Here is a 144,179-nt window from a genome sequence, read left to right on the forward strand (position 1 = left end):
AAGGAAACAATTCTGAGTAATGTGGGAGGCCGAAGCTGTGCATAGAAACTGCCCTTCTTTCTATCTTCTTTTCAGAACCAACATCAAGTTTTCTCCCTGCCTCCACGCCCTCCTCACCCACCCATTTAGCAAAGAGGGAGTTGGTCATGGGGAAATGGCCCAGGCAGAAATGACAGAGAAGATAAGATACTCCTCCAACTAACAGTCTCTTTCTAATCTCAATTTTTTTAGCTTCTGACAGTTCTCTAAGAATAAACTGGTAAATAAAGGCACCAACATCCAGCCTTGCTCACCAGCAGCCAGGCCAGAGCCACATTTGCTCTCTGGGTTTCAATAAAACATGTACTTGTATGTCACAGTCACTATTGGCCTCTCCTAGTGAAACTAGAATTCAACTCCAGGGTCAGGTGATTGTCTCCCTATTGACAACACAATTATGAAGCCAACAGGAAGAATTTGTTACCAGCATTACATTTCCTGCTTCTGGAATTCAGGAGCAGCAAGAAAGTCTCTCAAACTTAAAGGATTTCAGGAAACTGAAGTTTTCTGGGAAAAGAAGAATACAGAAACATCTTGCCTCAAAATATAGTTGCAAGAGACAAAGTCTGTTTTCCTAAAGACATAGCAGAGCTACCAACTTAGCAGGCTGACAGCCATCCACATCACCTTACCCTTGGTTGAACACTGCACTCAGATTGTGGTTGTTTAAATAAGGCATGAAGGCAGGAGACAGTACTGGCCTTAACTGTACTGCTTTTCCTGGAGGTTCTCTGACCTCATTACTCAGAGAAGGGTGGAGGCTCCCACAGTCTCAATTCCAGAACAAGGCCAGGCAAACACTGTTGGATCAAGTTATTCAATTACCCAAATGTTATTTAACCAATATTTATTGAGAGTCTACCATGCATCTGGTGGTGGACAGATGCTAATGAGGCAACAGTTCATCAGAGGGGCTACATCCTGACAGGGGGCAGCCCTAACTCACTGCAATTCAGGAGAATAGAGGGTATTACCCTGCTGCCAAAGAAGAATCAATGTGCAAGGATTAAAAACCAAATAGATGAAAATGCACATCCAAGAGACATTTAGTTGAAAAGGACTATCAAGATCATCTCAAAACTAATTTTAAACTTCATTTTCTGACCACCAGTCCAGTGTTATTTCTGTTCCTCCCAGGAAAATGACACTGACTCATAGTCAATAACATGAACACTTTGAATTATGTTTGTTCATGACTCTTTTTGAATCAAACTTTTCACTAACCTTCTCTATGACCAACTGCATTCATTTTTATGAAAATTAATGGGAATTTTTCTGTAACCATAGCACCATGACTTTATCAAAATAAATGACAATGATTTGTTGCAAATAAAAGATACAAGGCAAAATCAACAAAGGGAAGAAGCACATGGAAAAAAGACTAGGGGAAACTGGAACAAACTTCCAAAAGTCCTTTCTTAACACAGCCACAAAGGCTGCACTTAATTCCTCCAGCATGGAATTGTGACAACACATATGTAATGTTTTCTACCAGAATAATTCAATAGAGAGCACGTGCCCAAAGTTTTTCCCGGGTGCAAGGCATATTGGCAGGTACCCATTGCCTCGCACATACCGATATTCCAGACTCCCAGGAGGAAAGCAGGTATTCAGCATAAACCATGGCATTTTTATAGTTTTTGACTCTCATTCTTATCAATTAAGGAATGGTGAGAACCATCCCCAGTCCAAATTTCCTAATGCCAGCAGAGGGCCAATCTTGCACACAAGCCTTTTAAAGGATAGCAATCTCATTTTTTCTCATTTTTTTTTCTTATTTGTTTGTTCAAGATCCAAATAAGGCACTGTCTAGGGTCCCCAGGAGGTGTCTGCTGTGTTCTTTATTCCACAGGTGCATATACTGCAACTGGTAGATATCCCTTAAATATCTTTTAATCCACAGCCTCCCCTCCATTTCTTCTTGGCCCTTGTAATTTATCTGCTGTTTTCCATAGTCTGGATTTTGCTTATTGCATCCCTGTGGAGTTACTGGAAATATTCCTCTGCCCCATTGTCTTTCCCATGAACCAACAGATATATTTATAGGCTTGATATGACTTAGATTTGATTTTTTTAAACATTTGTTTATTTATGCATACAAGAACAGGGGTACAGGCTAGAGGTGCAGGAGGACGAGAGAATTCACCAGAGATGGAGTGGGGAGCAGAATAGGCAGGCAGACTGAAAACACTACTGAGGGGAGCTGCAGGGGAGACAGGAGAGGTCTGCAGGGCCATGTGGGACTCTCCCTGGCAGGCCGGGGATTGAACCCGCACTTCAGAGGCTGTGGACAGCTTCACAGGGCTGCGCTCAACCCTCTGCGCCACCAGGGAGGCCCTAAGTTTGATTTTTTAATTTACTTTGGTAGCAAGATGACTTCCTAAGTGGTACTGTATTCTAGCAGGTGCATGTTACATCTGGCCTTCTGTTGTGATGCCACTGTCTTGACTTTAGTTTCTACATCCATTAATTCATGAGAGATGCAGAATCTAATTCTATCATTCCTTCTTCTTTAGCTAGAAAAAGTCTATAAAGAGAAGCCTCCTTCACCATACTTGATTGCTCAGTGGTATAGTCTGTACAGAAAAGCTTGATTCACAAACCTACCATTTTAGTTTTAAACTAATGAACTCTAAAATCCTCCAAAGATTTTTTGGAGTATCTTTTGAAATTGTGGATTTAAACATATTTGATAATTTCAATACTCGTGTTGTCCCATCTTCCCCCAAAGGGAGCTTCTGCGAGCTCTGCTGGTTATTGAGAGCTTTCTGATTTTCTTTTAAGACATGTTAGTATAGGATCATCTTCTGCATTTCTTGCCTAAATCTAAAATGAGTTGTTTTGCTAAGAATTCCTGGTTTCAGCCACTATGGAAAGCTGTGTGGCGGTTCCTCAGAATACTGCAATGGATCTATCATATGATCCAGCAATTCCACTCCTAGGACTCTACCCAAAGGACACAAAAACACTAATTCAAAAGGAAACTTGAACTCCCGTGTTTACTGCAGCACTATTTACAATAGCCAAGATATGGAAACAATCAAATGCTCCAAATAGATGAATGGATCAAAACACTGTGGTCTATTTTATACAATGGAATATTACTCAGCAATCAAGAAACACAAACTCATGCCATTTGCAGCAATGTGGATGGAACTGGAAGGGATTATGCTCGCCAAAATCAGTCAGAAGGAAAAAGACAAATATTGGATGGTCTCGCTTACATGTGAAATATAGAGAATCCAAACAATAGGTCAAGAGATGTCAAAACGAGCAAGCTGACCATAGAACTGAGGCATACAGCAAAGGAGGGGGCGGGAGAGGACAAAAGAGGGCAGGGATGAACACAAGGGAATATGGTGATGGCTCATGGGTGATAGGGTGGTGGGAGAACTATGGGGACTACAGCGATATAAGAAAAAAAATTATTTATTAAAAAAGAAAGAATTCCTGGTTCCTGTAAGTGAAAATTAGAATGCCAAAGTATTCTTAAATTTAAGAAAAGAAAAATGCAAAATAAAGCATGTTTAAAAAGACGTAAATGGATAAATATTTGCATTATTGGAATTTACATAAAAACACCCAAGATGTGTCCACAAGAAGATAATAAAACTGGTATCTATTTGGGGGTAGATTTCTAAAATTACCCTTGGAACCTTTTAAGTACCATAGAAAAAGATATACTGATATATAAATTCTTAGTAAGTTAAACATAGTCAACTTTGGAAAAGATTATTTTTCCTCTGATGACCAACAGATAAAATTATAGGTTTGAGTTTGGAAGTCATTTTGAATGGCAAATACCTATCTTTGAACACTAGAATCACACTCAGCACAGTATGAAGTCACACGAAGAACAGTGATTAGGAATCAAGACCAATTGCAGAGATTCTTAGCCCTGGCTGCTCAATAAAATCACACGAGTAAAATAAAATATTTAGGTTTTCAGTAAGGAATGTTTGACTTTTATTTCCTTTTTAGGAATCAGCAAATGCCTGACTGGGAAAAGTGGGGGTGGGTAAGAATAATTGATATTTCCATTTTAAAACAAATAAAATCTCAGTATTTATATTCTCTTGCAGTTCTCATGTTGAGGTAGAGAGAAGGTCTATATTGCTTTTGTTTGTTTGATTCCTTTAAGATCAGGTTTACTGAGGTATGATTTATATATAGTAAAAATCACTCCAAAAGTATGTAGTTCTTTGATATTTGACAAATTTGAATAATTCCACCAGAAAAAAAGATTTCTATCATCTTATAAAGGTTCCCGTGTTCTGCAGTCGATGTCTTTGTCTCTGTCACATATATGACAGGTATATTATATACATATATAAACGCTATATGTTAGATATAAACAAATGTGGGTTCCTATGAGCTGGCTGGCCACTCATGGGCAACTGTGACCTATGAGTTGCTATCTACAAATCACAGCAGAGAATTCCTTGACTACCTACAGAGTATAGCTTGTATTGCAAGGCAGGCCCAGGAATGTCTATGCCACTGTTGACCTGATTAAGTGACTATCTCCATGGTGGCATCGGGATAACTCTGCCTGTGATAATATCAAATGCTTTGCTGACACAAATGGCTCTTGACATATGGTCACCATGTCCCCTTCGCTGTCCCTCATAACTTTGTCCCCCATTCCTATCCCACCCTCCAGATTTTATTCCTCATACCATTGTTGCATGATCGGCATTTACTAGCCTGACTGTTTTCAATAAATGGTACAAGAACTTCTGCTCAAGTAGCAGAGTCTTGCCTTGCAAACCTCCTCTAGGACTGCTCTGTCCTCATCCCTCATCTTGATCCTGAAGCAAAGCGGCAACAAAGTTCCTGTCGCAACAAACAGCATAGCTTTTTGTATCCAGACTCTTCCAGTTAGCACAATGTTTTAAAAATGCATCCAAGTTATTCATGAATCAGTAGCTTGTGTCTTTTTATTGCTGAGTCATATGGTACATCATCCAGATGTACCACAATTTAATTATCCATTCACTAGTGGATAGGCACTTTCAGTGTTTCCAGTTTTAGCAATCATGAATAAAGCTGCTATAAACATTCACATATAGGTCTCTTGGGTAAAAACCTAGGAATGGAATTGTTAGCTCATATCATAAGTGTATGTCTAACAGTATGTTAAAATGCCAAGCTCTCTTCAAAGTAGTTTTACCAATTTGCATGTAGATCAGCAATGTATGAGCTCCCACTGCTCTTTCCTCCTTACCAACAACTACTTAGCCGTGCTAATGAGTATGGAACAGTATCTTGTTACTTTGAAGCAATTGTTCATGTCAGATTCAGGGCAGACATAATTGATTACTCTCACAATATCTGTGGTTTATTATATTTGTGTTCTCTAAAATCTTATATTTATGTCCTTTGTGAAGTGATTTTATAGTTTCTCTCACTAGAGGCAGAGCATATCTTTCTGCCTCACTGATGTTGGGGCTGGACATTTGCCTTTCCTTAGCTAATGGAATGTGGGTGGGAGTAACAGCACCCCAGTTTCCACCACAGGCTTAAGAAGCCAAGTAGGTTTCCACTCATCTTTCTTGTGGTTCTGCCACTGCCAGTAAGAAAATTGTGCTCTGGATAAATAAGTCAATCCCCAGGTGAAGGGTGTAAGAATATAAATGTTTGCTGCTTTTCATTGCATTTCAGGATGATTTCTTACACAGCATTATTATGGCAATAGCCAATATGCAATATACTCACTATATATTTCACTATATGGCAAACTCTGCTGGGTGAGTACTGACATAATTTTCCCTTTATAAATGCTTTGACACAGAGGTAACAATAAAGATATATAAATAATCCATAGCACATTCCATAGCACATTAAAAGATGCTCAACATCGTTACTCCTCAGGGAAATGCAAACCAAAACCACAACTTAGTACCACTGCATACCCACCAGGGTATGACTGACAATATCAAATGTTGGTGAGGATAGGGGACAACTAATTCTCCTATGCAGCTGGTGGGTTGTAAAGTGGAACCTCTTTGGAATAGACTGACTTATTGGTCAAATCCATATGGTAAAGTCTATACATTTCTTTGCACCTCAGAATGTAATTGCATTTGGAAATAGAGCCTTTAAAGAGGCAAGTGCAATCAAATGAGGCCCTCGTAAGCGTTATGGCATATTGGGAAGCAGGGAAACCAGTGAATAATGTTTTATACAGGATAGACTGTGTTACTGAATTAAATACAGCTGATAAAATGTAGACTGTATCTGCTGCTCCAGCCATAGCAGTTTTGGGCATGAAAGCCTGACTGAAGTGTGTTTAAGAAGAGGAATTAGATAAGTTGCTCAGAACACTGCAGAGTTTTGCTGTGCTGAGGAGCAAAGAAATATCGTGGCAGAGGAGGGAGAAATGGGTGTTTGTTATGCTTGTTGTTGGGGCATTTAGCCCTCTCATCTTTGATGAATACACTTCCAACAGATACATCTTTCCAAACCACAACTCTTTTATCAGCTCACTCTTCTGCTCAAAAATCTTCAGAGTGTGCTTAACTCCTGTGTGAAAAGTTCCAATGCCTTAGAGAAACGTTTGAATCTTTTCCAGTTTGGTATTTTGCAGTTTTAACCTTTTATTTTTTTTTAGTTATTTTTTATTAATTTTTTTCATCATTGTTCATTTTTAAACAATATTTGCTTCCCTCCCCCACCCCCTCAGGTACATTCCCCACAGAGCTTCCCTCACCAATGCACCTGTGCACTATCACCTCAGTCCCCTGGCTCCTCCCTCCCTCCCCCTGATCCCTCTCCCTCCTCCTCCCTTGCAGTATGTCTTCGATTTATAATTATATAATTGTTATTATAATTTATAATTGTCCGTTTTTGCCTTGTTGTGTTTTGTACTGTTATTATATTCTTACACTGATGTCTGGCGGTTCCTCAGTCTACTACAAATGGAGCTACCATACAGACTCCGCAATTCCACTCCTAGGGATCTTACCCAAAGGACACAAAAACAGTGATTCAAAAGAGCACCTGTACTTACCCCTATGTTTACTGCAGCACTATTTCCAATAGGTAAAATCTGGAAACAACCCAAATGCCCAAAAATAGATGACTGGATCAAGAAGATGTGTTATATATACACAGTGGAATATTACTCAGCAATCAAAAAAGATAAACTCATGCCGTTCGCAGCAACGTGGATGGAGCTAGAAGGAATTGTGCTCAGTGAAATAAGCCAAAAGGAAAAAGAAAAATACCGGATGGTTTCATTTACAGCAGGAATATAGGGGAACCAAACAATGTTAACCTTTTATGGGAACGCCCGGTAGTGGAGTAGACCATGGGCAGGGGGCTTGGATTAAAGGCACGGTGCTGTAAACAGCTCTGTGACCTTAGAGGAATGACGTAAGTGCAGGGGGTGTGGGTTCCCTCCCCTCCTCACCAGGAGGGGGGCGTGTCGGGGACGGGGATTCTCGGCAGGTGCCGGGAGCTGTAACAAGCCAGTCTGGGCTCCGCGCAGCCACGCGCCCTGCCGGCTCTCTGGAGCCCGCCTTCCCCCTTCCCCTTCCAGAGTCCCACATCTTGCGCGGCCACATGTCTCCCGCTTCCCTTCTGGCCTCTCAAGAATCCCCAGCTCCTTTAAGCCGGTCGCCTCCCCGCCACCAGGGACTCAACTCCCACTCCCGCTTCCACTAGGGACTGTCCTCTCTACAGTCAGAATCGGCCACGTATTAAGTGCAGCTTCCAACCAATCAAGAAAAAGTCCTCGCCGATCTTTGAGAGGCATCCGCATTCACCAATGCTCTTCAAGTTTTCGCTAGCGCCTCGCTTTGGGAGGCGGGGCCAACCACCACTATGGCCAATCATCTTCGAGCAAAGGTATTCCCGGAACGGCGGAGCCCACCAATCAGCGAAGAACGCTGAAGGGAGGACGATTTCCCATTGGTGATCGCGTCCGGAAGAGGGCCGGGCCTCGGGAGGCGACACTACGATTTGATTGGCAGACCTGATGTTGACAACCGGGGAAAGCCCGCCTCCTCCAACGGGACGAGGCAGGCCCGGGGAGTGGCGGGGGCGGCAGCCAATCGGGGAGTAAGCGCACGGAAAGTTTGCTCAATGGGCGATGTCCGAGCGAGCCTGTCACTCAGGTGGCGGCTGCGGAGGCCGGGCTGAGACGTGGCCGGGGAACCGCGGCTGGCTGTCCGGGCCGTCGGGGCGGCGGCGGGGTCCGTAGCGCCTTCTGGACCAGTGCGGGGCTCGGGGCAGTGGGAGAGGCGGGCGCGGGCCGCTGCACCTCATGCCGGCGCGCGGGGCGGGCCGCTGATGGAGCGCGCCACCCGCCCGGGGTCGCTCGCGCGGGCGCTGCTGCTGCAGCTGCTGCTGGGGCTCGCGGCGGGGGCCGCGGCCGCGAGGCGCCCCTCGGAGCTCCCCGCGGCGGCGTTCGGCCTGGGGGCTGCGGCCGCCCCCACCTCGGCCGCGCGGGTGCCGGCGGCCGGGGTCGTGACCGCCGCCGAGGTGACGGTGGAGGACGCCGAGGCGCTGCCGGCCGCCGCGGGCGAGCCGGAGCCGCGGGAGCCGGAACCCGACGACGAGGCCGAGCTGCGGCCACGCGGCAGGTGAGGGGCGCGGGCTGGTCGCGGGGACGCGGAGCCTGGGGGGCGGCTTGTGTCCGCCCGCGAGCCGCGGGGCCCGGGCCCGAGTCCTTCCCGGCTGCGGCCTCTCGCTGGCGGGCAGCTGGTGGGGCGCGCGCGGGCCACCTTCGGGGCGCTCCCGGGCGCCAGGTGTGGGCTCCGGGCGCGGGGAGCATCCTGCAAAGTGTGTGGAGATTCGAGGGGAGCATCCCTCTCCCTCTTCTTTCTTTCGGGCTTTCTTCGTGCCCCGAGGAACTTTCCGAGCCCCGTCTTTTTTCTCTCGTGAGTCACCCTGTGCCTGGACTGTTGTGACAGCTGTTTGGGGAAATGACTTTGCAAAGATTTCTGCATTTCCCTTACGCACAGCCCTGCCGTGTCGCAGACCGGGTGGAGATCAGTAGTTCTCAAATTGAGATCTGCGGGATCCCAGCATCAGAATCACGTGGGGATGCGTGTTAACTGTCCAGTTTCTAGGTCCCGCTCGGGTTGTACTGAATCAGACCTTCGGTAAGAAGCTGAAATCTGCAGTTTTAACACGCACGCCAGACAGTTCTCGAGCACACTGGAGTTTAAGAAACGTGAATAGGTTCTTGAATAATGACAGCTGTTTGATCTATAGAAGGTTTATTGTAAGAACTTTTAATATAGGTTTGTCTTGGTTGTTTAACCTCCTTAAAAATATCATTTAAAGAGATGTGTTTTTAATGTTTTTCAAAGTCTGGACGCAAATTGAGGCATTTTAACGTTGAGTATTTTACAGGTGGTTAATGTTAGTACACCCGGGTAGAAAGTGTTGACGTCCCATTAACAAATGGAGTGATAAGGATCATTAAGCAAATTAAACCAGGAGGACGGGAATCTGGATCAGAAAGCATTGTAAAGTTATAATGTAGTTAATTACTGGAGCTTAACAGATTTGATTTAATTTTCAATTAAATATCAGGACTTTGATCTCAATACCTGGAGCTATTATAAGTAGGATTAAGTACTAAAACCCTCTAGGCACCATTTGAATGAATGTTTATATGTAGTTTTTTTTCCCTCAGTAGCAAATATTTGATCCCATTTTCATTGGTTTTGCTAATGAACTAATATTTCTGGAAGAGTGTTTTTGTTTAGCTTTTTTTCTCTGGAAGCATCTACTCTGAGTAAGATGTTTCGTTTTTCTGAGAATACAAATCCACCTGCAGCAGGTACTTAATAGCACTTACACCTGTCCAGGAAGCCCTGTGGTTACAGGTTACATACAGTCCCTGTCCTTCAGGAGTAGCAGATAGTCTAGCAGTGAGGATTAAATGAGGAAACCCATAATGACATTACAGAGCCAAAGTGGTGCAAATTAAATGTCACTGGTGTCCCAAAGTTTTTGTAGTATTCAGTGAGGGAGGGGGTAATGGGGGTAGGTAGACAAAAAGATGAGAGACTGTGGCAGAATTAGTTGGTTCCCAAGAAGTGAGTAGCATTGTGATGGGCAGACACTGAACTTTAGGAGACAGGAAAAGGTACAGAAGCTGTAAATGATATTTAGGAAATGTTTTACTTCATACATCTATGCATGCACACATGCATGTGTGCACACATGTCCTGTGTGTATGAGATGTAGACATATATGTGTGTGCTGAGCGGGGAGGAGTAGAAGATGGGGCTAGAAGAATAGGTTTGCCATGTTATATACATATTCCTTACATTCTGTAGGATTGCCACCATCTGGAACATGTTAGAAATCCAGAGTCAGGCAGCACTGCAGACCCACTGAATGAAGATCTACGTTTTAGCATGATCACCATGTGATACCCTTCTGTATTACCTTTTGAGAGCCATTGGGTTAGAGTCTTGTGTGCCAGGTCTGATTAAAGATTGTGCTTAAGGAATACTTCTTTTTCAGGACTGTATACTAAAAACTCAAGGTAAAACTACCAAAGGGAAGTGTTACAGTGCAAATAAGAGGTGAATATAGACCAAAAGGGAGAGTTTTGAGGCAGACTCTTGGTCCCTGGAAAGTAAATTGACTCTTCCTCAGCACTCCCCCAAAGACTGAGACTGGGTGGCTAGAAGGTGAGGTCACACACATGAGAAAATTGGGAAGTGTAGGGGAGCAGGGAAGGAAAGGTAGAGGACTTGGGGTTAGATATGATGACTTGGAAGTGTATAGGGCGTGTAGAGGGAGACTTTTGGTAGGTAGGTAGAAATGACGATTCAGAAGTCAGGATAAATAGCTGAAGCTGTGAGCAAGAGGATGCTCATGATAAAACCTTAGGAAATGCCTTATATTTTAGAGAAGAAGATGAACCAGCAGAAGAGACAGAAACATAGCTGACTAGCTTGGAGATGTAGGGAAGAATGAGGGATTTGGTGATGAGCACACAAAAGATTCAAGTAAAGCGCTCGTGAGTAGTCAGATGACAAGAGGTTAAGGATTCATCCTTTTCAGCTCTTCTCTTGTCTTCCTCACTGCTAAATCTGATGGAGGCAAATGTTAGGACCCAGGACTTATATACTTAGTTGAGGGGGCCTTAATTGAGATAGGTTGAAAAGGAAAGGAGTAGAGGTGGAGGTAAGGGTAGTTGGACAGGATCTACCTGGCAAGCAGAAACAAGACAAGTAAAAATAGAGAAATTTTACCTGCTCTCTTAAGATAGTATGAAAGTTTGTGAAACTTTGAATAAGTAAATTGATAGAGACAGCAAGGTGTGTATGTGTATGCAAAGTTTATAAAAGTTTTTTCAAAGTGCTCTTAAAAAAGGTTAAAAAAAAAAAAACCAAAATATTAGTTCCATAATAACAGGTTAATATCCTGTTTGTTTCAAGGAGGAGAATTAGGGGACCAGATTTGAATTAACCAAGCGTTTATTACAAACAGCTGTGAAGAACTTGGTATTTGCAAAACTTAAAAAGAGGGAGGTGGGAAATTAAGGTCTGTTTTTGCATATCTTTTGATGCTTAAGAAGCAATGTGACTTTCATGGGTTCACTTAGTTTTTTTCCCTCTTGATGGAATTTTCATTGGTTTCATTCTAAATGCTTATTCTGCATTTCAAGCATGTGAATGAGTGAATGAACAAACGATTTTCTTTAAAAAGTAGCTAAAATAAACTTGTTTTTCTGGTAGCAGTCTTGTTGTCAGTGGTTCTTTTGTTAAACATTACATTTAGTTGAAATTTAAATGGAATGGTTACTGCAGAAAGCTGCAAGAAATATGCAATCTCACTTAAGTTTCATGCATGTTGGCATAATTTCTGAATTACCAGTTTTCTGACTCTTACACAAATAGCAAATTGTAGTTTTACTTGGCGTTCTTGGGATGGGATGGACATCTTCATATTGAGAACATCTGACAACCTCATAAGTTGTAAAGAATAGTTTTATTTTAAAGATCACACTAACATGTAAAGTATTTCTTCCCTTTTCCTTTGCACAAAAGTATTACTAAATATGACATTAATCAGTGGTGGTGCTTTTGTTTGTATATTTACAGGCTGAATTTTTTGATTTAGTGCGATAGTATGAAAATACTTTGCAAATGTCTGATTTTATTGTTGCATTTCCCTTCTCTCTCCTCTCTCAAACTCATCTGTGAATCAGTGGTATAGAAATCCTGTTCCCTTCAGTTTTCAGATTCATAATCATGCTTTTAAAAAAGAAAAAACACTATTACAATCATTGAATTATAGAATCTCTGAATACATTGTTGAAAGGAACTTGGTCATCTGGTTCCAACATTGCTGACTTTCTCATCTGAGACTTTTAAAGTTAACCAAAAGTCAGATTTAAAGAACTTATGAATAAATTTCAAGGCAAATTATAAGCCATAAACATACATTGGGCGAGAAATGGGCTATCCTTCCTATCTACAGTGGTGTTTTACCTTAATCGACACCTGGACTCTAAATGTGATACTGTGATAGGATTGAGGGGACTGTGTTCTTGATTTGAACTGGCACTTTCCAGCCCTAGCATTTTGCAGAAGAGACCTGTCCTCGTCACTTGCTGTGAGCTCTAGCTTCTGCATGGTTCTTCATTCTCTAAAGACTCCCTGAGAATTCCTTCTGCATTTTTCCTTTTTTTGTAAGAGAGGAGCTACCTGAACATTTTTTTATTAAACATGTTTTAAAATACAAAGAGGAGAAATTCTAAGTCTCAGAACTAAATGTGAGAAGGGGGATTGAAAAAATTTTTTCACCTGGTTCTATTTGTCAATAACTATTTTCATTAAAAATATTTCCTAAAGTAGGATAAGTATTTCGAATAATGTTTTAATCTATTGGAAAGAGGATGTCTGTGATTTTCATCTTGTCTATAACATTAAACACTTAGATTTTATTTCTTTAAGGCTTAGCTCAGATAGAAAAGTTATAAAGTATACTTACTATAGACATATTTATTTTGATGTGGGGCATGGCTAGTCTTGTCATATGTTTAAATAAAGGTGGCTTTATTTGAAGATTTACTTAGTAGGTGAGGACTAAAAAGTAAATTCCAATTAGTCCTAGTTTGTTTTTAAATGAGAATATTGACTTTCTTAAATGAGAGTATATGTTTAGCTAAAGGCTTTTTGACTATAGCATAAACACAGATTTAACCAAACCACATTTTGAAATGTGTGGAGTTGTTTTTTTTTTTTTTTTTGACACAAAATTTACAAATAACTAGTTGTTAATGTAGACACTATTCAGTTGATATAATGGTCTGTCATGTCCTTTTTTTCACAAGGGAAATTTACATAGGCACTAAGTCTCCTTTAAAAGTACTATGTAGGGCCTCCCTGGTGGCGCAGCGGTTGAGCGCTGGGTTGCGAAGCTGCCCGCGGCCTCTGCGGCGCCGGTTCGATCCCCGGCTGTTCCCCAGCCACCGGAGGAGGGTCCCACATGGCGCGCAGACCTCTCCTGCCGCCCGCTGCTCCCCTCAGCAGTGTACTTTCGTCCTTCTGCCTGCTCTGCTCCCCGCTCTGGTTCTGGTGAATTCTCTCACCCTCCCGAGCTTCTGACTGTACCCAGTGCTTGTATAAACAAAACAAACAAACAAATAAATAAACAAACATGCCTCTACTAAAAAAAAAAAAAATAAAGGTAAAACAAAAAAAATAAAAGTACTATGTAAAGGAAGCCAGCATATACTTATTAGAGTGATTATCTTAATTGTAAATAAGTAGTCTGGGTTTCTTAAGTTAGAACATACCTTTAAAAAAAAAATTAGTTAACAGTGGTTTGTGGTCCCTTTTGCTCAGTTGAGAACACAATCAGCAGTAACAGGATAAAATGACATCATGATGAGCTTTGTGGGAGAAATGAAAGCCTCACATCATAGCCTTATAATAGTTACCACTTATACAAACTTACAGTTAACAGAATGACATTAGAAAACCTTAATTCACACTACAGAATTCTGCCTAAAACCTTTTATTTGGTGCATGATCTTAGGCAAATAACATCTTTGCATACTTTCTCAGCCTCTTTTTTGTTTTTGTGTTATGTGAATAATAGTGCCTGCACTAACAGGAGTTATCATTCAAAAAGCATTTGTATCTTTTTTTTAGGGCTTATACACTATTGGGTATTGAGACTAGATACCTGGATCTCTGGACTTATCCTTTAGTATCAAGTTTGATATTTGGTGGGGATCCATAAGATTGTCCATATTTTAAAATAATCTAGTGGAAGTTGGACATTCAGTGAGAAGACTAAAAAGTCAAGTGTCTTGGCTTTGAACTAAGTTATATCACTTAATATAGTCATTTTTAGCTATTTCTTTCTGGAAATAGTGCATATCTTGATTGCTTTATAACTGTTTCCTCTGAAGATTTGGGGATTCATTAGAAGTATTGTTTATTAGTCAAATTAAATCATTTAAGATATAAGGCAAAAAATAAATTCACAAGAAGACTTTTTAAAAAGTTAGAAATGTGCTTATAGGGTGAGAGGCGGGATGTGGCTTGTGTCAGCTTGTGAAAGGTTTTATGTGTCAAACTAACCGCAGTTGCCTTACTCATAGGGAACTTCAGAAGTTTTTCAACACTCTGTTATAAAAACAAAATTGTTGAAAGAGCTTAGAGGAAAGAGACCCAAGGCAAGAAAGAATGTCAAAAAGGCTTTTGGAAATGTTCTGATGAGAAATGAGGGTCTGTTCTAGGATAAGAGCAATGGTAATGAAGAAGAGATTTAAAAGAAGCTTCAGAGAGAATCATGAGCACAAGACAATTATCTAAATGTAAAGTGTGACAAGGAAGGTAGAGTTGAGAGCTGATTAAAGTGGCAGGGTGGCTGGAGAAAGATGTGGGAGAGAAGTTTTCTGAATGCATTGCAGCCATGACAAACCTGCCCTGCTGAACATGTAAAACTGGGGTCAGGAGAGACAGCTGTTACAGGTTTGGAAGCTCTCGGTTACAGACAGGGTAGCTGCTCAATTCCACCCACAGCAGAAGGGGTACCTCCTTCCCACAGCATGCTGGGGAAGGAGCCTGGTGAATATTATAGCTAGTTTGTAGCAGATAAGAGAATGACACCAGACAGAATTGGTTAGGGGATTTACTGATATTCCCAATAAGGGGATTTAAAATATTTAAAGGTGGCCCATTCAAATCAAAGAAACAGGTTACATTAATATCAGAAGCAATTGAGCGATGTTCATTGTTCCTGCCTATATATTTGTATTTCTTTTCATTTGATAAACAGTATCTTGTTTATCAAAAAGGCAGAATTTTTAATTTGTGAATATTCCCCATATAAGTTTTCAGTAAAAAAAAATTAGCTGTTAAATTCCAAATGACTTATTAGAATGTTCTTATATACATATAAGATACATATATTTTATTTACATATATGTATATTTATATACATATATTTTATTGTTGGATTTTTCTTTATTTTGAAGATGATAGCTAGACTTTTGCCATTATTCTCGTGTATGTGTGTGTGTGTGTGTGTGCAGAGTACAAATAACTACATATTCAGAAAAATTGTAGCTTTTTTGTTGTATAAGTAGAATGCTGAGGTTGATAAATGAGCAATGTTGGTTATGAATTAGAAAAGAAAAAGTATCTGAAGAATACTGCTGATCTCCTTAATCTTTCACTGCTTAACACTTCGTTTATGCTAGGTTTTGTTTCAATTAGAATGATTTTCATTCAACCATTATTTGTGATTAATGATTATTGAACACAAAAATTAGACATTTCTATAATGGCACTAGGAAAGAGTAAACCTGACTTGAATCCTTGATCTCCAACTTAGTTTTTTTGTTGCTTTTACTTGAAAATTGCACATCTAAGGTATGAATTTTTATGCATTTCATTATTTCATTATAAAATAATTTTCTTATTGGTAATATCCTTCTCTTCCCCCAACTTTTGATAGTTCTCTTTAAAAAGCAAGATAATGTATGGACAGGAGATAGTTCACTTTTTTTGTGGTATGTTATCTAAAATTACAAGTTTGTAGGGTGGTGACATTTTTTATTTAACAAATTACACTCTGAGTTAGTATTTTAGGAAGTTCAAAATTGACAACTAAATTCACAATTTTATTTATTCACTTAATAAATGTATTCATTTGATGAACAGGTTCTCTGAGAAAGGTTTCAAATGAGTTTACATGAACTGTTTTGTCTTGGTCAGCTTGTAGTTTTACTTTGAATTTGTATACATTGTACACTAAGTAAAATGGAAAAGATAAAAGTTGTATTTTGTATTCCTAGCCAGGAACATAACTGTCATGTGCTTGAAAATTTGCATTACACATTACTAGAATCACTATATGTTACATTCAACATAATCCTATTGAGAGCCTGTTATATGTTTAGGGGTGTATGTTGCAGGCTATAGACCCTAAAAGAAAATTCATGCATGGTTTGAGAAATTGGGGTAGTCAGCCTGGGGGTATTGATTTTGGATATGTGAACTTAGAGAGGTCCATTAAACAATCTAAATGTGACGGGCAGATTAGATGTGTAGGTCCAGAGTTCAGGGGAGAAGTCTGGGACCAGAGATATAAATTTGGGAGTTGTCAGTATATCTAGGTTATTTTAAGCTATGACTCTGGAAGAGACCATAAAAAAAAAAATACATGTAGATAGAGAAAATTTTAAGAGATAAGAAGGAGCCAGTAAATGAAACCAAGAAAGAATAGCATCAAAATAAGAAATCCAAACACCAGGAAAGCACAATATCCTGGAAGCTGTGTGAAGAGTGTGTTTCTTGGAGGCCAGAGAAGCAGCTCATCGGGTGCTGCCAGATGGTCACATGAACCAAGACCTGCCCACAAGCTTTTCATTGTGAAGGTCATTGGTGGCTCGAGCAAGAACCTTTTCAGTGGAGTATTAATGGCAAGAGCTTGATTAGAAACAGTTCAAGGTAGAATGGGGAGAAGGAAATTGGGAGACAGAGTATGTTGCAATTCTTTTAAGGGATTTGTTCCAAAGTGGGGCAAGAAGCTAGAAGGGGGAGAGTGGTGCATTTTGTTTAATCCGGTGTACTGTTTAAATCTGGGGAAATAATGACAGGTTTGAGTACTGAGGGGAATGCTCTGGTAGAGAGGGAGCACTGGATGCAAGAGCAAGTGGGAGATACATGAGGGAGAGACCTATTGCCTAGGCAGAAGTGCTGGCAGGGAGTGGGGGTATGGACAGCTCATCTGCAGTCACAGCAGGGAAGGGAGAGTTCCTGGGCCCACCTGCTGGTCAATGAATAGATATGATAGTGGCATCTGTTTTGATTATCTGTTTCCTCAGTGAAATAGGTAGCACAGTTGGGACACAAGAGCCAGTGCTAGAAGTTTGAGGACAAAAATGAAATAGTTAACCTATAATGGCGGTGGAGGGAGTGGATAGATTAGGAACATGTGATATCATTACTGAGCATTATAGCCCTATAGAAATTTGTGTGCATGATTGAAGTGAGACCACTCAGTGTGGTTATCTTTTTTCTCCAGTCACCTTCAAGAGCACGGATGCAAAAATGAGAAAAGGCAGAAAGTTGGGTTTAACAGGTTGGAGTTCTACCCCAGTGATGTGAGGAAGGAGAGAGTGGATTGAGGGTGTAAGAAAGGAAGTGTATAAAATGAAGGACTATGGAATTTAAATAAGAAAGAGATGATGGATAGTGTTAGTGAAGGTCAGTGTAAAAAGTGAGGGGAAAATGAGTTAACAATGCCTTAGAGGCTTTGGTGGGGTTGGAGGTTTGTTGGAGTCAAGAAAGTAGAGTGTAATTTACTGGACAGAGGGGTTGACTGGGGGTTGTGTGCTGGACATTTCAGTGGGGCAGGGAAGTTGTGATTGGTAGTGGACGAGGGCTGAGGGCTGACCTCTGGACTGGCTAAGGTAAAGGAGCCAGATAGTGAAAACCCAGAGAATATGTTAATAGTGAGAGTACATCAGGAGCTGAAATCATCACAGTATGGGCTTAGTGACCCAATGGATAGTAGACAATAACTAGGGGCCAGGCAGGGGTGGGGGGGAAAGGCAGGGACAGTGAATGAAACAGTCTGATGCTGAGGATTCTCAGAAAGAAGAAAAAGCAATTTTCTGGAAATAGCATGGTGCAAGGTGTACACCGGCCCCATCATGGAGCCTTGTGGTTAAGGGTTATAGAGAGAAACATTCTCATTGTTTCTGAGTCACTGTCCTGGGGAGAGTCTGTGTCACTAAGAGTAAAAAGATAAGTGAACATTCAGGGCAGAATGAGGGTATGCCTCAGGAGTTGGGGAAATGTAGAAGAAGAGAAACATTGAGCTCCAGATGGGGATTCTAGGGTGTGAATGGGGCGGGGGTGACTTAGGAGTCTGGGGCTTTTTGTAGGTGACATAAACAGAGAAAAGGCATAGTGCCATGGTTCTGGAGGTCTGCAGATAGTGGCGGCCCAACAGACAAGCTTTATGAGGAGATGGGATCCCTTTATCTCCTACAAATAGAGAGCTGGGGAGGGACTGGTTTCTTTTGAGTATAAATAAATATCAGTGTCTTAAATATCTTTTAAATTTTGTCTTATTTTTAAATTCACAGATCATTAGTGATTATCAGCACTTTAGATGGGCGAATTGCAGCCTTGGATCCTGAAAACCATGGTAAAAAACAATGGGATTTGGATGTTGGATCCGGGTCCTTGGTTTCATCCAGCCTTAGCAAACCAGAGGTAAGAATTTTCTACTGAGTAACTGGACAGCTTAGTTATAGTGGCAGCAGTTGCTGCCATTAGTAGTGTGCATTTGCCTGTAGAACTGGGGCAGAGAGCCCAGTTGCTTAGGTGTGAAGCTTTGGGGCAATTACTTTATGTTTCTCATACCCCTCCTGTAAAATGAGGTGGGTAATGTCATGTCACCTACTTCTTAGGATTGTCTTGGGCATTAAATGAGTTAGCAATATAAATGAGTAACTGAAGATACTATCTACTGTAAATTAATACAAATTATTATCTGAGCGATAAAAGGATCATTATTTCTTATTCATGTTATCATAAGGCCCCTAGGAATAATACAGCAAATATAACAGCATTTTATTTTATTTTATTTTATTTAGTGTATCTACTTTTTTTTTTTTTTTTAAGATTTATTTATTTATTTATTTATTTATACAAGCACTGGGTACAGTCAGAAGCGCAGGAGGGTGAGAGAATTCACCAGAGCCAGAGCGGGGAGCAGAGCAGGCAGAAGGACCGAAGTACACTGCTGAGGGGAGCAGCGGGCGGCAGCAGGAGAGGTCTGCACGCCATGCGGGACCCTCCTCCGGTGGCCGGGGAGCAGCCGGGGATCGAACGGGCACTGCAGAGGCTGCGGGCAGCTTCGCAACCCAGCGCTCAACCGCTGCGCCACCGGGGAGGCCCTATAACAGCATTTTAATAGTTAGAAATACATGCTGCAAAATCCTGTAAGTTATTCCCTACATCTTCCCCAATTGTGTACATCCTAATTGTGCATTGGATTGTATGATGTAACTCATCTGAAATTTTCTTTGAATTTAATTTTATATAAATTAGATTATTTGTTTTAAAAGAGAGAGAGAGAGAGACCTTGCTCCTTACTTCCAAACCTTCTGTGGTACCTACTCCAAGACTTGAGCAGGCAGCTTAGTCCTCAAAACATTAGTATCCTCGTCAGGAAAGTGGGGACACTCCCTACCTTGATGAGGTTGGAGACTTAAAGTGAGGGAAGTTTGTTTTCCTAACCTGTAGTCTTGACTGTGGTTGATTAAGTCTCCTTTTTGGAGCTGTATTCTTTGGCCTTAAGTCTTTTAAAACAAGTTCCTCTTTTGAATTGTGACTACTAGCAGGGAAGTAGTCACCTCCATTTCCCAGATTACCCTCAGCCTCTACCTTGTCAGGGGTAAGGACACTCTTCATAGGACACTCCCTAAAGAACTCCTTTTTCCTTTCATCATCATTATTATCCTTTCAGAAGTTTCCTAGCTGGTATCAAGTTAGAAAAAATCAAAATTTAACATAAGGGGCTTGAGAATGACCTGAAGCAGTGATGGAGTTTTTTGATGGTTAACTACTACCAGTGACCCATCTGTTTTCCAGTAAACTCAGACTGGATTCTTTACTGCAACACCCAGACAGATATTAGGGAAATGACACTGCCCAACCTCCACATTCCCTTGCTGCTGGGGTTTTTTTTTTTTTTTTTTAAGATTTATTTATTCATACAAGAGCTGGGGTACAGGCCAGAGGTGCCGGGAGTAAGAGGATTCACCAGAGACAGAGCGGGGAACAGAACAGGCAGATTGACCGAAATACACTGCTGAGGGGAGCAGCAGGCAAGACAGGAGAGGTCTGCTGCACCATGTGGGTAGCTCCCTGGCTGGCTGGGGATCAAACTCATGCTGCAGAAGCTGCAGACAGCTTCACAGTGCTGTGCTGTTATAACTCCTTGCACCACCAGGGAGGCCTGCACTCACCGCTGTTTATCAGACAGTATACCGAAAATATTGTTGAGAATCATTAACTTCTGTCCTAAAATATTGTTGAGAACAGTGAAGTTTTGTCATATTGTAACAAACGGCAATTTGATTGTAAATTTTGTTAAAAAGTTTGATTCTGTAATATTCATATAAGTTACTAGACAAACTGAGCATTCATTTATTTTTGTTCTGATGGGATTATGCTTGGATATGCACATTTTGCTTTACTTTTAAACTAGACATGAGAGATGATCAGCAAAATCAGAAGATTATAAGCTGTTTACACCTGAGGTAATATGACTGTTTTGTAGTGGTGCAAAGCATGTGTGTGTTTGCAAACTAAAACATACATGTGCATTAAAAAGATAACTTGCATGTTATATCAAATTGGAAAGCAAACTTTTGTAATAACCTGAAGCTAAGTGTGTTTAAATTACAAGCAACTAGTCATCAAAAAGCAATTATAATTAGCTGCTTTTTCAACTGTTGTTCAACTTTCTCACCAGCCCAAGTCCTGACCATTTTCTGTGATTTATCAGGGATTTCTTGTTTTTATTTTTATTTTTTTAAATATTTATTTATGCATCCAAGAACTAGGGTATAGGCCAGAGGTGTGGGGGGTGAGGATTCACCAGAGACAGAGCAGGTAACAGAACAGGCAGAGTGACTGAAATGCACTGCTGAGGGGAACAGCGGGCGAGTCAGGAGAGGTCTGCTGCTCCTTGTGGGTAGCTCCCTAGCCAGGAATCGAACGCACGCTGCAGTGGCTTTGGGTAGCTTCATAGGTTGTGTCTTATCCCTTGCGCCACCAGGGAGGCCCCCTTTCTTGTTTTTGGTGCCCTCCTTCCCACCTAGTCCAAACCCTAGATGATTTGGTTAGAATGCGTTGAAATGTTGACTCACAGCATATTTAAAATGCTTCACAGTGTTGCCTTTACACAATAAACAAAAAGCTCCCTGACCATCTTCCATGCAGGATGAGAGGCCTGAGACCTCTTTGTATATCTAGATTTTATTCTCTACATTATAGAAAGAAATAGAAAATCCAGAGACATTGAGTCATGTGTGATTACAAGTCAGGTTTGCTAGATTTTACTGCTGTCCCAAGTTCTTGGGCCCATTTCTTTTGACTCATGAATTCATTGTGACTATAGCACTGTTCCCAGGGCTGGAATATACATGTGATGTCCTTTATACAGTGTAATCCTCATAGCAATCCTTTGTAGGTTGATATGTATGTCTTCTTTTATGCAAAAGGAAAGTTATTCTTCTTAGGTTGATATGTATGTCTTTTATGCAAAAGGAAAGTTATCCTTCTTAGATTGACATGTATGTCTTCTTTTATGCGAAAGGAAAGTTATCCTTCTTAGGTTGATATGTATGTCTTCTTTTATGCAAAAGGAAAGTTAACTTGCTTAAAGTCGTAGACCCAAAAGATGATAAAGTTGAACCCCAGGCTGTATACCATTCTCTTGCTCTGAGCCTTTTCCCCATCTTCTTCCTTCCGACCACCCCTTCACAAATGCAGGCTCTAAGTCTGATACAGCAGGTCTCCAAATTGGTAGTTTCAGGACATGTACATTTTGGGTTGTTTTTTAGTATTTTTGCTTTAAAAAATGGAGGACTCCAAAGAGCTTCCCCCCCCCCCTTAAATGATATCTATCTTTACTTAAACCATATTAAAAATTAAAACAAAAATTTAAGACTTATTTTGTAACTCATAATAAAAATAAGAGTGTACAATAGCATAAATAACATTTTTATGAAGAATAACTGGATTTTCCAGTTCCAAAAATTTACTGAGGAAAGTGACATTGTTTTACTCTTTTACAAGTCTCTTTAATTTCTGGTTTAATAGAAGACAACTGGATTTTCTTATTGCTTCTCTATTCAGTATGTTTAACATTCTTGTTTTGTTTGAACCATCTGGAGAAGAAAATCAAAGCACATACATTTGGAAAAGGGAAGAGTATTTTATAGCCTTTTCAGGTGATTGTGTTCATTCCTTTTGATATTACACCAAAACAACAGATGTTTCTTAAAGTTGGACTGTGGAATCTGAAACCTTATCGGTGGACATTTTGAACTCTGTTGCATTGATATCCGTTTGTCTGTCTTACCTTTTACTTATGCATGATTTTTTAACATCATTTGGAAAATACTGATGCACTGAGTTATGCAGATCTCCCAAATATTGATGTATTGCCTTAGAAAATAAAATTTAAAAAAATCAAGTTTGCCATTATCACCACTGACCCTTGAAAAGCCTTGAAGCACTGGGACACTGTCAGGCTCAACTGGTATATACTGGTTTTCCAAACTTTTGATTTTCACTTGAAAGCTTAAATTTTTATCACAAATGAAGTATTATTTTTTGAAATGAGAGATTTACTTTGCTTTTTTTTTTTAAGATTTATTTATTATGCATACAAGAGCAGGGGTACTGGCCAGAGGTGTGGGGAGGTGAGAGGATTCATCAGAGACAGAGTGGGGAACAGAACAGGCAGATCGACTGAAATACACTGCTGAGGGGAGCAGCAGGCTCAACAGGAGAGCTCTGATGTACCACGTGGGTAGCTCCCTGGCCGGGGATCGAACTCAGATCTGCAGTGCTGCAGTGGCTGCGGATAGCTTCATAGTGCTTACACTTAACCCCTTGCGCCACCAGGAAGGTCCAAAGTTTACTTTGTTTTTTAGAAAATATCTGACAGATACTCAGGTCTCATGTTTTTCTCTTATTTTTTCAAGTAAAAGTGAAGTTCTATGAAAAAAATGTCACTTGTTTAGTTCAAAACTCAATTGCCTATGTACTTTTCCTCCAGGCCTGCTTCAATCTGTGGCAGAAGTACTAGGGGTATGCTCCTAATTAGGCTTGCAGTATAGTAGGAGGTATATAATCAGGTTATAAATTGAAATGGACTTTCATTGCTTCATCAGAATAGTTGAGTGAAACTGTCTTTTCCTATTTTTTGCTGTGAGAATGTGACAGTGAGGAATACAATGACTACTAGTTTGGTACTGAATTCATGCTGAGGCATCGGTAGTTTTAGTCATTGCTTTTGCACTATCAGAACAAATTTTCACGACAGTAAAAAGGAAAGAAACACCTTACTATGAAAATGATTTGATCTTCTACACCTCTAAAAAATCGAACCACACTTTGGAAATTGCTGATTTATTATGTAATAGAAATACTATAAGAATAGTAAGAATAGTTGTAAGATCACTAGTAGATAATTAAGTTTGAGAGATCTGATGAATCTTAAACATAACCTAATGAATATAAACAAAAATATTGTATAATAACCATCAAACTAAGAGACTAGATCCTAATTATTCTCACCACAAAAAAAATTATAATTATGTGACATGTTAGAAGTGCCTGCTATTGCTACAATGGCAAGCCTATTGTAATATATAAATGTGTTTACTCACCATGCTGTGTATCTTAAATTTACACAATGTTATATGTCAAATATATTTTAATAAAATTGTAAAATGTATGGGGAAAAAATAGTTGTAAGATCATGAACACATTAACAAGGAGTGAGCCGCTATGGAGTGTTTGAGTCATCTGTTACTCAGTGAGACATGTGCTGCTCAACGTCTAGAAGTTACATTCAGAAGTTTGACAAAATATCACAAAAAGAGGATCAAAAACTGCTATTTGAAATGCTTTGAATAGGATGCATAGAGTAATACTGTTCTAAATGTATCGCATACAGTATTTTTTTGAAGGCCCCTAACTTTTTATAAGAAATAATTCATTTTCTCTCTTTGAAGCCTGGGGATTTGGTAGGCAGGATAGTGTGGGAAGGAGGGCTAGGTACAGCAGGCACACAGAGCTGGCGTGGAGATACCAGCTGGCACCACCCAGATGACAGTAAGTTTTGACCCATGGCTCTTGTTTGGGGACTCCCGTATTAGAACATCAGTTTCTCCAAGCTTTCAATAAGAGTGGTATAAGATAAAGCAAACTGAGCCCAGAAAGCTGGAGATTGTACTCTCTATGCAACAATTATTAAAGTTACTTATTAATCCAATGGAAACTGAAGGATAAAGATTTGATAGACTGTGTAATTTTATGTTATTGCAGATCATGTTTACTTTGCTGGAATAATAAAGTAAAGCAGCACAGGCACTTAATAGACTATGTGGTGGGAAGGGACTTAGATTCAGGAATTTTAGTTTAGTAATTCTTCTTCCATTAACTTGCTGTATAACTTGGCTAAGTTATTTAATCCAGTAAAGCTTTAATTTGCTTCTCTGGGAAGGGACTGGACTAAATTTAAAGATTTTTTCTAACGTCAGGAATCAGGTACTACCTAATACATGAAAACTCAAAATATCTGGAGGAATTTTTGAATTTCCCTTTTCACTATATTTAAGGATACCTTAATAAAACAAATTCATTCGAAATTATCTCTAGATGTATATCTCATACCTCCTGGCTTGCTCCTTAACCTTTTCTGATCCAAAAGGCATATAAAGTAGTGGATTATGTTGCCTTAGTGGTATTTTGAAGATGTCAGTAAAAAAATAAATTCTCAGAGGATGAGAGAGATTGACGGTTCCATTAAAAACAGGTGTTGTACATTATATTTAGAATTAATTTGTGCTGTAGGAAGGTTGAAGTGCCTTGGGACACATCTGATTTGTCACTCTTGACTAGGTATTTACAAACTTCCTCAAAAGAATACTGATATAAACCAAGCTAAGACTGTGTGTGTGTGTGTGTGTGTGTGTGTGTTTAAGAGAGAGAGAGAGAGAGAGAGAGAGAGAGAGAGAGAGAGAGAGAGAGAGAGAATAAATGATGAACCTCAGTTCACTGTTAGTTGAAACAGATGTGTCCTAGATTCTAAGCCTAATGCTTTTGATAGTAGCTAAGAATTTTGTTTTTTAGTTTTCAGAAGGACCATCTGAGGTGAAATCTGATTTGCTTTCCTCCAGTTGATGCAGATTTAACCTTGAAAAAGCACCAAAGAGATCTTACTGAAGTTCCTCATTATTGTCTTAAAATTTTGTTTTATAACCTATTAGCATAGTTTTTCTTTGGGGTATGTGGGCAGCATTTCTTTATTAAATCTAAATAGAATATTCTTGAACTATCTGTTTCTGTATGTGTTGGGGACACATTCATAAAAACTGTCCTTATCTATATTTAGAATGCATATTGTAATATTGTATGTATAGTGAGTTTGGTTTTAAGTGAATACCTTTTATTTAAGGATACCATATTTGTTTTTGTTTCCATTTTCTGTTAAAATGTGCTTTCTCCCCACCCCCTTTTAAAAAGAACAAACAACTCTATTCTAAGTCTATTGTTAGAGTTTGGGGGTTTGTTTTATTTTAGGCATGTTTCTCCCCAAGGGACACGCTTTCTGTTTCAGACAGGTGCAGAGAGAGACAACTATGATGCTGGAGTTCTTGAGCCTCCCGGTTAGACTAAGTTCATCGGGGGGGCCTTCAAAGGTGGGGCTTCTTTCAAAAAAGCCTTTGGAATGAGTACACTTTTAATGGCTACTGGCTTTGTTCACAAATCCATGCTTTTGATAATCCATTAGCAATGAGTATTGCTTTATTAAAAGTGGATCTGTACACTCAGAGACTCCACTTATACTGAAAGTTGTCTGGTCATTTTGCAATTTTTCCTTTGTATATAAACAAGCACATTTCAGGCCTGACTATGTCATATAAGATGACTGTTGATTTTGAAAAGTCGCCATCAATCATGTAGCAAGTTAGTATTTACATATTTGTGTAGGTTAATTGCTTTTCTTTATAGAAATGAAATAGTGCTTTGATTTAATTTTGTTTTATTAGCTCCTTAGCATGACTGAAAGCAATGCTGTGTACTAAGCTCATTTATTCCAGCATGCATGTTGCCAAGTGTGAAATTGATTTACCCTTTTAGGAAATAGATTTCTTAGGCACATGTGTACATTACTTATCTGCTTCATGAGCATTTATTAATCTAAGGCAGAGATACTTACTAAAATATGTTTTTTTATTACAAATGTGAAAAGTATACTTAAAAAGTTAAGGAAAGAAGGAATGAAATGATTATTATCTTCTTGGGATCTCACTGCTCTTGGACATTAATTCACAATTTTTTTAAATTTATTTTATATAATTCTTGCATCATTTTTCATTTTTGCAATTCACAATTTTTGATGATAATAAATACCGAACCGCTTTGGGGGTGGCTGGTTTTTTTTTTTTTCAAGTCTGCATTTCCTTTTAAGCATGTCACTTGGGCTATCTTTCTTCTACTAATATCCAGATCTATTATGAAAAACATCTAAAATTTAGAAAGATCTCACGATCCCTCCTGTTAGATCAGCTACTGAGTTGTTAACCACTATGTCCCTGTCCTTGGTCTTTGAGATGTAATTCCTAGGAACACTTTACTCTTAGCAAATAAGCTTCCTCTACTCTCCCCACCATGGTTAGTTCAGTGTTTTCAGAGAAATAAAAAATTACTCCCTCAACACAATATGGTTGGAACATTTTTTTTTCAAGGTCACAAATAGTCAATTCCTGCATCTTAACAGTTTGTCAACTGCTCATTTTGGTTTAAGAATTGCCATTTTATGTTCCATACATGTGTATTTTTTTGAAGAATTAAAATATAGAAAAAGATGTCTGTTAACATATCTTTAATATTGTTTATCTTATTGTGATCAATAAGTACTTTATAGATCTTCAGAATTTCATTGGTATAAGCAAGAGAATTTTAGGGCTGATAGACATTTCAGATAATAGTTTGATTTATTTAATTCTTGCATTGAATTAATATTTATTTAGTTTTGAGGTTTTGTTTATAAATGAGTGTTGTGAATCCAAGATTGGAAAAGAAAAATTGCCTCTAACATAATTAAGCTCGCTACCCTCTCCTTGAAATTATTTTTGGAGTAGCTATTTGAATTCTAAAGGCTTTTTTGAAATTTGGTTGTATTAATGACCCATAGTTATTTTCTGAAATGTTCTTATAAAGAATAAAAGAAAGTATATGGTAGAGTTACATTTACATAAAACTATTGTTTGATTAGCACTTTATGGTTTGCAAAGGGTTATCAAGCTCAGTTAATCCTTAAGCCTTATAAAACAGATCCTCTTATTAACCCCCATTTTTCAGATGAGAAAATTGTGGCACAAAACGATTCAGATTTTAGCCTGATGTAGTAAAGCTGAGACTCTATCCAGATCTTTCTTTGTCCTCTTTCCCATATTCTATGCTTTTTGAAATTCCTAAATACCAGCACATTTGCACTTTTTATACTAATAATTATGTCTTCATGTGTTTTATCAAGAACAAATTCTTTTTTTTTTTTTAATTTTATTTATACAAGAGCCGGGGCACAACCCAGATGTGCAGGAGGGTGAGAGGATTCACCAGAGACAGAGCGGGGAACAGAACAGGCAGACTGACGAAATACACTGCTGAGGGGAGCAGCGGGAGAGTCAGGAGAGGTCTGCTCGCCACTTGGGTTGCTCCAAGGCCGGTGGGGAGCAAACCGGCACGGCAGAGGCTGTGGACAGCTTCACAGCGCTGCGCTCAGCTGCCTGTGCCACCAGGGAGGCCCTATCAAAAACAAATTCTCAGAGACATCATGGGTACAGCATGCTGCTGAGCACAATGTGAGCACTAACTACCTCTTTTTTTTGGGAGGGGGGACCCTCGCCGGCTGCCGGGGAGCAAACCAGCGCTGCACAGGCTGCTGGCAGCCTCGCAGCCCAGCGCTCAACCGCTGCGCCACCAGGGGAGGCCCACTAACTACCTCTTAAATCAGCCCAGAGGGAGAGGCAAAGGTACCCCAACTTAACTCCGGTCATTGTGAGAGTAGGAATGGGGTATAGCAATGCCCAGGACTGAGATCTTTGCCTTCATGGAGGCATGGCACTATGTGGAACCAGCTGTGGAGACAGATACGAAATAATTAAAGTCTAGATAATGTAACTGAGTTGTGGTAACCGAGTTGTGGTAACTGCCACAACAAAGGGGGAACTAAGAGTCTTAGTAAGGGTGTCCTGACCTGCCTGACTGGGACAGAAGCCTTCTTCAAAAATATTTACAGCTGAGATCGTGGGAAGAGAAGGGGCTGCCTAGAGAAGGGGTGGGTGGAGAGACAGGGAAGGATGCTTTGAGAGGAAATAGTTGGTGTCAGTCCATAATGGCAATTAACATGGGAGTTGAAAGTTGAAGATGGCAACAAGGTTGAGGATGGGGGAGGGTAGTAGAGATGAGCTTATGGAGGGAGGCCAGGGCCAGGGTATATAATGTCCAGTAAATATGTTAAGCATTTTGGATTTTATCCCAAGCCTTGGGAAATGATGAAATGACTTTTAAATGGGAGAGATTCCTCCACAACTAGCAGAAAGGATTTTGTCTTTTGCTGTGAGACTCTAATATTCCAAAGGGCTGTCTCAGTGAGGCATTTGTATTATAAGCAGTAATCATTAATTGTAGAAGTATCTATATTTTAAAATTATTCACACCACCCAGCAGTTAGGAAAATCTAGAAGAAAATCCTACTAAAGCCAATCTCCCCTATTTCTGGACCTACTAAACATAGAGCTTCCATATGATCCAGCAATTCCACTCCTAGGTATTTACCCAAAGGACACAGAAACATCCATTCCAAAGAACACCTGCACCCCTATGTTTATAGCAGCACTGTTTACAATAGTTAAGCTTTGGAAACAGCCCAAATGCCCAAAAATAGATGACTGGATCAAGAAGATGTGGTACATATACACCATGGAATATTACTCAGCATTCAAAAAAGATAAACACATGCAATTTGCAGCAACATGGATGGCGCTGGAAGGGATCATGCTCAGCGAAATAAGCCAGAAAGAAAAAGAAAAATACCGGATGGTCTCACTCATAGCAGGAATCTAGAAAACTTAAATAAGGGACCAGGAAAATGAATAACTATAAGAAAGTGAAAATCAAAATCAACAAAAAACTATGAACCAGAGACACTTTTTGGGGGGTGGGGGGCGGGAGGGGAGGGATTGGGGTCAGAATGGGGAGGTTGCAATTGTATGGGGAATATAAAAATAAAATTTATTATTTAAAAAAAAAAGCCAATCTCCCCTGTACTGTATTGACTATACTGGCTATAGATAGTCAGAATGGACTGGAAGAGGGAGCGAGAGCAGAAGTGAGGAGACTCGAGACTGCATAGATGGTACAACTCAGGGTGACAGTTTGGACAGAGATGGCGACGGAAGAAAGAGAGTATAAAGTGATGGATTCAAGAGAAGTTAAAGAAGGAAAGTAAGTCTTTATGGAATTAAAAGACCAAAGGAGGATTTATGGTAAATGAGGAATGGGTATAGGGAGGAAGAACATAAATTTGTTTCCGTATGGTAAGTTCAGACAGGTAAGGTCTGGACTGAAGGGAAAATTTGAGTTGTTAATATTGTGGGAACTGAAAGGAAACATCACCCTGAAAATATAATAGGGTGAGAAGACCTACCACCAAACTTTCAGACTCCAGCCCTGTTTTAAAATTCAGGTAGAGATGATGAGTCAGAGAAACAGAAAAAGTCCTTCAAAGATTGATTGGTTTTAGTAGGATTTTACATGTTTTTTTCCTGCTTTCTTCCAGATTTCCCCAACTGCTAGCTGGTGTGAATACTTTATGAATATTTATAAGTATGAATACTTCCACAGTTAGTTATAACTGGCTTATAGTGCAGGTGGCTCACTGAGACACTCTTTGGATTCATTCGAATCTCTTTGAAAGTCTCACAGCAAAAGAGAACTTTAAGAACCCTTTCCATTTATTGTCTTTGGAGGAATTAGGGGAACAGGGAATGACTTGGGAAAAAGCAGGAGGCCCATGTATCTCCAGAGTGGTACAAAGTTGTTTGTACAAACAGATTTGGGAAACAAAAGACATACCTTAATATAGCCATGGATAGTGATTGTGAGGATCAAGTGCAGTAAGTTACATGAGGAATTTTGTAAAATGATACTGCGTTAGTTTTTGTCTAAGGTCACACAGTGAGTGGTGGAGTCACACCCAGGCTTGGGGTTGGATGCAGTGCGGTCATCCCCGTGCGGACCCAGCTCCATGTCATATGTTGGATGCTGCTGTTGTCCCACCTCCTTGGTTTGCAAAACAGCTAGCATGGTGAGGGAGGTAATTGTTCCGGACAAAGGGGCTTTCCAGATAACAAAGAAGTCAACGATTTAGCACTTTTCATGAAATATTTTTAATGTATTTTATATCTACTCAATTTTTTTTTTTTACTTTCGTTGTTCTAACTTTATTTTTTTTTAAAGATTTATTTATTTATACAAGCACTGGGTACAGTCAGAAGCGCGGAAGGGTGAGAGAATTCACCAGAGCCAGAGTGGGGAGCAGAACAGGCAGAAGGACCGAAGTACACTGCTGAGGGGAGCAGCAGGGGGCAGGAGAGGTCTGCGCGCCAAGTGGGACCCTCCTCTGGTGGCTGGGGAGCAGCCAGGGATCGAACCGGAGCTGCAGAGGCTGCAGGCAGCTTCGCAACCCAGTGCTCAACCGCTGCACCACCGGGGAGGCCCTACTCAATTTTTTTTAATGTATTTTATATCTACCCAATGTTGGTGAAGTTTCTTTTTTTTTTTTTTTTTTGTGGGACCCTTGCCCGTGGCCGGGGATTGAACTGGCGCTGCAGAGGCTGCAGGCAGCCTCACAACCCAGCGCTCAACTGCTGCACCACCAGGGTAGGCCCTGAAGTTTATCTTTTTAAGAGTTCCTTGGGGAGATAGTTGTAAGCATTAGTTACTATCCTAGAGATGCTTGAGGTGAGAGAGGTGCACCTTTAGTGAGTATTCTAGATAGTTGGTATTTTTCCCCCTATCTTTTCCTTTATAGTTTATGTTTATTCTTCCTTATCTCTGTGCTGGGTGAGCCTGCATCACATGCTTTTTCTTCCCTTCCCCCACTCTCTTCACTGCTTTCCTTTCTTTTAGCTCTTACTGCTTCTTTGGTTATATGTGGGAGTTGGCTTTTAACCATCAGGACCTAGTGTTTCTTTTCCCTCTTTCTTGTTCAGGAAAAACACTGGATAAACTTTTTGGATTTGAAAGTGTGTAATGTCTGAGTCACTACTTGAGAAAATGCTAATTCATGGAAATCTAACTTCCAAAGCAAAAATGAGGAAGGAAAAGTTATCATTGAAAAATTCCTGCTAGTATATGCAGAATGAATGATAGATTGGAAGCCATAATTTTATTCTCTTTTAGAATGAGATCATCAGTGGATGCTAAAATGGTGAAAAATTGACAGGACACTTTAAAACAGAGGAATCAAGCTGACTGCTCTTAATCCACTGCTTGTTAACAATTACAACATAACAAAGTGGTTGATAAACCTCTATAAAGACCTAGATGGTAAATATCTTGGGCTTTGTGGACCCTACAGTCTCTGTTGTTGTAGTGGGAAATACAGCATACATACATGAATGAGCATAGCTAAGTTCCAACTTTCACTTACAGAACAGACAGTGGGCCAGATTTAATCCATGAACTGTTTGTTTACCTCTGATATAACAGAAAGTGTATAATACTACCTATGTAGTGCAGTAAGTCCTCACTTAACACCTGCAATAGGTTCTTGAAATTTCCACATTAAGCAAAACCACATGTAACAAAACCAGGTCCTCCAGTAAGTAACAATACTGTTTTCTGTGTGGCCAGGTATCTTTTTCCCTCATGAGTGTTATAATGAAGCAATGTTGAGCAAAACAACATAATTCAGGAACCTGTTTTGTGCTGTAGTCTTGTCAATAAAGTCAAGCCTACCTTAGATCAAAGCTCTGGGTCTGTCACACTTTTCAGGAAATTCAGGGGGATGAAAGAGCAAATTAAATGACATAAGAAATCCAGACTGTGGTCACTTGATAGTATGAATGATTTGGTTTCTCAGTAAATCAATGCATATAAAAGAGTGGAAGGATTTCTTGGGAGGAGAAGAGGGAAGAATGATATGTAATAGGAGGAGTTTGTGTAGTTGTATAGTATAGTATATACTATATAGTATAGTATATGCATTGGAGACTATCAGGGAACTTTGGTTTTTTTTTGTTTGTTTGTTTGTTTTTAATTGAGAGTGTGGATTCAGTTTTTATTTTTATTTTTTTTAAATAATAAATTTTAGTTTTATATTCCCCATACAATTGCAACCCCCTCATTCTGACCCCAATCCCTCCCCTCCCGCCACCCACCCCCCGAAAAGTGTCTCTGGTTCATAGTTTTTTGTTGATTTTGATTTTCACTTTCTTATAGTTATTCATTTTCCTGGTCCCTTATTTAAGTTTTCTAGATTCCTGCTATGAGTGAGACCATCTGGTATTTTTCTTTTTCTTTCTGGCTTATTTCGCTGAGCATGATCCCTTCCAGCGCCATCCATGTTGCTGCAAATTGCATGTATTTATCTTTTTTGAATGCTGAGTAATATTCCATGGTGTATATGTACCACATCTTCTTGATCCAGTCATCTATTTTTGGACATTTGGGCTGTTTCCAAAGCTTAGCTATTGTAAACAGTGCTGCTATAAACATAGGGGTGCAGGTGCTCTTTCGAATGGATGTTTCTGTGTCCTTTGGGTAAATACCTAGGAGTGGAATTGCTGGATCATATGGAAGCTCTGTTTAGTAGGTCCAGAAATCTCCACACAGCTCTCCATAGTGGTTGGACCAGTTTGCACTCCCACCAACAGTGCAGAAGAGTTCCTTTTTCTCCACACCCTCGCCAACATTTGTTGTTGCTAGTTTTTTTAATATGTGCCATTCTCACTGGTGTAAGATGGTATCTCATGGTAATTTTGATTTGCATTTCTATCAGGGAACTTTGAATGTCAGGTGATTTTAAGGAATTCCTCTTAGTTCTATAGTTTCTAAGATATGAATGCTGGATTATATGTAGGTGAAATAACATGATGCCTGGGATTTACTTTAAAATGCTGTAATAAATAAAGAACATAGAAAAACAAAAATAAAATATTCTAGTAGACAAGTATATGTAGTAGGGAGTGGAGAACCATTTGCAAAATGTTGATAATTGTTGAAACTGAGTGATAGATACTTGGGGTTTTATTATATTAGTCTACATTTTATGTTTTCCAATTTTTTTAAGATTTATATTTTTTATTTATAAATACAAGAACTGGGATGTAGGCCAGAGGTATGGGAAGTGAGAGGATTCACCATGGAAAGAATAGAGAACAGAACAGGCAGATCTACTGAAATACACTGCTGAGGGAAGCTGTGGGCTAGGAGATGTCTGCTGTGCCATGTCGGTTAGCTCCCTGGCCAGGGATCGAACTCATGCCACAGTGACTGGTGATAGCGTCATAGCACTGAGACTTAATCTCTGAGCCACCAGGGTTGCCCTGTTTTCAAATTTTTATAAGTAAAAATAATGTTGACTATAACCCCTTGATGGTTGCATAGAAATAGAAGGAAAAGTCAAATGAAACAATATTTTTTCATATGGTTAGTAGAATTTTTTGTTGCTGATTATTCATTTCAGTAGTAGTACTTCCCTTATTTTCTCAGTTGATGTCCCTTCTGCCCCTTGAAAATTAAGTTCTTATTTTCACATTCTAATTTCAAATAGCTGTCCCTAGTTACTCGTGCCACTGGTATTCATTATGCCATTTACACTTTGTTCAGAAATAGAAATTGAACTACTTTACTAAACTGCTTTGTGACTGCCTGGATAAAGACCTTGATTGGATCTTTGGTACTGAGTCTGCCAGTTAGGGTAACAAACTTCTTATTTTAAAATTATGAACAGGAGAAAATAAAGGGGGGGACCCAAAATAACAAGAATTTACATTTAAAAAAAATGACTGAAGGGGGAAGCAAGACATAATTAGTTTGAGATGAGAGCAGCGAATCAGAACAAATAGCTGCTTACAGGGACAAATCAGTGGAATGTGAAAATTCATCACCATAACCTACATTTTTTCTGTACCAAGAGATTTGCAGCTAACAATCTGGGTGACTCATTCCTATGCTGGGAGGGTGAGGTAATGTTCTTGTGAGGGATGATGTCATCTCTCTACCTGAACTGCATGCATAGATCTCTTCTTGTGGCTCTCCAGGAAAAGCACCATCTGCTTCCACATATGCAGCCTGAGAGACTTTGCAGAGCGGGGTGCAAAGGTTAGCAGCCGTGTGTATGACTCATAGGCAGCCAATTAGGGAAGAGCAGCTCTTTGAAAGTAAGCTTTTAAAATCATAATCCAGAAATATGACATGACGATTCAATATCGAATCATCATGCTTTTTTTGTTATTGTTTTGGGGTTTACACTTCTCTCATTGAGTTAATGCTGTTGAAGATTTAACTTTTAAAATAAGGCAATTTTTCTCAATATGTTCAGTGAAATCAAATCTTCCTGGTCATTTAAACCATATTTTTTAATTGCAGATAACTTGCTTTTTTCTTTTCTTTTTTTTTTTAACTTTTGTGGGCATGTAGATCATCCTTAAAACTAAGGTGAATTTTAGTCCATGTTAGTTGAACTGCATTGGTTTTCTTTGCATTTAGGAGTCATTGTGTTCCCTAAGCGTCTGCTACTGCTTGGGGGAGAATTACAGGGCAACCCCAATGTTAGTGCCCCTTGCTGCCTTATATCAAAAGAAACTTAATGGAGGAGGGAACAATTAAAACAGCTGTTATCTTTTTGACAGATCCATTAACCCCTTTTCCTCTTTTAGTGATGCATGCCTGTTGTCCTTCTGCTTACTTAACTAGTGCTGCTGATGATATGACCAGACAACTGTACTACCTGTTTCTAACTTTATAATTTGAATATACTGCTCTAGTAAAAAGAATATTTAACATAGAGAACAGTAAATATTTGATTTTCTAACTAATATTTAACCCAAAATGGTCAAATGCTACTGTCTTGAAACTAAGGTTATTTTTCTGGTATTATTAAGATATATAAGAAAGCAAAGAATAAAACAGTAATGCTAAAAGCCTCTCATATTGTGAGGCGCAATACATGGCAATGTCATCTAAGAGTTTGTTAAAAATCAAGTGTTTTTTCAATGAAGAGTGATAATTGGAGATCTTTAAATACATCATATAAATAGTTTATATGGTTTGGCCTTCTGAATTTAATGACACGGCTTCTGCAAGCCTCTTGGATACCTTTCTTTTCTCTTTTAACCTTTTATTTGGAAGCAATTTTAAGTTATAAAATTTACAGAAATAAAAATAATACCAAAAAAACCACCAACCTCTTTATACACAAATTTACTACCCCAGACTTTGTTTGTGTTATCATTTGAGCACTCTGTCTTTCTCCCTTTCTCTCCCAAACCCCCATGCCACTTCTATTTCTCAAAACCTCTGATATCTTCTCTTTGCCCTTCTATATAAAAATTGAAACGTCCTCATTTTCTGTTTGATACTTCCTTCTGATTAGATTCAGGTTGTGCATTCTTGGCTGGAATACTACATAGGTGATGTTGTGTTCTCTCTTAGGGTATCTCATTCATCACTCATCAGTGATGCTAATTTTGATCATCCAGTCAAGGTGTTGTCCGAATTCTCTATATAATAATATTAGTTAATGCAATGAATATTAATTCTCCATTAACTTTTTTCTAATTTCTTGTAACTAATAAACCATTTGGGAGAGGAGGGGAAGACACTTTAAGGCCATGCAGTTATCCTCCTCATAAAAATTTCTACCTGAATTTAACCCCATTGCTTATCTCTGCCTGATGTAATCCTTATTATGATGGTTACAAAATGCTTATTCCTATCCCACCTCCCTTCATATTTACTAGTAGACATTTGGCATTTAATAGCAGTAAATTCCTTCTCCCCTGTCATGTATTTTATCTACTTGTTATCAGTATGGTCTCTTGAATTCCTTTTTTTTCCCCAGTGCTTTATAATTTAGTACTTAATTATTTTGTACTTAAATTGCTCTAGATTTAAGTGGTGGCCCACTCCCATCTTTTTTGATCATATCCTTGAGTACATTGCTTTTACAGCTGCTGTATAAACATTGTCTAAACATGAATGAACACCTATTAGTATACCTGATAAATATTTTTTAAAGGTACAGTAAACAACTTTTGAGGTTATGATGATGACTTAGTTTATGGTTATAGCAAAAATAATGGTATTGAGGATTGGGAAGATCTTTGTCAGCAAACTTACCCTGCCAAATTTTTCTTGGATTTCAAAGCAAACAGTAAGCATGAAGGCCAGATAGGATTTCACTCGGCAGTGTTGATACAACAGGTTGTTCCAGGGAGAAGAAATGACATTGGCAATGATATAACTGACCAATAAAAGTAACATTAAACACTAGGGAAAAGTGAAAGACACAGAGGAAAATGTTATTTGAGGTCATGTGTAGAGCGCATTGAATGTCAGCTTTAAGATTTGGGGTTTTTATTAAGAAGACAATATAGAGCTGTTGAATAGTATCATACCAAGTTTGACTCTGACTCAGGTTAGTCTAGAAGATATGTACAGGTTAAATTCAGGAAATTACCAGTTAAGAAATGTAAAAAGGCTATTATAGTAGTTCATGCTGGAGATAGAAGGATTTGAACTAGAAAATTAAATAAGTAGATTAGAAAGGTAGTTTTCAGCCTGTCCTTCAGATCCCCAGGGATGTGGGGCAGAGCTGGGAAAGGAGGGGAAAGTGTAAGCTGGGCACCAACTTAGAACTCCCAGTGACTAGAGGAGAGTTTTCAAGTAAGCATTCCTTTAAAGAAAGGATTCGGCAGCTTAAGGAACAAAGATGTGCATAGAGAAAGTTGTTTTTAACAAACTTATGACAGTTTGGATTTTGGTTCTTGTTTGTTAAACTCATTCTTGTTTTATATTCCCTTTTCCCAAGCTTTTGAGCCTAGATGGTCAGGAAAATAGATATTAGATAAAGTAAGTCAAATTGTATTTATTTTTAAATGTCACAAGGACAATGTCTCAAAGTCATGTGCTGATACTTTTTCTCAGGACACAAGATGTACTTGGCCAAAAACTTTATAGAATCACCTTAAACTCTTTTTTTTTAAAGATTTATTTATTTTATGCAAGAACCGGGGTACCGGCCAGATGCGGGGGGGGGGGGGAATGGGTGTGTGTGTGAGAGGATTCACCAGAGACAAAGCGGAGAGCAGAACAGGCAGACTGACGAAATACGCTGCTGAGGGGAGCAGCAGACACAGCAGGAGAGGTCTACCATACCATGTGGGACCCTCACCGGCCGGCCGGGTTTGAACCGGCACTGCAGAGGCTGCGGACAGCTTCACAGCACGGCGCTCAACCACCTGCGCCACCTGGGGAGGCCCACCTTGAACTCTTTTCTCTTACGCATCCCATACAAGGATCTACCATGAAATCCTGGTTTTTCCTTCCCGCTATTGCCCAAATCTGACCACTGCTATCTACCTAATTGTAACCATCATTATCTCTGCACATTCGCTTGCTCTCCCTGCTTCTACCCTGGTCTCTGCAGCCTGTTCGCTTTCCTTGTACATCTTAGACATTATGGCACACATCCACCGTAAGGTATTTGCAGAAGCTGCTCTCCAGATATCAGCATGGAGTGATGTCTCACCTTTTGGCTTTGCCCTGTGTTACTTTCTCAGTGTGGCCTACCCTGAGTTCCTTTTAGGCCACCCGCTTCCCTCCACACACTGAACTTTCAAGTTCCTCTTTATCTTGTTCTATTTTTTCCCTATGCTTTTTGTCATCTAATATACTCTATCATCATTTATCATGTTGTTTGTCTTTCAACACCAGAGTTTGAGCTCTACACAGGCAGTAGAGCTTTTCTGTTTTACTCATTGGTCTATCCTAAGCAACAAAATAGTACCTGGCATACAGTAGACCCCCAATAAGCGTAGTTGAAAGAAGGCAGAGCAGCTAAGAGCATAGAATCAGTAAGCTGGGTTACTGGATTTTTTTACTCACAGAAGATTTGAGGAAGTAAATAAAAGAAATGATGGGATACTGCTTAACTGAACTTGTGTTCCACGGATCTGAGCCTGTGACAGTTACTGACCAGGATAAAGTAGACTTGCAAAATACTGCATATACTCTCCCTTTACTGGAAAATCATTTTGTTCATTAGCGTGTGTATCACCGCAAGGGCTCCTAGTAACTCTTCTTGAAATCACTTGATTATAGAATGCTTTCAATATCATTATGGGAAATTGTTAGCCCCTACAAGCAGAGCTTAGAAAAACTAGACCAGAGGATTACTGGTAAGCCCAAGAGAGATTGGCTAGTCTTTTAAATTGATTTGGGTTGATAAACTACCTTGTAGAGGGAGGCCAGAATACCTGGGCTTAGGACTCCAATTCTGAATACTTCTCTTAAAGTTCAGATCCATTTATTTTTTATTTTATTTTATTTTTTTAAGATTTATTTATTTGTTTATTTATTTATACAAGCGCTGGGTACAGTCAGAAGCGCAGGAGGGTGAAAGGATTCACCAGAGCCAGAGCGGGGAATAGAACAGGCAGAGTGACGAAATACACTGCTGAGGGGAGCAGCGGGCAGCAGGAGAGGTCTGCGCACCATGTGGGACCCTTGCCTGGTGGCCGGGGATTGAACCGGCACTGTAGAGGCTGTGGGCAGCTTCACAACCCAGCACTCAACCGCTACGCCACTGGGGAGGCCCCAAGTTCAGATCCATTTAAAAGTTAGTTTTTGTTTTAGGTCTTTGGGAATAAGATGATCATCCCTTCCCTGGATGGAGACCTCTTCCAGTGGGACCGAGACCGTGAGAGTATGGAAACAGTTCCATTTACAGTTGAATCACTTCTTGAATCTTCTTACAAATTTGGAGATGATGTTGTTTTGGTTGGAGGAAAGTCTCTCACCACCTATGGACTCAGTGCTTATAGTGGAAAGGTGAGTGAAAATGTTGAATTTAAGGAGAAATCAGGATAGGTAGGGCTAGAAGAAATAGTTTCTTATACTCTACTGTTAGTGAATTTTCTTATAATTTTCACCCGGGAATATCATTTGTTTTAATAAAAGAAGCATGAACTAGGAAAAGGGCAATATAATTAAGAAAACTAGCTTTGTCAAACATAGTAGAATAAGCAGCAAAGCTAAGGAGCAGCAGGAGAAAGAGAAAGAATAAATATGGCTCGTGTGTGGTTTTTATACATTATTTTGAAATCTTTGCAATATTCCTAAGGGACATATTTTTATTTTTAAGATGAGGAGCCCTCCAAAGATTAATAGTAATCCCAATGATAGAAATAACTGCTACATTTATTTATCTAATAAGAACCAAGAAGAAAGTTTGTGTTTATTTTTTCAAATGAGAAGACCGAGACTTTGAAAGACTCAGAAACTTCCAATCAGATTTCACATGGATCTGTCCTATGATAGTCATACTGTTAGTGACCTTGGCTTTCTCTATTAGTAGCTTGTAGGATATAATCAGGGTCTGCTTCTCACAATCAGTCTTACAATATAAATCCATTATTAGGAATAACTAACATAAAACATTTCTTTTTAGAAAGGACAGAATCTTTAATGCCTTCCTGCCTTGATGTGATTATAATATAGATGATGTGGTATATATGTGTGTGTGTATGTATGTGTGTGTGTATCTATCTATCTATCTATCTATCTATCTATCTATCTATCTATCTATCTATCTATCTATCTATCTATATAATGCGTATGTGTATATATCAGACTAAAGACCCAAACAAGGAAGACTAGGAAAATGGCCTTTTGACCCCTTGAGTTCAGACTTTCATTATACCTAATCTAAGTTAGACCCACAGCACCTTCTTGCTCAGGTAAATGGTGCACAACACCATATATGATTCAGAGTTACAGGTTCACATCTCTTGAGATTTACGTTACCACACCACACCTACCACCAAGGCACTCATTATCATCCATCTGAGAGTATTTCTATTTTAATGAAGATTTGAAGAAGGTACTTTTAAATACTACAGCTAAAAGAAAAGTTCAGATTTTCAGACACCAAATACTTATATGGAAACTCTGAGGTTGAATTTTTTTTTTTTAATTCATCCGGAATTGTGCTAGTGCTGCTGTTCCTAAGGTATTTCAACTGGGTTTCCATTTCTTATATATCCCCTGGAAATCTTCAAAATCAGACTAAAATGATCTAAATCCTTAAAATCATTCTCTGAAACAAATATTCACTGGTACTATTATTATTATTTTTTTTTTTAAAGAATGGATTTTTTTTTTTAAGATTTTTTTTATTTATACACGCACTGGGTACAGTCAGAAGCGTGGGAGGGTGAGAGAATTCACCAGAGACAGAGCGGAGAGCAGAGCAGGCAGACTGACGAAATGCACTGCTGAGGGGAGCACCAGGCTGCAGGAAAGGTCTGCGCGCCATGTGGGACCCTCGCCCGGCAGCCAGGAATTGAACCGGTGCTGCAGAGGCTGCGGGCAGCTTCGCAACCCAGCACTCAACCGCTGCGCCACCTGGGAGGCCCACTGTTACGATTCTTAATAGCTCATTTTAGGAGTTGGTGACCTAGCTGATGTATCTTAATACTAGGGGCACTTTTTTACACCTCTCCTCATCCTTTTATAATGGATAGAGATTTGTTTAATGTCTCTGATCTCCGGTAACTAATATCCCTTACTAGTTTTATATCTGTGTTTGCAGGTGAGGTACATCTGCTCAGCTTTGGGTTGCCGCCAGTGGGATAATGATGAGCTGGAACAGGAAGACACACTGCTTCTGCAGCGCACCCAGAAAACTGTCAGAGCTGTCGGACCTCGTAGCGGCAATGAGAAGTGTGTATTCAGATAATGTTGCTGTTGATACTTAGAAGCACAAAGCCATAATTCTTTGGATTTTTCTTTATGAAAAATTTCTGAACTATGTATTGCCCTAAAAGCATACTGCTCTTAGAAGAAATTTAGACCCTAAGTTTAAAAGGGCTTTACATTCAGAACTGAACTTTCAAAATTTGCTTTAGGATATGGTAACCAGAAGGAATCCCAGAAACTGTCCACTATTAGTTTCGTCCAAGGTTAATGATATTTCTCAAAGCAGGCTCATTGGTCAAAATTCTTGGAATGCAAAAAACTCTCAAGGCAGAGTTCCTGTGCTTTTTATTTCAACTTTGGCCTACAGTTCTCCCTACTATATAGTTTCTTAGTTTGTCTGACTACTCCAATTTAAAAACATTTTAGTCTATTAAAGTACTTTTCTGGCCAAATAACTTTTTGCTTCCTTTTTAAAGTAATGAATTACTTATGTAAGCTTTTAATTTACATATGTGATTACAAAAAATAAGATGAGTGAGTTAGATATGATGTTCCTAAACCACATATTTGACTCTTTAATGCTAATATTTAAGTTTAAACTTGCATATGCAGTAAAAATAATTTTAGATCCCACCTCTTATCTTTTGAAAGTGAACCAGACTTTCAGATTTTGTCTAATCTGATGTAATGTAATTCAGTTCCCTGAAACTTGTAATGTAATGTAATTCAGTTTCCTGAAACTTGTTTTCTTAAACTCAGTTAAGAATGTATTCTTTCTACAGTCTCTGGACAGTGCATGGTGCTTTTCATCAAATGGCAACCTGACTTTCTTTAGCTTGGTGGGATTTTGTTTGTTTCCTTAAGCATTTGACTGAGCTGTGTGCTCAGTTAGGAATAGTCTTGGATCTCAGATCCTTGTTCTTGACATATTTTTAACACAGAATTCTTTAGGTCATTTTATTTCTAAGTGACAAAACTTTATGTATCAACAGTTAAGTGATTTTTCTATATGTTAATTCAGAGGAAACATTATTGCTGATGTTTTGTGGACAAGGACACTGAAACTCAAAAGGTTAAATGACTTGGCAGATCTCAGGCAGTAGAAATCCAAGATTGGAGCTGATGTGGTAGGACCTTCAGGTCTGGTATCCTTGGCCATATTGCTGTTCATGCCGTGTTTTACATATAAATTATAAATTGATACATTCAAATTCATGATTTGCCTTTTATATTGTCTTATTGTGATATATTCATTTTTCTGCACTCGAATAAAATGTACCCAGACTTGGAGGTAAGTCAGACTGCATCCTACCTCACTTTAAGATAAGTTAATGTGCCTTAAATAAATTGTTCTGATTTGGAAATGTGACCATTTGTTAATTTTCTAGAATTTGTCCCTTAGCTGTGTCAGTTCACAACTCTGGGAACAATTGTTTCTAAAAGGTCAGAACAAAAGTCTGCCCTCTTGTGGCATAAATCTGCAGAGTACTTTCTAAAAGTTTGTTTTGAGTTATTTTTTTTCTCGTCACAAAATTTTAGTGTTTGCTTCTTCAGTCTAGAAGAGTTCTTTATTATTTGGTCCTTTTATTTAAAATGTAAAATTCTAAAACACGCCTTTGTAAATTTAAGGTGGAATTTCAGTGTTGGCCACTTTGAACTTCGGTATATTCCAGACATGGAAACTAGAGCCGGATTTATTGAAAGCACCTTAAAACCCAGTGGGAACAAAGAAGAGTCCAAAATTATTTCAGATGTGGAAGAACAGGAAGCTGCCATGATGGATACAGTGATAAAGGTCTCAGTTGCTGATTGGAAAGTTATGGCATTTAATAAGAAGGGAGGACATCTAGAATGGGAATACCAGGTACTTCTAACCACTAAATTTATAAATAGGTTTCTTTCTTTCTCAGTTGGATTGATATTATTGGGTAGAGGGAAATGACTCTCATTTTGAATTCTCAACTTGCTTTCTGTGCTTTAAAAAATGTGGTTTTATACCTATTAGAATGGCTGTTACATAAAAAAAAAAAAGAAGGTAAGCATTGGTGAGAATGTTAATGAACAGTGTAAAACATTATATCTGTGCCTGTTGTTGAGAACATGAATTGGTACAACCACTGTGGAAAATGCTGTTTTCCATGATTTTTTAAAATTAAAAAAATAAAACCACTGTATGATCTAATAATCCATCAACAAAGAGATAGCAGTACCTCTCTGTTCATTGCAATATTATTCACAATAGCTAAGATAAGGAATTAGTCTAAGTGTCCACCAGTGGGTGAATGGTTACAGGAAACATGCTGTGTGTATTATTCACTAAAACATGCTGTGTGTATTATTCAGCCTCTCAAAAGGAAAGCTTGTCATTTACCAAAACACATAGGAACCTGGAGGACATTATGCTAAATGAAATAAACCAAGCCCAGAAAGATGAACTTTGAACCATCTTTTTTACATGAGGAATGTGAAAAAGTTGAACTCATAAAAATAGGGAGTAGAATAATGGTTACCAGAGGCTGGGGGTGGGAGAAGTAAGGAATTGTTTGTCAGAGCGTACAAAGTTTTAGTTATGCAGGATGAAGAAGTTCTAGAGATATAAGGTACAGAATGTTGACTTATGGTTAACAATACTGTAGTACACACTTGAAATTTGCTGAAAGAATAGACCTTTTTTTCCATAGATTTATTGAGATATAACTGGCAAAAACTGTATATTTCAGGTGTCCAGTGTGGTGATTTGATTTACTTACACATGGTGAAATGAGCAAAATAGACCGTAAATGTTCTCACCACGCATAGAAACAGTGTGAGATGATGGATTTGTTAACTAGCTTTGGATTTGTTAACATCACATTGTACCCTGCTAATACATACATTTTATTTGTATATAATATGCTTGGAAAATTAAAATTAAAAAAGAAATATGTGATTTTAAGTAGTATTTTAGGAGTTTAAGCTATGTAAATACTGCTTGAAATTATTTAAAAATCTCTTCTGTTTTTGTTTAGTTTTGTACTCCAATTGCATCTGCCTGGTTGGTTAAGGATGGCAAAGTCATTCCCATCAGTCTTTTTGATGATACCAGTTATACATCTAATGATGGAGTTTTAGAAGATGAAGAAGACATTGTAGAAGCTGCCCGAGGAGCCACAGAGAATAGCGTTTACTTGGGTGGGTAGATGTTCCTACCTATGACAGTACACATGGACATCCAGATTATATTTCTACATTGTTCTTTCTACTCAGTCATGCCCACAGTGGTGTTATTTCACAAATATATTCTTCGTGGGCCTCCCCAGTGGCGCAGCAGTTGAGCGCTGGGTTGCGAAGCTGCCCGCAGCCTCTGCGGCGCCGGTTCGATCCCCGGCTGCTCCCCGGCCACCGGAGGAGGGTCCCACATGGCGCGCAGACCTCTCCTGCCGCCCGCTGCTCCCCTCAGCAGTGTACTTCGGTCCTTCTGCCTGCTCTGCTCCCCGCTCTGGCTCTGGTGAATTCTCTCACCCTCCCGCGCTTCTGACTGTACCCAGTGCATGTATAAACAAAATGAACAAACAAATAAATAAAAATAAAATAAAACATGCCTCTATAAAAAAAAAATATATATATATATTCTTCGACTTGGATTATACTAAAGATTTATACTTTGTGTTTCATTCCTACTAATTTTCCGTTTCTCCAATTCTGAAGCTTTAAATTACTACAGCATATACTTTTGCTCTGCTACCTATATTAGAGAGGCTTAGAAATGTTCTCTTTATAGGACATGATTTTAAATTACTTAAATATCCTCAAAATCTAAATCTATCTATGTTTAATTTTGCATCTATATCTGTTTGCCCTCCCCTTGAAATTACCTTTCTCCTACGCATTTGTACAACTTATTTAGAAAATAAAAGCAAAATTCTGTTGCATTTCTGGGCAATTGAAGATCTATAATATATTTTGAAAGCCTTCTAATCTAATTATTTGAACTAGTTTTGGTGGTCAGATACTTACAAATTTCTCCAAGTTCTTTCACTGTGTTACTCACCCCTCAAGTTAAGTAAAATTTAAGAATTCAAAAGAATAGCATGCCTTATATGTGTAATGATGGTATTTAACAATTAGCATTATCTCTGAAATTATAGATGTTTACATTTCCTCATGGAGAAAGTTATTTAGCCTAAACTGTGTTTCTTTAGAGTGCAGTGACTTATTTAGGAATTTTCCTACTGGAAGATTTTGCCAATCATTTCAGAAATGTGCTATTATTTGGTGAGAAATACAGTGTGAACTTGTGTTTAACTTTTCCCCTGTTTTTTTTGTTAAAAAATCTTCTATCAAATTTGATTGCTTCAGGTGTGAACTCTTTGAAAAGAGCTATGATGCAATATAACTGGAATTAAATTTAGTTTTATTAAATCAAAATCAACCTTTTTTGAAAAGAAATCAAGGTGTTTGATTCTAAACTTAAATAACAATGTTCTGGTTGATTTAGGAATGTACAGAGGGCAGCTGTATCTACAATCATCGGTCAGAATTTCAGAAAAGTTTCCTACAAATCCCAAGGCCTTAGAATCTGTTAATAATGAAAATTCTATTATTCCTTTGCCAACAATCAAATGGAAACCCTTAATTCGTAAGTGAATTATAAACTTTTGTAAAGATTAAGGTGTTCATAAACTTAATCCTGACTGTCTTTATCATAGTTTTAAATACTGCAGAGACTACAACTATTATATACTCTATTTTTTGATAAACTTGGAATATATTTCAAATATTAATGAATTTTAATGATCATTTAGAACATGATTTTATTGAAGGAGCAATTGCTTCTATTGAATACATTAATAAAATGTTTCTCCACATAACTTAGACAAACTCTTACCCTTTCACAACCATGCCTGTCACTTAATGTGTTGATATGAAGAATATTTATGAAAAATCTGGTTATCACATCTTATTCTTTGAGACACTTGAATTTAAGTAATTAAGCCACAAATTTCTTTAGTTGTCTTTCTATATCTTGTGTATGTTTTTTTATCTCGTCATATCGTACTTTAATTTATTTAAGTGACTCACCTTCTGTATAAGACTGCTTTTCAAGGGAGAGAGCCTTGAGCCATTTGTTTGACTTATGTATTTGAACTGACCTGTGTTTGGATATCTGTTGTTTGAATGAATGAAGTACATGCATTTTCATTAAAGTTACCACAGTTAATTTTTACTATTTTGTTTTAGATTCGCCTTCCAGAACTCCTGTCTTAGTCGGATCTGATGAATTTGACAAATGTCTTAGTAATGATAAGTTTTCTCATGAAGAGTACAGTAACGGTGCACTTTCAATCCTGCAGTATCCATATGGTAAGTATGATCACTCTTGGATTGAAATGCTGGGATTTATTTGTTAATTTATTAATTTGAACTTAATAGAATTCAAATGAAAGATAGTCAATTGGATGGTAGAAAATAAAATATGGAAGGCAGTACTGTCGCCCAGGGGTGCAAGCTCCAAGGTCAAATTGCCAAAGTTCAAATCCCAGTTTTGCCACATCCAAGGCTGGGTATACCTAACTGCCCTGTGTTTCGGTGCCTTTATTTATAAATCAAGGGTTGTAAACCTAATATCTATCAGGTTGTTGTGAGATAGATCTATGAGGTCTAAATAGGATAATGCACATATAAGTTAATTAGCATCTTGCTTGGCAAACAGTAAGTGTTCAATAAGCATTATTCATGTTATTAGTTCTCATTTAATTGTCACATATGTGATATAATATTGGCCTGTATAATGAAGAAAATATATTTTTCTCATAAAGCTATATGAAAATGCTATAAAATGAGGTTGTTTTCATTTTGTCCTCTAACAGGGAAAATTAGTAGGAAAGTAATTATTGTAGAATTTAAATTGATAAAAAGCACACGACTTTGAACTAGAAATAGCAGTCTTTGACATAGATGTAGAAGACAAGAAGGGCTGCTTTTTTTTTTAAGATTTATTTATTTATGCATACAGAACTGGGGTACAGGCCAGAGGTGTGGGGGGTGAGAGGAGACAGAGTGGGGAACAGAACAGGCAGATTGACCAAAGTACACTGCTGAGGGTAGCAGCGGGTGAGTCTGGAGAGGCCTGCTGTGCCATGTAAGTAGCTCCCTGGCCAGGGATCAAACTCACTCTGTGTGGCTGCGGATAGCTTCATAGTTTGCGTTTTAATCCCTTGTGCCACCAAGGAGGCCCAAGAAAGACTGCTTTTAAAGACAAACTCATTTTGACAGCCTGAAATGAACCAAAGAACAAGATGGAGATATTTTTCTTTCACCTTTTGAAGAATGATTAATTGTAAAATTGGTATTCTGTTGATGCTAAATGCAAGAGAAGTTTAAAATCCTTGAAGGAAGTTTTAGTGTTATCTAATTCTTTCTTGCATTTAAAGTATTGCGTTATTAATGTAATAAATGGGGCCACTCTGAAGCTGTTTTTCTAGTCTTATTATTCAATATAAAGAAAATTTAAGATGCTTAATGGAATATAGAAAAATATATTTGTGTAGCAAATAAAAAGATAAATGAAACTGAGAAATGTGTTGGAGATGAAACTTTAAGAAAGTAAATTAGTGTTATAGGCATAGGAAAATAGGTAGTTTTGAACAGTTAAAGGTGGATCTACATGGTGGATCTTTTAAAAAAAAAACTTTTAATGTTTGTTTTTTTAAGATAATGGTTACTATCTCCCATACTACAAGAGAGAAAGGAGCAAACGGAGCACCCAGATCACTGTCAGATTTCTCGAAAACCCCAGTTATAATAAGAACATCCGCAAAAAGGATCCAGTTCTCCTCTTACACTGGTGGAAAGAAATAGTTGGAACTATTCTTTTTTGTATTATAGCAACAACTTTTATTGTGCGCAGACTTTTCCATCCTCATCCTCACAGAGTAAGATGTTTTTCAGAATCTAATTTATTTCAGTGTTGGGTGTATAGAAAATATATTGGGTATATGTGGTGGGTGGCAGAAAAATCTTTGCTGCCCATGCCCTCCTTTCCACTTCCTTACCTCCCATTCACTCCTCAACCTACTGCAATCTGGTCTGCACCCGACCATTCCGCTTTCCTTTGACAAGGGAATTATTACGTGTATTATGTGTCCTTTTAATGTTTATATTTTTCTCTGTTTTAAATTTATTTTTCAATGTTATTTTATTGCTTATAATTGTTAGCTCACTTCAATTCAACATTGTTCTGTTAGTAATTTTTTCCCCCCACATTAACAGCAAAGGAAGGAATCTGAAACTCAGTGTCAAACTGAAAGTAAATATGATTCTATAAATGGAGAAGCCAGTGACAGTACCAGCAGTGACATAAAAAATTCTGGATATGTGTCACGGTAAGTCATACTATGTTATAGTTTCTGGCAGCAACTGTTTGAATCAAAAAAGAAATGGTCTCTAAACTAAAATCTTGTTTCTTTCTTTATTTTTAATGTGTGAATATCTAGGTAAATAGAATATAGACTTAGCCCTCAAGTAACTTAAGGTTTTTCAAAGTGATTCGTACCCTAAGGGGGATATAAGTAGGTTGTTACAGCAGTTTAAGCATTTCAACTTCCCAATTAAGTTCTTATTCAGATAATTTAGTTACTGAGGGTCTACAAGGCACTAAACTTGGCATTGGTACTAACTAATAATTATTGTGTCAGAAGAGTGTGATATGGATCTCCAGGTGCAGTTTAATCCTCAATTATTCACTTCTTCTTTATTCTGTCTAGAATAAGAAATAGAAAATTAGGGGGAAATATACCAGTAGAATAGATTATTTTTTAAATCAGAAGAGGAAGGTGGATTACCTAAAACTTAGGCAATACAGATAATTTGAAAGTAAAATAAAAGTTAGTAGTCTGTCAAGTGTACAGATTTTGATGCTTCATGGAACAAGAAAGGGTGTTATGGTTCATTTATCATATTACATGGATTATTGCTCCTTTTCCCATTTGTTTTGATATCTTCTTGGTACAAGGAAAAGATAAAGAACATTACTGCTCAATATGGAAGGTTATGGTTTTATGATAGGAAAGATTGAAAATAACAGCTAAGATATGTGGTAGTTTGTATAATAGTTTGGTTTTCTGTGGACTTAATTGATCAAAGTTGGATTTAACTTAGTCAAGCTTTTGTTTATGGTTAATTTTTATCACTGCTGTTTATCTTACTCTATTATCAAAAACTGAGAATTGGTTGTAGTCAATTTCTTTTATCTATTAGTTTCCCAACACATAATTTACTAGGTGATAACAAATGGGAAGAGTTTTAATACCATTGCTAATGGAGATGCTAATAGGTCAGTGGTTGTGACTTCAGCAGGTGGCGAGAGAGGGACCCAACAATAGCCACCCACTCCTGAGGATCTCTGTTGGTTGTTCACTCACCTTTTACTCTGAATGACTATGTGCAGGACACATTTTTTATTTTGAGGGGAAAAATGAAAATACTGAGCCTATTTTGGAGTTAAAAATCTATGGAGAAAGGTAAATCCTGAATTAAACATAAACATACAAGAAAAAGACCATGAATTAAGTGACTGTTGTGATGATTCAAGATGTCATGAATGGGGTCACATTTTAACTGAACCTTAAGTTATAAGTAAGATTTAGACAGGTATGGTGGCGGGGAATAGAAGTAGCATGTGGTAATTAATATATATTTTTCAGGCTGTTATGAAAAGAATTGGAGTATGTACTGTATAATAGAATTCAATTTAATTTTCTTTAACTTTATTCAATATAAAGAGCACAGCTAGTTGTTCTTAAAATAGGAGCTCTGTGGGCCTCCCTTGTGGCTCAAGGGGTTAAGATGCAACCTATGAAGCTATTTGTAGCCACTGCAGCACAAGTTCAATCCCCGGCCAGGGAGCTACCCACATGGCACAGCAGACCTCTCCTGACTCAGCCGCTGCTCCCCTCAGCAGTGTATTTCAGTACATCTGTCTGTTCTGTTCCCCACTCTGTCTCTGGTGAATCTTCTCATACCCCACACCTCTGGCCTGTACCCCAGTTCTTGTGTGTATAAATAAATCTTAAAAAAAAAAATAGGAGCTCTGTAATGATACCTAATGTTAATTAAGTGCTCTTTATGTTCTAAGCATAGTGTTCCAGAGGATGAGCTCTGGATTCAGTCTTGAGTCAAAGTCCCAACTTTGTAATTTATCAGCTGGGCCCTTAAGCAAGATAATACTTACATGTATGGTCTATAATCATATGTAAGATGTTTCTCTTTCAGAGGATACATTCATTTTCATATGGGTGTTTTCCTTAATAGAGGAAAATAATTCAGTTGGCCCTTTAGAAGAAGGACATGAACTTCATGGGTTTTTGCTGTTGAGGTAGATTTGTACTGAAGTACCTTGGCTAGCTATTTTTAGAGATAAAGATTATTACTCTTCATTCTCTATGAAGGTAATTGGCCCATGGAGAGTTGGATCTGTTGCTTCTCCTTCTTAACTCCACTCTCTAACCAGCTGAGCCAACTAATAAATTAGTATTTATTTATAGTCATAAAGTAATAAACTTAGCCTTATAAGGGGCACCAACAATAATCTAATTCAAATCTACCCCATATGGCTGAAAGAATAACTTCCATATGGCATGTATGCATTTATTCATTTATTAATTCTTGTATTGTTCCACAGATATCTGTTAGGCCTTCTTGCTTGCTGGGTAAGCTCAGGGTCTGGAACTGCAAAGAGAAACAGGAATGCTTTTCTGCATTCAAGGCATCCATAGTTCAGTGGCAGTGGGAAAGAGTAAGCTGCATATACACAACTGCAAAATATAGAGATTGTTTAAATAGTTCAGTAACTACATGCAAATTGCTATGAGAACATTAAGATAGGGGTTTAAGACAGCTTTATGGAGGTGGTAAGAAGAGCAGAAGGAAGAATAGTTTTGTTAAGTACAAAGATAGTCATCCTGTAGAGCAAGCAGTAGAAATCAAGTCCTTAAAGTTGTGAGAAAGCCTGGTGCGAGTTGACTGGAATGTACAGGGCAGAGCAGTGAGGACAGGCCTGTCAGAAGAGGCTGGCTATAGTGTGGAGATCCAGCTGTACTTGACAGGTGGTGAGTTAACTTCAGTCTGAATACCTCCCATGATCAGCATGCTGATTATGAGGCATCACAGCCAATTTCAGACAACTTTGGTTTCTAGGAAGAGTTCTGGCTAAAAAAAGTACTGATTAAATATTCAAAAAATTTTATAGGCATTGACAGAAGATTAAAATACATTATCTAATTAAGCACAAAAGATTAGAGAATTGAGGATAGAATATTCTGGTAGATGATGAAAAGTGCTGGATAGGCCAGGTTAGTGGTACAGTTGCTGTAAGAACAAACGATTCCCCAGTTAAGCAGGAACTTGTTGATTTTTAATCTTTTTTAGGGGAAAAATTAGAATATGCTTGCTACATGTATATAAACAGAAGAATGTTATTAGAATTCAAACTACACTCTTTAAGTTCTATGAGATGTATTGAGTTTATATGAAATAGAACTGATGATTATCATTATAGAATACATGAAATAAGACAGAACTGATGATTATCTAACTACAAAATGTTTGACTTTAAAAATCACCTTTTTTTTTTTTTTTTTAAAGCTATCTAACAGATTTTGAACCAGTTCAGTGCATGGGTCGTGGTGGGTTTGGAGTCGTCTTTGAAGCTAGAAACAAAGTAGATGATTGCAATTATGCTATCAAGAGAATCCGTCTCCCCAACAGGTAATGGATGGTACTTGCAGCAAACTTGGAATTAGTTCTGCCTTATCTAATCTCTTAGGCAACATGTCCTTCTTATCATCTACTCCATAGAGATGATAGACAACATTCTAAGCAACATGCTTTCTGAAAAGTGTCATCTACTTTGGCTACTTTACATATACTTTAAGAATCTGTACTTGTTTTTGATTCCTAACAGTTCAGACTTGCCTGTAGCAAATTATAACAACTTTAGACTTTAATACATACAGTCATTTAAAATAACTTGCATGTATTGTGAAAAATAAGGAAAAGTATTAAAACAAAAACCATCTCTGTGTTCTCTACCCAATAGTTATCCTACTCACATTAGGGTATCTTTCTTTGGATTTTTTTTTTCTGGTCAAAAATTTACCTAATTGATAGGTCAGTTATCAATAAAATACAATATTATTTATTGTATACTTTGTCATATATAATCTTTTTTATATCATTAAGAGTAGTTTATTAAAGTGCTAAAAATACTTTGAATACTGAGTATTTTATAATAGTTTATACTTATGCAATATTTTGTTAACTGTTTCTTATTGTTAAACATTTAATTTTTTAATTTGTTCAATTTAAAAATAACTTTGCATCACCTCTCAAATCTTTTCTTTAAGATCATGTACAAAAATAACTTTGCAATGTTTATCTTTTGTATAAGTTTTTTTGTTAACCACATTTGTTTTCTCAGGATAGATTCCTATTTGTAGCTTAGAATTGAGTGATGATTATGATGATGGGCTTTCAGAGTATCTTCCTTTTCATTTATTGTAGAAAGTCTGTTTAGATTCTTGATTAGCTGTATAGTAATTGCTGAGCTACCATCTAATTGGTAGTTAAATGTTCTGACCAACAGATAGGGACACAGGAGTGGGGTGGGTTGAGGGCTGTGGAACTAATGCTTTTTTTTTTTGGTAGATAATTTTTGAGGATTTTAAATAGTCATGTGCAGGGCATCACAGAGGATATAAGATTTAACAAGGCTTCTCAAGAGCTTAGAGTTGTGTTTGTGTGTGTGTGTGTTCAAATAATAATGTAAGAAAAATTGCGACTTGTGGCTTAGCTTAATAAATAGCTTCTCTTGAAGAAAGTGCAGTCATAGCCAAAGGCATTTCATGAAAACCAGCTGTGTGTGGAGGCAGTGGTACCTGCATTGGGTGATCAAGAGCAGCCGGTCCCTCAGTAGACAAACGTGGAGGGGAGGGATGACCAATGGCCTGTGCAAGGGCAAGTGTCCTGGCATGGATACAGCAGAGAGTTAAGATGGCAGAGTATGGAACAGAAGATGGGGAAGATGGGTTGCAACACCTTAAATGCCAAGCAAAGGAATTTGGATTTTATTCCTTAGACAGGTGGGTCTTTGAACACAAGAATGACCTGATCAATGTGGAGGTGGCTCTGGAGAAAGTATGTACCTCCAGAGAACAAAGGGTGAGAGAAGAATGTTCAATAGATTTTTGGGTTTTGTTTTGTTTTTGATTTTTTAAAGATTTATTTTTATACAAGAACTGGGGTACAGGCCAGAGGCACAGGAGGGTGAGAGGATTCAGCAGAGACAGAGCGGGGAGCAGAACAGGTAGATGGACCGATATACATACACTCTGAGGGGAGCAGCGGGCGAGACAGGAAAGATCTGCCGCGCCATGTGGGACTCTTCCTGGCCAGTTGGGAATTGAACCCTCGCTGCAGAGGCTGCAGACAGCTTCACAGTGTGGTGCTCAACCCGCTGCGCCACGGGGGAGGCCCTCAATAGATTTTTGGATTTTGTTTTTGCAAAAGTTCCGTCCTAAGACACAGTGTAGCAGTAGTGAGGACAGATGAGAAAGGAATGCATGCAAGGGATTCAAGAAGAGGGAACTGATAGGATTTGGTGACAGAATGTGGAGTCCCAGAGGTTGAAGAATTTTAAGAAGTTACCAGAAGTCCCAGAGAGTATATAGGGGGAAAGTGGGAGTGACTGATTTCCTGGGGAGGAAAGAGGATATAACTTAAAATTATGTTGTTTCAGGTGATGGTGAGATTCCTAGAAATTGGAGATTAGCTCCTTCAGAAAGATGTAAAAGCATAAGTTCAAATCTAGATGCTTTTAACTTCCTTGCCTGTGATATTCTGTAGGTGAGGCTTCATTTAAACAAGCAAGCAGCCAAGCGTGCTTTTTGGATTGTAATATGTGCACTGTTGGGCTTGTGGCTCTCCATCTGTCCATCTCCTCCAGCTCAGCACCCATCAGCTACAATGCTGAGCTCTCTATTCTAAACACATCCACTTCCTATGGCTAAGCAAACATTAAACAGTCTTTTTTTTAAGGGTGTGTGGCCTTTTGTTTTTAGTCAGTCAAGAAATCTTCCTTTGGATGAGGCAAAGGTAATGATAGATATGTCTGTAGCACTTAATTCTAGAAGAATAAAAAGTACTGAAATACATGGTTCTGTTTCTTAAATATGAGCGTTACTGTCTGTCATTTTAGAATTATGCCACTAGGCTAACTCCTCTATTTTAGGCTCAGAGAAGAATTTTAGTTTATTATTTTTCGCTATTGGATCTGATTAATTCTTCAGGTCTGAGCAACCTTCAATGTCTTCTTTTTTCACTCTATTTCAGGGAGTTGGCTCGGGAAAAGGTAATGAGAGAAGTTAAAGCCTTAGCCAAGCTTGAACACCCAGGAATTGTTAGATATTTCAATGCTTGGTTGGAAGCACCACCAGAAAAGTGGCAAGAAAAAATGGATGAAATCTGGCTGAAAGATGAAAGGTAACATTGTTAAACATAGAATTTAAAAGCTAGTATTTTCTTTCAGAGTCATTTTTTTTGCTTCTTGAAACAAAATATCATTTCTATAAATTTAGAGATGCTTGTTTCAAAAAGAAAAATAGCAGATTTCTTTTCCCTGTCTTCATGTTTTGGAATCTTCTCTAGCCATTTGTTAAGTGACAGTTGATTTAGTTTTTACAACATGATTTTTTTCCTTTTATCCCCCGAATATGAATTTTATACTTATTAGTGGACAGGGCTCCATGAATTACAGTTCACCAAGGAATTTACAATGGCTTTTCTCAATTAGATAAAATAGTAGATATTTTGTGTCTCCATTTTAACTTTTTACTTGGTTTCTTCATTAACAGTTTACAATTCCTTTTGAAAGTAGTTTTAAATTATTTCCAGTTTAAAATACACAAAGCTAGGCAACTTGAAGATAATTCCCATGTTAAATATTCAATGCTCTAAAAGAGGACAAAGAGTGTAGACTTACTGCCTAAAATTGCCTGGCTCCATGTAAGGGTCCTTGATATTGTGACATTTTCATAGACTCAGCCACGAGCCAAACAGTCAAAGAAGGACCCAGAGAAATGGCCCCTGGTCTCAAGGCCCCATGAGCTGTATGCTGTTTGCATAAAGATCTTGGCTGCCCTGGTGTGTTTATTTCAAGTATAAAATTAAGCTTTCAGATTAAGGTTTTTGAAGGAAGATGGTGCTCTATGTGTCATATAGCATGTTTTAATCTGGGCTGTATGTTGTCACTTGGTAACTTGGCTTTATTGTTGAAGCTTTTAAACCAGAGTTCTGTGTACATCATTTCATCAGCACATAGTCACCCTCTTCCCTTTGCATTTCTGCCACTTGCAGCACAGACTGGCCCATCAGCTCTCCTAGCCCAATGGATGCACCATCTGTTAAAATACGCAGAATGGATCCTTTCTCTACAAAGGAACATATTGAAATCATAGATCCTTCACCACGAAGAAGCAGGTCTTTTTCAGTAGGGATTTCCTGTGGCCAGACAAGTTCATCCGAGAGCCAGTTCTCTCCACTGGAATTTTCAGAAACAGACCACAGAGATGTCAGTGAGTCAGTGGGTGGAGTGTGCAACCTCCCCGACAGCTGCCTCGCGGACTGTGATGTGGAAGATGGGACTCTGGATGGCAATGATGAGGGGCACTCCTTTGAACTTTGTCCCTCTGAAGCCTCTCCTTTTGTAAGGGAGAGAACCTCATCTTCTATAGTATTTGAAGATTCTGGCTGTGATAATGCATCCAGTAAAGAAGAACTTAAAACTAACCGACTGCGTATTGGCAGCCATTATGCTAATAAACTCACTGCTCTCAAGCATTCCACTAGCAAGTCTTCTTCTGAACCAACTTTGTCTATTTCTCCTCCAAGACCAACCACTTTAAGTTTAGATCTCACTAAAAACACTGCAGACAAACTCCAGCCCAGTTCACCGAAGGTCTATCTTTATATTCAGATGCAGCTGTGCAGAAAGGAAAACCTCAAAGACTGGATGAACAGCCGCTGCACCATAGAGGAGCGAGAGAGAAGCGTGTGTCTGCACATTTTCCTGCAGATCGCCGAAGCGGTGGAGTTTCTGCACAGCAAAGGGCTCATGCACAGGGACCTTAAGGTCTGTACCTGTGGCCTATCACCACATCTCAGTCTGCAGCTGGGATTGTGAGCGGTGCTTGTCCTTGTCAGTTTCTCACTGAAGTACCTACCAGTGGAGGAGCAGGGGTCTGGGAAGGTAGCCTGGAGGGGGTTGTGACAGAAATAAGAGGTCTCATGTTTTGAGAGCTTTAGGCAGATCATGCATTCTCCTCTAGAATGTGTTTATGTTCGTCTTACAGTAAAAAGTATTCCCAATCCTAATGAAAAAAAAAAAAAAAAATCTGCCACGAGCAGATATATCCTATTATTCTGTGACTTTGAGTAACCCTGACACAGTTCTCTGAAGGCACCACAGTAGCAGAGTGACAGGAGAGATGTGTTCCTCATTAGCCAGCTCTGAATTTGAGGCATATCTCCACTTTTTGTCCCGAATTCCTGAACTGGTGCTTAGACTTTAGGGGAAGGGGTGAGAAACTGAATGGAGAAAGATGGTCAATGATTAGTTTGCTGCTCTAAAACCTTTGATTCTATTTTTTATATAAGCCATATTGAATATTTTAACTATATGTGCTAAATTGCATAAGCTTCTTATTAAGACGTGCAGTTATTTAATTTCTGGCATCTTCCATGGGCTCACAATAGTCATCAGTAATGAATACATAAATATTTTTCTCATGGAAGTAACAAATCTTTGAGAGAATGCACTAATTTTAAGTATTTTCAGTTTTGTTTTCTGTAACCACAGACTTTTGTTTCAGGTATCAGAGTAGCTATTTGGGGGAGTTATTTTCTTCTTAAATCAACAGGAGGTTTTTAAATCCTTGATTGTATTTTAAGAGTTGGAATAACAAGGACAAGAAATAGAAATAATTTCTGTTACCCAAAGTAACTTTATAGAGTTACATATACTCACCGTGCTTCAGTGATTTGACCCAAACTGATTGCTAGGAATTATTCTGTAAAATTCAGAGATGATTTATTTTGGTCGAAAGTGAGAAGACAAATTCTAGGATGCCAGATAGCCATAATAAAAGTGAGTGCTGGTTATTTGAATGTTGGCAAATGAGTGCTGGTTATTTGAATGTTGGCAAATGTTTGTCAATTGGTGGAAAACAGTTAGCTGATATGTACTTAACACTGTATACTCAAAATGCCAAGTGGAGAGGCAATGTAATTATGTTCCGTAAGAATGGATATTCTTCTGCAGTTTTATAATGTTAGTGAGTTATTGGTGAATATTTGAATGTTTCAATGTTGTGTAAAGATTTCCCCTGTGTTTATCCATGTACCAAAAACATTTCAAGAAGTTCAAGAAGAGAATGAATTTTCCCTGTATTTTTCCCAAAATCCTTTCAAAGATTCCTTTGTAAAGATTTCTAGTGTGTCAGAAAATTACCCCCAAGATTTTAATTTCCAGTTTAAAATCTATGCATCCTGTTACATTCTGGATTAAGTTCAGAGTGCAATGCTACATCTCCTAAGCCCTTTCCCCCTTTACAATTTTGGTCAATTCTTGTCATTAGTGCTCTCCAGCTCCTGATTCTCCCAACTTACTTCTAGTCTTTTCTTCTCACAACCCCAACCATACTGGGCTTTTCTCAGTTTCTTAAAGATTTTCAGTTGTGTCCTTGCAGAACTTAGTATTTCTCCTTCATGATTCTCCTCACACCCCAGCCATTTATCCTCTAGTTTCCATGGGGCAGGAGCTTGTCTGTATATTTACCTGTTAGAGCCTTAGCACATTCTTTATACTCATGTCATTTCATTTTGAATATTCTTTTGTTTGCAACCTAAAGCACTTATACTAAATTAATGACATGGAGATTGAGTGGTTCTTATAACCGAAGCAACCGTGTCCAGGTAAAGCTTTATCTAGGATCAAGTGATGTGCCCTGAACCTGTTTTCTTCCTACCCCCACTTCCCATTTCCTGTTTTCCATTTTCACATTGGTTCCCCTTCACCTATGCAGGTTAGCTGCCAGTGATTCTCAAGGCATTACATGTTTCAAGTCTTTTGCAGGTATTGGGGTAGAGGGTGGGGAGAAAAGTATTTCCCCCATTATTGATCAGAAGTCCCACTTTCTTTCTAATTGATAAGCCAAGGACACATACCCATCCCTCAGCCAGTCTCCTCACCAGAGCATGAGATAATGCTGATGGCTTATCTAACCCCTGGATGCAACATTTGGATAACATTGGATTACACATGAACCAATTGTGGGTTGCTGCACAGTTGGGAAGAACTTCCCCCACAGTCATGAGTAAACTTCTAGTAAAAGCACAGGGGATAGATGCTGGAGAGCAAAACAAAAAAAGGGGGTGATGTCTATTACAGTCCTCAGTAAATAACAGACACCAGAAGATGGGAGAGGGGAGGAAATATGAAATTTAAGGCAGCATGGTTATTATTGTCTAATACCAGGTTATTTGTAGGAGAACAGGGGCTTTTACTATAGATTTTGCTTATATGCACTGACTTCATTGTTTGAAGTCAATATTGTCAATGGTATTTTGGAGTTTGGGAATAAAATGTTATTTGGCAATAATATGAAGCCTGATAAAATTCAACGTCATATCTTAAATGGCTTTCATTTTCCTTATTTAACGGCTATGAATGGTGGTCATGTTAGAGGCTAGCAGGTTCTCAGACAGTATGTTTCATGTCAGGAAATGAGTTTGAGGAGCCCATGAGAAATTTGCTTAGAAATGTCCTATAAACAGTGCATATGCGAGTTTAGAACTTGAGACAGATAATATCTGGGTATGAGAATAGGTAACATGAGTTTGTAAGTTAAAGCTCTTACTCTCTTTGATACAAACCCAAATATCAATCTGTTTCATTCATTCATCAAATACTAGTGATTAGCTCCCACAGCGCAGGAAGTGTCCTAAACTCTGGACCTGTGGCAATGAAACAGAAGTCCTGTTGGTAAGAAGCCAGACTGCCTGGATTTGAATCTCTGCTCCACCAGTTACTGAGTGGCTGACCTTGGGCAATTTGCTTAACAACTGGGTCTCTGTTTTCAAATCTGTAAAATGAGGGATTAATAGGTTCTATTACATGAGTTAATGGTAGTAAACAAAATGGCTTCTGAAGCATTGCAAATGTTTTATATGTATTTGCTATTATTACTATTATCATCATGATCCTGGCTGAAGTCTTAAATATTTAAAAACTTGCCAAGGGATTGTATATATGCATGTGTTTGTGTGTACATACACGCATGTATATATAGTAAGATTAAGGATTAAGTACACAGGATCCCAGAGAACGAGAATCTCTAATTAGTGCTTTAAATTGATGTTCAATAAATGCTAGCCCACTTGGCTATGCCTTCCCTTTTCCGTACTCACAGTACTGTCTAGCACTAAACAATTGTTTATATTTTTCATATTAGCCCATTTTAAAGCGAAACATGCTTAAGAATATCAGCTTTCTTATATTTATTTCCTGTGGTCATGTAAATAATTCTCTTCGCTTTTTCTCTTTTGCCATACACACCTACCATGCTTTTATCTGTTTTATTTTTTCCAGCCATCCAACATATTCTTTACCATGGACGATGTAGTTAAGGTTGGAGACTTTGGATTAGTGACTGCAATGGACCAGGATGAGGAAGAGCAGCTGGTACTGACACCAATGCCAGCATATGCCAGACACACAGGCCAAGTGGGGACCAAACTATATATGAGCCCAGAGCAGGTGAGGGTTTTTTTTGTTTTCCTCTGAATTAAAAATAAAATTTTAGTTGGAAAGTTAGACAGAAACCTCCATCAATGTTCTACTTTAAATACCTAATAAAATAAAATCTGAAAATTATAAAAACTGGTAGTAGTAGTAGTAGTAGTAGTAGTAGTAGTAGTAGTACTCAGGCAACCCAGCTTGGGCGAGTTTCTATAACCTGCATTAAGGGTGGATTGAGACAGATAATCACCATACGAAAATACTCTCATGCTCGCCGTCTGAAGCAGAACTTCAGAGCAACCGAAATGTAGAAAGAGACTTAGAAGATTCCCTTCCCAAACTTAATTCCTGTCTGCCTTTTGTGAACTAGGTAGGAACTGTTTTCAGAGCCTGCAAGAGCCAGGGGTACTGTACTAAGCTGCCCTCTGTAGTAATGCACAGGCAACTTCCAGAACATACCTACCATGGCAGGAAGTAGAGGTAGATAAACTCAGACATGTTGTCCTGTGGGATGCTTAGATGTCTTGAATTTCAAAGATAAAGGAAACATGGTATAAGTATTCAGAACAAGGAAACAGGTTAAGGCTGAAGATTTTGTCTTCCATAGCACTCACCCCCAGAAGAATTAAGGAGCATGTATAATTGTGACAAAACAGCTATGACCCTGAATCTTCTTCTTGGTTGTGAAGTTATTCAGGTACAGAGAATCAGGCATTTTAGATAAGTAAAAAAAGCAAGGTGTAGACATGAATTCATAGTATACAGCTTTTTGTGTAACGAATGGAAAGATAGCTGTGTGTTTATTATGTTTATTGAGAGAAACTGGAAAGATGTGCACAAACAATGGTGATGGGGGCAGTAGGCAGGGAAGAGGCTGAGAACAGCAGATGAAGGACAGGTGAGAAGGAAACATTTCTATATATTTCTTTTTGAGTCATGTGAATGTGTTACCTTTGAAAGTGAATTTAAGAAGGGAAACGTATCTGCCAGTCATTGAAACCAAATATAAAATTAATGTTAAATCTAAAATGTGTTCCTCAAAAAGGCTTTATAATTTTAAATTAAGCTAGGTCTCTAACTTCCACATTAAATTAACAAAGATCAAGAAATGGAAGTTGGTAAGAACAGAGTAAGTAAAGATGGTGTAAAGATTTCTACTGGTGGGGACTCCCCGGTGGCGCAGCGGCTGAGCGCTGGGTTGCGAAGCTGCCCGCAGCCTCTGCAGCACCGGTTCGATCTGGCTGCTCCCCCGCCACTGGAGGAGGGTCCCACATGGTGCGCAGACCTCTCCTGCCACCGCTGCTCCCCTCAGCAGTGTACTTCGGTCCTTCTGCCTGCTCTGCTCCCCGCTCTGGCTCTGGTGAATTCTCTCACCCTCCCGCGCTTCTGAGTACCCAGTGCATAAACAAAAACAAACAAATAAATAAATAAAACATGCCTCTATTAAATAAAAAAAATTTAAAAAAAAAAAGATTTCTACTGGTGAACCTTAATTCAGCAAATAGAATTACAAATATCTGTATCATGCAGAAGACAAAAAGCAAACTACAATAAAAGGAAAGGATATGGAAATATAAAACACAAAACAAAATTTAATGATGCTAAAGCCAATATGTATGACAATAAATAAATGGATATGTTTAAATTTCCCCATGGAAAGGAAAACCTCAAATTGGGTTAATTTTTTTTGTTAAAGAAACTAGATTGAAAAATGTACTAGGCCTTTTATATGAGATTTGAATATTTATTGGTGAATAAATTAAGGTATATCTTCATTTCAAACTTCTAGACCACAATGTATTTGAAAGCATAGAAATTGTAAATGTCTCTCTGATCACAATGCAAAAAAAGAATATAGTGTTTTGATTTTGGCTAGTTGGAAATTTAAAACACCTATTTTTAATATTTAAATATCTATTGGATGGATCATGAAGTAAGAATATAAAAATAAAGAAATGAAAGATCCTGACATTCATAGGAAGCAATCAAAGTTCTATTTGGAGGTAAATTTATTTGAAGGACCTTCAGCACAGAAGTACATTACTGCAGAAGCGACTAGCATTCTGCTCAGTAGCAATGTGAGATACAGCAGGATGCTGAACAGTAATGGGTTTGTAATCTCTGGTTATAATTACCACGAAATGAAGGCCCAGTCAACTTAAACTCTGAAACTGGTAAAACAACATTATGATAGATTTTTAAGAGTTTTAAATAAAAAAGGCAGTCCTCTCTAAGAGCAAATTTACCTGGGAAGAGTAGCCATAAATAAGTTTAGGATTTACAAAAGATAGCAGAAATTTTAATTTATAGAAACTTTCATTTTTAGCCCATCACTTGTAACCAAAAGAATCCAAACTGGCTTTAGAAAAATCCATTGGCCTGAGTAATTTAATCATCCTGGTCAAATGATGTGGCCAGGACCTGGAGAGGAGAAACTAAAATTTTGTGAAGTAACAAAATACTATAAATACATATGTATATGTATAGGAAACAAGACTGGAAGGAAAAGCCACAAAATTTCAGCAGCCACTGCTATTTGAATAAGGCACTTTGAATAATCTTTTGGACTTTGAAATTTTCCAAATTTTCTCCATAGGCATATATCAGAATTAATAAGAGCTTTTAATAGCATTAAAAATTTTATCATTAGTCATGAGGCTGGAAATATACCTTGACACTTTAAGTATTGGAAATAAAAATAGGAATGAATAAAATGAATTCCATGTGGATTAAGGACTCACTAGTTGAAGAAACCATCCTCACTGCTCCGCACCAGATCCCAGCTGTGTTTGAAAGAGATGACCTTCTCTCTGCCCTCAGTGTCTGTGCCGTTATTCTCTTTTTTTCATAGCATTTGTAACTCTGAAATTTTTTTTTTGCCCCTTTAAAATATAAGCTATCAGAATAGGGACCTAACCTTGTTTTTTACTCCGTCCCCAACATCTAAAATAATGCCTAGTATTCAACAAGTGTTCATAAATGTTTGGTGAGTGAATGAACGTGAATGTCAGTGAAAAGAGAACCATACTAAAGACTGCTATGTTGATGGTATTATGACTTGTGACTGGTATGTGCATGTGTGTGCACACACATGCGTGTGTGCATGTGTAGCCAGGGTTGCCATCTGAGAAAGAGATTGATGAGTGTTTGGTATTGTTGAGGATACTCTCCAAATAGTGTTTGAGGGTGTCCTTTTCATGGTAACCTCAGAAACTGATTTTGAACATATTTTCTTTGAATACTTCCCAAGTCCAGGGACAGGAGAAAGGAAGGTGATACAACTACTGGAACTTTGCTGGCAGGCTGGCTTTCTGAAGGAGCCAGATAGACAGATAGCTAGTGCAGTTTAGAGAAGAGGTTGTGAAAGGCTGCTAATTTCTGGCCACTACTTTGTGAGATTCCCCCTCAAAAAGAAATGCCTGTGTGGAGCTTTCCCTAAGTGATGCACTGCTTTGTCTTTTAGCCAAATGTTAAGTTACGTGCCTAAAGTAATTTTCACAAAGAAAACAGGTTCTTCTGAGGCCCAGGAGGTCACTTTTAATTTGAATGAAGCTTCCTGTAATCAAGTAGTTCGGTTGTAATTCATTTGTTCATTTCAACAAATAACTATTTATGAAGGGTCTTCTCTATATTTAGCCCAATGCTGGAAGGTGGGAATACAAAAGAAGCAGTTTCCTTCCCTCAAGGACTTTATAATCTAGTTGTGAAGAATAAGAAATACACACATGAAAAATACAACTAAGAATGCCAAGTAATCCATAATTAAGTGCCGTAATGAGGGCTAACCACAGTTGATTAGTGGTTTGGAGTAATGAAGATTTTCTCATAAAAATGGGTGAGGACTAAGATGATTAGAAATGAGAGATTTGCTTTAGATAGTGTTTGCTTTGAAAAACTTCACCTCAGGGGTAGTTGAGCAGCTTTTACCGGCTCCCACAAACTTTTTTAGCATTGCAAGGCTCCAGGTTTCTGCCTGGCTTATTTTACTGATGCATATCTCAGAGCTATACCTGGGCTTTCCTTCTGTAATGCTGAATAGTTTAATTACTCTTGCTGTAGTGAGTTGAAGAAAAGAGACTTGAGAGATTAACTCTTTGCTAACATTCTAACACATAAAATTACATTTAAACCAAGAAGTGACAAAGTCAATATTGGGATTCTCTAATGCCACATTATCAATTGCATTATCACTGTCAGTTTTCTACTAATATTTCTTTATGTCGAATTTCAGATTCATGGAAACAACTACTCTCATAAAGTGGACATCTTTTCTTTAGGCCTCATTCTATTTGAATTGCTGTACCCATTTGGCACTCAGATGGAGAGAATCAGGGTAAGTTCCCCCCCTCCCCCGCCCAAAAAGAAAAGGTGGAAAAAGAAAGTACTCAAATTTACAAAAGCGTTTTAAAAGAAGAGTAAGTTATTTTTAACACCAGAAGACTAATCAACAAGAAATGGAGGAGGTCATGTGAGCTATACAGGAAGGATTTGTTCATTCTGTTTCCTTGTAAAGCTGTCTTTAGAAATTGGCTTAGTGAATTGTTGTTCCTTATTGTTGCTTAAATTCATTGTACTTAACAATATTACACGGTCTGTAAATTTGTAATAAGTGCAAAGCTAAGAGAGCCACAGGGTAATGGAGGCATGGTGGAGAAGACTGGTTGGCCGAGGATTTTCCAGATGACAAGTGGCCACATACTTTACACTTAAACATTTGAAATATGAAACTAAGCATGGCTTTTTCCCTATTAAAATAACCCGTGATCATGGCTTTTGAGGAAGATAGTACTGAAATTCTTTGAAAACTAGTCCTCTGTCACGTTCTTCCCCATCTTTCACCCTCAGCTTTTCTAGCTGTACTTCCCTTCATATTTCCCAAGTTCATGCCCTTTTCTTTATTAGTTTTAGACCTTTTCTGTTGACTCCTGGCCATGGTAAATGAGGATGTAGTTCTCATAAAGAACCAAAACACTCAGATCTTCTAACTAAAAGGACCTACCAAATGTTTTGTACACAAAATGGGGGGCAAGGAGATTTAAAACCAAAAGGACTAAATTTCACAGTACCAGAGATAAAGATTCTAAAATCTTCCAGAAAGGAAAATAAAATGTGTCCAATATATAAAAGATTAAGAATCAAATTGTCCGCATTTCTGTAGTTATAAGTGCATCAAAGGATGCCATCAAGAAAGTGAAAATCCAGGGGCCTCCCTGGTGGCACAGCGGTTGAGCGCTGGGTTGCGAAGCTGTCCGCAGCCTCTGCAGCACCGGTTCGATCCCCAGATGCTCCCCGCCACCGGAGGAGGGTCCCACATGGCGCGCAGAACTCTCCTGCCACCGCTGCTCCCCTCAGCAGTGTACTTCGGTCCTTCTGCCTGCTCTGCTCCCCGCTCTAGCTCTGGTGAATTCTCTCACCCTCCTGTGCTTCTTACTGTACCCAGTGCTTGTATAAATAAATAAATAAATAAATAAAAATCTTAAAAAAAAAATAAAGTTTAAAAAAAAAAAAAGAAAGTGAAAATCTAATCCATAGAATGGGAGAAAATATTTATAAGTTATTACCTGAAAAAGTTCTAGTATCCCAAATGTATAAAGAACCATCACAGTTCATCAATAAGAAGGCTACCTGATTTAAAATTGGGTAAAGGACTTAGACATTTCACCTAAGAAGATATATCGGTAGCCAGTAAGCACAGCATACTATGTTTTAGGGAAATGCAAATCAAACCACAGTGAGTACCACTTTACGCTGTCTAATAACGATAAACAAAAACTGAAAATATCAGGTGTTGGCAAGGATATGGAGTAAATGGAGACTTTATACACTGTTGGTATGAATGTAAAATTGTGCAGTCACAATGGAAAATTTGACAACTTTGTGAATAAAAAATTCTGAATTATGCCCTCAAAATGGTGAAATTTATTTCAGTAAAAGAAATATGTAGTTATCACATCAAACTAATTTAATCATTCATGAATACATATTTGTAACCTGAAACAGGTGACTGTATTAGTCTCCAACCTCTTTGATAAGAGCATACTCTTTTTTTTTTTTTTTTGAGTGAAGAAAACCAAGTCCGTTTTGCTAAATACCTAATATAAAACTAAGATTCTGAAAGTACATTGGGAAATTTTTACACATTATTACTGTTTATGTTCTAGTTTCCTTATCTATGAAACAGGGATTATAGCATCCACTTTATAGGGTTGTTTTGAGAATTAAAATGAGGTAATTCAGGCAAACTATTTAGCCCAGTGTCTGCTAGTTCTTTTTGTAATGATGACAAAAATCAGTTTTGAGAAATGAAATAGAACAAATAATCAATAGATTGGCCAAGTGTGTAATTATAAATCAGAAATGATTTCCTGCAGAACCTTGAGGGCATGTTTGAGCCTTGTAGCTTATGGTGCTGCTTATTTGCTTTATTTCATATCAAAGAGATTAGAGACTAATAAAACTATCTGCCTATGGCCACAAATGTGTATTTGTGGATGGTTGAATTATTTTTGATACATATTCATTTTCAGTTAAAATCCAGGTGTCGTGTACAGTTCAAGCATAATTATATTTGAAATATTTTCTAGATTTTGATGATTTGATGGTGTGTGTGTCTATGCTCAAGAAGCATTTGTAGGGCCTCCCTGGTGGTGTAGGGGTTAAAGACACAGCGCTATCAAGCCAACCTCAATCCCCAGCTAACCCACATGGTGCAACAGACCTCTCCTGCCTGGCTCCCCTCAGCAGTGTATTTCAGTGCATCTGCCTGTTCTGCTCCCCACTCTGTCTCTGGTGAATCCTCTTACCCCCGCACCTCTGGCCTACACTCCAGTTCTTGTATGCAAAAATAAATAAATCTTGAGGAAAAAAAGAAGCATTTGTATATAGATTATTAAGTCAGGAAAAGCTACTGATGAGCTTTCCAAAAAAATTTGTTTAAATGGATTCATATAGCAAAATAAATTTAAAGATGACACTTCTTTCTTTCTAGATCTTATCTGATGTAAGGAATCTAAAATTTCCACCACTGTTTACTCAGAAATACCCTCGTGAGGTATGTATAATTCTCCTTATTTATTTTCCTTAGAATTACATGTAAAAGGTAAAGGTTCTTAGCAGTTAATTTATCAATTTCACCATTTTACCAATAAGGAAAATCCAGTGGTCTAGAGAAGAAAGGGACCTGATCCCAAAAGCATAGAAGTTGCTAAAACCAAGACTGACACTCAGGCCCGGGTTCCTCAGCCCACTTTTGTGGCCCATGCTTCCTGACCGCCTGTGTGAATGGTAACAGCTTTTGCTGTAACAAGGCTGAACCCCTAGCATGCTTTCACAACAATAGGGTTGCCGTTATGATCACGTTATTAATTTATTTATCATAGTGAACTGGGAGAGATGTTAAAAACTGACTTATTTCTTTAAAAAAAAAAAAAAAACTGATTGCGTGTGTTGAATACCAACACTCAGTGACACAGGAAATGGCTTAAACAGTGGGAAGGAAAAATTATTTATCTTGATTATGAAAATTATATATAATGAAACTTTAAGGTTCCTTTGTTGCAGCTTTTATTTTTATTTCAAAATGTTTGGTCCACAAATATATCATTTAAAAATTTATACATTGATAAATCATGAATTTTTTAATATTGACATATGGTAACCTAAAATGATATGTTTTACTAAAAATTATTTTATTACCAATTTTGTGAAGTTGGTGAATCAATTCCCAGAGACTAGTACATAAGGAAATGTTACATTGAGAGGGTTCAAAAAAGTCAAGAAAAAGTGGTAGGTACTGATCTCTGGCATGATTTTCTTAATTGAATTTTTTTGTTTTTATTTATTTTTTAATATTAATTTTTTTTTTACATCATTGTTCATTTTTAAACAATATTTGCTTCCTCCCACCCCCTCAGGTGTAGTCCCCATAGTTTCACTTAATTGAAATTTTTTTAAGATAATTGTAGGTTCTCATGCAGTCATAAGATGAATTTATTTTTAAGGTCAGATAATGTCTGTATTTCAAGGATGTAACTCAAAACTCTTTATGTTAGGAAACAACAAATCCTCCAAAAGTAATCTGAGTTTCTTTGGAGAAGGGATTGGCGAACTATTACCCACTGACCAAATCCAGCCAGCTGCTGGATTTTTTTTCAATAAAACTTTTGTAGTTTTATTGAAAGCCATGCCCATTTGTTTATATATCATCCGGCTGCTTTTCTACTCAGAAGTCGCATCAGAAATTGGCTCACAAACTTAATATATTTACAGAATAGTTTTGCTTATTCCCGATTTAGTCATCTGAATCTGGCCTTTCTAACACAAAGCAATTATTATATTTCAGTATGCGATGGTTCAAGAAATGCTCTCTCCATCACCCACGGAAAGGCCTGAAGCTACAGACATCATTGAAAATGCTGTATTTGAGGACTTGGAGCTTCCCGGAAAAACAGTGCTCAGACAAAGATCTCGCTCCTTGAGTTCACCAGGAACAAAACATACAAGACAGTCCAGCATCTCCCATATCCCTTTGCCAAGCAATTAGCCTTAAGTTGTGCTCGCATCTCCAGCCCACCTCTGAGGAACGTGGCTTTCCAAAACTGCAGACTTGAAAAGTTTGTCATTGGCTCAATTTTATTTTGAACTACTTTTTCTAAGTCAAACTGAAACGAGATTTTGGACATAGCCTAATTTGAGCCAACTCTGGATTTTTGCCATGGTTAAGGAAAGGACTTATCACTAAATCGTGTGTAGTCCTTCTTTGTTGGTCTCTTGAAACTACCTGCCCAACCTTGATAGCCCTCATCTTTTGCCTGGAAAGGTAGAAGCAATCCCTAAAATTATGCAGAGGATTAAAATGGAAATATTTTTATAGTACCGAAGACTGAAAGTCCCTACATGTGATAATTATATTGTTCTAGAAATATGCTTTCTAGATTCGGTGTGATTTTGAAACTGATTTCCAAAAAAAGCTGACTCCATTTTTGTCCCTGGTGGGTAAATTAGGAATCTGCACAATTTTGGAGGACAAGTAGCACAAATTACATAATGGTTTATGTCCATAGCTAGTTTTATAGTGACTTTTATAGCATTAAATAGCTTTATTCCTTAGGTTCTAGGGAGAGTTTAAGAGCTTTTTGTACTTTTGCCTCCAATACAAGAAAAATGAAGCTTTTTATGTACATTGGTCAAACGTTCTGGTTTGGGGAGGAAAAATGATGTAGTAAGAAACGAATCATATATTACAACTAACTTCTTCAATTTATGGACTTTTTTAAATCTAGCAGAGTCTTAAGTGTCTTATATGTACTCCTATAGTTTGGTATTTTCCCAAAACTGATTATAGATAACAGTTTAATCATTTAACTTGCTAACATGTTTTTTTCACTGTAAATATGTTTATTTTTTATTTATAAAAATTCTGAACTCAATCCATTTGGGTTGGTGGTGTACAGAACGCACTTAAGTGTGTTAACTATTGTGACTTCTTTCAAGTCTAAATGATTTAATAAAACTTCAAAAATTTCTTTATGGTTGACCTTTATTTTGGGCCATTAACCCCCAGTTGGTAGTTTTTCAAATTTGTAAAATAGGATCCTAATCCAGAAACGGTCATAACCCTATCTCAAGAAATTCTATTCCTACCCTACCCCAAACAGTGTCTTCTCTGTTGTTTTCCAGAGACTTGATGGGCCCAAATCCCTTTCAAAATTCACTGAGCACAGAATCAAACACATTTGCTCAGTTGCCTGCTCTGTCGGGGACCGGGAATATGAAGACGACCCTGCCCTAAAAGGATATGTCACAGGGAAAAGGGCTATGGCCATGCTGGTGTGGCGGTGGTGTGGTGTTTCTGATATGTGGAGCTGTGTGGCCTGCCGGGCTGACCAGGCACAAGTCATAACTGTTAGGGGTCAAGAGGTGTAATTATATTCATTTCACAAATAATGCCTGTTCCCCCAAATTATGAGCAGTTTGTGAGATGGAAAAACACCACAGCTATTTATGATGCAATCTAGACTCATTCTGAAGTACTGCTTGGATATTATTTCTCTTCCCAGTTTCTGCTAGCCCATTTCCCTCTTATCTTTTAGTTGGCCTGCTTCCATTGCTGCTCCCTCATTCCTTTCTTCTTCACCCCCAGCCAGGGGTCCCCCTCCATTCCTGCTGTCAATCCTTTGGCAGTCTGACAACTGGCCAAGCATTGTTATTGCCATTTTATTTATGGTGGACTCAAGTACAGAACGGGGCTGTGATTTACCCAAAATCAAAGCCAGCAAGAGCAGAACTGGGAAAACCCAGGTAGGTATTCCAATTCCTAGCCAGAGTTTTGTCTCCTTCTTTGTACCAAGTATCTTTGTACCAAATTTCTTGCATGATACAAGTAGGCCTTTCATTTTACTTTTTCAGGCCTTTGAACTTAAAACACACCACTGTCCAACCACAGCTGAACCAGTGATTCTGATGCAAGTCAACCTCCGTAATAGCTGAGGTCCCAGGAAGTAGGGGATGCACCTTCTTGTAATTTCAAGAGCATTGAGCTTATTCTGGTGCTTGATTACTTATTTTGTAGAATTGAATTTGAAGGACACAGTGTGTAACCCAGATGTGGCTGGAGTTCTCAGAAAATAGCCAAATGAAGAAGAAGATGTGCCAGTCAGAGCAACAAATATTTGGAAAATGTAAAAGAAATGATTGAACAATCCTGATGCAACAGCATGAAAATTTCAACTCCTGGAAGCTTTCTAAAGGAAGAGGAAGGACCATATACTTAAATGAGTGGGGGAAATGGGCTGACGTACTTGGCACATACATGGCTGTGCCGTGCCTGGTGCTGTTCTCCCCCTTTTCCTCCCCCCCCACCCCCCAATAATCTAACTCATCTTTCACAGGAGCACATTCCATTCCCCACCTCCAGCTGGGCCTGCCTGGGAGGGACTCTGGAGAGAGCTCTAGGCTGACCCAACGCAGTTCCAGAAGAAAGCACAGGCACATCTAGGCTCTGCCTTTCAGGAATGAGTGCAGGTCCAGAAGTCAGAATGGCTGAGAAATTCAGAAAATTTGCCACCACTGACTTAGTAGCAGGCAAAAACAAGGATTTAATGTTAGGGTGGTTTGCTTTTTCCTTATCGTTTCTCACTGATAGCTTTTGTTGTAAATGCAGAGAAAGTTGTTTCTGCAAGGAAGCAGACACAAAACAAGCTTCCAATCCCACCACCTGCCATAGGGTCAGTTAACCTCACTGCTGGAGAAGACGGCTGGCTCTCTGGGAACTTGCTCCCTCCAGATTCTATCCCCGCAACTACCGTGGCTGCCACCAGATGGCGCACTTATACCTCGTCCTCTAAGAAGGGCATAGTTGAGGACCAAGATACCAGTCAAGGTATTCCCCTGCTCCAAATATATAAAATGCATCACAAGAGCAATACAACAAATGGGACTGAGCTAAACATACCAGATATGGAAAAGTTCAGCCACACCGAGTCTCATAATGTTTTTGTCATGAACTAACTGCTTTTAAACTCAAGTAGACAATGACTTAATAGATGTTAGGGACCAGGTACCCAGCTACTCCCTACACTCCTGGTACCCCTAATGCCTTGCTCAGAAACCCCTTCAGGAGCCTCAAAGTAGCTTCCTCTGGCAATTTTAGAAGGTTGGGGGCAACAGAGGGACAGTCCATGCAAGGCTTGAAGGGAAGGGAGGAAAAAGCTCTCAGTGGGAGCAGAAAGAAATAGATCAACTTGAGGCAGAAAGACAAGGCAGTTAGAAGTGAAGAATTATAGGTGATAAAGGAAGGAAAAAAAGACAGTATTACTCCTGGGCTTCCGTGCAAGAGCTTCTGTAGAATCCAAACATGCTTTGGAGATAGATATTCCCTTTTGAAAAGGAGTTTCCCAGGACTCACAGGTAAAAGCTGGGACTTCATTTCAGAAGAAATAGGGAGATATTTCAAGTTTCTGAGCTGAGGAAGGCCATCATGAGACTTCAAGGTGATGGTGGCAAGAGAGGAAGGGGGCTGACTGGAGGTAGAAAGAGCTGGAACCAGGGAGCCAGGCAGGGGTCTTTATCTAGCAAGAACCAGGTCAGTGGGGCCAAAGGACACATCCCTAGACCAGGGACATATCCCTAGACCAAGGACCCTCTGTCTCTGCTCCTTGGTACTGAGTTTTGAAGTGTTTCTTTAGGGTTTGCTGAAATATGCGCTTTCTTATTTGCTATTTCTGAAACAAAGTGGGCTTGAAGAGAGCACCCAGAGGACACTGTCAGTAATGATGTCAGCAACTCTGGAATAAGCTCCTGTCTTGCTAGCAGGAAACAGTGGTTAGGAAACAAAGAGGGACAATGCAGCTTTTTGGCACAGAAATCAGATGCCTCCAGGAGCTAGCTAGACCTTTCCAGAAAGGTCACAAACCTTTCCAGAAAGGTCACAAACCTTTCTGGGGCAATGAGAAGGTTGACACAGTAATGAAGGGAAAAGAGTGTTCTCTCTCAAAAAAAAGCGGTCTATTGAAGAAATATTCTGGATAATCCTTTAAAAAATGAAGAAACCAGTGCACTACAGATATTAAACAAATGACACAGCAAGATAAATGGAATTACTATTTAGTAATATTTAGTAATATTTAGTCTGTTAAATAAGTGACAAATCAGCAAGCTGCGAGGATTATGACTAGTACAATTGCAACAAAGTGAAACAGCGTCTCTGAACTATTTTCATGAGCATACCCTTTCAACGTATCCACACCCAAGACCACACTGTTTACCCTGGGAAGAGGGAGGAGGGAGATGATTAACTTCATTTTGCATTGCTGTGTTGTTTGACTTCTTCCAAAGAATGTATAGTACTTTCTGGTTTAACAAATAGTAAATTCATAAAACAAGAAAAGGAAACCAATAAATAGCATTTACAATATTTCAATGGATCTCTTCTTTGTATCCCAACTTATAGTTTAGGAGGATTAAACAAGGGCTCTTTATTTCTACATAGGATCTCTGCAATGCAGGTGTTTTCATTGTTTTACATGTGAGGAAACAAGGCAGTTATTAAAAGAACTAGTTACATAATAGGAAGCTTGTAATAATCCACTTACTCCACACATGCACACATCCCTTGGCAAAACAACTCTCAATTCTCAGAATTCCCTTCAACTTCAACACCAGCGCAGTTTAGAGGAGTGACAGGTGACTAGACTGCATTGGGCTTTGTAATCACACTCTGCTGTGTTACTATTTGCTTGTTGATGATTTTCCTTAAAGTTCCTAATCTGGTTTCTCAAGGACAAATAACACATTGTAAAAATTAGTGATAAGAAAATGTTCAGCATAGACTCTATAGATACTCAACAAACAGGCTTAAAATTGAAATCACAACCTCGGTTTCCTCAGGTCTGAAATGGCCCTAATTAGTCAAGTTATTGTGAGGATTAAATGACATAACTATAGATTAAAGAGTTACACAAATGTGTGCAGAGATGCAAATCTACGATTGTAGTATAACCTGGTGGAAAGTTATAGGAAGAACCCTTTGGCTGAAACTGTTAGATCCTCAAGGAATGAAAAGGAAGGAGAGAGGAGTAAAGACAAAAACAATTGCATAGTTCACACCCCAGTTCTTCTACCCATAAATAAAATCTTTTTTTTTTTTAAATGTAGCCTGTAAAACACAATGTTTCTGGAAGGAAAAAATGTAGACATTGAATATGCATATGACAAGAACTGCAGCTTGGAATTTGATTATGTGAGGATAACGTGTTATGCAAATATGAAAAAAGGTTATTATCAAAAAATCAAGAAACGTTCTTTGTTATTCTGCGGGGTGTGGGCATGCTGAGTGGAGGGGCGCCCAGTGGGAATTCCTTTCTTGCAGCGTTTTGACCCTGTGCTGCCGGTCAACTAGGTGCCCGCGAGTCTTTCCTCTTTCGACTCAGCGGGGAGCCGTGTGGCCAGAGGGTTTGGAGATCAAAGATATGTGGATGTGATATCGATTCTCTGGGTTGGGGCCGGGAATCTGGCTCCTGCACAGCCGGGAGCGGCGTCAGGAATTCTCTGTGCAGACCAAAGCCCAAGTGGAAGAACTCAGCCTGGCCACGCGGGGGCGACAAGATACCGAAGAAAGCCCCAGGCACTGTAGGCCTCGGTGCTAGGGTTCTCGTGCAAGGGCTTTGGGTTTTGGGGAGACAGCGTCACCCATCAGCCCAGTCAGTGCGGGTCCCTTTGTGGACCAGATGCCGAATCACAGCCTGGGGGCCGAGTGCCGCTGGAGATGGAGGTGTGGTGTGGGAGCGGTGCTGCGCGGTGGAGGGGGTGCAGGGAGAAGAGGTGTGTGTGAGCAGCGGCCACACCCTGTCCTTAATTACCCCCCTATCACCCGCCCTGGGCTTGAATGGATCTGCCCGGGGCGCAGGCCTAAGCGCTCCAGGAAGATGGGCTTCTTCATGGGTTTCAAAGGCAAATATTTCCGAACGCCTGCTGCTTAGCAAGTCCTGTGCTGGCCACTGCATACTCACAAAATCTCATGGAATCCTCACTGACACCTTGGGAGATCTGATTGCCCCCGTTTTATAAAGGAGGAAAACAGGCTTACTGAAATCTAAGGATTTACACACACACACACACGCACACACACACACGGGTACAAGCAGGTAAATCATGGGTGGTTTGTAAATATTTTTTTAAATGAATGAAAAGAACTCAACCTGGTCACTCATCAGGAAAATACAAACGACCACCACCATGGGACCCCCATTTTCCACTGTTAGATAGCAAACATTGAAAAGACTTACCTTTGTGGACAGAAGTGAATGAACTGTCTTCTACACACTGTTTAGGAATACAAATTGCGATGCGTTTCAATGAATTTTTGGTTGATAACAGTCTAATTTTGAAAGCTAATTCCTTTTGACACAGCAGCATTTCCACTTCTGGAATCTGTTCTACAGAAAGAATCACACAGGTATATAAACTTCAGTGAGGTAGGGAAATAAAGGGATTCTTTCTTTAATTGTGATTAATCCTGCTTAGCTCTCTGCCCTATGAGCCTAGGGGTCCACTGAGTGATTCCTAATCACTGCCCTTAGGCATCTTCACCAAATCACTCACTTTGGGCATGCTTGCTAAAATGCACATTTCTTTAGGGGGCATTTCAAGATTTAAAGAAGATTTATTTTTTATTTATTTATGCATACAAGAGCTGGCATGTAGACCAGAGGTGTGGGGGGTGAGAGGATTCACCAGAGGCTGAGTGGGGAGCTAAACAGGCAAATCTACTGAAATACACTGCTGAGGGAAGCAGCAGGCAAGACAGGAGAGGTCTGCTGCGCCATGTGGGTTAGCTCCCTGGGGTACTCTGGATGGAACACTACTGCAGTGGTTGATAATGCTGAGATAATGCTGAGACTTAACCACTCGCACCACCAGAGAGGCCCAGAACCTACATTTTTAAAAGCTCACTGGGTGACCTAAAGACCACCCCTCAATATTGATAGCAGGTGAGAATACTAGCCCCTTCAAAAGGTGCCACACCCCAGTCACACTGCAGCCCAATAAATTACAACCTCTGAATGTTTGGCGCAGACATGAGGATTTTTTTTTCTATATGTTGTATACATTTATGAGTGACAAAAATGTACTGTCTTAAGTATTATCACATCACATTTTCTTCAGTATGAATTTAAAGGCCTCCACCCCCAGCTCGGTGATCCCAGGTGTACTCAAGGCTGAGAATCACCGGCCTGCCACTCAAAGTGTTGCTGCTAAACCAGGAGCATTAAGAGAAACGCAGATTCTCAGGTTCCATCCCAGAACTGCTAGATCAGAGTCCACATTTTAATAGGAGCTACAAGTGATTCACATGCACATTAACGTTATGCAGTATGGGTGAGATTTTAGATTTATTTCAACCCTCCTGCTACAACCTCCCCCTGACTGCTTAGAGAGCAGGCTGGAACTGTTGGCCGGCACCAGTAAAATAAAATGCAGCTGCACCACTAATTCTACTAATATCTCCTGAGCAACTCCTACAGTAAAGGGGCTATTCTACAAGGACTGTGACTCTCCCTCCAGATCCCCAAAATCTGGACCAGTGAAGACTGAGGGAGAACTGGCCTGGAAACAGTTTAAGTACAAATAGTAAGAATTCTGGGTTGGTAGAAAGCTAAAGTAAATCAACAATGTGCTGCATTAGCGGAATTCTGATTCAAATAGGCTGTGTTCATTGGACTCCATCACCTCTCACTGAACCTCAAAACCCTCTTCCCACCTCCAGTCATGAACTAACCCACGCTGACATGACCCAAAATATTTTACAGCACAAATCTGGTCCTCCTATTTATTCCCTGCTTAGCATTCTCTGTAAGCTCCTGATCATCCTCTGCTAAAAGTCATGAGCTCAGCATAGAAGGCCTGTCACCAGCAGCCCCAGCTAAACCTCAGCTCTGGGTAGTGGCCATGTGCTCACTCATGTTCAGAAATAATAACTGCACCACTGGCCTTTCCTCACACTGCCAGTTTCCTCCGCTTCCGGTTTTGCTACCTCCTCTTTATACCTTCATCCACGCAACTCCCACTCCCTGGAAATTTGACCTCCCAGGTTGTCTCAGCATTATAGTCTATCTCTCCTGACCCCACTGAAGGGCTGATTGAGGTGTCACCTGGAGGAGGCATGTCACCTGCTTCAGGTTTGAAGAGCTGTCCAGTGACAGCAGTATGAGTGCTGGGCACGGCTTTTAGAACCAAAACCCACCTTGTGTGTTAGCAACCATCCTAGGCCAGGTAATTTCACCATAAGTTATAGCAGTTTAAAGGAGAATTTTGGAGCTTGTGGCATCATTTTCACAGGCTATAATGGTAAGCAGGGGAAACAAACCAGGGAGATAGCAATTCGGGCCCCTGCGAGTCTCTATACACTCTTCTTTGGGCTTTCTCCGGCATTCTCTCGTGGTCTCCCTCTCATAGCCACCGCTCATCCTCTCATAGCCCAACCATCTCTGAGTAACGCTGCCCTTATATCTTTGACCTCGAGGCCCAGGTGTGCACACTTGCACATGCGCGCACACCCATGCTCAGGTGTCCATAGTCAAGCACGTGTGCCCCACACCTACGTGCCTTTTATGTAAACAAGATCAAGCAAGGCCACAGGTGATAGCCACAGAGGCCAATGGTATAAAAGCCTGACCAATTCACTTACCCTACAGTGTGGATGTGTGAGGTTTAGATATGTGTGACACGAACCCCAATCAACAGTGCCATGAACCCACAGTGCTCCATCTTGACTGGGGAGCTCTTTAATGATCAAGTGCTCAGGCTACACCTTGGACTGATTAGGTCTGAAATTAAGGAGGAGAGGACAGCCCTGTGTAGTTTTTAAAGTTCCCCAAGTGATGCTAATGTATAGTGAAAATTGAGAAACACTAGTGGTTAATTTTTCTCCTAGGGAACATTCCAGAGCTGATGTGACTGCTGTGTACTACTCAGGAATCCAGCCTCCTTCTCTCTTGTCATTCCACCCTCCAGGTCCAACTTGCCCAAGCTGCAGGGTGAAGAAGGGGACAGGCATGACTTGGGGGAGATGTACACATTGCTCTGCTCATGGCCCCACCTTGTCAATGGGGTCAGGTCTCCTGGTTTCCTTATCTAGTTTATTGTCATTTTCTCCCAACTGATATAGAATCTCCTGGTCTTCTCCTTATTATTTTATTAGTTTCTATTTCATTTCTATTTTTATTTTTTCTATACCCATAGCACTTAGAATTGTGCTTGGCACATAAACAATACACATTTGCTAAATGAACAAATGACTGAATTAAAAATAAATCAGTCTTCCCCTATGTTGGTCTTATTCTTGGTGTGACATTTGCGTTGCAAATATTTTCCCAGTTTGTTTTTTGTCTTTTGATTTTTCTTTTTTTTGTCTTTTGATTTTTTATTGTATTTTTTTCCACTCAGAAATTTTGCTTATTTGGAGCAATGTAGTAATTTTTCAAATTCATAATTCTGGTTTTAAATCTGATCTAGTTTTCCTTTCCTATATGTGGAGAAAAAAATACATGTAACATAAAATTTATCATTTCAACCATTTTTTTAAAAGATTTATTTATTTATGCATACAAGAGATGAGTGTAGGCCAGCTGCGCAGGGCGGGGTGGGGGTGTTGAGAGGATTCACCCGAGACAGAGTGGGGAGCAGAACATGCAGATCTACTGAAATACACTGCTGAGGGGTGCAATGAGCCAGACAGGAGAGGTCTGCTGTGCCATGTGGGTCATCTCCCTGGCTGGGGATCGAATTCGGGGATCAAACTCACGATGCAGAGGTTGCAGATAGCTTCATAGTGCTGACGCTTAACCCCTTGCGCCACCAGGGAGGCCCCATTTCAACCATTTTCAAATGTGCAGTTCAGTAGCAATGAGTACATTCCTCAGTGGTACAATCCTCACCACCATCCATCACCAGAACTTCCTCATCATCACAAACTGATACTCTGCCAATTAAACACTAACTCCCCATTTCTCCTCTCCTCCCAGGCCTGTGGGTTTGACTACATCATATGCTTTATATAAGTGGAATACACTGATGTTTGAAAATGAACGGACACATTCTGACTGGTCACATGACCAAACATTCCTGAATTATCTCCATGGGTGCATGCTCTGATCTACCCCCAGCCCACGCCCGCTGCTTCACCCTACTCGGCTGGGGTATACATTTATTTCCAGGAGAGATGTCAACTGTGAAACTCCAAGAATCTCCAGCAAGCCTGCATCCTCTTCCGCTGCATCTAAAAGTGTGGTCCACAGAACACCAGCAACACAACACCCAGGTGCACCACACAAAATTGCAGATTCTTGGCATTCTGGAGACCTAGTGACTCTCCCTGCACTCAGGGTGGAGCTGATGAATCAGCATTCCCCAGGGAGCCCAGATGGGATGCACTTTCAGAGCTGGTGCTCAGCAGAGGGCACCCTGAAGTTTGGGGCGTGCATCCCCTCTCAGCCTTAGGGTTACTTATCTGCTCTGTGAAATGGGAACAAGAACTCTTATGCCACAGAGATGCAATGGCAGTTAGGGAGATAGCATCTCCAGTTGTGTTTTGTAAACTTGGGAAAATATACACATGTAAGGGCTGTTACCTTTATCTTCCAGCCTCCCAGTCCTGTTTCTGCAGCCTCCCCATCAGGACCCCTCCCTAGGCTGCGGAATGACAAAAGCATCCCATCAGGCTGACTTCTTGGTGGGGGAGGGCGCTCAGTCTGGCAGTGGAAAATCTATAAGTATCAGTTCCTTCTCTTTTACATTAGCAATTAAAAGGAATACTTGATTAACCTTTAAAAAAATCTTTTAAAGCTCACAAGTACATTCGTGTGTGTGTGTGTGTGTGTGTGTGTGTACTTTGTGTGATATGTGGGATTACCTGCATTTTACAGATGAGAAAGTTGTAAGTTTTCATGGAAGTGAGATTTCATGAAAGAAAGAAGTTAAGCTTCAAATCCTATGTCACTTGACCAAACCACCTGACTCCTCTGTTTCTTCACCTATAAAATAGGGTGATTGCTGCACTGAATCATTGGTCACCAAGAGCATTTAGTGAGACAGAGTTTGTGGGGGACCTGACTTGGGGGCTGCCACATCTCAGCGGCCCCACGCCCACTCCAGATTCTCAGTTCTCACACTAGTCCTGAGGGACCTCAGGGGACAAGAGGCTGGAGACAGATGGGAGGATTGTGGCATCCAGTCTTTTTTTCCCCAGGAAGAAACTGGGAGAAGAGCTGAAATGACTTTCCTAGTCTTCCTTGCAGTTTGGTGGGACTAAGTTGTGGCCAAGAGAACATAACTGGAAGTGAGGAATATCACTTCTGCATTGTGTCCCGAAGAGGGAAACACTCGTATTTGTTTCTTGCTTCCACTACCCAGACTTGTCCATGACTGAATCAGTGACTGTCTTAGTCAGCTCAGGCTATCATAACAAAATACTGCAGCCTGGGGGGCTGAAACAATAGAAATTTATTGTCTCACAGTTCTGGAGGCTGGAAATCCAAGATCAAGGTCTGGGAGTCTATTTTTCTTTTCTTTTCTTTTCTTTTCTTTTTAAAGATTTATTTATTTATTTATACAAGCACTGGATACAGTCAGAAGTGCGGGAGGGTGAGAGAATTCACCAGAGCAAGAGCAGGGAGCAGAACAGGCAGACCGACAAAATACACTGCTGAGAAGAAATACACTGCTAAGAGGAGCAGCAGGCAGCAGGAGAGGTCTGTGCACCATATGGGACCCTCGCCAGTGGCCGGGGATTGAACCCATACTACAGAGGCTGTGGGCAGCTTTGCAACCCAGGGCTCAACCGCTGTGCCACCAGGGGAGGCCCTGGGAGTCTGTTTTTCAATGAGGAGTCTCTTCCCAGCTTGCAGATGGCTGCAATCTCACCGTGTCCGTGTCCTCACAGGACCCTTCCTCAGACTGTGTGTGTGCCTGCATGCGTGCAGGTGTGTCTGTGTATGTAGAGAGACACACACACAGAGGCAGAGACAGATACGTAGAATGAGATTTCTTTCTTTCTCTTTCTCTTTTCAGAAGGCTACCAATCCTATGGGATCAGGGACCCAGACTCATGACCTCGTTTAAACTTAATTACCTCCTAAAGGTCCTGTCTCCAAATAAAGCCACACTGGGACTTAGGGCTTCAAAACATAAATTCAGAAGGAATACAGTGTAGACCACGGCTGCCTCTTGGGCCCAAAGATGAAGGCCACAGCAAAGATGTGTTCCCCTCCCAGACTGTCTACCTCCCTCCTGTGTGGAGAGAGACAGACTAGTACATTGATCAAATTACTGTACCTTGGTCCACTTTGTGACAGCAGCTTAGGCTATTTCCTATCTAACTCTTAAACAGATTTGCTCACAAAGAGCCCCATTGAGCTAGAAGAAAGGTTGCAAGAAGAAATGATGCCCTTTAAATGGTTACTATTGGTTGCTACAAAGGTGAGGGTGATGAACTAAAATAAGAGAATTAAGTAGAACAGTTATCCAATAGCATATCAAGTTTTACAGTCACAATCAACATCCAAATGACTATGGGAAATGGTGATCTTTACACTTTGTAAATAAATACCAAAGAATCTTTAGAGTAGGTGTCCGGAGCCGCATGGAGCATGCGCCGTGTTGCGCATGCGCGCAAGTTAGGTTTCGTTTTCGTTTTAGCCTTCGGAGAAACCACTGCGCTTCGAAAAAATCACGTGGGACAGAGAGGTACAAGAGAGGAGTGAGGGGGGGATAAGAAGGAAACCACGGGAGAGACGGCAGGGAGAGAGACTGCGTGGAGGATGAGACGAGGAGACCTCGAGAGGGAGACTGGGGAAAGGATGCTGTGTAGAGACTTGGAGAGAGGATACTGAGAAACGTACTGAGAGAGGAGCATAGAGAAAGCCAGGGAAGGTAGTAGGACAGGGAAAGGAAAAAACATGTAAAAGTGAAGGAAAAGGAAAAATAAAGAAGCAAACGCTAGCGTCAAGTTGTCAAGCCCCTCATTTCAATCCTCAGCCCTTCTCTTTTCGTGCCTCCGAATCCCGCGGGTCGGGACAAGTAGGAGTCTTAATTATAATAAACAACACAAGGGCAGCGGTTGAGCGCTGGGTTGGGAAGCTGCCCCGCAGCCTCTGCAGCGCCGGTTCAATCCCCAGGTCCCCCATGGCGCGCAGACCCCTCCTGCCACCCGCTGCTCCCCTCAGCAGTGTACTTCGGTCCTTCTGCCTGCTCTGCTCCCCGCTCTGGCTCTGGTGAATTCTCTCACCCTCCCACGCTTCTGACTGTACCCAGTGCTTGTATAAATAAATAAAATAAATAAATAAAAATAAAAAAATAAATCTTTGGAAAAAATAATAAACAACACACATTTCAGCCTCCCATACATACCAATTTTCCTTCGCCCCCTCCCTCCCTCCCTCCTTTTCTCTCTCTCTCTCTCTCTCTCTGCCCCTCACTCTCTCCCTCTCTTCCTTCATCTCTCTTTCCCTCCCCTCCACCCCTTGCTTCCTCTGTAGTGGCGATGCTGTGTCTCAAGGTAGACTAGGGAGTTCCGTAGAGCAAATCCAGTCCCAGTACTGCTAGAACATCTTTCCAGAGTTTTATTTTCATTTCTCCCTTCTGTATTCCAAAGGTGGAACAGAGATTTCCTTGTGAGAGGGAAGGATTTCCATGGGCCATTGGATGGTGTTTTCATCCTTCCTACTGGTAAAATGGCATCAGGGGTCCCCATCTGTTCAAAATGGGGAACTTAATGGTATGGCGATGAGGACAGAGATAGCCGGGCAGTAGGAAGTAGCCTTTGCCAACCTCTGGAGCAGGTTGGCGCTCTGGCTCCAGCAGAGAAGGAAAGTCAGCCACCTGGTGGACCCAGACAGGACCCCCCTGGGCCAGATACAGAGAGCTGGAAGCTGGGTATGCCGAAGGGCAGACACTGGTGAATGTGCAGTTCTGTGCTGCAGTAACAGGGTCCTGTGATGGGAAAAAGCCAGGCTGTCCCAGGTCTTTGGCAGTCATGTGGAGTCTTTTGAAAGCGGAGAATCCATCCTCTAACTTGGGGTTGGGGCTGAGAATGGGTCTATAGAACTCTCTGGCCCGGAGTTGGGTGTCCAGCTTTACTTGCTGTGGAGACAAATCATATAGATATGGAGGACTGAGGGAAGTAGAAGATGCAGCTTTCCAAGAAGCACTCAAGACAGAAGTAACTCGAAAGTACCCAAAACCCTTTCCTTTTTTAAAATTTAAATTAGTTGTGGAATGACAATTTATTACCATTTCCATTACAGCAGAGGGAGATACTAAAATAATGCTCAAAAGGGTTTTTAAGGAAAAGTCAGTTCTCCTCCCTGGACCCCATCTTCAGAGGCAACCACTGTCATCAGTGATTTTTGTATCCTTCTAGAAATACTTTATATACATATAAACATAAATGTATATCTCCACCCTCCTGGCTTGTACATAAGTGATACGTATTATAAAGCCACTCCACACTTTGCTTCCACTAAATAACATATCCCAGGAATTGTTCCATCTTGATTGGTAGCGATCATCTTATTTTTAGTGGTGATATCTCAGGAAAGGAAAAGATTTCTTAAACAAGACTTCAAAAGAGCACATGATAAAGGCATTTTAATAAGAATTTCTATTTACTGAAAGAGAGTAACTGGAGAAGCATTGAGCCATGTACATAACTGAATATTTAAAGAATTCCTACAACTTAATAAGAAAAAGACAAGCAACCCAGTAGAAAAATGGACAAATGATATGAACAGTTATTTCACAGAATAATAAATATCCATAAATAAGTGAAAATTTATCCAACCTCATGATATCCAGTGAAATTAAAATCATGACCTTAGACATATGTTATTTCAAATCCATAAAATTGGCAAAATTTTTCAAAATTTGACAATGTGAATTAATGGCCAGACTGGAGTCCTACAGGGGGCAACTCTGTGTTGCCGAGAAAATCAATGGAAGCGTCTACGTTGCAAAACAGTGATGTCACCCATGAAGAGCAAACCCACTGCTGGGAGGGGCGAGCTCTGGCACAGTTAGCTGTGCCCCATCTCATTGCAGCATTTAGAGGCAGGAGGAGAAACAAAAATGGTAAATGACCCAAATGTCCACTGACAGAACAGACAGATGTATTATGGCATAATCATCCAATGTAATACTAAACAGCAGAAGATAAAGAATATGCCATAATACTCAACAAAAAATGAAAATCACCAAAAATCCAATATATAATAAAATTGGAAAAAGGCAAGCCAGAACAATTTATTTAGAGGGAACCAAATAGATCATTTATGAATCTTAGATCATAAATCTTAGATCTTAGATCATAATCTTAGATTGCCTGACACTGGATATTCTTCTAAATATCCACCCTTACAATAAAAATGAAAAAATGGTGATTTCACTAAGCAATTGGACAGACGACAAGACTGAGTGGCCTCTTACCTCTTCTGGTGTAATTCTCAAGTATTTGTGCTTCCCATAGGGTTTATAGTCAACCATGTAGGAGCTTTGGTATATGTCTAAATCCACAGGGGACTAGAGGACAAAGAGGAACACAAAACAAGACGTTCTATCACTTAAAGACATTCAATGGCTTCTCGTTGCCTGTGGGACAAGGGTCAAATTTTGGCGTTAGAGCCCTTTATGACCTACTAGACTTTACCATCTTACCCCCTTGGCTTCCTGGGTCCATGCCCTCTGTACTCTGGCCTCACTTCCCACATGCCTGGCACATGCTCTTATCTCCTCCTAGAAATGCGACTTGTACTCCTCACCAACTAGCAAATTCCTACCCTTCAAAAACCCATATCAAGGTCCTCCCTGGTGGCGCAAGGGGTTAAGATGCAGCACTGTGAAGCTGTCCATAGCCACTGCAGCACGAGTTCGATCCCCAGCCAGGGAGGTGACCCACATGGCACAACAGACCTCTCCTGTCTCACCTGCTGCTCCCCTCAGCAGTGTATTTCAGTACATCTACCTGTTCTGTTCCCCATTCTGTCTCTGGTGAATCCTCTCACCCCCCACACTTCTGGCCTGTACCCCAGTTATTTATGCATAAATAAATAAATATTTTTAAAAACCCAGGTCAAATGTCATTTCCTCAAATATATCTCCCCCACCCTTTCATTCTCCTCCTCCCCAAACGAAACTCTTTTCCTTTGCTTGCATAAAATATTCTACCTCCCTCATTAGAGCACTTATCATGGTGTGTGGTAATTGACTTAAGGAAGTCCTAGCTCAGAACCTAATCTTAGGTATCTCTGTAGCTTCCAAGCCCAGCACAGTGCCTGGCACACTGAGGATGCCTAACAAATGCATGATGATTAAGTCAAGAATGTCCAGAAAATTATAAACCCCTAATTTTCCTCTGCCAGGTTCCAAAAAACCATCACTCCAGAATGATGAGCAGAGGAAGCTTCAAAGAGCCAGATTCTCACCTGTGGTTAAACCTGCCCAGCCCTGAGATAGTTTCAGGAGACAGAAAGTCACAACACTCACTTGTTTGGGGTACACCACACCTGCCATGGCAACACACCTGGACACAGAAAAGAGGGTTAGTCCTGCTTCTGCTACAGGTCGGGTAAACAGGCACAGTCCCCAAATTTGTGCCAACAAAGCATGATTGGCTAGTCCCTTTCCTCAGTTCACATTCATCATCCAGAAGTTGGCAGTGGCAGCAGGGATACATGGGCTGGTGGCGGGGGGCCCTGGGACAAAGGGGTTGGAGCAGGGTTTAGGAGGAGCTAGAGCTATTGACAACATCAGATTTAAGGCTCAAGCAGCGGTAAATCTGTAGCAGAGGTGCTATCTGTCTGATAACAGTGTAAGTGCTATGCTAAGAAATATTTAACAATCTCCTTGTGGGGGCAAATAAGGCCTATTTTATTTGCCAATCTCTGCAGTATAAATGTTCCCAGCAAGGCCTCTTTCAAAATGTCAACATAATGTCACCAATGCCAAGTTAGGAAGATGTGCTCAGGTGGGCTCTAGAGCCAGAGCTGCTGACTTACCCCTCTGACCAGGGCTTTGAACTGCCTAGAGGAAGCAGAGTCCAGACACTCTGATCCAGAAACACCAACCATGATTTCTAGTAGAACTGGGGGTAGCCAGAGTGAAAAAAGCTGTGAGGCTCTGCATTCCTAGTGGAACTCTAGCAGTTCATCAGTGCAACCCTGCGCCTTGCCTTCCAGCTCTAAATCCTAGCAGAGAGACCTTACTGCCTGGGGAACTGGGCAGTTCTCTGAGCTCATCCTATTCTGTGTGCATGGACCCCAAGTTCTTGAATGATTCCATTTCATTTCATGAAAACCATGCCCAGAGACCCACCCCATTCAGCTGGCTATGGGCCAGCAGGGTAGTCGCCACACCTCAACTGACCCTGATGCCCATTCCTTTTTGTGCAGACAGCTGCTCTTCTAGGGCTGGGTGGGGTCAGCTTCAGTTTCAGTGCAAATTACACTTACCCTTCCTTCTACCATGGGACGATAACGCTCCTATGCTTCCAACTCCAGGTCCCCGATGCATGCAGAGTCCTGTCTCATGTGCCACTGCCACGCCCAACTTTGTGATGGACCCTCACCTACATGATGGAGGCTGGCTTGGTCACAGTCACTGTGATTGGGTCATTGTGATTTGAAGCCCTGTCCCTGCCTCACCCTCTCTCACAATGAACGCTAGTGTCCCAACACATCTGAGCCAATAAGAACCCTGACAGCCTTGAAAGGTACTGGTAGACAGGGCTCTCCAATACTCTACAGAATCTGTTTATTTCCAGGAAAGGGAGGTAAACATAACCCCACTTTCATTGTCACATCACTCTATGTGTGACCAAATTCTTCTCATACAGTAGCCTCTCCAGGCCTCTGTTGCCTGAAAAGCTGGCTTGTCCCTCCTCCACTGGTCAAAATTTCACATTCTTTTACACCCATTAGGATGGTTGTAGCCTAAAACCAAAAAAATAAGTGTTGGCGAGGAAGTGGGGAAATTGGAACACTCGCACATTGCTGGTGGGGATATAAAATAGCATAGCCACTGTGAAAAACAGTTCGGTGGTTCCTCAAAAAGTTAAACATAGGGCCTCCCTGGTGGCACAAGAGGTTAAGTCGCAGCACTATGATGCTATCCGCAGCCACTTTTCAGTATGAGTTAGATCCTGGCCAGGGAGGTGACCCACATGGCGCAGCAGACCTCTCCTGTCTCGCCCGCTGCACCCCTCAGCAGTGTATTTCAGTCAATATCCCTGTTCTGTTTCCCGCTCTGTCTCTAGTGAATCCTCTAACTGCACCCCCAACATCTCTGGCCTATACCCCAGTTCCTGTATGCAAACATAAATAACTTATTTTTAAAAAAGTTAAGCCTAGATTTACCATATGATCCTGCAATTCCATTTCTGAGCCTACACCCAAAAGGACTGAAAGCAGGGATGCAGGCAGATACTTGCACATCTGTGCTCACAGAAGCACTAATCACAACCACCAACGATGGCAGTAACCCAGAATCCAGCAGCAAATGAATGGATAAAGTAATACGATGTACATACAATGGAATATTGTTCAATCTTGGAAGGAAATTCTGACACATGCTACAGCATGGATGAACTTTGGAAATGTTATAGAAATAAGCATAAACATCAATATTGTACAATTTCACTTGCATGAGGTACCTAGAGTCACCACGTTCATACAGACAAGAAAGTAGAATGGTGGTCTCCAGAATGCTGGAAGGAACGGGGAAGGAGTTAGTGTTGAATGGGAACAGAATTTAAGTTTAGGAAGATGAAAAAGTTCTAGAAATGGATAGAGGCAATGATCGTAAAACAAAGTAAATGTACTTAATGCCATTAATTTTACACTTAGAAATGGTTAAAATGGTGAATTTTATATATATTTACTACAAGAAAAAAATTCCATTCTTTTTTAAGGGACATCTCTATAAAGCTCCCCATGGTCTCTCATTAGATACACCATAGATGCCTTTCATTTATCCAACCAATATTTGCAGAGATCTTGTTTTGTGTTGGGCAGTGTTCTGAACTTGCAGATTGAACAATGAAAAAAATAGCTGGAAATCTCTGTTTGGAGAGAGTTCACATTCTGATGAGAGAAAACACAGAGTAAACAAAGTAATAAGTAATTCAGACACCATTTGACTAGCAAATAAACAAGATGGTGTTTGAGAGAAAAGTGAGGAGGGGACTGAGAAGTCCTCTCTGAGAGGGTGACGGTAAAACAGAGATCTGAAGTGTGAGAAAATCAGTCCATGAAGATCTGGAGGAGGGGATTCCCAGCATAGGATCAGCAAGCACAAAGCCAGTAAGACAGGAACAACCTGGAATAAGGAGACCTAAGGAAAGGAGCGGGTGAGGAGAGGAAACCAAAAGAGGGAGTGTACTGTGAATCTCAGACTTTCCCCTGCTTTCTGTAATGACATGCCAATTTCTCTTCGAGAACTCTTCTCTCTCCTTTAGGGTTCATATAGCTTGGTGGTGCACTAAATGGATGTGGTACACTAAATGAATGTGTTGAACACTAAATGGATGTGTTGTCCCCAGAATACGTCATCCTCTGGGCCACAGTGATTGATTCAGGGGGAGGCTCCTGATGCAAGCGGGACTGATGACCAGCTCTGAGGATAGAGGCTCCCTCTTTCTGACATAGCAGGCACTAAGAACCCCGTGAGCCTGGAGCAGCCTTAGACCATGTTTCCCACTGGTCAAGAATAAAATCAACAACTTTCAAATTATATATCTGACAAGGGATTAATATCCAAAATACATAAAGAACTGATAAAATGGGATAACAAAAAATGAGCAACCAATTTGAGAAATGGAAAAAGTATCTAAATAGATGTTTCATCAAAGAAGATATTCAGATGGCCAACAGACTCGTGAGAGGTTCATTATCACTCATCATTAAGGTAATACAAATCAAAGCCTTAATGAGATGTTACCTCTTATTGAAACAGAGCAAACAGGGGAACTGGGCTGACCCCGTTGGTGGGTCTCACCACCATGCTTAAGAACACAGTACATGACCCAAAAGCAGACACACAGTGAGAAACAATTACAAGTTTTATATACGCAGGGAATAAGACAAGGGAGAGAGAGAGAGAGATAATTTACAGGCGAGGGCTACTCCAGATAGCATCTGCTGAGCAGAGACGGAGGTCCAACCTGAAGCTGTATGTGGCAAACTGCCAGCTTCTGCACAGACACCTCTCCTCACTAGTGACAGCCAACCCCCAGTAGCTTAATTGTCCAAAAGCCCCAGCAACTTAATTGCCTGAAGGTCTCAGCTCCACCACCTTTCTCCATCAGCCAACCCCTCCTCCTATCTGCTTGGGTGAAGTGTGAAAAGCTCCACCTTTTATTATTGAGTTGGCCATGAGTGGATGAGCGCTGCACGCTGGCTCAGAGGTTGCTCCTTGCTGTTCTGCTTACAATTTCAGTTAAAATGTAAATAAAATGATAAGAAACAGCAAGTGTTGGTGAGAATGTAGAAAACAAGGGAAGCCTTGCACAGTTAGTGGTACTGTTTACTGGTACAGCCATTAGGGAAAACAGCATAGATTTAGCTCAAACATTAAGATTAGAAATACCATATGACCCAGTGATTCCACTTCTTGGTATTTATCTGAAGAATACGAAAACACTAATTCAAAAAGATATCTGCACTCCTATGTTCATTGCAGCATTATTCACAAAAGGCAAGATGTGGAAACAACTTAAGTGTCCATCTATGGATGAATGGATAAAGAAGATGTGAAATACACACATGTGTGGGCACACACACATCATTTGCTACTACATGGATTAAGAAGATATGATATGGGCCTCCCCGGTCGCGCAGCGGTTGAGCGCTGGGTTGCAAAACTGCTTGCAGCCTCTGCAGCGCCGGTTCGATCCCCAGCTGCTCCCCGGCCTCCAGGGGACGGTCCCACATGGCGTGCAGACCTCTCCTGCTGCCCACTGCTCCCCTCAGCAGTGTACTTCAGTCCTTCTGCCTGTTCTGCTCCCTGCTCTGGTTCTGGTGAATTCTCTCACCCTCCCGCACTTCTGACTGTACCCAGTGCTTGTATAAATAAATAAATAAATCTAATAAAAAAAAAAAGATATGATATAGGGCCTCCCCTGTGGCAAAGCAGGTTGAGCACAGTGCTGTGAAGCTGTCTGCAGCCTTTGCAGCGCCAGTTCCATTCCCGGCTGGCCAGGGAGATACCCACATGGCACGGCAGACCTCTCCTGTCTTACCTGCTGCTCCCCTCAGCAGTGTACTTCAGTCCTTCTGCCTGTTCTGCTCCCTGTTCTGTCTCTGGTGAATTCTCTCACCATCCCGCGCCTCTGGCCTGTACCTCAGTGCTTGCATAAATAAGTAAATCTTTTAAAACAAAAGACATATGTGATATATGTTTATATGTGTGAGGCACAAACATATATATATACACACACACACACACACACGCACATACATACACAATGGAATACTACTCATTTATTAAAAAAAAAAGATGAAATCTTGTCTTTTACCAAAAGCCTTTTTCCCATCAACAGTCCTCCCCACGCACTCAGGGGACAGAGTCTACCTTGAGTTCACTATGAGCATCACCCCCTGGCTCAGAGGTTGCTCCTCACTCTTTCTCTTACATTAGAATACTGGACCCCTGGATACATCCATGCCTGAAGCTTGACTACATATAAACTGTGTGGATTATGTTAGCCAATGTATGTCCTTTCTTGCAAAAACCAATTTTAGCTGAGTTTCTGTAATTTACAGTTGAAGCAGCCCCAACAAATTCAATGTTGGAGAGTTATTCTTTAACACACTGTGGGATCCTTGAAGTGAAGAAACAGGCTTCCTCATTTTTTTTATTTTTTAGTAACTTAAGGATAGGAATTTATGTGCTTGTGAATTTGATAAAACTAAAAAAATGGTGACAAACAGGGCAAAGAATAGAGTGGCTGCAGAGATATAAGTGAACAGAAGTTTTTGGGTCCCAGGATTTTTTTTTTTTTTCAGGAAAATACTGTCATGTAGATATTGGAGCCCTGACTTCAAGTCCTGATACCTAATATCCTGATGCCTTCGATGAATCATGTAAGCTCAGTAGAATTCAGTTTGTTGCTCTATAAGCAAGGATGTAATAACCACCTGAAGTGAGTGTGGGAAGTCAGATGAATACGTCTGTGAAGGTACCTAATGTTCTTCATAATAATATTCACCCACCTTTTCTCCTTTTCTGAGCTTCTACTCTATAACAAACATTGTGCAAGAAACTATGATTATAGTAGTGAAATAAAGTCGAAAAGGACTCTGTCTTTATGAAATTACAGTAAAATTGTAAACAAATGTACAAATGATCACACAAGTAGGCCTTTAAGTTAATTGTGACAAGTGTCATGAATGAGAAATATGGGGTGTGGTGACCTGATCCCATCTTGGTAGAAGGTCCAAAAGGGCTTGCCTTAACTGGTGACTTTTTAAGTCTGTCCTAAGGAGGAAGGGGCATTCTCAGGCCTGGATGACTGTCCTTGGGCTGAAGGGAGACTGGTCTTGTGTAGGAGAGAGAGGTTGCCGTGCTAGAGCAGAGTGAGGAGAGACAAGGGTAGCTCCAGATAGGTGGAGCTTCAACCAGTGGGGGATGGGGGGTAGGTTGACTTCATCCTGAGAATAATGGGGAGTTTATGTGGTAGCATGATGCGATGGAATGTGCTTATCAAAAAGATCACTGGCAGACATTGGCCCAGGGGATGGAGATAATAGACTATGAAAAGATGTGTTCTCAGGTGGCTGATGGTGGTGGCTGGAACAGACTGGAGGAGAGGATAGTGTATTTGGAGAAGAGAGAGCAGTTTCAGGAGGTGTTTTAAATAGGAAATGATGCTGTAGAATATACAGATGTCAAATTAGATCGCTATACCTGGGATTTAAGAAATGCTGTAAACCAATGCTGCCTCAGTAAAAATTGATAAATAAAAAATATTTTAAAGAGACTTTTAGGAAGTAGACTCTACAAGACTTAATCTTTATTAGGAAGCAGTAATGATAAGACAGAATGAGGTATCAAAGATGATTCCCAGATTTGGGGAATGAGTCATTGGGGGCTGATGGGAAATACTGCAAGCGGGTGCCAATTGGGGTTCAGGAAGATCATCGGAGCAGTCTGCTCTCAAGTTGCAGTTGCACATCCTTGTCCTTGAGCTTCCTCAGCGTCCTTGAGTGAACACTGGGTAAAGGTTTCAGGGAGGAATGGACACCTTATATCACCCTCAGAATTGCTGGTGATATAGGCGATTTGTTTTATTTATTTTTTTTAAGATTTATTTATTTATGCATATAAGAACTGGGGTACAGGACAGAGGTGTGGGGGATGAGAGGATCCACCAGAGACAGAGTGGGGAACAGAACAGGCAGACTGACTGAAATACACTGCTGAGGGGAGCAGCGGGTGAATCAGGAGAGGTCTGCCGCGCCGTGTATCTCCCTGGCTGGGGATCAAACTTGTGTTGCAGTGTCTCAGGACAGCTTCATTGGTTGTGTCTTAACCCCTTGTGCCACCAGGGATGCCCCCAGTTTTTTTTTTTTTTTTTAAAAAGATACATTTTTACTCAGTTTTATGATCAGACTATTACATTAAGCAAAAAATATATAAAAAAAAACTTTGTTGGAATCCTTTACACTTTTCACAGAACAGAAACTAAAAAACTTATTACACAATTGGTCACAAATACAGTCCTCGAGATTTTTGCCCATTGTAGGGTAAACGTTTTTTCAGGCTTTTCTGCCCTCCCACCATGAGGATTGCCCTGCCTGATGGGGCACCTGCGGTTGTTACATTGTTGTCTTGTTTACTTCTGTGGGTCATGGGAGGAGAATTGAGATAGTTACCAAGAGAGATAGAAGCAGGAGAGAAGCAGGAGAGAGAAGGGGAGGAAAGAAGCCGGAGAAGCCCAAAGTGAATACTTGCCTGGGGCCTGGAGGCCTCTTGGCCTCCTGGCCCCCGTACCCCTGCATGCCGCGTGCCTGGTTGCTGCAATGCGTGTAAAGATCCATAAAAGCCTGAGAAAGCCACCGAGGGCTCCAAGACACTCCTTTACCCGTCTGCCAGATCATAGATAACCTGCACTGTGGCCCTTCCTGCCACTACACCCATCCACATTAGTATTGTGTGAAATCTGTCTTCTCTGTAGCAGCGAGGCCCTGCCACCGCTCTGCTTCGCTGAGTTCACAAATCACTGTTGTCACCTGTGGCTTCCCTGTCTACTCTCTGGCTCTCCTCTCCTGCTCAGTTTTGTTTCCTGAAAGTTAATTAAAACCTCTGCCACTGCCTTAGCTGCTGCTGCTGCTTGAGTCACCACACCCACCTTGGTTTCGTGGTTTGGCAAAGTATTGGCTTCCATCGTCACAGGGGCCAGAGCTTCTGCCTCCAAGGTTTTCTCCTTTCATGGATCCAAAATTTGAAGATTGTTGTAACTGCCAAAATTATTGTAATTTCCACCACCTCCAAAACTGCTTCCATCATTACCAAATCCATTACAGTCATGCCCACTGCCACCTTATCCACCATTACCATGGCTGCCGCCAAAGCCACCTCTATAACTGAAGTTTCCTTCACGACCAGAGTTGTCATTCCCACCAAACCATTGCCATAACCAGCACCAAAGTTTCCAGAACCACTTCAACTTCTTTGGCTGGAGGAAGCACTGGTCATCTCTTGCCTAATTAGATAGGGCTTTCCTTACTTCCCAATTGTGGCTATTTACAGTACTGTGTTTCTGAATGACAATCTTGTCTGCAGAACCATGGTCATCAAAGGTTACAAAATCAGGGGCCTCCCTGGTGGCGCATGCGGTTACAACACAGCACTTTGAAGCTATCCACAGCCACTGCAGCACGATTTCGATTCCCTGGCCGGCCAGGGAAGTGACCCACATAGTGCAGCAGACCTCTCCTGTCTTGCCTGCTGCTCCCCTCAGCAGTGTATTTCAGTAGATCTGCCTGTTCTGCTCCCCATTCTGTCTCTGGTGAATCCTCTCACCCCCCACACCTCTGGCCTGCACTCCAGCTCTTGTATGCATAAATAAATAAATCTTTAATTAATCAATCAATAAAAATAAAATTTACAAAAGCAAAGTCTCTCCTCTTGCCTCAATCAGTCATGATTTCAATCATTTCCCAGACTATTCAAAGTCATCTCTTAGGTGATGTTCTTCTGTGTTTTCTTTTTAATTTTTTTTTTTTTTTGCACTGAAGGTGTAGGCCAGTGGTGCAGGGAGGTAAGAGGATTTCACCAGAGACAGAGTGAGGAAAAGAACAGGTAAACTGACTGAAAAACACTCCTGAGGGGAGCAGCGGGCAAGACAGGAGAGTTCTGCTGCACCATGTGGGTCACCTCCGTGGCCCGGGATCGAACTCAGGCCATAGTGGTGATAGTGCTAAGACAACCCCTAGGCCACCAGGGAGGCCCCTGTGTCTTTTTCTTTTTTAAAGATTTATTTATTTATGCATACAAGAACTGGGGTACAGGCTAGAAGTGGGGGGGTTGAGAGGATTCACCAGAGCGGGGAACAGAACAGTCAGATTGACTGAAATACACTGCTGAGTGGAGTAGCGGGCAAGTTGGGAGAGGTCTGCTGCGCCATGTGGGTATCTCCCTGGCCAGGGCTCAAACTCGTGCTGCAGTGGCTTCGGATAGTTTCATAGGTTGTGTTTTAACCCCTGTGCCACCAGGGAGGCCCTAGGTCCCTATGTCTTTAATGCCATCAATGAAAATCTTTTTCAGCATTAAGTGAGGACTAAATCTTTGAGAATCTTCTCTTGACAAAGTCCCATAACTCTTCCATCTACCTTGCATTCATGGCAGCACTAACCTCCTCCAAGTGGCATAAGTGAGGAACCCAAAGCCTTGGACCCCTTGGCATTTGGCTCTTTCATTCCCACACAGTCTGTGAGTGTTTCCCATTGCTCAGAATGGTTCCGGAGCTGCTCATTGTTTATTTCAAAGCTTAAACCTCCAATAAAGAGCTTACACATCTTAGACATGATGGCAGAAGAAGGGGAGACTTTTACTGCGCTTACTAGCCCAAGTCCACAGTCAGAAAGTTTAGATGGTTTTTTTTTTTTTAAAGATTTATTTATTTATACAAGAACTGGGGTACAGGCCAGAGGCGCTGGGAGGGCAGGAGAATTCACCAGAGACAGAGCGGGGAGCAGTACAGGCAGACAGACTGAAAACAATGCTGAGGGGAGCAGCAGGCAAGACAGGAGAGGTCTGCCATACCATGTGGGTATCTCCCTGGCCAGTGGGAATCCAACGTGCACTGCAGAGACTGCAGACAGCTTCACAGTGCTGTGCTCAACCTGCTGTGCCAGCGGGGAAGCCCTAGATGGTTTTTGAAACGAACAGAGGACTTGGGTAGCCTCCCACACAACCCCATAGTACAAGCTGCAGTAAGAAACATCCCATGTCTCTCCCTAAAAGAGTGTTCAAGGGCACTGGAAGGGGAAATCAGGTCGGGAGTGAAAAGGTCATGGGGTCCATGTACACAGACCTCTTTATGTCTCCTGTGCTTGTCACCTTCGCTGACTGGGGTTTCTGCAGGATCTCAGAGTCCACGCAGCAACGCTAAAGCATAGCCCCACGGGTGCAGTTCTGCCACCCACACCTACCCAGCAAGGGCAAATTCTACTCGTGATCACAGCGACCTGTTTCTTCACAGAGAATTGCAATATTCTGCTGGGTGTGCTTGGACTTCTCCATCCAGAAGACAACATGGTTGTGTAACAGGGTGGTCCCCAGGAAAGGGGGAGGTTCCCTGCCCCTCCCAAGGGAGGGTGGAGCTGAGCAGGAAGAGGAGAAGCTGCAGAAGAGACTGAGGAAGGAAGCAGGATGGAGCCAGGAGACCTGGAGGAGGCGCATGGAGCCTATAGACATGTGAAGAAACTGCGCTTGTCTTTTGGTCGTGGACTGGGTGACACAGATGTGGGTGAGACCCGTGGGGAGGTGACAATGGCAGCTTTTATCTTGATGTTGATTTTGCTCTTTTCCTTCCGGGCTTGTCCGGTTGTTTGTGACCCTTTGCTGTGGGTCCCCACTGGAAGATGCTTTAGACTTGTGGCAGGCTTTGGGGCCTTGTTCTGGGCCGATCCCATATGGATGGACTTTTACCCACGAGGGGACGGGTAACTTTGGGTGCTTCATTTAGAAACTAGACTCTTTGCCTTACCTGTATTGTTTCCTAGTTTTATTAAAGTTCCTTCCCATTAAAGTCTCCTATGTTTTGTGTTGATGCGGCGGATGGCAGAACCCATTTAGAATAGGCAGGTTTGCGGGGTTTGGGCTGCCCCTCTCCCTGTCCTATAACAGTTGTTATGGGCTTTTGTCATAGTTTTGCTGTCAGATTTCTTCTCTTTTTTTTTTTTCCATGTTTATAAAAAAATTATTTAAGTCCATTCAGCCTTTTATCCCATGAACATCCATCCATATGCAGTCAGATTTCAAGGGTTTGTTTTCATATCAATTTTGAAGGTTTTGACAGTGTGATATGTGTTGTGTCTGAATACAACACAGGTAAGAACATGGTTCTTGCTTCTTCCTTTAGCAGCATATGAGGGGAAGGACTTTTTTCAATATTTGTAAGGGATGAAAAGTAAAGCAGAAAGCAAACCCTGGTGTGTTCGGTTTTGTTTTTTAAGCCTTAATCACATACAAGGGTTGCACATCGTGAGGCTCAGATAAACCTTGTACTATATAATCCAATATGAACATCTTTCTAGAAAGTATGATTGCAGGGAAGTAAAGGTTATTAAAAAGCAAACAAACAAAAGATACCGTGTGGACAGGATTCAACTGCATACCCACCCCTCAGAAATATTGCAGGCTCAGTGCCAGCCACCACAATAAAACTGATAGCACTTTATTAACGTGATAAAGTGAGTCACAAGACGTTTTGGTTTCCCAGTGCATAAAAAATTATATTTATACAATACTGTACTAAGTATCTAAAAGATAATATGCATCCTTTCATTAAATGTGACAAAGAAAAAAATAAATAAATGTGACAGAGGCACAGAGCAAGCTCAAACTGTTGTGAAAGAAAATGGCAGATACAGACTTCCAACTCGTAACTTGCCACAAACCTTCAGTTTGTAAAAAACACAACCCCTGTGAAGCACGATAAAGCAAAGTGCAATAAACCAGGCAGTTTTCCAAAGCACAGAGCTCAACAAAATTTCTCAACAAGAGCCTCCTATCCTTCCTCCAGGACAGTCACCCCTCAATCATTATTTCCTTATTGATAAAATTGTTGGTCCAATACAAATTCCCAGAGTTGGATGGCAAAACTGCAGGAGAAATACACGCAAAATGACTTGGCATTTGCTCTGGTACATCTAGGAGCTTAATTATTATGGCCACCTGAAAGAGACTTTGCTTGGGTCTCCCAGGAGGGAAAACTGAGCCCCAAATTTCTGTCTATGCAAATTTAGCATGCTAATATTGTAAATCACGGGAGGAAATTCTTCTCCCGAACCAGAAGCCCTCAAGTTCCTCCAGGCTTCTATTAAAGGGATTACAATCCATTTCCTTCCTAATACAGCTAATGCGCCATGGGAAGCCCTCAGGCCAGGGATTAAAGCATTTACGCCTTTAATTAGGAGCTAACCTTCCCTTAGAGCCTGAAACACAAACAGCCAGTCCACACTACAAAGGGCCCCCTCCCTGGAGTCTTGGGATATTGATCCCTCTCCTGGAGTCAGGAGCCTCTGAGGGTTTAGCAAATACTGCCTTTTCCAAACAGGGTGCCTCTACCGAGCAGGCCCTTAGCAGAAATAGAAACCCCTTCACATGAAGAACAAACAAACAAACAAAAACGGATCCGCAGAGTTAATCAGAATCAACCCCTGCGGAAGTAGGTTTCTGCATCCTCAGGAGGGGACCAAGGGATATAACTCCTTCAGCTTTGCTCTTCCAGATTTTCCCTGTGGGCTCACACAACCGGGTCATTAGCTTTCAAGTGGATGGCTCTGAAAATTAAGATGTGTTTGTGCTTCAGAGAGATCCCCACACCAATGCCATCTCCAGCCCCTAAAACACAGGCTCCTTCAGCCTTTTCCATTCGGGAGCCATAGAAAAACCAGCTGGATCACCTAGTGTAATGGGGAGCACAGGTGTCCTCCAAGGACCCTGTGGTGACCCTCTGTTTCAGAGTTCCCATGTATTATTTTTATTTATTCATGTATACAAGAACTGGGGTACAGGCAGATGTGCGGGAGGGTGAGGGGATTCAACAGAGACAGTGGGAAACAGAACAAGCAGATCTACTGAAATACACTGCTGAAGGGAGCAGAGGGCAAGACAGGAGAGGTCTGCCGCGCCATATGTGTATCTCCCCATCCGACCGGGATTGAACCCGCACTGCAGAGGCTGTGGACAGCTTCACAACTCAACAGCGCTGCGTTCAACCGCCTGTGCCACCAGGGAAGCCCCAGAGCTCCCATTTAAAACCCAGATTTCTGCTGCCAGCTTCTGTGTCAGCAGCTCTGGGAGAAGAAGCCAAGTCTGGAATCCACATTTTAGCAAGCTTCACTGAGGCATACTGTAGTGACAGGAAGGGCACAGAGCAGGTTTCTATGATCCCAGCAGACGACTAAAGCAGAGTCCTAGAGCCCTCGGTGGCTTTCTCAAGTTTTTATTGTGCTTTTACATGTAGTGCAGCAAACAGGTCATGGCAGGCAGGGCAGGCAGGGGTGCCGAGGGGCCAGGAGGCCAGCAGGTCTCCAAGCCCCCAGCAAGTCTTCACCTTGGGCTTCTCTGGCTTTCTTTCTCCCCTTCTTTCTCCTGCCTCTTTTCCTGCTTCTTCTCCTGCTTCTGCTTCTCTCCCTGACTATCTCAATACTCCTCCCATGACCCACCGAAGTAAACAACACAACAATGTAAGAACTGCAGGTGCCCCATCAGGCAGGGCAATCCTAATGGTTGAAGGGAAGAAAAGGCTGAAAACCATTTACCCTACAAATGCCTATAAGGAAACCAAGGCAGGAGCATACCCAACTCCTTATAGAGGAGGCCTCTGCTAGGGTCCAGAGTCTTCCAGGGACCTGTTTATACAAAGGCAGGCAGCCCATGGGGTGACCTGGTATGTGTGCAAAGTGGTGAAAGTGCAGAGTCCATCTAAATGAAACCAAATTGGGATAACAGTGTGGGACCTTTTGCTTTGTTTCACCAACACATGAGTGCCTGCCCTAGGTGAGCAAGGCATGGTGCTGCTTGTTATCTGTGTGTGTGTGTATGTGTGTGTGTGTGTAACAGGACTAGTAGCAGGAAGGGGGTATAGCTGAGGTAATGATAAAAAAGGAAAGCACAGTGTTCCTACCATCTAGCACTTTACAAACTTTGGTGAGGGGGTTAGGGCAGGAGGCCATGGAGGATGGCAGAAGTGCCCAAAGAGAGGAATGAGCTAGCACAGGTGGGGTGCGGTGACCAGGGCCGTCTGGTATTGAGAGGGCACTGGAGAAATGGCAGAAGGTGTGACAATGAAATCAAGTCTCACATGAAGAACCTCTTTTTGTCCGAATCTGGTGAAACAAAGCAAAAGCCGACCCCTGCCTCTGGTACCACTTGTGATGCCCCTGCGCGCCCACACATCCTTTTTCTCCAAACACTCCAGCAGATATGTTTCTTAACTGATACCATGTCCATGTCCCTATCTTTATTTACTTCCATGTATTTATTTTACTTCCCCAAAAGCTTTGAGCTGCCTTTTTCTTCTGATTTCCCCTGAGCCTGCTAGACTAGACCTGTAAATGCTCAATAATGCTCTGTAGTAGTTTAGGGGATTTTGAAAGGTCAGCTTGGGAAGGCAGGCTGGGGCTGGTGCTGAAGACTTGCAGGCCAGGCTGGGGAATGTGGACTCATGAGGGTAGCCAAGTGCTGAGAGGAGAGTTTGAGTGTCAGATGCTCTTGCCTTGAGCCATGTGTCCATGGGGAAGTTCCTATAATCTCTTCTCAGTTTCCTTCTCAAGTGGTAAAATGGGGTAAAAACACCTGCTTTGCAAGGGAATGAGCAAATGCCTGCTTGGCCCGATGCCTGACACACAGTACATGTCAACGGAGAGTCAGTGTGGAACCTGTCATTCAACTGTCACATAATGAAAGGGACTTTTTAAGACCAGTGAGAGCACAGATAGGAAAGAGCAGAGAGTGAGAAAGAGAAGAAATGACTATCGCCAGGGGCACCGCGGTCAGCCAGGCACTTGAGAATCAACTGGCCATTTGGTGACAATAATAGCACAAACTCTGTGCTGGGCCTTGTCCTGTTAGCATCACCACAACCCTAAACAAAGACCCCTTTTATTCTTCCCATGCTATAAACGAGGCACAAAAAGGACAAGTGACTTGCACAGGGTCGCACATAGCTAATAAGTGACAGGCAGGATGCCAGCCCCAGTTGACAAGGCCAGAGTCCCTATTCTCAGTCACTGGGCCACATGGAGAGAAAGAGGATGGGGTGGGGACCTCCCTGGTGGCACAGGGTTTAAAGACACAGCACTATCAAGCTGTCGCCAGCCTCCCCAGCCAGGGAGCAACCCACATGGCACAGCAGACCTCTCCTGCCTCACCTGCTGCTCCCCTCAGCAGTGTATTTCAGTCAGTCTGCCTGTTCTGCTCCCCACTCTGTCTCTGGTGAATCCTCTCACCCTCCGCACCTCTGGCCTGTGCCCCAGTTCTTATTTGCATAAATATAATGTTTAATTAAAAAAAAAAAACCAAAAAGGTTGTAACAATGTCTTGTAACAACTCTATATGAGGAATTCCTGTTTCCTCCTGCTAGTACTGGAAATTATGTTTTAATTTTTTTTAGAGCTCTGATAGGTGAAAATTACATGTTTATTTTCATTTCTTTGGTTTGCAATGATGTGTTTATTGATCATTTCTATATATATTTTTTGAGAAGTATCTAGTCCTTTGCTAAACATAGGAAAATTTTTAAAATTTGCTGAGGTTAATTTTTAATATTTAATTTTTTAATTAGAAAGCTTCATTTTGGGGGGAAATGTATGATATGAGCACCCTGAACATCTTATTCTTCACTATGTCACATAATTTCTGTCTTACTATAATGGAATAGAGAGAAGCTGATAGTCTGGATGAATTTTTAAAAATGTACCTGAGCATAGCTGAAAAACAATAAAATAAAACAAATTACGAATGGCTCTTCTAAATGTTGGTCTTACATCAGTGATCATTCACTTGTGCAGATCGGCATGCCATGCTTCCGGGTGGGATTTCTTGAAAGAGCAAAAACCTGCAACAACTTACATCTACATCAACTACATTGAATGTAGGTGCATTCACGCTATGGAATGCTAGTACATCTTCAAAGAAAGTAAGCTGTATCTTCAGATGAATCAAAATAGAAGGATGTCCATGTCCTTGAGCAGGAAAAACCATTTCTGTGAAGGTATCAAAGGACAATTTTGATACCCTTGGAGATGAATTATAAAATCCTTTTGCCCAAAGGACTGAAAATGAAATATTAAAACCTTCAGTATCTTTTTTCCCATAATAAATCTTAGATATATCCCATAAGGTCTCACTAATTATGGATTATTGTGATTGTGAATATTCAATTCATACTTAGAGAAGAAGAATATTGCCCCTAAAAGATCTTACAAAAGTTACTACAACATATTAGCACTGCTTATTTTGCCTTCTTGTGCCTCTGTCAACTTTCTTGAATTTCAAATGCTTTTTGGGCCATGAGTCTGGGGTCAGTGGTGGGTCGGGCCGTTTAGATGTTGAAAGGGCAAGGTGATTGGTAAGTCACAACCCCATCCCCTCCCGGCCTGACCTGGCACTGGGGTGTAATCTGTGAGAGGATCTCTCTTTATGCCATCACGTTGGAATGAAGTGCCGAGAGGAGCATCTTCCCTGGAATCGCGTTGACAGATTGGTCAGTCACCTTGAGGTCAGCCCCTCATACCTCATAACGCAAACCTAGTAGCAGGAGGTTGGAGAAAAGACTGACTTCTTTGGTCACAAACACTTTCAAGATAAGTTGGTGGATCTTAAAGTGTGGTCCATGGACCTCCAGGAATGGTGACTAAGAATACAATCTCCACATCCCATTCTATCTTCCAGATCAGAAATAGGTGGGGAAGGTTGCAGTCAGGCCTGGGGAGCAGCAAGCAAAACAAGCTCAAGGGGGTTCTTTTGAAGCCTGAAGCATTCAGTCAATTGAGGAAGACCTTGGTGATATTTTGCTCAATGTAAGACTTTCAGGACCCCATTATAACTAATTATATCTTTGTGTGAACCATTTTCACAAGTAGTCAAATGATCCTATGTCTGTTCCATTCCCCTGTGTAGAGAATAATTAGAAATAAATGAAACTTGATTTAAGTGGGCTCCTCTGTGTACATTCCAACAAGAGGAGACATAACCCCAAAAGCAATAATATTTGGAAAAGAAATAAGAAAACTTCAAGACGTATTGTATAAAAACAGGTCATTTACTGATTTGCTTAATTAGAATTTATTAAACCACTCAGAGATCTATATAAGAATATGTCCATAGTTTTAAAATTTGAAGGAAAAAGTATTTGTCTTTACTTCCCAGAGATTACCTTCCTATTAATATTCATTTATACTTATTTGTAACATACAATAGGTAGAATTTAGTTTTTTCCCCTATTCTTTCTACCAAAATCTTGAATGTAGCTATTTCACTGGTTAAAACCAACTAGTCACCTATGTAATAGCAACACCTTGGAACTTTTTCCTTCCTTCCAATATTTATTGATCTCTGCTACATTCCAGGCACTGGGAAATAGTAATGAACAGAGGACAAGACCTAATCTTTGCTGTGTGTTAACTGATACACAAGCATAACTCTAAATGACAGATACAACACATGGGCACGCCTTACCCACTGCAGGCCCTAGTGGTGGTTGTGGCTCATGGAAACACTATGCTCCATGCAGGGAGCACAGGCCTATGTTCACACTTAGCTGCCTTACTATTTGTTAGTGTGGTTGTTGGGCAGGTTATTTAGTTCTGCATCCTCTTACAGAAAATGCAGAAAAATTAAATGCCTATCAATAGATGATTGGATCGAGATGGATCAGCCACAAGGAAAGATGAATGCAGCCATTTTCTACAAAATGGAAGGTGTTCAGGGAACAATATGTAGTAAAGCAAGTCAGAATGACAAAAATAAATACTGACATGTACATAGATGGTTTCATAAAGTAAAATATTTATGCTAGTGAACATTAATAAATACTATTGGCACTCCGACGTTAAGAGGATGGGAAAAGGAGGAAAGAGACAAGGGGCTATCAAGGGTGGTGGTGGTGAGAAAGAAGGCCCACTTTGTAGAGCAGTTGAATAAGTAAGAAATAATTCATATAAAGCACTTGGTGCACAGTAAAAGCCCAATAAATTATAGTAACCCCCCCCCAAGTAACCAACCCCAAACAATTACATATACAAGTCACTATAATTCTTACATTTATGAGGTCAAAAACAGTTTCGTTTTCCCAAAATTTGCTTTTTTCCCCCCTCAACTTTGTGAAGAGGATCACACAGAAAAGGGTCCATGCCAAAAAATCAAGTCACCCAGTTAATCACCAAGTCCTCAAATGGGTGGGTTTTCTCCATGTCCTTTTCATGCTATGGATTTCTATTTAGCTTTTCTGTATCTACTTAGTTCTCCATCCTGAAAATAGGATCATCTTTTTAAAGACCAAATCCAATGTTTTCATCCCAGGTAGAATGTCCCATGATCCCTGTTGCCTTTGGGATGCAGCCACACCACTTTGCCTAGTCCACAGAGTCCAGTTGCTGACCACTCAGTCACTGCTCACTTTCTCCACACTGGAATCACTGAAACCAGTCCCTTGGATCTGCCAAGGCATCTCTGGGCATCAAAGTGCATACTCTTTCTCTTTCTCATCACGCACCTAGCACATCCCCCCTCAGATTGCCACTTTCTTAAGGAAGTCCTCCTTGATATCCACTGGAGCAGTTGCGGTGCCTCCATGGTACTTCCAACACAACTAAGCTTCCTCTGTCGTGAAGCTTATTACATATCCTGGCAACTGGCTGTCTATTATTGCCTAGCCTCTAGGGTCATTTACTGGAGTTCAATTCCAGCCCTGACATTTAGGTATGAAGCCGTAAATAAATTTTCTAACTGCACTGGGCCTCAGTTTCCCCAGTTGCCATGGATAAGAGTAGTACCTACCTTGCAGGTTTGTGTTGAGGATAAAGGAAGCTTGTGTGTGTAAAGCCTTCTGCACAGTGGCCTGGTGCACAATAAGAATCCAATAATTAGACTTCCCTGATGGTGCAGGGGTTAAAGATACAATGCAATCAAGGTATCGCCAGCCACTGCAACATGAGTTCAATCCCCAGCCAGGGAGATGACCCATATGGCAGACCTCTCCTTTCTCTCCCGCTGCTCCCCTCAGCAGTGTATTTCAGTACATCTGCCTGTTCCGCTCCCCACTATATCACTGGTGACTCCTCTCACCCCCCACACCTCTGGCCCACACCCTATTTCTTTCATGCGTAAATAAATATATCTTTTTTTAAAAAAAGAATCCAATAATTGCTGGCTAGTGTGCTCAATGTCCTAATCACTAAGGGCACGACTGCCCATTATGTTTGCCTTCCCAGTATCCACTCCATCCTTTTGCCATTGTCCGGCAGTCATACAGTTCAAGTAGAATAATCACCACCACCACCTTCACAGATGGGATTTGATTCTTCCCAAGGGCAGTTCTTCAGTTCAGCATGCATCAGAATTGCCTGATTGTTAAGCATAGATTGTTGACTTACCCCAGAGTATCAGATTCAGTTCCTCATCCCAAGTATTTGCATTTTTGGCAAATTCCCAGGGGATGCTGATGCTGCTAGCCTAGAGACCACACTTTAAGTAGCACCGGTCTAAGTCTATCTGAATATCTTATTTCCTTTGCCTTATCATTGAGTCAGGGTTGGGTACATGGATTTGTGATAGTCCACTGATGAAAGGAGAGACGCATTCTCCCTCATTGAATGTAAAGCAAGTGGGGCCTCCCCTGGTGGCGCAGGAGGTTGAGCTCCGTGCTGTGAAGCTGTCCGCAGCCTATGCAGCGCTGTTTTGATTCCTGCCGGCCAGCAGGCAAGAGTCCCACATGGCGCGGCAGACCTCTCCTGTTGTGCCTGCTGCTCCCCTCAGCAGTGTATTTCGTCAGTCTGCCTGTTCTGTCCCCTGTTCTGTCTCTGGGGAATCCTCTCACCCTCCTGTGCATTTGGCCTGTACCCCGGTTCTTGTATAAATAAATAATCTTTTTTTAAAATTTTTTAAAAAAATGTAAAGCAAGTGGCCGCAGATGCTGCTTGTAACCATCTTGCAATCTATGCACCATGACTTTGTTGAATAAAAAAAGAAGTCAACTTCAGGCTGAAAGTGACACACAGAAGAGGGAAGGCCCAGAGAATCACAGAGAAACAAATGAGAGTCCTGGCTGAGTAGTCATAGTCCACACATGCGTGGACTTATTTTATTTCCCAGAGTTAACAAGTTACTTTTATTAAATCTATTTATATTGACTTTTCTATAACTTGTAACCAGTGTCTTAATGGAGACACCATCAGCTCTGTGAGGGTGAGAACCATGTTTGTCTGCCCCCTCCACCCCTCAATATTCCCAATATTCTCAATATTCCTTACTGGGTCTGAGCTCGGCACAAAATAGGTGCTTAATAAATATGCATCAATTGTGCAAGAATGTCCACTCTCCTCCTACAGAGGACCCTAGCCAGGTGGCGAAGAGCCTTCCTGGGGCTGGCATGGGTCTATTTCTGCCTGTCCTGCTGTCCTTGTCTGAGCATGCCCCTCTGCCTCCTCTGGCCTGAACCGAGCCTGGCTTGTTTCAGGCCCTGGTCGCTACCATCACTGACTGTTGCCTTGCAAATGTTCTGATGTTCCTTTAAGTAATGAATCTTGATCATCTGATTTCCATAGAAAAATCTGCTTTGCTCCAATAAGCTTACTGAACGAGGCTGCCTGCTTTATGAATGGACTGGAGCAAGCCGTTTAACACTCTTTCACCTCACCTTTCTCTTTGAGCTTTCCGTCAAACTATTTCTTTTGCCATGCCATCTTTCTGTGAATAGTGGTGATGGATTGAGCAGTGAAAACACCCACAGAAAGTACCTTGTTTTATTTACTAAGGCTGCTAGAATAATTAGCACAAACTTAGTGGCTTAAAAGGACGATAATTTATTCACTCATAGTCTGGAGGCTGGAAGTCTGAAATCACAAGGTATCGGCAGGGCTGTGCTGCCTCAGAAGGCTCTGGGGGAAAATCCTGCCTTGCCTACTCCAGCTCCGGTGTCTGGGAGTTCACTGACTATACCAGCATCATCCCAGCCCCCAGCCACCTCAGTTTTCATGGGCTGGTCTTCTCTGCAGATCAGTCTATCTCTTACAGGACACTCATGGGATTTAAGACCCACCCTGATCCAACATGATCTCGGCTGAATCCCTTCCTTAATTGCATCTGCAAAGACCCTATTTTCAAATAAGATCCCATCCTTAGGTCCCAGGTGAACATGAGTTTTGGGGGGGCCCTATTCAAACATATCTCCTTGCTAAAAGCATCTTCTGCTGCCCAGAGCAACACCATTAAACATGGCCTGGCTGTTCAGATGTAAATACTCTTAGTTGCACCTCAACTCCTTGTCTTCTCTTTCATAGCCAAACTTTCAGCTTCCAGGCATCAGCAAATTCGGTGCCATCTCCTCCTTGACCTTATACTCAACTCATAGAAGGATAGGACCTTTGGAGCAGGCAGGACATTTGGATGTGCTATGAAGCTATTTCATTTTACTCCAACTAACCTTCTATCCCAACCCCTTGTGTGATTCTTCTCATTCTTTTCGGCTTCACATACCAGAATGTTCCAGGCCGAATGGTCTTCTCCTAGAATAGTGCTTTGAAGCATTTCTCATCTGCCCTAATGGGTGTCCCCCTCTCATTAGGGCCATTAACATCTCACTTTACCCCTGAAGACCCCAACGTGTCCCAGACATTTGTCCACATCAGCTCCTCACATCTATCAGCGTGAACATAGGTTTTCCTCTCTATCCCTTCCTATCCTGTCAGGCATGATTCCTGTACACTGCAAAGTCCTCCTCAACTGGTCACAGCTCTCCATCACACCCTAAATGCTGGTAAGGTTCACCTCCCCTCTTCCTTAGCTTCAAAGTTCCATCTGTGGTCTCCCATTCCCTCAGAAAACTTAAACACCAACACTCACACCCCTTACACACAGACTCAATGGCCTCAAGTTTCTCATTCTTTGAAAAACATTCCTTTTCCATCAGTTCCACTATACTCCTCCCTCACATCATTTTCTCAGTTTTCTCTTTTAGGCTCATCCCTTGAGCCCACACCCAGGCCCATCCCTTCAGTTGCTCTCTTATCCTCCCTCTCCCCTACCACATTCTTCCTTGGTTGCAACTACTCAACAAAATCCCAAATTGAGATCATCCAATAGACGTCTTCTCCACATCCCAGCCAGAACTTCCAGGTATTTCTGTTATGATGCCCCACGGACATCTTAAACTCAGACGAGTGTCCAGAGTGTCCCTCCTCTGCAACCCCAGCCACAGCTGGTGCCACCCTGGAGCAGCAGCGGCAGTGATGACAGTAGCTTACATTTCATGGATGGTACCGCACCCACTTAAAACCCTGTTAATGGCACCTCCACCCTTGCATTAGCGCCCTTTCACAGATAAGCTCACTGAAACTCAGAGAACTTGGGTAGTTTATCCAGGCCAAAGTCAAACCTAGAAACCCCTGATCCCTACAAAAGACCTCACTTGCCCCTGAAGTTAGAAACCTGAAAGTTGGCTTGAGGCCTCTTCCTCCTCCCTCTCTCCCACAGCGCAGTTCCTGTTGCTTCTACTTCACTCCTTCCTGCTCCCCCATCTGCCCATCTCTCTCCATCTCATAACTCTCCTTGGTTCTCATAACATGGTTTGGTTCTCACCACTAGCTCTCCTCTGGATTGTTGGAGAAACCTCTAGTCTCAATTTCCTCCAGTCTATCCTCCACCCTGCTGTTCCGGGACACTTTCTGAAAGTTAAATGTCTGCACTTTCAAACAGGCTTCTTGGCGAAGGGAAATCAAAACAGGGCTATAACTCTCCCTGTTACTAAGGAAGATGTGACCCTCCAAAGCACACTGTCCATATATAACCCCCCCATTTATCTAGTATTAATCAACAAATTAATGAATATGTATAAAGAGACTACAGAAGTTTCATCCAAATCTGAGAGTAAAACAGAGACTGAGACACAGTTCTTAAGAATTCCCTGACAAACTTAGAAAATCTGGTGCTTGGATCTCAGCCCTGGAGAATTTGCTTCCATGAGTAGAGAAGGGTCATGGATGTGAGTCTAAACAAATTCTCACAACTTAGACTTCAGCAACTGACGAATGGTGATCCCATCAACTACTGAAATAGTGGAAAATGGAAGAGTATGCTTCTGTGGGTAATGACCTTCTTGGTTCATTGTAAAATGCTTAAAATATACACATACAGCTTAAGGAATCACTCGAATACATCATATGGATGTGACCTCTACCTAAATGAAAGAGAGCCTAGCAAATCACTCACCCTTCCCATGTACTTACACAGAGGTAATCAGTTCTCAGTTCTTAAAGTATTGCCTGCTTCATTTTCTTTCTAATGTAACCATGTAAGTGTACATTGGCTACAATCAGTTTGAGATGCTACGAGACATTCAAATTTGAAATTCAGAGAACCTCAAACTCCCTTCTAACATTTTTGGTAGGCTTATAAATGCAGTTGAGTCTTTGTATACTTGAAGGTCACTCCTTTTTTTGAGGCTGGGGAAGGAAAGACATCCATGACTGTATGATACATGCTTAATTATAAATATTTGAAGGAGATGTAAGAACTTCATGGTGTGTTGCCAAGATGTTCTTTTCGCTTTGCTATTTCCTTTACTTTGTTCAATGCTTGTGAAGTCTTAAATGTCATGTTAATTTCAGTACACATTTCCAGAAAAACACAATTCAATAGATCAGTGGGTGCGCAGAACATCTATTTCTGAAGAAGTGTGTTTTCTTTGAGTTCTGGGGACCAGGAGAGCGAACAGCTAAAATCACACACTTTCTTTCCTGACTTTCTTCCCTGACTGCTGGAGGACTGGAGCCCTCTCTCCAGTTCTGACAGCCTTGATCTCATTGAATGACAAGGCCCACCCATCCAGCCAAAGGCAAGGCTCCTTGAGGTAAGGTATTTACACTGATAATGCCCCTAATAACCATAGCAATAGGATTGCTGTGCTGGGAGAAGTCACAAAGGCCTCAGAGAGCACTTATTGGGCCAAAGAGGCAAATCGGGGTCTATCTGGCAGTGGTAGAACTGGGAGGGAGGGTGTTACTCACTCACGCAATTCTGAGCCAACTCCTTTAAAATTTCTTCAAAGAGTGCTTTAGGCAAACCTTGCTGTGAGGGCCTTACCTAAATGCTTCAGGTTACCTTTTATTCAGGTTCTGCCCTCTTACCTCCACAGTTGTTTAAAACATCGCTCCTCCTCCAAGGGCCTCCGTGCAAGCTGCCTCTCGGAAGCTCCTCTGTGTTGACACTCTATCAGTGTTACACTGCAGCACCCAGAGGCCTCTGACTTATGTCCCACAGTCCCCAGGTTTGAACCCCTACAATAATACAAAAGATCCCCTATAACAAAATGTCGAACATTGAGTAATCTGTTATTGTGCTGATTAATTATGGCATGTGTGCACAAACATCTTACATGCCCACACAGAGAAGATGCTAGAGAAACCTAAGATGCCCGAGTTTGGTTTTTGGTTTTTAGTTGTTTTTTTTTTAATTGTCATTTGGTACATTTTATGAGACCTGAGTGATCTAGGGACAGTATCCCAGGCCAAGTTATTTGCTCCCCACTTTCCTACTACCTTGAATACGGTAACTTGGGACTTGTGATGGACAAGATATTTTTGATCCAAGCAGATCCTAGCCCGGGGGTGCAGTGGGGATGGTGGGGTCATTGGAAATGAGTCTGCTTCTGTCCTTCTCTAGATGTCTGACCTTGGCAGCTTTCTCAAACTATACTAAAATTCCTCATTTTTATAATTAGGATATCACTAGCACCTACTTCAGAAGTACTTTATACAAGGTAATTCAGGGAGACAATTCACCACAGCGTGTGAAGTGAGGCCTTAATGACTCACGCTATTCAGCTCTTGACATTTAATCCTGGGTGGCAGGCCTGTGCAAAATACTCTTCAAGGATCACCTCCTTTTGTCCTCATGACAGCATTAAGATGGAGCTGCTGTTATCAACCCATCCTACGAATGAGGACACTGAGTCCCAGTTAAGTAACTTGCCCTAAGTTGCAAGGCTAATGAAATACCTACAGACTGTCAAAGCCAAACTGACTGTCTCTCTCTGCTCTGTGGCCACCACTGCTGAATTAAGCTCAGTGACTGGGTTCTGCTAACAAGGTCACTTAGGGGCAGGTCTAGGGCACTACCCAGCCCTGCTGGGTCAGAACCCAATGTGGATGCCACTGCGGGAGCCAGCCAGGAGACACATTTTCCAGACCTCTGGCTGCGGTGCCCAGTCTAGCAGGGACATTTGTATTTTACATGCCACTTAGTGATTTTTATTTGTTTAACCTAAAACAACTGCTAATGCCCAGCTCAATGGACCTTGAAACTCACAGGAGCAATTAGGAGGACAATGGCCTGCTGTTTCCTCGAGGACTTCCTGTGCACGGTTCTTCTGTCTCCTGCTTCACAGAGAGCACAGCAGTTATCTCCCAGAACTTTCTCTGAGCCAAAAACTTTTCTGAGAATCCACATGCACAGCCATTTAATCCTCACTGGATTCTCACATGAGGAGCGGCTGTTGTCATCCTATCAACAGAAATAGGTGAATTTGAACTCGGCTTCTAGGAGTTGATCACTGCACTGTACCATTACCTGGAAAAGTGATATCCTGGGTTTATCATCAGCAACAATATACTACCTCTGTGCTAATTTTTTCTCATTTTTTTCACTGACACCGTTATATGCAACTTGTTGGTTAGAATTTGATATGAAAACACAATTGTCCTGCTTCAAAAATTTACTGGACTTGTGTTTAAAATTAGATTGCTCAGGGCCTCTCTGGTGAGCAGGGGTTAAAGACAGCACTATCAAGCTATAGCCAGCCACTGCAGCACGAGTTAGATCCCCAGCCAGGGAGCTGATCCTCATGGCTCAGCAGACGGCTCTTATTTCTCCCGCTGCTCCCCTCAGCAGTGTATTTCAGCAGATCCACCTGTTCTGCTCCCCACTCTCTGGTGAATCCTTTCTCACACACACCGTGCTGTACCTCTGGCTTACACCCTAGTTCTTGCATACATAGATTAAAAAATCTTTTCAAAAAATAAAATAAAATTAGGTTGCTCATTGATGAATCATAGCAGGAGGTGTTAAAAAGTCAATTTTTATTTTATTTTTTTACAACTTTTTTTTCACATTTTATTAAAATTTTATTTTTTATATTCCCCATACAATTACAACCCCCTTATTTTGACCCCAAGCCCTCCTTTCCCCACCCCCCATAGAGTGTCTCTGGTTCATAGTTGTTTGTTGATTTTGATATTTTCTTATAGTTATTCATTTTCCTGGTCCCTTATTTAAGTTTTCTAGATTCCTGCTATGAGTGAGACCATCCGGTATTTTTCTTTTTCTTTCTGGCTTATTTCGCTGAGCATGATCCCTCCCAGCTCCATCCATGTTGCTGCAAATTGCATGTGTTTATCTTTTTTGAATGCTGAGTAATATTCCATGGTGTATATGTACCACATCTTCTTGATCCAGTCATCTATTTTTGGGCATTTGGGTTGTTTCCACAGCTTAGCTATTGTAAACAGTGCTGCTATAAACATAGGGGTGCAGATGCTCTTTGGAATTACTGTTTGTGTGTCCTTTGGGTAAATACCTAGGAGTGGAATTGCTGGATCATATGGAAGCTCTATGTTTAGTAGGTTGAGAAATCTCCACACAGCTCTTCATAGTGGTTGGACCAGTTTGCACTCCCACCAGCAATGTAGGAGAGTTCCTTTTTCTCCACAACCTCGCCAACATTTGTTGTTGCTAGTTTTTTTAATATGTGCCATTCTCACTGGTGTAAGATGGTATCTCATTGTAGTTTTGATTTGCATTTCCCTGATTACAATGCCTGTTGGCCATTTGCCTGTTAGCCATTTGTGTTTCCTCTTCAGAGAAGTTTCTTTTTAGCTCTTCTGTCCATAAAAAGTCAATTTTTAAATGTTTCCTTTTAGTGGGTAACAAAAACCCATTTGAAATGTTTTTAAAAGTTCAGTATTTTAAGCAACAATTACTGCCTACTCCCTTACACTTAATTTTTTTTTTTTAATGAAAGTCATGGATACCTTGTCAAGAAATGTGAATATTTCATTATAAATCATGCCTGCACCTTTAAAGAGTTGTGAGAGTCCCTGACCCACTCATGAACCCCAAGGATAGAAAGTTACTCTATGAATTGACAAATGGAAAACCCTTTGTGAAGCTAATGTTCTTCCTCTGACTTGCATTTTCTACCTCTCCCTCTTTTTCAACTTGCTCACACACACTTCATGCTATGTTCTCACTCAAGATCACCCATAGCTCTTCTCATCAGAGTAGTTTTCCATTTTTCATACTGTTTCAAAAAAATGTTACCCAATAAATCCTTTGCTCTCATAAAACATGAAATTTTAGCTACATCATTTGACTGAACCAATACTGCAACTAGTATGCAGATGTGAGTTGATGTGTAGATTTCCTCCAGAATACTTTCAGTATTACTGTTACAGTTCTAGAGTCATAAAACTGGATCCATTTGCAGGAGCAGTTGGGATATATACCCTGGTGACAAAGGGAGTCCACTCATCATGTAAGAGAAATATAAATTGTTTGCAATATAGTTGTCTCTTGTGATTACTATTTGCAGGGAACACTGACTTTAAAAGTGCTTCATATCCACTTTACTTATGACAGTATCTAACTGGTGGGTCAAAATTTGATGTTGGGGGGCCTCCCCGGTGGCTCAGCGGTTGAGCGCTGGATTGCGAAGCTGCCCGCAGCCTCTGCAGCGCCGGTTCGATCCCCGTCTGCTCCCCGACCACTGTAGGAGGGTCCCACATGGCGCGCAGACCTCTCCTGCCGCCCGCTGCTCCCCTCAGCAGTGTACTTTGGTCCTTCTGCCTGCTCTGCTTCCCACTCTGGCTCTGGTGAATTCTCTCACCCTCCTGCGCTTCTGACTGTACCCAGTGCTTATATAAATAAATAAATAAATCTTAAAAAAAAAAATAAAAAGATCTATTAAAAAAAAAATTTGATGTTGGGGCCTCCCTGGTGGTGCAAGGGGTTAAGCACAGTACTGTGAAGCTGTCCATAGCCTCTGCAGCACAAGTTCCATCCCTGGCTGGCCAGGGAGCTTCCCATATGGCGTAGCAGACCTCTCCTGTCTTGCCTGTTGCTCCCCTCAGCAATCTATTTCAGTCAGTCTGCCTGTTCTGCTCCCTAGTCTGTCTCTGGTGAATCCTCTCACACACCCCCTCCCCCGCACCTCTGGCCTATACCCCAGTTCTTGCATGCATAAAGAAATAAATCTTTAAAAAAATTTGATGTGAAAGCAAAACTTAAACTACCCAAATTTACTGGACTTCCATTTAAAATTAGGGTGCGGATTAATGAACTATAATATAGAACTCTGAGACTATGTTATTGTTACTTCAAAAGTGATCATGTGCTGGGCCTCCCCTGGTGGCACAGCGGTTGAGTGCTGGGCTGCAGAGGCTGCCTGAGGCCTCTGCAGCACAAGTTCGTTCCCCGGCCGGCCTCCAGCATGGGTCCCACAAAAAAAAAAAAAGTGATCATGTGCTTCCCACTTCAAGCATGTTATCATTAATCCTCACAACTATCCTGCAATGCATCAAAAAGCCAATTTTATAAACAGGGAAAGTAAGGACAAGGGAATTTAAGTACCTTGCCCAGATCTCACAGCCAGAAAAGTAGCCCATGTTTGTCTGGCTTAAATGCTCTTCCAGATACCACATGGCCTCTCCGGCCTTGGACTCACTTTGAACTCAGACCCATGTTTACAGAGTATCTCCCCTTGGAACAAATAGAAATGTTCATTCTTAGATAGATCTGAAACTACTCCTGTGCCTAAAACTTAACAAAGCAATGCACAAACAGGACTAGCAGAGAATTTTTAGTTTGATTCTTTCACATTGTCACACAATCTGTTTATTTTTAGAGTAAATAAGGAACTTGGCAATTTAATTGTACAACTTTTTTTTTTTTTTTAAAACCAAACAGGCAGCATCAGATTCTAAATAGAAAGTGTGGAGCCTACATTCCATATGCTTAAAAAAAAAAATTGCCCATAAGAATCATTGCAAAATGGGTAATTATGTCCAGATTTTCTACCACTGGCCCACTGTTGCTCTGTTAGGTAACACAAACCTGTCCTGGAAAATAAAGCCACAGTACTGAACAACTGCCTGATTACATTGATGAACAATCAAAGGAAGACCTGGCCTTTCGCATCAAGGATAATTAAACAACTGGATGGTTTCAGTTTGTGTCAAGAGTCACTCCTCTCCCTTTGATCTGTACTTCAGCCAAGGTGCATCACGGATCTAGGGGTCATGGGAGAAGAGGGGCAGGGCAAGAGAGAAATTTCAGTCCCCCTTGAAGTGTGAAGTGTTTGCTTTTCCCCAGACATCTCGTCTCACTTCCTCTCCAGTGAAAATCGACCCTCATATTCCTTAGTGAAGCCATTCTTCAACTGTCCTTCCCAAAACTCTAAGAAGCTCTAAATGAAGTCATTGTTTTCTAAAATACTGTGTCATCTGTGTGTTCTGAAATATCATGTGGGTTTATTTTTTGAAGGCCTATTTTTGTTTTCGTTTTTGTAGTAAAGTTTTAATCTTTTGGTATCAGAGTCTAAAATGCAACATCTCTGCACTATAAAAAATTATCATCATAATAATATTCATTAAAAGTCCCATTTTGTTAAATTCCACAACTCCTCTCTTAGTCTCTATTCCCTGAGTATTACCACAAATCCAAGAGTTTACAGATACAAAACTCAAAAAGAGAACTTTGATCTGATTTGGGAGACAACAAGACTAATGAAAGTGATTTCCATGACTTTTTCTAGTCTTCAAGTGTCCTTCTTATTTTTTCTCTTTTGTTTTCTTCCCACTACCTCATGCCATTGGCATTGCAGTCAAATTCAAAATTCTCTTTCGGAGCATCTTTGTGCCACCCCAATTGCAAAGCCCAGAAGCCACATTAATGTCAAAGTGATTAGGCAGACCACAGATAAGCCACAGAGGAACAAGAGCCACTATCTCAGGAATCCTTACTCCACCTCTGGAAATTTAGTTAAACCAAGCATACTGTCAACCTAGTTTTATAAATCAGAAATCCTTGAAATCAGCAAGGATGTCACAGTATCCTGGAAACAGTAGCTTATAGACAAAAACATTGACTCTCTAGAACTCAAGGTTTCTACTTTTTACCTTGTACAGCATGAAATAAAAATATTTGCCATTATGATTTGAAAGTGACACTAAGTAGCTAGTCATGCAGATCGATCTATCTGAGGAAGACATGAAGCTACTACTTTTTGATTTGTAGATATGACTTTTGGGGAGCCTGAGAGTGTGACTGCAGCGCTCTCCTGCCCTGCCAACAGCATAAGATCATCACTGACGGAAAAGAGGCATTTCTGTTAAGAGCAGAAAGAACTGTTGGACTGATGGAAGACTTTTCACTATTGAACATGGGTTTTTCATATCCGGACTTAATTATGTTGAGGTAGTTGCCTTCTATTTCTAGTTTGTTGAGTGTTTTTACCATGCAAATGTACTGATTTTTGTTAAATACTTTTTCTGCATCACTTGAGATGATCCCCTGGGGGGCTCCCCACTTCATTTGTTATTGTGGTGTATTACACTGATCAACTCTCGTATGTTGAAGTCGCCTTGCATTCCAAGAATAAATCTTGGTCATGGTTTATAATCCTTTTAATATGCTGCTAAATCTGGCATGCTAATGTTTTGTTCAGGATTTTTATGTCAGTGTTCATAAATGAATTCTGATCTGTAGTTTGCTTGTGGTGTTTTTATCTACTCAATAGAAAGGACTGAAACTTCAGCTTCAACATCTCCTGGGCTGTGGGCTCACAGAGGTTCCTGGACCTCTCTGGACTTTGGTTGCCATCAGAAAATGAGGGTGATTTTATTCACATCCAGGGAGCTGTGGCAGAGGTAAGAGTTGAGGAGGCAGAATCTGGCTGCGGCTCTCCAGACTGTTCTCTATCCTGAAGAAGGCTCTTTAAGCTCCTTCTGGTACACTTCATCCAGCAGTTAGAGAAAGTTTACCTGAAGGGGCTATTTGGTTGTGCCTTTACACATGTAATCCTGTTCTATCTTTGAGCATTAATCACAAACAGGTTTGTGTGTGTGCATTTTCTTTCAATTAAAAAAAATACTTCCTCTCCATGGTTTCCATTTATATTTCAGACTTGGTTGCTGTCACTGTCCTCATTCAAGTGCTCTATCAGCTGGTGACTTTGACTAATGGACATTTCTGAATTCTAATGTTTATAATCTTTGGCTAAGTTACCTGGAGAATTTGGTGGTCATTAAGTTACCATGTGCTTAGCACTAGGTGGACCATAGAAAAGGGATTCAATGTTAACTAAGGAAATAAAGGCCTACGTTCATTTTATTTTAAGACTTCTGAATATCAAAGTGTTTCTATTGGCATGTCCACAAATTGGATGACATCAAGCTAAGAGCATTTGCCTTCATTCAAAAAGTAATTGTCAGAGTTTCTCACTGTAACAAAAGAAAAAGAAAAAACAGATTTCTAATGGTTCCTTTGATATTTGACAAGTTTGTTTTCTTTTTATTTAGAAAGATTTCAAAACTGTGTAGAAAAAGTCTAAGAGGAAGTCACCAACATGTTAACAATAATTGTATTAGATTGTTGGAATTATGTGTTATTTATTTTTCTTTCAACATTGAATATTTTCTAAGATTTCTATTAAAGTGCCCATATTAGTTTATAATACTTCATTTTATAAACTCTCTTTTTAAAGAAACAATTAACTCACTAATGATCTCAATCAACATTAAGTATTTTAAATGCATAAGCCTCCATTCTGTCCAGTACTGTCTTCCATAATGTTTCTCATTTTTTATTTTCATGAGAATTATCTTAATATCAGATAAGGACTTAAATAACAGCTCTGAGAATTCATTTTTTAATTGAATCTTTAGTGTCTTGACTATTTGGAGACATATTAAGTTATAAGGACAAAGGAGGAGGGCAAAGTTTTGATGGCACCTGGAAAGCTGCTTCTTAAAGGCACATATTTTAGGAAAGTGGTTTAGATATTCCTATGTCCCAATTTCTCTCCCTGTGTTTATTCCTGGAGTTGATGTTGCCTGGATTATAGTCGGTAGCACTGAAACCTATGCTCGAAGTAAAAAGACTCTGCATTAGTGTCACTCACATAGGAAAATGAATAGTCATGGACTGCCGAAACATGGCAAGGAGAAGAACAAATAAAGTTGAGCCAGTTAACAGACACATTACCAATTTGATTGCTGCCTGTTCTACCTGACATTTTGGCTGTGTCTCCTTTTCCATCACTGCAAGTTGTCAAGGAGTTTGTGGGTAAACAGTGCCCCTTCTCTTGGTGATCTGTCTTCTTGCATGCTTAGCTTGTCCACGGATCACTGCCTATCCTTGGTGAAATGGCCAAGAAACATCAACAGGCATTTTTTTAAAAGTCAAATGCTAAATTAATTGCTATTCAATGCAAGGTATCTTTTTTGTATGTCTGTATGGCTCCTGTTAGACTCTGGGTGAGTTGATGAGGTCCCACTGCCAGCAAGAAAGATTCCTGGCTTCTTATGACTTTTTTTTATGCTTCTTGAATCTGTACATCTTGCAACTTTTAAACCTTTAACATCTCAGGCCTCTCTTAGTCCCATTCCAATCTTCCAACTTCCCAACCTCCTCTGCCACTTCCATTCATTCCCATAAATCTTCTTTCTCCTCACCAGATGTCATCTTTTGCTTCTTTTTGGAACCTCTGTGCTATTCATTCTTTCTGAAACACTCATCTTTTCTTCTCTGAAGGTCACCCAGCTCAAATGACACCTTACTCAGAAGACTTTTCTGATGATCCCAGATTTTCACTGCATTGTCTGTTCATGTGCCTAACTAATGTCCCTGTAGGGGCAGGATGGCACTGAGCAGGTTTTCTATGATCCAGCAAACAGGTAAAGGAGGAGTCCTGGAGCCCTTGGTGGCTTTCTCGGACTTTTATTGAGCTTTACATGTAGTGTGGCAAACAGGTACATGGCAAACAGGCCTCCAAGCCCCCAGTAAGTCTTCACTCTGGGCTTCTCTGGCTTCTTTCACCCCTTCTCTGCCTGCCTCTCTCCTGCTTCTCTTGGTGAATCTATCAATACTCCTTCCATGGCCCACAGAAGTAAATAAGACAGATTGCAACAATGTAACAACTACAGGTGCCCCATCAGGCAGGGCAATCCTAATGATGGGAGCGCAGAAAAGCCTGAAAAACCATTTACCCTACAGTCCCAAATAGGCTGAGACAAATCTACAGTTAAATTGGAGTTTTCATCAAAATTCTATCAATATTTGATAGAACAAGTAACCTGAAAATCAATAAAGACACAGAAGACTTGATCAATATCCAACTTTACTGAATTGACATTTATAGTACACCTTATCAAACAACCGCAAAGTACACATTCTTTTCAAGTTAACAGAGACTATTTCCACCAAGGTAGACTAAGCTCTGAGTCATAAAACAAATCTCAATAAATTCAAAAGGATTCAAATCAGCGAAGCATGCTCTCTGACTACAGTGGGATTTAAAGTCAATCAAATATCTGGAGGGGCCTCCCTGAGGTTAAGATGCAACCTATGAAGCTGTCCACAGCCTCTGCAGCATGAGTTCGATGAGTTTGATCCTCCAGCCAGCCAGGGAGCAACCCACATGGCACAGCAGACCTTTCCTGACTCACCCGCTGCTCCCCTCAGCAGTGTACTTTGGTCAATCTGCCTGTTCTGTTCCCTGCTCTGTCTTTGGTGAATTCTCTAATCCCCCCATACTTCTGGCCTGTACTCCAGCTCTTGTATGCATAAATAAATAAATCTTTAAAAAAAATCAAATATCTGGAAAATCTCCAAATATTTGAAAGCTACAGAGAAAATTTCAAAATAACTTAAGAAGAAATCAAAAGAAATTGGTAAAGGTTTAAAATAGTCAAAGTAGAAGCAGAAAAAGAGACTCCAGAACAAACACCAGGTGTGAAAGCAGAGCAGAAGACAGACTTAAGTGTGTAAACTCTAAGCTGGGGTCCCTGTGACTGGGTCTCATTTACTCTTTGATCAACAAGGTAGAAGGGTTGGGGAGCAGGGGCAGAAGTCTCATTGTTGGTAACATGGAGGGGACCCAGGACAAACCTAGGGAAAGAAGTTTAGTGGCCAGATTCCTGCATACTGAGCTGAACACATTACCGTTTTGTTAGGATGCAAGAGAAAGAACATGGAACAAGGAATCCTACTATCTGGATTCTACTGATGACCCAGACAGTAATAAACTATGGTATCCTTGAGGCCAGAGAAGTAAAAGGCATCACATCCGTCACAAGGGTTTGGAACAATGAATCTTTTACCTTTCATAATCTCTTAGTTAGCTAATTTATGACCTAAAACGAGTCCCACTGGGATATACATTTACAAAGTCCTTATCATCTATAAAGTACCCTTAGCACAGACCTCATTCCACTACTCAAGGCAGTGTGGAGTGTACACAGGAGGAAACTACTCTCAGAGAGATTTATCAGTGAAAGTCACTGTAAGTCCAGTGCCCATTTGGCCAGCGCAGAACATGGGGAAGTACAGTACCTACAAGTGCTCAGACCAGGCCTGGCAGTGATGACTTGGGGAGAAGGCTTTGGATTGAGGATCAGACAGAAAAGCTCATTCCTGGAGACAGCTACAGTAACAAGAGTGTTCCAGTTGCGTAAATGACTCTTCATCTGCCCTTTGGCTGTTACTTAAGAAGGTCCTACTTCTGATGCACATGCTTGTAAATATGTGTGATAAAGGTGTGGTAGGCTGAATGATCCCTTAAAGATGCCCACACTCTAATCCCTAAACCTGGGATTATGTTACTTTATATGGTAAAGGGGGCTTTGCAGATGTGATTAAATTAACAACATTGTGGCGAGAGATTATGCTGGATTATCTGGGAAGGTCCAAAGGTCCTTGTAAGAGGGAGGCTGGAAGGTCAGAGTTGGATGTGTGAAGACAGCAGTTGGAGTGATAGACTTTGAAGATGGAAGAAAGAGCTACAAGTCTTGCAGCTTCTTAGAAGCTAGAACAGGCCAGGAAAAGGAACCACCCCTGTAACTTCCAGAAGGAATGCAGCCCTACAACACCTTGACTTTAGACTTCTGACTTTTAACACTGTAAGAGAATAAATTTGTGCTGTTTTAAATCATAAAGTTTGTAGTAATTGATTATAGCAGCAATAGGAAGCAAATATGGTAGGGAGGAGAACGCACACACACACACACACACACTCACTCACAAAAGCACAAATCTCTGTCCCTGGCTTAATGGACCTAATCCATTTGTCTTATAACAAAATGATCATGATTTTGCTGTGTTTAGTAGATACTGTTTAACACAAAGAAATTGTTTGCATTGTTCACTGCAGAACCAAATAAATTGAGGACAAAGAAACTCAAAAATTTTGTTTTACCCAGAACTATGCTCAAACAAATGTTGGGGGAACTTTTATTAATGCAAACTCTTTAGGGTTTGAGTGGAGAAAAACACATGGTTTAAAGTTCATTATATTCATGATTTTTTGTTCCAATTTCAAAATACCATCCTTATTTTCATAAATAGACTTATACTTAACCAGGTACAGATTTTTGATTCTGCAAAACCACTCTTGGTTCTCTGAAAACAAGTATTGAAATATCTTAGGATTAACAAAAAGGAGTATGGAAATAAAGCTTCTTTTTTTAATTTGAAAATTCATTTAACATTTGTTTTAACCCAACTCTGGCTTTGCAAGTGAGCTATTGCTCCATTGCCTTAAGATTGAGTTTAGCCATCATTCCAGAACGTGTTAACAGACAGTGACATCATCTGGAAGCAAGAAATGGCTCTCAGGTTACCATATAAATTGACTTAAGCTTGGAAGAGGATTACAGGGCAGAACTTGGCTAAGTGTGGAGATGCCATTACAGCTAAATCAAAGGTAACTGTGAGGTCTGGCAGGTACCTGTCAACAGGTAAGGGAAGGAGGAGGTCATAAAGGAGCCTTGAGTCAGGATTACATTCTCCAAGCTTTATTTTTATTTCAGGTTAAAGGGTCAGACAGAAAAGCCATTTGCACTGGCCTTTATTTATGGTTCTCAGAGGCCAGGCTGGTGAAGTGTCCTGAAGAAGAAGGATGACTCAGGTGAGATCCCAGTTTTCCACCCAGCTGATGACAGACCGAAGACCTTGCTCTTTGTAAAAGGCCACCTTTTTATGAATGTGCATTAATGTTTGCAGGCACAACACGAGATTCATCCCCTGTTACCTCCTGTGCAGAGAGAGCTGCGTGTTTTCCCTCTTGATCTCCCCACTCCTCCGCCACCTGAAAGACTTGTTTCTACCATCTGTCGTTGGCCTTTGAAGGACAAGAAAGGAGATACAAGCATCCCTGGATGGCAAGCTTGGCTAGGGGAGATTCTCACACTCTTCTCAAGTGTTGGAATCCAGTACAAATGTTTTATTCACGACTTCTCTTGGTGAAGAATAATAAGTCTCCACTCTCTCTTCAACAAAGTGCAGTCTTAGGGGAAGATGGTGGGAGAACAGCAGAGAAGGAAGGAGACACCTGCTACAGCCCCACCCTGGTCCATGGGCCATGTTTACCTCCTTCTTCTCCTTTAACATTCAACTTGGATCCCTGTCCATCCACAATCTGATTTTGTTGTCCTCTGCTGTTTTACTGGCAGCTGACACAGTGGAGAGGTAGACAGAGAATGGCTAAGGAGAAGCGGGTGATAGGATGAGGAGGCTGATAAAATGTCTTATTGATATAAATTATGCTGATTAGAATGTCATCTGGTCCTCAAAGACTGATAAGTAAAAATATTTCTATGCTTATTATATACTTTCTTCATTTGTCAAATGATTTTCTTATTGTTTAAAATATGCAGTGCAAAGTTCATTTGAATAAGTTGGTTATAAAGTGAATATAACCAAGTGCTTTATCCTTGCAATTTCCAGAAATAAAGTGCTTGTCCTGAGGTTGCATAACAAATATGATAAATGACAGAAAGCAAATACCCACTTTTCAGAATGACTCAGTCTCCCTTCTGTGCACACATGGGGGGCTTCTTGAACCTCTCCAGAGCAGAATCACCTTAAAGAAGGACCAGTGCAGGCTGTCACCTGTTCCTTACCAGTCTACAAGGAGATTGCTGAGGAGCTTAAGCCAGAAGTAAACCAATGAGGCAATTAAGCTCTCCCTTTTAAAACTCCATCATTGTTACTTTATTAACAAAATGTATAGTATATGAACATTCTCAGAATAAAAGCAAGCCCTACATCAAGTCTGATTTGCTCCTACTCTACCAACAAAGCTTAAGCAAATACTGAACTGTTTTCAAATACTGGCCATGTAGGCCTCCCAGAGGTTAGGGCAGGAAATGTTCTTGTGTCCTTTATTTTTTTTTTAAAAGATTTATTTATTTATGCATACAAGAACTGGGGTGCTGGCCAGAGGTGCAGGGGGTGAGAGAATTCACCAGAGAGAGTGATTTTGTTGTCCTCTGCTGTTTCACTGGCAGCTGACACAGTGGAGAGGTAGAGCATGGAGCAGAACAGGCAGATTGACTGAAATACACTGCTGAGGGGAGCAGCAAGCAAGACAGGAGAAGTCTGCTAGGCCATATAGGTTACTCCCTGGCCAGCTAGGGATGGAACTCATGCTGCAGTGGCTGTTGATAGCTTGATAGTGCTGTGTTTAACCCCTGTGACACCAGGAAGGCCCAGTCTTGTGTCCTTTATGAGAGATGTCTGGGCTCATCCATATTTCTGCCCCCTTCCATCAGTGTTTATTTCTACTGAAAGATGACAGATCTTATAATTGTTTCTTTTACTTTTGAATTTTCTTTTGCATTTTCCTGCTGAGGTAATCTTTATTAATATTAATAAATATTAATAAAAATAATGAATCAATGTACTACATTGTATTATATAATATTATCAACAATATCAATTATTATCTGTTGTTACTAACAATTTTCTCAGTTTGCATTTTCTTCCTTTTGTGATTTAGAGGTGGTGCTTCATAAAGTTGGTTGTTTTTTAAAACATCTGTAAAGAAATGCTCTTGTCCTTATAGATCTGCCCAGGTAGAGGTAGCAGGACCATGTCAAAGCTATTGAATAATATTACTGGTTATCATCTAGGATAATTATCTATGATCCTCCTTGAATTTCTCTGCATCTAGAGATACTCTCAGTTGAGGTATACTCTTAATATACCTACTTGGTAAGAGAGAACCACTGGATTGCATCTTCATAGTTTCTACACATTTTCTCTACCAATGATACTTTCTTTTTTTCTACAGAGGAGATTCTAGTGGTCACTTTCCCAGTTCAATTAATAATTAGATTTCCCAGTTCAGTTAATAATTTGGCAACTGCCTCCAGTTCCTATGATTATAGAACTGCAACCCTAAACCATGGCAACACCCTGAATCACTTAAAGAATTTCTTCCTATTAATTTGAAAATGTATTACCTGGGACTAATCTTATTAATGCACCGGAATATGTCACAATGCAAAGAGTTAACTGAGTACTGCTTATTCAGTCTGTCAAAAGTATTTGTTTGGAAATCTATTTCAAAAATTTTAACCTGGAATTATCTGAGCAGGAAAATTCCCCATGTGATATAAAATCTTTATAGCAAAAAGATACAGGGTTTTATGGGGGAATCAAAACTGAAGAAATGATTAAGCACATGCAATTTTCAAACATCTGAACATGCCTTTTTCTTACAGAAACTTACAGCTCCCCTACAGAGGCAGCCATCATCAGATAAGCCAGGGGATATATTTTGTAGGTGAAAATATTTGAAGAAAAGCAGGCGGCAATCCTCAATGTCCTCATCAACTATGGGTTCCTTCAAGGATGAGATTAAAAATAAACACTCTCTGGGCGCAAGGGGTTAAGCACAGCACTATGAAGCAATCTGCAGCCTCTGCAGCGAGTTCAATCACCCCGTGGCCAGGGAGCTACCCACATAGCACAGCAGACTTCTCCTGTCTCGCCCGCTGTTCCCCTCAGCAGTGTATTTCAGTCTAACCTGTTCTACTCCCCACTCTGGTGAATCCTCTCACCCCCCCACCCCAAACCTCTGGCCTGTACCCCAGCTCTTACATGCATAAATAAATAAATCTTAAAAAAAAGAAAAAGAAAAGGAAACATCTCTTAACTTTCACAGAAGTAGATTTTTAGGAAACTAAAGCAGCACACCTGAGAAGGTATGATGTCCTCAGAGCCTCCGATTAAGTCACATCAGCAAGCATGTACTCCTAAACCAATCAGGGTTGACCAATTATGTGTGAGGCTCAATGCTGGAGCCGGAGACACAGTTGTCACAGCCTTACCTTTGGGTGTCGCCTGTGACTGCTGTCTGAGCAGCACATACCTCTCATGGCCAGGGAGCTTCCCACCCCACAGAAAAAGAAGCCTTTGCAAGTTGTGGACAGAGCAGAGGTGATCAGTCAGGTGTCATCTTGCTTCCTTTCCTTCCTCTCTGAGGCAGGACTCAATCTAATCCTTTACATCCTACTTACAGAACCAGTTTTGTTCCAAGGAGTTTAAAGCCTTTTTATGAGCTTTAAATCTCTGAGCATCCCTGTTGGCAGCTACTGTTCCTTAGGGTTTACAGGGAAGTCAGGTGTACATGAGATTTATTTGAGTGCCTAGCCCACCAACCCCAAATTGATGGGGTAGAAGGGGAGAGGAATTCCCTGAATCCTTTCCATTTTCAAAATGTAAAATAATGCCCGATGCAAGACTCCATCTCTACTCTGGCTCCCAGAACTTCTGAGGGAGAATGTTAATTCATAAAGGGCAGCCAGGTGCAACGGGGAGGTGCAGATTTCATTCACTGTATTTCTAGAGGGGTTTTCTTAGAGGGCTCCAAGGTGCTGGAATAATAATAATAATCCTATAGACAAGATCACCTGACGCCCATGTTTGCGTAATTCATCACATTTGCCCACCTTGTCAGTTTGAGAGGCAAACTGGCTTGAAAATCAAACTCTCCTTTTGGCTGTGTGGTGGTGGTGGAGTGGAGGGGGGCAGAGCCTCCTGGTTCCATAAATAAAAGCAGCAGCTTCCAGCTCATGGATATGGGCGGTGCGTCTCCTTTTCTTCCTAATTGTGCTTTTGGAGGCAAGAGAAATAGCCCTGTGGAAGGGAAGGGGTTAGGCTGAACAGGGGAGCTGATGTGAGGAAGCAGTAGTCAGCTGTTTTAAAGGATGAATTAGGCACACACTCCAGGTGTTTGGAAACAAGTTTCCTAAAGCACTGAGCAGTCTGCATTCCTTTCCACAGCTCTCTAAGAAAAGTGTCTCTTCTGGCTTAGGAAGACTCATAAAAAAATTGCCACTCCGACCTCCTCATCTTAATCCCTCCCCATTTGGGAAACAATGGAGAAGCACACCTGACAAAGGTGTTGGGCTCTTGCCAGGCCTCCTCTGCTCTGTGAGGAGCAGAGTGGGAAATTTCATCTGCGCTTCCTTTGGGTCTCCAGGCAGCTCAAGTCAAGCCCTGATCTAATAATTTTTGGAAATGCAGAAAGCTGCTAAGGGAAAGACTGCTTTCCGTGTGAATCTCCTGAGACTGGTCCTTCATACAGAGACACCGAGATGCATTTTCACACGTTTGGTAAGGAGCCACCACTGATTTTGAAGGGACTGTAATTGAAATGTTCTGCCAGAGATTACTTAACAAACAGTACAAAAACATTGTCAGATAGAACGGATGATATATATGCCTTATTTCCAAATGATTTTTCACCAAGTACTTGCGTGAATAATGTCAGTAAGATTGTACTAATATCAGGCAGTAAAATATGGCCGATGCATTCATATGGAGCTGGTCTCACCTCTTCGTTTTCTAGTGATTTTTGATAAGAGCTAACTGTCGTTATGTAATGAAACAGGATGACTCATCCAGCCTGGCTTTTTTTCCTTTCACCTCCTTGAAGTTGAGATCATTTAAGCGAGAAGTTGAGGTCAAGCAAGCAAGAAGATGGCCTACTGCAAAGTGCTTTAATGTCCCAAATTGAAAAAACTCAAAAATTTTACATTGGTCAGTAACTGAGAGGCAGATACAGTGTAAGAGGCGAAGGCACTGGATGGTGTTTTCACAGAGCCAGTTGCCTTGGAGCACTCACACTCCTTGGTGATGGTGAGAGATGAAAGTGAGACCAAGAAAGAGCAGACCAAGAAACTGCCAAATGATAGCCAAAAAAAAGAAATATTTTGAAGTCTTTTGAGTCTGGGTAACTAAAATAGAGTTGGGAAGTGGTTGAGAATCAGATCCTGGGCACGTCTGAGGTGTGCAGACATGTGAAGACATGCCCAGACACAGCCACCTTGCAGAAGCAGCTGTATCGAAGGGCACCCACCCCACTGACCACTCCAAGGGATTGAAACAACCAATCATTGCCCAGCTGATTTTGCACCTGATTTGCCATGTTCTTGCACCAAGCAGATCTTGAGTGACTTCTAGCCTAATTTAAGTAATGGGTCAACAATCTTGATTTGATGTATTTCTAATCCTAATTTGCATGGTTTACCAGAGTGAGAACTATCCTGCCTTTTCTCTGTGGATTAAGCACAACCCCATCCTGGCAACTTGGAATACAGTCCAAGCACTTCTTATATCTATGCCTCCCCAGGCTGCAGTCCTAATAAAACCCCCAAATAAATGATCATGCTTTGCTTCAATAAGTCTTGTTCATGCTGGGACTTATATCTTACAGCAGCTTTCATTTTCATCCACACTGGTACATAAAATCAAATGAGGAAGTTAAAAAAAAAAAGGTAACTCTAGGTGCATTTTTTTGTTAAACTTCTAGAGGTTCTGTTTTATAAGGGTTCAACAACTACCTGTTTTACATGGTTCCCAGCAGGTTTTTCTTTTTTCCTCTTAAAGTTTAATTAATTTTCTTATAGGTGAGTTACCATTCCTACAAGAGACAAAACTGAGCAATCTAGGATTTAAAAAAACAGATAGGGCCTCCCCGAGGGCGCAGCGGTTGAGTGCTGGGTTGCGAAGCTGCCCGCAGCCTCTGCAGCACCGGTTCGATCCCCGGCTGCTCTCTGGCCACCAGAGGAGGGTCCCACATGGCGCGCAGACCTCTCCTGCCGCCCGCTGCTCCCCTCAGCAGTGTACTTCGGTCCTTCTGCCTGCTCTGCTCCCTGCTCTGGCTCTGGTGAATTCTCTCACCCTCCTGCACTTCTGACTCTACCCAGTGCGTGTATAAATAAATAAATAAATAAATAAATAAATAAATAAATCTTTAAAAAAAAAAACAACAGATAATTAGAAGGGTACTTTACGTATAATGTAACTCACATCTATCCAAAGCAAATCAGCATCCCAACTGTTTAATAGTCCAGTGCTACCCATTTTATGGACTAGGACACTTAACAAATATCGGTAGTAATGTCAAAACGTGCACCAACAAAGCAAACCATGGAATCCTATTTACCTTTGTTTTACCATCACTCCTAATACAGATATTTTTTGAATGCCAGTGTCACTTTTTGATTAAATATCAAGTTATCTAAATAAATCTCTGGCAGAGAATTCAGTTTCATTCCAGGAAAATGAATGAAGTTATGGAACAAATAATTTTATTTTACAGAAAAGGGCAGGAAAATCCCAACACATTAATGCAATAATCAGTAATTATTGAATTATTATTAATTATTGTTCATGACTTTTCTAAAAGGGCAGAGGCCTAGACCCTGGCATCAGAGTTGAGCAAGCACTTCTTTTTTTTTTTTTTTTTTTTTTTTAATAGAGGCATGCTTTATTTATTTGTTTGCTGGTTTGTTTGTTTGTTTTGTTTATACATGCACTGGGTACAGTCAGAAGCGCGGGAGGGTGAGAGAATTCACCAGAGCCAGAGCGGGGAGCAGAGCAGGCAGAAGAACCGAAGTACACTGCTGAGGGGAGCAGCGGGCGGCAGGAGAGGTCTGCACGCCATGTGGGACCCTCCTCTGGTGGCCGGGGAGCAGCCGGGGATCGAACCGGCGCCGCAGAGGCCGCGCGCAGTTTCGCAACCCAGCGCTCAACCGCTGCGCCACCGGGGAGGCCCGCAAGCACTTCTTATGGCACTCCTTTGCCCCAGAAAGGGTTTCAGCTGGAGTTCATCTCAGCCAACAGTCCTGTCTTGGCTCTGCCTGTCCCTTCCCCAAATTCATCCCCTCCCCTCTGACAGGCCATCCAGGACAGCCTAAGATATCAGCTACTTCTGTTTTAGCTTTTTCATTTCTGTAAGTTCTTCTATCTTTCTCTGTCAACATGCATTCACTCATACAGCAAATATTTATCGAGTACCTACCCTGTCCCCAGGACCATGGTCCTTTCCTGGAGGTGAGCAAAAGAGTGTCTGTCCCTGGAAGTGCATAGCCCAGCGCTGCCAGGATGAGCAGCAATCGAAATGTCACATGATCCATCCTACTTACCAACGCTGAAAGTGTTATGAATAACAAGTAACAGAAGGTGACTGTAAAGGAGCCCTCCTCTCCTTTGGTGTATGTGCTGCCGAAATGAGCACATCCCTCCTCTCCTTTGGGAAGGAGGTAGGGCTGCTTTTCTGAAGATGGGGCTTTGAGCTGGTATCTAAGAACAGGTAGCAATTAACTGGCTGAAAGACTGGGAAGGTGGTCCAGGCCCAGGAAGAAGAATTTGCCAAGACCTTGAGGAGACAATGAGTATTATTTCCCTTTTCTTTCCCTAACTCTGAGTTCCCTCTTATAATTATCCCCAACAAAAGCACTTGGAAAAATAAACAACTATATATACAAGAACTGAGATTCTTAAGGCTGAACCAAAGTATCAGCAGTAAGTCCAGGAAGGGAGGAATTTTACATATGAGGAAATAGGGATGGGGAGGTGGGTACTAATTACCAATTGCACCCTTATATTCTCTCCTTTCTTTTAGTGTAAGAGCCATGCTCCTGTCCATAGCACACCCTGTTTCAGGAGGGTACGGAAGAGACCACCCAGCTTGAGACTACACTTCCCAGCTGCCTGTGCAGCCGGGTGTGGCTCCATGATTTGAATTTCAGTGGGAGTTTAGTGGACATGAATGTGGCTCCCTTTGAAGGAAATAGCTTGCTTTCATTCCCTCTCCTTTCTTTCCCCATGTTCTCTTTTAACAGAGGAAGTGTCTGGGTCACGAAAGCCCACGGAACCGAGCCACAGTGCCACCCCTGATGTTCCGTAAGAAGGAAGTCCACTGTTGTCCCGACCCGCGGGATTCGGAGGCACGAAAAGAGAAGGGCTGAGGATTGAAATGAGGGGCTTGACAAATTGACGCTAGCGTTTGCTTCTTTATTTTTCCTTTTTCCTTTTCCTACTTTTACATGTTTTTCCTTTCCCTGTCCTACTACCTTCCCTGGCTTTCTCTATGCTCCTCTCTCAGTACTTTCTCAGTATCCTCTCTCAAAGTCTCTACACAGCATCCTTTCCACAGTCTCCCTCTCAAGGTCTCCTCGCCTCATCCTCTACGCAGTCTCTCTCCTTCTCCTCCACGCAGTCTCTCTCCCCGCCGTCTCTCCAGTCTCTCCCGTGGTTTCCTTCTTATCCCCCCTCGCTCCTCTCTTGTACCTCTCTGTCCCACGTGCTTCTTCGGATGTGCGGTGGTTTCTCCGAAGGCGAAAACGAAACCGAAAACTCACTTCGGAGCATGCGCAACACGGCGCATGCTCCGTGCGGCTCCGGACATTTGCGAGCATGCGCAACACGGCGCATGCTCCGTGCGGCTCCGGACATCTCCCCCTTTTTTCTTTTAAATGAGATACCTGGCCTGTCTTAGGTTGGCATATCCTGTAACCAGCCTTACCCGTCTTTGCTAATCCGGCGCACTTGGTCTGGACCGCTGTCTTAGGTTGGTCTGGACGGGCTACGCTCTTACCCGTCTTTGGCTCACAGGTTCTCTAGGGCTAAGTTGACCCATCCGGATGCCACTGGGGAGTCCTGGTCAAGTACCATGGTGCCAAGTACTTGCCTGACCACAATAGCCGTTTTTTGTTTCGCTTCCGTAGCCGACGGAGAAACCATACACTGAAAGCACAAACAGTCAGGAGCTAAGGCTACCACCCTGCCCCAAGCTTACAACTCTGAGAGGAGTCCTCTAAACCAGGCAATGAGACCCTCACCCGTAACAGGGGTAACACAAATAAAACTGTACAGAGAGTTACAAGGTATATGAACAATTAACAAAATTGTGCTATCCCTTTTTACATTAGAGGTGTCCGCTGACCAAGCACAAAAAGTCCATTCCGCAAATGTCCATTCATATATTACTGTGTTGACAACGCAGAAGCAACACCGGCAGCTAAATTGTCCATAGTGTCCGTATTTACAGCAGCTTAAGTGACAGCAACGGCGGCAGCAGCCGCAGCCGCGGCCTCTGCTATTGAAACGGCAACAATAGCTGCAGTGATGCTAAAATCACGTCTCCTCCTAGGTAGAACAGGAGAAAGGTGTGCAGAAACATCCACGGGCATGACTAAAATAGAAGGTAGACAACGATCATCGCTCTCTCCGCATTCCGGGCCCAGGAGGCAGAGAGGGGGCAAGTCTCCGCTGAACAGCTCAACCCAGTGGCATCTCCTGCATTATTGGGGAGGACAAAAAGGAAAGGAGGGGACAGACAGACAGCAGCAGACAAACTCTATAATCTATTATTCTGAATACTAACAAATTATTCAATGGTAGAACTAATGTTTACAGAATAAATGCCATTAAATAATTTCACCTCACCCTGGCCCAACGGGGCACTATCCAATGGCTTGGAAGCCAGACCAATAGTAAGATTAGTGGCAAATACTTGTGGAAAAGTGGAATCATGATGATCAATGAGGAGCAAAACGGCAGCTGATGCACAATCGCCCCTCGTACTAACATCTGGGACGCTTGTGTCATCAATGTTAGCAGGGTCAGGTATATTGACAAACCGAACCAATCGAGCAGGAACCCATCGGGGTGCTTCTGCATCCTGTGGGAAAAGACAAATGCTGCCTGGCAGCTGTATTAATACTGGCGCGGGTGGTTGCCACTCATTATTAACTGGGTCCTTCCATCTCGCTTGCAGCATCGTGACCTGCCGAGGGTTCTAGAAGGTGACTCCCCAGGTGTTTTCCATCTCCTTTTACGCTTCCCTGGCTTATAACAACTGAGGCCTTTCTCGTCCTGTTCCTCGTCTCCTCCCGACTCATCAGTAGAATAATCTAGGGGAGGGGCTGTTGGTATTTTTTGAGTAGAGGAAGGGGGACTTACCGATGTAGAACTCTTAATGGAACTTCTATCTTCTTCCTCCGTTTGTCTCGCTGTCCTGACGGCCTCAGTGGCTAACTGAGTGGCAACAGTGCCACCAGCATTAAGAGCATCTCCCACCACTCTCCAGACCGTCAAAGTAGTGCCAGGAAGAGACTCAAGGCCATATAATTGCTGATGCAAGACAATATCTCCTTTCACCTTATTCCAATTTTCACTATCGACCTGATCCTGCTTCAGAAACCATTTACTAGTAATACTAAGGGTCTCTACAAATCCTTTAAGAATTTTTCTACTGAGAGGAACCCCAAACTCTTTTAGAAGAGCTTCCAGGGAAATAACTAACTGCCCCTTGGACACTGAATTGCCCATGAATCCCAGCTACCTTACCTTACTTTACTTTACTTGCCGGCTCACCACAGCTGGTCCTTCAGCGGTTCCTTCGTTCTTTTTCGTGCCCCACGTTGGGCGCCACCTGTCCCGACCCGCGGGATTCGGAGGCACGAAAAGAGAAGGGCTGAGGATTGAAATGAGGGGCTTGACAAATTGACGCTAGCGTTTGCTTCTTTATTTTTCCTTTTTCCTTTTCCTACTTTTACATGTTTTTCCTTTCCCTGTCCTACTACCTTCCCTGGCTTTCTCTATGCTCCTCTCTCAGTACTTTCTCAGTATCCTCTCTCAAAGTCTCTAAACAGCATCCTTTCCACAGTCTCCCTCTCAAGGTCTCCTCGCCTCATCCTCTACGCAGTCTCTCTCCTTCTCCTCCACGCAGTCTCTCTCCCCGCCGTCTCTCCAGTCTCTCCCGTGGTTTCCTTCTTATCCCCCCTCGCTCCTCTCTCGTACCTCTCTGTCCCACGTGCTTCTTCGGATGTGCGGTGGTTTCTCCGAAGGCAAAAATGAAACCGAAAACTCACTTCGGAGCATGCGCAACACGGCGCATGCTCCGTGCGGCTCCGGACAACTGTTTTGGGGCTTCTTTAAGTTAGCCTGTCCCCTTAATCACACTGGAGTGCTTATCTTATTCAACAATTTCATTTTTACAATGCCAACCAAAACAAAGTCATAGCGAGGGTCATAATGGAAAAGAAAGAGACACTTGATTATGTCCACAAGCCAAATTAAATGCCAAATAACAAAACTGGAAAACAATATTTGCAATATATGAAAGATTAAAGGTTAGTATTACATACATTTTATGAATTGTTTGTTACGCGGCAGGCACTATGCTGTGTGCTCAGGAGAACTGTCCCGATTGATATTGGCTATAGCCCTGTATAGGAGGTGTTCTAAGCACAGTGGTTAATCATGGGCTCCAATTTACCACTGATTTGCTAAGTGGCTTTGGGAAGTAATGAAAAAGGGAGATAATAGTACCTTCTTCCTGGGATTGTTTATGAAAGTTAAAAGAGACAGTGTTGTGACTAGTTGAGGCAGGTTGTACTTGGATTAAGGCAAACGACTGAAGCAATAACTAGGGCTGAAATCCAGTCATGTGCACTCCAAGTCATGTGCACTAGTGCTGGTGGTAGCAGCCTGAGGTCAGTGACTTTTCTAAACTACATGAAGTCATCTTAGAGTATAGTGGCCCTGAAATGATATAATATTTACCAAAGTGCCTTTGTCTTTGGTAAGTGCTTAATGCAAATTAAGAATTACCATTAGCACTAGCATTACTGATCTCCTTCTCCAGAGGAGAATACTGATGCTTAGTAAGGCTCATGGTTTGTCTAGCACAGGGTTAATGCAAAGAGTCTCATAAATGCATACATAACAAGAAGTCAAACAATCCAATAAATATGTGCAAAGGATATTGTTCACACAAAAGGAATACACAAAAGTTATTCAAAATTGCTCATAATCACACAACTCTACAAGAACAAAGTAAACAATCCAGTCAAGAAATGGGCTGAAGAACTTAAAAGACACTTCTCCAAAGAGGAAATGCAAATGGCCAACAGGCACATGAAAAAATGTTCAAAATCCCTTATAATCAGGGAAATGCAAATCAAAACCACAATGAGATACCACCTTACACCAGTAAGAATGGCACATATCAAAAAAACCAGCAACAACAAATGTTGGCGAGGATGTGGTGAAAAAGGAACTCTCCTACATTGCTGGTGGGAGTGCAAACTGGACCAACCACTATGGAAAGCTGTCTGGAGGTTCCTCAGTCTACTAAAAATGGAGCTACCACATGACCCGGCAATTCCACTCCTAGGGATCTACCCAAAGGACACAAAAACATTGGTTCAAAAGAACACTTGTACCTCTATGTTTATTTACAGCACTATTTATAATAGGTAAAACCTGGAAACAACCCAAATGCCCAAAAATAGATGACTGGGTCAAGAAGATGTGGTACATACACACAATGGAATACTATTCAGCAGTCCAAAACGACAAACTAATGCCATTCTCACCAACATGGCTGGAACTAGAAGGAATTATGCTCAGTGAAATAAGCCAGAAGGAAAAGAAAAACATCATATGGTTTCACTTATAGGAAGAATATAGAGGGACTAAGGCAATGAGAGAATAGGCCCCCTTTATTCAAGCTACTACAAGAAAACAGACTATCATTACTGTGTACATTGAAGAAGTCTTTTTTTTTAAAGATTTATTTATGCATGCATGCAAGAACTGGGGTGTAAGCCAGAGGTGCAGGGGAGGGGGGCAGAGGGGTGAGGGAGTTCACCAGAAAGAGTGGGGAGCAGAACAGGTGGATCGACTGAAATACACTGCTGAGGGGAACAGCAAGTGAGGCAGGAGAGGTCTGCTGCGCCCTGTGGGTCACGTCCCTGGCCAAGGATGGAACTCGTGCTGCAGTGGCTGGCGATAGCTTGATAGCACTGTCTTCAATCCCTGCGCCACCAGGGAGGCCCCATTAGGGAAGTTGTGACCACAGATGATAGGCTGGAAGATTCCTTGGGGTAGGCAGGAAGATTCCTTAGGGCAGTCAAAATTATTAATTATGTTAACATAGGTCACTGAATTCTCAAACTCTTTTTGTATTTTTTAAAATGAGCTAATATTGATTTACAACACTAAATGATTTGGAGGTATAGGCTGACACCTCTTCAGATGTATGTTACCAGACCACACCCATCACCAAGGCACCAACAGCCCAGTGGGCCCACGTTCCTTTGCTCTCCAGCCCCCTTTCTCAACAATTTCAACGTTATGGAGCGTTAGGTAGTGAGGACTGCTTTATGCTGAACCTCCACACCTGTCTTTTTAAGATAGGAGAAGAATTAAGCCTTTTTAGAAGAAAACTTCTATCTTCACGGACATCATATGCATGACTGACTGAGGATTTTCAAATCAGCATATCTTATAGATAAATTTACCCTTAAAGAACAAGATTATTTCAATATTCTCAGGTAAGATAAAGTGACCTTGAGTATTGTATGCTTCTAACCTGGGTCTCCTGGGTCCCTTGGTGCCCTGAGTCATACCGATTGGGAAACATCTCCTTGTCTGAAGCTATGTGGGTATGAAGCTATGTGGGTATAGGGATACATAATTTATCATGTTTGCTTAGAGCCAGGGCCACAAGGGTCTGTCAGGCTCATAGCTACTTACTTCCTGAATTCATGAATGAACCCAATTATAAGTGCACTTGAAATATTTACATGAATATTTAGCTGAGAATGAAGAAAACTTTGTCAGGACTGATGAAAGGTTTCTGCAAGTATTGTTCAGTCACAGAGTTACGGCAATTCCTTCTCTATTCCTTTTAGTATATTTCCTTGCATTATATCTTCACAAATTTACAACAGATCCAAAGAATTACTTCAGCTGGTTTCTTTTTCTTTCTTTTTTTTTTTTTGGTGGGACCCTCGCCGTTGGCCTGGGAATGAACCGGCGCTGCAGAGGCTGCGGGCAGCCTTGCAGCCCAGCGCTCGGCTGCTGCGCCACCAGGGGAGGCCCTCAGCTGGTTTCTTTCTTTCTTTTTTTTTTTTAAATAGAGGCATGTTTTTATTTATTTATTTATTTGTTTGTTTGTTTGTTTGTTCGTTTTGTTTATACATGCACTGGGTACAGTCAGAAGCGCGGGAGGGTGAGAGAATTCACCAGAGCCAGAGCGGGGAGCAGAGCAGGCAGAAGGACCGAAGTACACTGCTGAGGGGAGCAGCGGGCGGCAGGAGAGGTCTGCGCGCCATGTGGGACCCTCCTCTGGTGGCCGGGGAGCAGCCGGGGATCGAACCGGCGCCACAGAGGCCGCGGGCAGCTTCGCAACCCAGCGCTCAACCGCTGCGCCACCGGGGAGGCCCTCAGCTGGTTTCTTGATTCAAACATTTCAAATAAAAGTTAGCCAAACTTGTCAAGTGGGACATTTACATAATCTTTTTCCATTTCTCTGCAGAATCAAGTAAGTTGAAATTCTTCATACTGGTTAAAAAAGTTCAAAAAAAACAGAATGTGTTTTACTAATGTAATAGTGGAGTAGTATTGACCTCCCCGGTGGCGCAGGGGGTCGAGCATAGTGCTGTGAAGCTGTCTCTGCAGCGCCGGTTTGATTCCCGCCAGGCCAGGGAGAGTCCCACTTGGCACGGCAGACCTCTCCTGTCTCACCCGCTGCTCCACTCAGCCGTGATTTGGGTCTGTCTGCCTGTTCTGCTCCCTGCTCTCTCTCTGGTGAATCCTCTCACCCTCCCGTGCTTCTGGCCTGTACCCCAGCTATTGTATAAATAAAAAAATAAATCTTTTAAAAAACATAGTGGAGTAGTATTTTTGTTTTTTTAATGTACTAATGTTCACTAATATTTTATTAATGTAGAACTTTGTCTTAATTTTAATTGTCAAATAACATCATTAAATTGAGTGCCACTTTGCTACTAAACTGATCATAAGAAGTGAAAAGCTTAATTTACACTTAAAGGACAAGCTCGTTTCAATATTCCCAGGTAAGATAAAGTGACCTTGAATCATTTTATTTTTAAGCTCAGATCTTGGTAATGAATTAAGTTATTACTACTCATATTTTTTATATTTTTATTTTTAAGTTTAACATCCTTTAAGGGAACAATTTTATCAGTAATATTAATGATCCCTTTAAACTGCTTGTCTTCCATGCATCCTATAACATCAGTCTAATTTATTAAATCAAAAAAGAAATTTGTTAGTTAATAAAACCAGAAAGTTCCAGAGGGTGAAAGAGGATCCTGGAGGAAGGGATTTAGATCTTGGATGCAGGATTTGTCTCCATTGCTGTCACTCAGTTTTTCTTGGTATTACCTGCATTTCAGGCACCCTTTCTTTAAGGTACCAAAGATAGCCATCTCGGGACTAGTCCTGATAAAGAAAAGAACTGTTGGTCCCAGGAGTCTTGAGGAAGATCTTGCATGACCTATCTTAAACCACTCACTCACCTTAAATCAGTGCGCGTAGGCAAAAGTCACCTTGGCAAAGGCCACCTCTGAATCTTCCCCCTGTGTCTTCCCAATGTCAATCCCATATAAACCTTGTTAACTGGGGATAATGCAGCAGTGTCTCTTTGTAAAGTTATTAGATAGGCAACAACAACCACTATCAACCATGTTCATTACAATTATTAAAACCATAGGAGCAGATATGCAACCCTTGAAGAATGTGTAGAAGGAAAATAAGAGAGCTGAGGTTTGGAACAACCTCAGGATGAAACAATACTCAAAGAATGAGCTGAGAAATAGATGTCCCTGAGGAAACGCAGAAGAGAAAGGAGAAAACGAGGACAGCAGGGAGCTACCCACATGGTGCTGCAGACCTCTCCTGACTTGCCCGCTGTTCCCCTCAGCAGTGTACTTCGGTCAGTCTGCCTGTTCTGTTCCCCACTCTCTCTCTGGTGAATCCTCTCACCCCCTGCACCACTGGTCTGTACCCCAGTTCTTGCATGCATGGATAAATAAATCTTTTTTTTTTTTTTTTGTATTTCTTTCTTTTTTTTTTTTTTTTTAGATTTATTTATTTATTTATACAAGCACTGGGTACAGTCAGAAGCGCGGGAGGGTGAGAGAATTCACCAGAGCCAGAGTGGGGAGCAGAGCGGGCAGAAGGACCGAAGTACACTGCTGAGGGGAGCAGCGGGCGGCAGGAGAGGTCTGCGCGCCATGTGGGACCCTCCTCCGGTGGCCGGGGAGTGGCCGGGGAGCAGCCGGGGATCGAACCAGCACTGCAGAGGCTGCGGGCAGCTTCGCAACCCAGCGCTCAACCGCTGTGCCACTAGGGAGGCCCTAGATAAATAAATCTTAAAAAAAATACACACATAGAATTATGGACACAAGATATGCAAGTCACCTAAAAAATTAAATGACATATGACCAGGTACTTAAACTCACTGATAAAGAAAAGCCAACCAAAATATTTTTGAGATATCCTCTTGTGCTTTGAAAACTGAGAATAAAAAAATAAAGCTTGAACAAATCCAGGCTTAGCAAAGATGAAGAGAAGTAAGCATCTAGGGTGAACCTGCTGGTTATATAAGGCAGGGCACCCCTGGCAGAGCAACTTGTTATAATCAAACATGTAAACAAACAATCTGACTTAGCAAATCCCAGCTAGGACTTTACTATCTTAAGTAAATCAAGCCATATAATTTTTTAAAGGAAATAATACAAATATCTATCAAAAAAGATTAAATTCAAAATATTGCCCAACAGGTATGGAGGGACACCAACAAATTAGAATGGACATTGACAATAAACCTTTTGCACACAGACAAACTGGTGAGTCCCCACTGAATACCCCGTGAAAAGGAACACGAGGTAGACAAAATGAGGTGGGCATATGGACTATTTTGAAAGTTCTCCAAAAGACAGTAATGAAAGTGTAAGGTGCAGGGACATATGAATATGTCTATTCTATTTTTTGTACATTTTATTTATTTATTTATATATATAGAGCCTTTCTTTCTTTCTTTCTTTCTTTCTTTCTTTCTTTCTTTCTTTCTTTCTTTCTTTCTTTCTTTCTTTCTTTCTTTCTTTCTTTCTTTCTTTCTTTCTTTCTTTCTTTCTTTCTTTCTTTCTTTCTTTCTTTCTTTCTTTCTTTCTTTCTTTCTTTCTTTCTTTCTTTCTTTCTTTCTTTCTTTCTTTCTTTCTTTCTTTCTTTCTTTCTTTCTTTCTTTCTTTCTTTCTTTCTTTCTTTCTTTCTTTCTTTCTTTCTTTCTTTCTTTCTTTCTTTCTTTCTTTCTTTCTTTCTTTCTTTCTTTCTTTCTTTCTTTCTTTCTTTCTTTCTTTCTTTCTTTCTTTCTTTCTTTCTTTCTTTCTTTCTTTCTTTCTTTCTTTCTTTCTTTCTTTCTTTCTTTCTTTCTTTCTTTCTTTCTTTCTTTCTTTCTTTCTTTCTTAGCACTGGGTACAGTCAGAAGCGCGGGAGGGTGAGAGAATTCACCAGAGCCAGAGTGGAGAGCAGAGCAGGCAGAAGGAGCGAAGTACACTGCTGAGGGCAGCAGCGGGCGGCAGGAGAGGTCTGCGCGCCATGTGGGACCCTCCTCTGGTGGACGGGGAGCAGCCGGGGATCGAACCGGCGCCGCAGAGGCCGCGGGCAGCTTCGCAACCCAGCGCTCAACCGCTGCGCCACCGGGGAGGCCCTATTTTTTGTACATTTTAAAATGCATATTGCTAAAAAAAAAATAAATAACCTTCCTAGAAGAATGCATAAGAAGACTGCCTTTGGTGAGAAGGACTGTGTAATGCGAGGGATAATTGGGGTGACATTTTTCCTGTCTATTTGACACAATGTAATACCTTTTCCCTTTTTAATTTATTCAAGCAGTTGACACTACTCCAGACTGCACAATGTCGGTCTCAGGAATAGGCACTGGGGAAATACTAGAGGAGGCAGTGAAAGCCAAGTGCAACTATCAGGACTCCACAGCCAGACAGTCTGGGTCTGAATTACACAGTCACACTCAAGCTGGGAGATCACAGTTAAATTATTTCACCTTTCTGCAGCTTCTTATGTAAAATGTGAACTAACAGCTCTTATCTCAAAGGATTGCTGTGAGAATTCAATGACATATTCCATGTAAGGTGCTTAGCACAGTGCCAGGTACTTAATACTTGTTACTTAAGTTTGTTAACTTAAAAAAAAGGCGTGGGGGGACAACAGAAGACACAGTTCCCATCTTTGCAGGACGTACTGTGGGTGACTGATCTGGAGAGGAGTTGGTTACTGGAAATGGGGAACAAGGGAGAAGAGTGGGCCATCCAGGTGGATGCTGGTGCCACCCAGGATGAAACCAGGGCTGGAGGACTTTTTTGGCCTGAGGGGAGGGGATGGTGGGAATGCAGCCTTCAGCTGAGATGTCCTCAGGCCGTCAGGGGAGGATCCTGGAGGAGCCCAAGATGCAGTCAGGTCTGGGGGCTGTGCATGGTAAGGAGGGAAGAGTCTCTGGGCACCTGGTCCCAAGCTGAAGGAAGAATCTAAGAAATTAGGTGAGGGAGCTCAAGAATGAGGCTAATCAGCTAGAGCCAGAGGCCAGGAAGCATTCCAAAGAATCAGGGAGGGGAGAGCGAGGCCTGGGGAAGAGGCTTACCATTCAAGCAGAGGAGCCACATATTAGTTACTATGCCTGGTTAAAGGGATTGTTGGGGCAGCACCAAGATTTTGGTGAATCCTTTTTTTCTCTTATTTTTCTAGATTAAGTACACGGAACTTCTGTGATTCCCTGGATGTTTTAGGCTTCTTGCAACCCCAGGATTCATCCTTTTTGTTCCCCTTTCTGTGCCAATGTTGGCAGTGGGAACAAGGACATGAACCTTGGGGGTCAGCCGGTGAGTGGCTGGGTGGCCCCTGGGCCATGTCCCTGCTCCCTGGGTTTGACTTTGGCCCCACTCCAGCCTTCCCAGATTCCCAAAGGGTTGAGAGGGTTGCCTGGGGTGACTGAGAGGGGTAATTTGCCAACATCAACATAAAGAGCTTACAAGGGACAGTTCCATAAAAAGCTTATTGAAACAAATCCCAAGTTGATGGAAAGCTTGCTTTTATGTAGGGGGAAAGGACTGCCTCAGTTTCTCCCCAACACAGTGTACAGAATATTTGTTAAAATAAATGGTCCCGGCCTCCCCAGTGGCGCAGCGGTTGAGCGCTGGGTTGCAAAGCTGCCCGCTGCCTCTGCAGTGCCGGTTTGACCCCCAGCTGCTCCCTGGCCACCGGAGGAGGGTCCCACATGGCGCGCAGACCTCTCCTGCCGCCCGCTGCTCCCCTCAGCAGTGTACTTCAGTCCTTCTGCCTGCTCTGCTCCCCGCTCTGGCTCTGGTGAATTCTCTCACCCTCCCGTGCTTCTGACTGTACCCAGTGCTTGTATAAATAAATGAATAAATTAAAAAAAAATACTGTTAAAAAAATTAAAAAATAAATAAAATAAAATAAATGGTCCCTCTGAGTTCTGTTTCATGTGCAAGTCACAGCTTCAAGGTGTGGATTGGGAGGACAATGACTCTGCATCTTCCTCTAATGATATGATGAGCTCTAAAATAAGAACCGTTTAGTGGTTGTGTTACAAGGCAGGGAGAGGAACATCCCAGAATACCCAAACCTGCCTGCCCTAAATGGGTTCTGCCATCCACCACATCAAGACAAAACATATCAGACTTTAATAGAAAGGAACTTTAATACAGTTAGTGTGCAATACAGAAAAGACAGAGAATATAGTTTCCAAATCAAGCACCCAAAGTTACCCACCCGCTCGTGGTAAAAGTCCACCTAAAAGGGATTGGCCCAAAGCGAGGCCTGAAAGCCTGCCATAAGTCTGAAGCACCTTTCATCAGGAACCCATAGAAAAGGGTCAGAAATAGTTAGACATAGTTAGGAAATAGTTTCCTCTGGGAGGAAAAGAGCAAAATAAAAATTAAGATAAAAGCTGCCACTGTTAACTCCCCACAGGTCTCTCACTCACCTCTGTTTTAACCAGCCCAGGATCAATCCTTTTAATTAACATTTTTGTGTGTGCCTGCCGTTGAGTCTTATTGTAAGTCCCTTTTAAACACACAGGTGAGGACCCCCAATCAGGCAACCCATTTCATATCGGGGTTGTCCTATAAAAGTTGGAGCTGGAAAATTTTACCAGCAAGTGAGGACTGAGGTAGTGGGTCTGGCTAGGCCTGCAGTCTCAATATCTTTTCTTCACTAACCATGCTTTTCACACCAAAATAATAAATGCTCTTATTGAGGATGTATGTTCTGGCCTATGTGACAGGGCTATTCTCCACTCATTATTCTAAACACTGTATTTCAAATTACTATTTTAGTTTTCTTGTATTATTTTCACTTTCTTCTAATTCCTTTTCACCTCCATTTGCACCAGAATTTGTTTTTTTTAAATCTTTCTTTGATTTCTTGTTTCATAAGGGTCAAATTTTGTTATATTCGCACTGAAAACAAAAAAGCAGATATTTTCTAGAATGTTCTGTCCATTGCTCTAGTAAATTATTTTCAAAGTTGGGATTTTTCTCCATATCTGAATAATATGTGTGTGTATTTTGGGTGTTTGGTTTGATGGGTGTGTGTGTGTGTGTGTGTGTGTGTGAGTTTGTGTATGTCTACACATTCTTGGAGGGGCCTATTTATATCCCAACATGACATTTGTAACTAGTCATTCAGTTGTTCAACAGATTCTAACTTTTCAAAATTGATATTTGCTTAACCTATGGTGGGTAAGCTATTTAAAAAACTGAGTTACATATAAAAATTCATCTTCAAGGAGACTTTTATCTACTAGAGGAGGTAAATAGCTGTAACAACAGTAATACAAGGGAGAAAGCCAAACAGGTGATAAGGGTAGGTTTGATTTCCACCTATGAGTTTGTCATAGCTGATACAAGGGAAAAGAAAACCACAATGCTGAGACAGGAAGGACCAATTCTGTGCTGGTGTTGGTCCAAATTGGCAGCCCTGGGAAGTTACGAGAACTCAGGCTTCTTCAAATTTATATTACCTTTTTCTTTCTCTGTATATATGTAAAAAACTAGCAACTACTAATTCGCCAATGTTCTATGATGCTGGAAATTAATAAGTGCAATAAATTTTACATTCTTTAATATTATTGCTTTAAAATATCTACATTCCATTATTAATTATTGTTGTCACTCAGTCATTTCAAAGAAGCAACAATAATATTAATAAATGTCAGTGGGAAAATAAATGAGATATTTTCTTTGGGTTGAATAACTCCCCCAAATGTTTTATTTTCCAGTGACAAAAACATCCTTATTTTTCAACAGCATAGATGTGTTCATCAAGTGACTTTTCTTTTGGTGAATGATTGTTTCTTTTTTGTGAGGCGGCAATTTAACAAAACATTGTCATAAGGAACTAATAATTGAATTTTTTCACAGTCATCAAATGTTTTTTAAGTTTAACTTTTTCCAAAGAGATAAAAACATTAATTAAATTTTGACATGAAATAACCCAGGGCATGACATATAATAGTTTTAAGTTTATCTAATTATGATTAAAATAGGAAAGTGTAATTTCCAAACCCCTAGAGGGTGTGTCCACCACAGGTCCCTACCGGGATGTAACTGTAACAGAGGCTAAGAGCCGCTAGGTGGCGGTGTCATTTTTAAATAAAATGAAAATCCGTAAGATATCGTATAGTTAAGGAAGGAATTGTCTATAGTAGGCCGAATCTTTAATCAAAGAAACAACATGCAAACATGGACTCTCACTCAGAATAATCTGGAGCTTATTGATATAAGAATTAGATTAAAAAAAACCTGCAAAACTGCAAAGTACTTATGGGTGAGCAATGTGCTAAAAATTAAGGGAAAGTATTTTATTTTTGAGAACATCAATAATAATTGGGACATGACTTCCAATTTTTATAATTTGTGTCACCTATGTTCCCAATTTTTCTTTTGGACTTGCTCCTTTTAATTTAGATTTTTAAGAAAATGCTTAAGAAAAACATTAAATTTAAACACAATTTATTAAAAATCATTTTCAACTTTGAGTTATAGTTATACTTATTAACACTTAAAAAGAAATAACAACACAAAACAACTTCATTTGGGGCCATTTGGAAAGGGGAGGAGGAAGCAGCTTGCTTATCTAAATTAAGAAAACATTTAGAACCTTAAATCAAAAAAAGCAACTGCTATTCCGTTCTATAGCATCTACCTCGCGATGGAACGAAATAATGCGCTTTAGAGTCGACAATAATTCTTTCATGGTTTCTGAAAAGACGAATCACAGTTACTTTTGAAGTGTGATTTGCATTTAAGTTACCAAAATTTGCGAGTTAAATATCTCTTGGTTTCTTTTCTTTTTTTTTTCTTTTCTTCCAAATTTGATTCTTTTATTTTTTAAAGATGTGAGATAACAGAAGACAACCTTCCTCAAAATACGTAACTACCTTTATCATGTAAATGCGGGGGGGGGTTTAATTTTCCGAATTTTAAAACACCGTGAACTGACATCACTTCTTTCACCTCCCGGCCTCACGCCCTCCCCCCTACACCACCTTCCCCCGCTTTAAAATGAGGACATCAGACCTGTCCCTCATGCAGAACATATTTAATATACTTTTGTGAGAGAAGCAATGTCGCTGTTTGGAGCCAACAAATAACGAATGCGTGGCATGCGGGGTCGCCACACTATTTTTACTGGTTTTGCTTATTTTTCCAGGCAGCACACTCATTTGAAAACTCACAAAAGCAGCGGGCAAGTCACATACCGCAACTCACTAAGATCATTTAGTAAGTGAGCGCTTCTCCCAGTTAAATTACGGTTGACTTTAAAATGCTAATTTCGAACCCACGTATTTAAAT

At 40.9% G+C, this 144,179-nt stretch overlaps 2 protein-coding genes across 3 annotated transcripts; one reads left to right on the plus strand and one right to left on the minus strand.

Moving 5' to 3' along the window:
• Positions 1 to 8,334: 8,334 nt before the first annotated feature.
• Positions 8,335 to 68,668, plus strand: EIF2AK3 (eukaryotic translation initiation factor 2 alpha kinase 3; the record flags this gene model as incomplete). 2 transcript variants are annotated; one of them, XM_084235122.1, is made up of 17 exons in its annotated part: positions 8,335 to 8,627; positions 18,632 to 18,761; positions 39,231 to 39,429; positions 41,168 to 41,318; positions 42,924 to 43,158; positions 44,303 to 44,465; positions 45,772 to 45,912; positions 46,515 to 46,637; positions 47,988 to 48,208; positions 48,546 to 48,658; positions 51,918 to 52,040; positions 54,663 to 54,812; positions 55,686 to 56,460; positions 59,977 to 60,144; positions 64,358 to 64,459; positions 67,115 to 67,177; positions 68,468 to 68,668. In XM_084235122.1, the coding sequence occupies 17 exons, from the start codon at positions 8,335 to 8,337 to the stop codon at positions 68,666 to 68,668; spliced, it is 3,351 nt and encodes a 1,116-aa protein (XP_084091248.1). The 2 variants fall into 2 exon arrangements, with proteins under 2 accessions (XP_084091248.1, XP_084091249.1); XM_084235123.1 differs by having other exon boundaries at positions 39,231 to 39,425; positions 41,188 to 41,318.
• A 13,673-nt stretch (positions 68,669 to 82,341) lies between these two features.
• On the minus strand, positions 82,342 to 85,185 carry SPMIP9 (sperm microtubule inner protein 9; the record flags this gene model as incomplete). The annotated part of the gene is made up of 3 exons (XM_084234325.1): positions 82,342 to 82,761; positions 84,103 to 84,195; positions 85,159 to 85,185. 3 exons carry the CDS (start codon positions 85,183 to 85,185, stop codon positions 82,342 to 82,344), a joined length of 540 nt encoding a protein of 179 aa, XP_084090451.1.
• Positions 85,186 to 144,179: the final 58,994 nt, after the last annotated feature.

The sequence above is a fragment of the Talpa europaea genome (genome assembly GCF_964194135.1).
Source record: "Talpa europaea genome assembly, chromosome: 6".
In the NCBI taxonomy this organism is placed as follows: Eukaryota; Metazoa; Chordata; class Mammalia; order Eulipotyphla; family Talpidae; genus Talpa; species Talpa europaea.